Here is a 121,896-nt window from a genome sequence, read left to right as displayed (position 1 = left end):
GGGATATCTGAAACTTGGATCAAATGGATTATGTGATGTGTTTCTTCGGTTGAGAATCAAGTTCTTATGAACGGCCGACCTAGAGGAAATATTTTTCCAGATAGAGGTTTACGTCAAGGAGATACTTTTTCTCCTTTCATCTTTATCTTATGTATGGAAGCGCTCGTTACCCTTCTAAATCACGTAGAGAATCATGAAAAGATAACAGGGATGCGCGTAGCACGTGCTAGAACCTGGTGTCTCACTTGTTATTTGCTGATGATGGCCTTTTCTTCTGTAAGGCAGAATCCCGTGAATTTGATGAAGTAATGAAAGTAGTTAAGGTATATGGGAAAGTATCGAGACAATGTATTAATTTCGAGAAGTCGTCGCTTCTTTTTGGAAAAAGAGTTCTTGTAAACATAAAGCATGAAATATAATCCAGTTTGGGTATTGATAATGAAGGAGGAATGGGCACTTACCTTGGAATTCCATAAGACACAAGTGGATCAAAGTGCAGATAATTTGCTTTCTTTAAGGACATAGTTGATTATAGAATCAAATGTATGGTCAGCTAGATGGCTAACGAAAGGTGGAAAAGAAATTCTTATTAAAGCTATAGAATTAGCTCTTCCAACGTATATCATGTCTAGTTTTATGCTACCCTTGGAGATTTGTGAAAAGTTAGCAAGTGCCGTTGCACGCTTCTGGTGGAGTTCGAATCCACCTAAATGGGGTATGCGTGGAAAAACCTTTGTAGTCCAAAAGATGAAGGCGGCATTGGATTCAGATTAATTCATGAATTTAATATATAGCTTTACTGGCAAACAAATTCTGGAGATTGATCAATTCCTAGATTCTCTTCTTTCAAGAGTTCTCCGTGGAAGGTATCATCGACTATGTTTACCTTTGCGGGTAACATAACCTGAATCTCCTTCTTATGTTTTGGTCGAGTTTGATGTCAGGAAGAACACTATTGTCTCTAGGGATAAAACAGAAGATGCATTTGGGTGATCAAATACGAGTTTGGGAAGATCCTTCGATCCCTACGATACCTGCTAGGCCAGCTCGACCAGCGGCATGTGGTTCATCCAAGAATGACAGCGTGGAATGTCCACATGTTAGAAAACTTGGTGGCTCAAGAAGATATACCACTTTTTCGGAATTCGGCCATAAGCCAATCCAATAGAGATGACAAATCTAGCTGGAATTATACCAAAAGTGGCATGTATACATTTAAATCAGGGTATTGGGTCGCACCATTTTAATAATTAACAGCTGTGTAAGTCTAACTAATGGTTAACTTCGAAATGATTAAAAAGGCCGAGTCAACAGAAGTTTAGGATTAATCTAGGGAAAATTTAACAGTTTAAGATTTATTTGGCTTACTTAAAAATTGGAGTTTTTTTACTTATTTTTGGACGTTAGGGTTTTTAAATGGCGTTTCTCACCGTTAAATTATGAGGATTTACAAACAAAGTCTTACAAGAAGCATGCAAAGAAAGGCTAACACAAATAAAAAAACATTTTAGTGAGGGAGATTTAGTGTGGATTCACTTGAGAAAAGAACGATTTCCAGATTCTATCTGAAATGGAATCCAAACTAATGCTAAGGATAGATGGCCCATTTCAAGTTATCATGAAGACTAATGACAATTATTATCAAATCGATCTTCATGGTAAGTATGATATTTCATCAAACTTCAATGTTTATGACATTCTTCCTTATGTACGAAATGATTTTATATTAAGATGAAAGAAGACAATAAGAAAGATTCACAGTTTTTTTTTACCTAGATAATTTTTTATGTAGTAGACTTTCTCAAGGAACGCCAATCTCTCAACTGAGAGGAACGCCTGGTAGGTGGTGCAAGAGGGAATGATATGATCATGGCTGGTCCTATCAATGATTGTGATGATCAGAGAAGGCTAACAAAGAAGATTAAGAAGGAAATGGATGAAGTGGAGCTCAAAATAGACTTTGAAGACTATATTACTCGGCTAACTCACCAAGTGAGGAATCTAGTTAAGCCAGAATAAAGATGGGATGAATGGGAATTAAAGACAAACATGTCTCCCAATTTTTCATCCAATGTGCTAAGGACCAAATTTACGAGTTGTCCAAATCATCCAATGTTATATTTGAATAATATTTATGCATTCCGATTGGACCAATGACGAGATCATCAGCCCATAGGATTGAAGAACCCATAAGTATTTTTTACATCAAAGGGCCCAAGTTGAAAAAAGAGTCAAAGGTGCACTCTAAGTTCTTAATGTTCTTTCTAGCTTTTAGTTTTCTCACTTAAAGTTTTGACCGCATGTTTTTTTTTTCATTTTTCAGATCTCAAGAAACATTTCAAGTATGCAAACACATGATTTTCGATTAATAATTTTGAATTCGATATTTTTCTCTTTGAGAGTAAATCTCACTTGTTTCTTGTGAACGAAACTGTTGTTTGCTGATTCATATCCAAACAAAAAATTCTATGTGGTTGTGGTATTTTATATCCAAGGAAAAAAGGTGGGATTGTCTACATCCTTTGTGCGACCTAGTGATAATATTTACCAAAAGTAATCCAATAGGTTCAGTTGATCCAAATGTATATCAACATCAAATTTATGGCATTAACCATTGGGAGAGAATCACATTACCAAACACCCGAACAACGAGGTATTGGGGTTATGTAGCATTGTCCATCGAGTTATTCTTGCCATTATAGCACACATATTTATAAACTGATTTTATAAATCATATTAAAACGATTTTTTACATCAAAACGTTATTCTGTTTCTCAAACTAGATGTGTTCTTGGTAACCAAATCAGATAGAACAACCGACAAAGTACAACTCCCTATAAAATACTCATGCAGTCTTAGTTAATAAATTTTCTGATCGAGGATGGTAACCAGTTGTGAAATCTTGAAATCTTCTTTTCAAATTTATAGCTCGTTCAAACCTATAGAAAAACTTAGCCAAACCGGTAGATTTTAAATCATCGAGATCAGATCTTTACAATATGTTCCAAAGTGCTGATATATTGAGTAATGAAGTATACTCTCCATTTCCATAAGAGTGCTTCTTGATCACGTTAAGTGATATTTGTTTAACTATTTATATATGACTTCCATAATATCGTACCTGAATTATGATTATTTTTATTTATATATATACATTTATATATACACATTTATGCAAATAAATTTGATGTTTACCAAAATTGAATTTTATTTTGATCAAATTGATGGTTCTATCTCTCTATTTTATTTTATATATTTTTCAGATTCCTGTCATCTTTGTTATTCCTTTTATTCGAACTTTGATTACGGCTTTGTCTATATTTTATTTTATTTTTATCTATTTTATTAAGGGTTTGTCAGTTCTTCACACAAGGATTTTAATTTGTAAAGTGTTTTAACTAGTACTTATTTTTAGTTTAATAGGGTTAATTATGTTAATTTTTTTCATTATTTTGTAATTTTTTTCTTATGTATGATGTCAGAATATTGAGAGTCAAATTCGTTAATTGACTAAACTACATATTGTCATAGTTTTAATTTTGTAATGGGATATTGTTTTATGTTTGTTTAGGCGATGTAATTACTTTATTTTTTTTGTTATGTTGTAGGTCATCTATTTTATGCCTACTCTTATGTGTTCTTTATTAGTTTGTTGTGTATTGTCTCACTCGTTCGGAATTTGCAACTATTTGCTTGAACTTTCATTGTTGCAATTGGATTATTTTAGTTTTAAAAAAAAAAAAAATGAATTCATTGGGTTATTAAAATGTCCCATAATTAATTGGAAACAGTAATGTTACATTTCTTGATTACATTATGAGAAGAACATATATGTCTTACAATGATTATATGTGTGGTTTTCATTGTTGCAAAAGGGAAAACATACATGTGTGTTTGTTTTCCTCTTTTTTTTTCGTTTTTATCTTTGTTTCTCAGTATGATAAAACGTGAAAATAACATCATAAATGGATTTTTTTCTTTTGTGTTCTTTTAATTTTTCTTTATTTATTCTTGTTAAATAAATATTTTTATTTGATTATGTTTTTTACTAAATTATTGTTTGTTGACTAAAATTTTGTCAAACTAAATTATATTATGTATTTTCACTAGATTGTTATTGTTTTATTTTTTATATCTAAAATTTTCTAAAAACTAAAACTTTTGTTTTTGTAAATTTTTTGTTTTGATTAAGTATCAATCACTGTTTGTGGATTTATCATTACTTTTTTTTTTTGAAGTTCGATTTTAGTGAAAAACCTAAAAACAAATTTCACTTGATCCACTCTTATGTCGTTTGCCTATGTTTTATTAAACGTGAAAATATTGTAAAATTAGGTTTTTCTTTGTCCTTGTGGTTTTTTTATATTTTTGTTTTCATATTCTGTATTTTTGCATTACATGATGTAATTTCACTAAATAATTTTTTTTTGACTAAATTTTCTCCAAGCCCAAGTTATATATGTATTTTCACTAAATGTTTTGTTTATTTTTCTGTTTTGTTTTTTTTAACTAATTCATGAAAATTTCAAGAAAAAAAACTAATTCATGACAAATGTATATTTGGTTATGCATTAATTTTTGCTTGTGTTTCTTCCTCATTTGTTTTTCTAGTATCTACTTAACTTGGTGGTCAAAAATGTAAAAAAAAAAATTCATGAGATCTGTTTTTGTTTTCATTGAATTTAATGAAACATAAACTATGGTTTTTTATATTAGTCAGCAACTCGTCACATACCGTAAATATGAACTATGGTTCTTATTTGCCAAAAAATGCTCTGTGGTTCTTGCTTCGTTAATTTCATGACATCACTGGATTAAACTATAAAATTTTGTTGACAAAGATGGTAACATCGACTCAGAAGCAACTTGAACAATATGGACCCAACTGTTTGAGACTTCGGTTGCTGACATGACCATTCCTCAAGTCTTTGAAATGATAGAATATCCATCATTGGCTGAATGGAAAAGGCTGCCACTCGATTTCATTTTCCTCGTGGACGGTCTTATAGTATGTGGTGACAAAATTTTAAAGTCAAACCTAAGTACGATGAAATGCTGAGGACTTCGCATACTTCCTCGATTTTCTTTGGGGCATGGAGTCACTTCATCAAGACTTTATCGAGGTTGACACCACCACAACCTACTGTTTATATCCATGAACCTCTCTCCAAGTTATGGTGACTTAGACAACAAACCACTGCATGTTATGGCTTCCCTGCAACTAATAGCTTTTGAAACAATCGTTATGCTTGTTGAAAGGATTCCCAGACAAAAAAGAGGTCCAAACTCTTGTAAGATCTTCACGGTTGTAAATCAACAATAACTCATGGGGGTCAACAAAGGAACCCAATCTGCTTTCAGGACAATCTTCTAACAGAGAGACTTGAGGTAGACGCAAAGTAAAAGACAAAAAATTTTGATTTTTTTAGCTCGAATAACATGAACTTCGCCCAAGGATTAAAAATGAGAAGAGTGATGTTCAACAAAATTGGTTTAAAAGCTCAATTGATTCACATATACAATCGTTGGTAGACGAATATAAATTTACAAATTTAAAAGGAGTGATTTCAGGCAAGTTATCATCATTAAAGTAAGGATTTTTCACCTTCGTACCAACAAATTTGAGTAACCAACGTCCAAATTCTAAACCCCCTCTGCCCGCCTTCTGGCCTCCGTAAGCAAAGTAGAAGAAAAAAACATTATACAACAGCCGTAAAAATTTAAGAAACAAGGAAGAAGGTGAAATATTTGAGTCTCAGCAGAACGAAACAAAAAAAATATATGGTTAATAATGATGATACAATGATGCATCATAAAGATGCACATATGCACTAATCTGACATATTTGATAAGAATATAACATTTTGGCAATGTCAAACAGTTTACAATAAAATAAGAAGTTTTTGTCTGCATAATGACTTATTATCGAATGTATTCCATGTTGATACATCAAGTAAAACTGTCATGTAAACAACAAAGTCATATGATACAGTTTATTTAAATGACTTGTACACGGTTCCTCAAGTAGATGTGCCCACCTATGTATCACAAATCTACTATGTGAATGAGATATCATCAAGATCAAGTGAAAGCAAAGACGATAAGGTTATACTACATCCCATAGATTTAGTATGGTGTTCCTTGGTTTAGTCATTTGTACATCATATAAAAATGGTGTACAACCTATATACATGGTGTGCGCCCTTAAAACTAGATGTACACCAATTAAAATTGTGAGAGATTGATATTTTTGAATTGTTACTCTTGTAGGATGGGGCTGATGAGTTCAAAATGGACAATGTTGAAGAATATAACCTTCTCAATGGCTTCAAGGTGACAGAGTTTCGGAATTTCATGCGATGACTTTGCAGCCGAGAAGGAGAACAATATGTCAGACGATGACGTTGTAATCAAGTATGGGATAATAACCCCATAGATTTAGACAAAAACAATTTGGTGCTTGCTATTTGCATACATTTTACTATTGCCACAAGAGGTTGTATTTCACATTACTATTTATTTCATACATTAAGTAATTAAGCATTATTTTCAACTACAACTTAAATAGGAGACACATAAGCATGCAACCTCTACAGGTAAGTGTACATCACCCACACGTAAGCATGCATCTCATACAACTAAGAATTCATCTCTTGTATTGTCTAAAACTATAATCATCCATCCCCTACACATAAGCATGCACCCACAGCTATTTTGAAATATTACGCGAGACCACCGGAGGTTGCTACTAATGAGGAAGTACATAGACAAAAAAAAAAGGCAAATTAAAAAGGAATTATGTACCGAAACGAGTTTCTACAACATGTGTAATGTATTTTTGGACCGCATGCAACATTTGCATTATGCAATAAGCCCCATCATTTCTAACTGATTTTGTTTTGGTTGCCATCTCCTACCATTTTATCAACTTGTTTAAAGTACTTCTAATATTAGTCTATGAAAATTCTCATGTAGTATTTTCGATATTTATTCTGCTTAATTATATATTTGTTGTCAACCATAAACAATACATTTACATGTAAAATAAGATTAATCATTCGAGGAAAATGGTGGGTGAAGAATTAATGAATATTGTTGGAACAATGAACTGAGAAATTAATGAATATAGTTAGAATAATGACTTAATGTGATAAATATATGTTGCATTAATGTGTCCTACTTTTATCCAAAACCTTACAAGCTCTAACAAATAAGACCTACAGTTTCCTACTTAGTCTTCCAAATTAATGAAGTAGTCAAAAAAATGTTGAAATTGTTGTGGAGGAAACTTTTTGCACTACAAAAAAAATCTACATTGATAGTATATTATTATAACACCTGATACCGAACTGCTATCTTAGATGACTTAAAAAAATTTGTATTATATAATAGAATTTTTAGATAAATGCTATGATAGAGTAAATGCTATAATATCATTAAGCGAAAACTAATTTTCCCAATGCTTGGATAAAATTAGACAAGCGCCAAATAGGTAAATATTTCCCTCTTGTAATAACATTTTTGGATACTTAAGTTAAGTTAGGAAAAAATAATAATTATTGCCGAGATTTGAAAAAAAAGTCTCACTCTCTCCAGAAACAGAAATCCTATTAGAAAAAAAAAGAGTCACAGGATACTCTGTTGCCATCTCTGGCTTGCTCATTTGTTTCTACCACTGGCTTCATGTCAATCCGAACTTTCAATCATAGCCTCCACCATCTCTCTAGCTGCGGATGAAGACCTAATGACCTAATATCGGAGGGGGTGGTTTGGTAGATAACAGTGTCATCGAGTCAACGAGGAGACGCCCAGTGTAATCTATGGCAGCTCGTTCTTATCTCCTTCTTCGATGTGATATTCTTCCATTGTTATCTCAAATTATGAAATTGGGGCTTGTTATCCTTATTTAATTCAATCGTCTTCTTTTATCCTCGATCGCTGTTGTGTTCTATTGTTTCCACTAACCCATGTAATCAGGTGATCTTTCTATTGGCTAGAACCTGGTTTACTCTGGATGATCAAGTCTGGCTATTTGTTATGTTTCTTTATATCTAGGAGATAATACAACTAGAGACATCATGCTTGTATAAACAGGCTGGTTTAAATCCATTGGCATGTATTTTTTTACAAGTTATGATTTTCTAACTACTAGTTATGAACGTATAGAAACTTTTGCGTCCTCAGTTGTGCTTCATTTGTGCTGATATATGCAAATTCTTGTTATTTTGATGATAGGCTACTTACCAACTTATTTCACCTGCTTCACACAGCATACTACAATGGTGACAATGGCTCGTATCTCTTCTAGAATTGTTACAATCCAGTCCTCTTTTTCTGCTTAGCCTTTTTGATTGTGAACTTGTTCTTGTTTGCTTTGTTGCAGATCCTTAAACTAGGAAGAAGAAGAAGAACTTTGTATGTGATGCCTTTCAACTAGCAAAAGAGTAAGCTTGTCTTGTTCTATCCGAGATTAAGCTTGTCTTGTTTTGATGTTGTTTATAGTTTCTGCGTAAACTTGTCTTGTTTACATGTTCTGTTTCTGTGTAAGCTTGTCTTGTTTACATGTTCTGTTTCTGCGTATACATTTGCGTTGATATGCGATTTTGTTGTTTATTAACTTTTTCTATCTGAATTTGTGTTTGAAGATTCATCTGTTCAAGCTGAAGAAAATAGAGGTGGAAAGGCTTTGTGTCAGATTATAAAGAGACTGATCCAGCATCCATGTCTAAAAGGGACTCTCTTAGAAAATTGAAACAGAAAAGATCCGTCTGCAATAATCTTCACCAAGAGAAGCTATACGATCAATCTCTAATGAAGATAGACGAGAAATTAAGATTCGAAGTTAGTTTTTTAAGACTTGGCAAGACTTATGTTGTTACTTGTTAGTATAAGACTTGTATGCTGTTAGTGTGAGACTTGAAAGGATTCTATGTAAAATTTATGTTTTATGAGCTTAATGCAATGTATATTTGAGTTAACAAAAGAATGATTTTATAAAGGTTATGTTTAAAAATCGAATTATCATTTATATTTATAAACTACATAGTTATATAAATTTTAGAGTTATATATAAATATAGGGTTTAAACCCCTAAACATAAATTTTAGAATTTCAATATTTTCATAATAGAACTTCAATATTAAATTTAAACACAAAACTTAATCACTTTGAAAATATAATTTCAAGTTTAAATTATAAACCTCAAACGCTAAATCTTAAATCTACACCCTAAATCTAATACCCTAAACCCTAAACTTAAACTCTACATACAAAATCATAAATCTAATCTTTTCAAACATTTAATATAAATTTCAAACTCAAACTCTAAGTATATTCTAAAACTCAAAACCATATACTTAATAAAATATGCTTAACCTAAACCCAAAACCATTAAAAATCAGCAGTCTTTACATCATTATTTATAAATTTAAATCTAATCATTTTGTTAATATTATATAATTAGATTATAAATTCAAATGAATAACTATTGTTATATAAATAAAAATAGTCAAAAATATAATTACAGTTACTAATAACTATTAAAATTCTAAAAACCAAAATCTACATATAACAATAAAATCAAAATATAACCATTAAACTTGTAATTATTCAACATGTCTTAGTTCTTATTCAGAATCCTGAAATTTAAATTTCAGATTTTCTACTTTTTTATAAATTATGCACTTTAATAATAAAACTAAACAACAAAATAATAAAAAAAAACAAAAGAAACATACTAAAGTGTTAATCCCTAAACTTCTTTCTCATTGGCCAGTAAAGAAGGGCAATGATTACCCTTTATTAGATCACAACCGTTCATTACACATCATCCAACGGACACAGTTAAAGAATAGTGAAGAGATGGAGTTCGGACTGTTCAGAATAGAAGCGAGAGAGAGAGAGAGAGAGAGAGAGAGAGAGAGAGAGAGAGAGAGAGAGAGAGAGAGAGAGAGAGAGAGAGAGAGAGAGAGAGAGAGAGAGAGAGAGAGAGAGAGAGAGAGAGAGAGAGAGAGAGAGAGAGAGAGAGAGAGAGCTATCTAGAACCTTAATCTTAGGATGTGGACAACTACGACAGTAGCATCTGCACCAGAATAGAGTCTATTGAGCTACGGTTGCTAGAAACATGTGAAAGCTGATCAAGTTAAGACTAGAGAACCTATCGATCAGCTCGCTAACGTTTGTCTAAGGTAGCATCGATCGACGCTAACTCTATAGCATCGATAGACTCGTGATTCGTGTCAACAAGCGAAATCATTATAATCATGATTTCCTGAACCCTAGATCTAGCTATTTTATCTTATTGTTTACAACCTCAATCAACCGAACAACTGCCTTTTTCACCCTGCTTTATTTTATTTACTGCTTTATAATTTACTGCCTAAATTAATCTTTGACTGCTTTAAATCTATTGTATGCCCTCATACCTTGTGGATTCGATCTCTAAGTATTACAACTAAATCACTTATTTGAAAGAGTAAAGTTGTTCTACTATAATTTGAACAAGCATCAATGAACAAGGAGAAGCGGAGAAGAAGGAGGGGAGCCGACCACCATCAAAAAGATGCAGCAGTGCAGGAGAAACAATGACTTGAGGGAAACCCTAGTGAGAGATGAGAGACAAAATTTGAGGAGCGAGAACAAAACAAAAAAAATCTTGGACTGCCGGAAAATAATTCAATTCTACTGAGGATCGTACTGATAATCTCTGGTTTCATAGACTAGTACATTATCCATTGGGCCATGAAACCTAGTAAATTGCCGAAGATTGTTAGTTATGGGGAACCTGATAAACTTGAAACTGCCTATACAATTTGGAGAGAAAGAAATGCAAGAAAATAAAGAGAACCTGCAATTTTACATCATGTTCTAACAAAGATGATTGGCAGTATATATTTTCGAGAAGCAAAGGAGTAGAAATACTCTGATACACTGAGTATGTGGTTGGCATTCCGATACTAAAAGAAGAAAATCACACAGTTTTTGTAGCTACATATATAAATTATAAAGTTTTTCTAAAACTGAAGCATTTTTTGGTAAGCATAGTCTTTTGGTTGATTAAATTTAAAATTCGTTAAAAAAATCAGTTCTATTAGTTTAGAGGTCCTATTTTCTATAAAAGGTTGTAGCATTCCGGGAGTAAATTGAGCTGCTGATACTTATCCTAGATTTGATTTTTTTCTAAATTGCTTTGCTGTGGACGGCGGTGGTCCGTGTGTCAGAGGTGGAGATGGTGGGGTATATCCGACCCGTGTTATGCGATAATGCGATACTGCAATAATGCGATAATGCGACAATGTTCACGTTTCTTACATTGACTTTTTCTCTATAATCCAGAGTATCTAAATTCAAAAACCCGAGAGTAAACTGGGGATTAGTTTATCAACATGTAAGCCCGGTTGTTTTGCGTAGAAGTTAAATATCCACGTAGATAAATATATTTATATGATAGATTTTGAATCTAGAATCTTAACATTTTTCTAAACCCATTCTACAGTACGATCACATCCGCAAGGTTTACATAGACTTCTTAGTAACTCTTTTGTTTATTTTGTCTTTTGTAAACTATTTTGTAACGTTTAGTTTAAGTTTACAAATCTTGTTATTTTATTATTTAGAAATCTAATATTTATACTTTTTCAATGTGCTTAGTTTATTATTTATATGCTTAGTTTTCATCATTTTTGTTATTACAAAAATTCTTCTTTATTTAAGGTGAGAATCAGTTTCTAAAGCTGATATCTATCAAGAAGTACAAACCATGTTTTTGTTTCTTTCGTATATTGCCTCCGAAACGAAAGATCTGCAAAATTTCGTCTTTCTTTTTAAAAAAATCAAAATCACTAATTTATAAATTCAACATTTGAAATTTGTTGGTGTTTAAAATACAGGAAAAAATCATTTTCATTATGACTTATATCAACTTGAATGAATGGCTTAGAAAATCGTCAACAGAAAAATATTGGTTAAGGTCCAGTCTGGATCATTATGTACACATTAATGATTGATCTATAAAATGTGTGGTCGATAATAAAGATGAAACAGAAAAAAAAAATTGGTACTTAATATGACGGCCAGGGGATCAAAATGAGTAGAATTTGGAGAAACAAGAAACTGATAAATTCAAAATTTTAGCAAAAAAAAATTGATAAATTTTATAGTAACAAAAACAAAAAATTGTGCACCTTAAAGAAAAATATACAGTCGATAATAAAGATAAAAAGGAAAAAAAAGAAGTTGCTATTTAATATGAGGGCCATGGGATCGAAATGTGTCGAATTTATAGTAATAAGAAATTGATGAACTCCAAATTATAGCAAAAGAAATATTGATAAATTTTATAGTTGAATAAAAACAAAAATTGTGCACTCAAAGCAAATCCATATCTACCCCAAAAAAATTGACTGTCTGATTATTGGAGCTTTCAACTATACTAAACAAATCTAGGCATTATACAATGTAAAATACAACGACACTTTTAAGATGAGAAAGAGAAAAATATATGGACAACAATCTCTTATGATTATTTTGATGAACTCAGTTTCCACCATAAATGGTAATGGAAATATGGATTTTATAAACTAAAAGTATAAAACTAATGAATCTTGATTGAAAGTGCATGCCACTTGTATCTTTGTGTAATAACACTGTTTTACCTTTTTAATATAATAAAGAGTATTTAAATTAGAAAATGCTTTTTAACAATTTTTTTTTCAAATTTCGATGATTCACATCACTTTTATAGTTTTAATAACTAGACACATCGTAATCACATTAATATCACGATCAGGTCACTTCACTAAAAATAATAATTTCAATACATTTTTTTCTGTATCCATAGGAACTCTACTAGAATTAGATTTAAATCAGATTACGGATCAATTTATATATACGTTTTTGTTAGCAAATACCAAACAAATTCAATAGCAGAGTTACACTAATATATATTTTATCCAAATTTTAAAAATTGAAATATACAATTTAAAAATGTAAGAAAGTTTTTATGTAAATGCTAAATTATATCTAAATCAAAATGAAGAATTGATGTTTTTTTTTGTTTTTTTTTTGGCAACAAACGGTTATTTTATCACTAAAATTTGAGGTGGCATGTGTAACCAAACCGGAATAGAACAACCAATAAAATAAAGAGATCGATGAAAAGAACGGGCATTCCTAGCTAGCGAATCAGCAATTTCATTTTGCATCATTGGGAAGTAGCTGATCCTGAAGTCCAAAAAACACATCTGAAGAATTTGAATGACCTCCAGCTCAGTTGAGAATTTTGGTCAAGCTTGTGGGTTCATTATCATTGCAATCAGGTCCTTGCAATCTGTCCCAAACCTCTGACAGGTCGAACGCTGTAGCATGCTTTCCATTGCCTATTTTAGCGCTTCTAGTTCCGAGTGCAATGTTGTCTCACACCTCTTTAAGTTCTATGTCCCCATAAGTTAAATCTTCCCCATGCTATCTTTTCAAACCCATCCAATTCCATTAAATTGATCTGTGGAGGTCCATGAACCATCCACCATACAAATATTACGCAAGCTTAAGGCTTGTGTTTCTTCAACAAGTTGTGCATGTGAAGGAACATGTATAGTATACTTCGCATTGTACGAAGCTTGGCATTCACTCTCTGCATACCTGACTAGTTCCAATGGATCTCTGTCTATACCTCTAAATAGTTTATCATTCCTATCCTTCCAAATATACTAGATTATCCAAGGATTAGTGTCTCTCTATCATCTTCTGGCTTCATAATACTACTCTTCCTCCAGAAAAGATAGTCCATATTTGCGTATATGCTCGATATAGGGAAAGTTTGAGAGCTTGACAGTGTTGATGATAATGCCCATGCTTGTAAGGCCGGTGGGCATTTAAAGATCGCATGAGTAACAGTTTCTTCTGGCTCTCCGCATCTTTGGCAGTAGCTATCACATTGCATATTACGGCATATCAGATTCCTTGTTACCGCTACATGTCCTAAGATTAATTGTCATATAAAATGACAAATCTTTTGTGGTGCATTCACTTTCCAACCAAAGGCTTGAAGTTTGGTTAAAGTGGGCTGTAGAACTTCTATTGCCTCGTCAGCTGTCATCAAATTTGTAGAAACCAATATCCAAAGTTGATTATATATTGACCATTTTTGGTGTAGCTCCAGCAAAATGTATCACGTCGATGAGTAAGGCTTATGGACAAACTCTGAATCATTGGTATGTCATCTTGATCTACATACTGTTCCAGTAGTCAAGCATCCCACTCCTTTGATTCAAAATTAATAAGGCTGCTGACGGTCATCTTTGGATGTACTACTAGGGCTCGAGGGTGAGCCGGCCTTGCTGGCGTTGAGGGAATCCAAGGATCATGCCACACATTAATTTCATATCATGAATGCACTTTGTTTCTGATACCCAAACGTAATAGCTTCCTCGAGGCTATAATACTCGTCTACACATAAGATGGAGTATCCACTGCGCCAATTCGCAAAGGCGAACTCAGGCGATAATACTTTCCCCGAAGAGCTCTCGCCACTAATAAATCTGGAAATTGAACAAGACGCCAAAGCTGCTTCGCTAAAAGAGCTAGGTTGAATTCGTGGATCATGCGGAAACCAATTCCTCTCTCTTCACGAGGGGCGCACATCTTTTCCCATTTAGCATAGTGAATTCCTCGTTTTGGTGGATTCCAGCTCCACCAGAATTATGCAATGACACTTGCAAGGTTCTCACATATCTCCAAAGAAAGCAAGAAGCTGGACATGACATAAGTCGGAAGAGCAAGCAAGATATATTTAATTAAAACTTCTTTTGCTCCCTTCGGTAGCCATCTACCAGTCCAACCATTAACTCTGTGTAGTAGTTTTCTTTTAAGAAAGCGAATAGCTTACACTTTGATCCACTAATATCCTCTGGGTTTCCTAAGTAGGATCATTTGCTGGAATCGTCTTACCAAAGAGTAATGAGGATTTATCGAAGTTGATACATTGACCTGATGCTTTCCCATATTTCCTGACTACTTTCATAACTTCTTCACGTTCACAGGGCTCCGCCTGACAGAAGAAAAGGCTATCATCAGCAAAGAGAAGGTGTGATACCGAGGGGCTAGTGCATGCGACTCGCATCCCCGTTATCTTCCCTTAGTTATGTGCATGATTAAGAAGGCTAACGAACGCTTCCGTGCATAGAATAAATATGAAAGGAGACAGATGATCTCCTTGACGTAAACCTTTTCCTGGGACAATAATTTCCCTTGGTTCTCCATTCATGAGAACTTTGTACTTGACCGAGGTGATGTATCTCATAATCCAGTCAATCCATATCTCTGAAAAACCCATATTCCGCATGACAGCCCCAATGAATGACCATTCCATCCTATCATATGCTTTACTCATATCTGTTTTATGGCCATTTCCTTAACTTGTCCACTCGGTTTGTTCCTCAGTGCATGGAACATCTCCTGAGCTATCATGATATTATCTGTGATTTGTCTTTCAGCAACAAAGGCTGATTGGGTTTTAGATATCCGTTGTGAAAGAATCTTCTTCAATCTTTGGCATAAGATCTTAGATATTATTTTATAGCTGACATTGTATAGACTGATAGGTCTAAACCTTGTCATCTCATTTGGCTTAGTCGTCTTAGTGATTAAGCAGATATTGGTATCATTGAATTGATGTTAAGTAATCTTTTTTGGATGAATGAATAAAAATTGTATTTTTTGTTTTGTTTTTGATAACCAGAAGTGTTTGGGCCTTCGGTCCAAATAATCTTTTAGGCTCGGGATTCGACTGATGCTAAAGCTATCAGGCCTTTCTCTAGGGGTGCGTCCAAGGTGCTTTTGCATTGAACCCCAAAATTTTTAGAAATTTTTGTTACAGTTTAGAGTATGTTTTTCAAATTTATAACTTTTTTTCAAATTGTTTTGTATTGTTCATGCACCAGAGCTCATAAAACATTGAAACGGGGTTAAATACCATATATGACGTAAAACATCTTTCCTGCAGTGGATTAAATCTAGGAATGGAACAACATCAACGCCTGTTACTAAACCAGCTGGATTACCACATCTGTGATATAAAAGTTACATTTAGGCTCAAATGTTACGAACCGCCCCGCCCCGCACCGCAGTTAACAGTAACAAAAATCTCTACATATACCATATATCTATACATTTTATAACTGTTAAAACCACACTGCAGTTAAACCGCTTGTCCCGTACCACTCAAACCGCAATTACCATTCGGAGCCTTAGTAAATGAAGAACGATGGGAGATATATTTCTTCACTCAACAGTTAATAATTATTTTTTATGTTTATCTATTTGACAGCATTATCTCCGGTGCCTTTTCCCTATTTTTTGGTTAAACCAATATAAAAAAGTAGAGTCGTTTGTCAAAAATAATCCAAAATTTAAATTTGAATGCAAATATATAGTTCAAATTTAATTAAATTCAAAATAACTTAAAATGATAATGAAACTATCCTTTTATGACTAAAAAGAGCATGTGAACATTTTATTATTATAATCCTGAATTTTTTCTCGATTGTTGATGACAAAAAAGTCTTTTCGAAACAATAAAATCTATTCATTCATTTTAACTTTGAATTAATTTTAAAAAATTAAGAGAAATATTTTGTTGGAAATTAAATTGAGATCATGTAAAAACAAACAATTGTAAATCATGTAATCTAAATTTAATAAAAACTGGAAATTTCATAATTTAAGCTTAATAATTAACTCAAATACTTAGTTTAATATATCTTCTACTGCATGAATAATTAACTTGATGGATTGACTTTACTTAGTTTAATATATCTTGTAATTAACTCAAAACAAACATCTGAAAGTAAAGTCAATCCATCGAGTTAATTATTCACCAAATACAAGATCTATTAAACTAAGTATATGAGTTAAATATTTAATTAACTCAAATACTTAGTTTAATATATCTTCTACTGCATGAATAATTAACTTGATGGATTGAATTTACTTAGTTTAATATATCTTGTAATTAACTCAAAGCAAACATCTGAAAGTAAAGTCAATCCATCGAGTTAATTATTCACCAAATTCAAGATCTATTAAACTAAGTATATGAGTTAATTATTTATGTAATAAATATTTATTTTATGTTCTCAATAAAATCTTAGAGTATTTTGTGTACTTATTTGAGACTGAGTTCAGGTCATTTTTGGAATTTTGAAATTTTAGGGGTTTTTAAGATATTCATTTGGGTTCGGGTTTGGTTCCGATAATAGCCCATAACCCAAAATATCATAAAAACAAGTCTCATTCGGTATTTATGTCGGATTTGGTTTGAATTCATTTTTATCGGCTCAGATTCGGTTTAGATTTCGAATTCACTTTACTCGCTCACCCCTAGATTAGATTATGGAACTTACAGATCAGTTTCGGAATTAGAAATAGTTATATATAATTCATTTATTTTTTAATTTGAATTTGTTTTTTTTTTGTAGATGGCTCATAGGAACAGAAGATGGAAACCCCACATTATAGTGATATGTTGGAATGGGACATGTAGACACATCTAGTTCGGGCCCTTCTTCAGATCTAGAAGTCGTCATGGACTATCAGTCTTAGAGAACTTCACCACCACCATCTGCTCCTGCTGCACCTCCAGTTGCTTCGATTGCAGCAGCGGCTGCTCCCCCTCAGGATCCTGATACGCCTACAGCCCTTGCAGCCGGAGTTCATCCAGATTTTTTTGGTGCCTCCAGTTGAAACTTATGCTCGATATACTATCGAGGATCTACTCACCCAGCCAGGAAAAGAAGGAATGGAGGGTTTGGACCCTGATCGACCACCAAACATTTTCTATATGTATTTTTTTTACTTTTATTGTATATATATATATATATATAAACATTTTCCTACATAATTTAACTATATCTATTATTTTCTAGGTTTGGAATCGATGATCGTTTCACACGGAGATTTTCGACATGATGAAGAGTTACTTCGTCGAGCCGCATCCGAACTAGAGTCTTACTTCCAAGCACATTAGGCTCATGTGGTTCAAATGTTTTGCGGCAATTTTTTATTTTTAAATAATTTTAATAGTCTTTTTCTTTTAAAGATCTAATATTGTTTTTAAATATTCTTTCCACTGTTACACATAAAAAAAAAAGGCGTGAACTCCATGCCAACTATCTAGCTATTCCCTGATACGGATCAAAATATTTCTCTGGTGCTTATCAAGACAATTCTCAGAACATGATAAGAGAAGCAAACTATACCTCAGTTTGGTCATCCAGATCTTTTTTGTTCTTTTTGATTCAGCTGAGTCATCTCAACTTCAACCTGTATAAGAGAGAAACAAACATTAAAATAAGAAGCTTACTTGTTTTCTGATACATAGCGTACCTACATATAACATATTGCCTCGTAAACAAAGAACTTGGGCATTTATGACATGTTTAAGTTATGATATATGTCATCATGTTGACCATACCTCTTTTGTGTATGAGTGTATCTTTTTTCCTGCCAAGTATATATATATATCGAAACAAACTGCAAATAGTTTTTCACGAGCTTCTGAATTCGCTCTGGATCTACAAACCCCTTCGTCATCCACTACATTAGACAGCCAGAAAAAAGGAGAGTAAGTTTAGGATGTAGGGTTTTTATTATAGATATATACAAAAGAAATACAAAAGCATAACCACCTTAAGATGCTAACTACTACAAGTTCCCCTAGGAATTATTAGCTGAGGATCAGTCTCTTCCGTAATGGTATAACTGCTTGGATTTGCTTCTCTTCCTATTACATATTTCTTAATGAGACTTTGGGCTCTTCGCTGACACAGTAAACTTCAAAACATAAATAATTAACACATTATTCAGTTGGTGGAGAGGTGAGTATAACAATGATCAGAGTACACAGAAAGGACAACAAAATAACTTATGCAATCTGCAACCAAGAATGATGAATAGAACTCCATACCGAACTGACCAATTAAATTGTTGTCACCACCTGCATCCATATTATCCTGATATTTTTTTTAAGAAAAACATAGAAACTGCAACTTTTCAATCTCTTAACTCAATTTCACCAAAGAGCGAATAATAACATTGTTGCAAACTGGTAAAGAAAATCTCAGAGACAATGAAAAGACGAAGATGGAGGAGAGGCAGAGGCTTTATGGATTAGGTGATTTAAGATTTATAGGTTGAATTAGGAAGAGGAACGGTGGAAGGTGAAACGAAATAATTAAGAAAGGAATTAAGAACAGATGTAAAGGATCGAGATTAATGCAGAGAAGAAATGGTGATCTGCAGGGAGTGGAAGCGCCGGAGTCGATCATCACCATCATTAACATCGAAGAAGGTCACGGTTGGAGATGTGGATTTTAGATGGGTCAGTGATGAAAATAATGAGGCCACGGAAATGCCATGTTTAAGATTTGGTCGACAGAAGCTTAAGTGACTTGTCAAATTGAAACTCTCTCATTGGTTGATTTAATTTTCTGAGGTGGCATAGCTTAGAGAGTTTGATATATCCTTTTAGTATTGTAAGATTCTGTTTGGAGTGACTTCTTTTGGAACAGAGGTCAAATATATTATTTTCTGAAATTATATATATTGGTATATAACAAAAAGATTTATAGTAATAAATTTTTACACACAAAATGAAAAAATAGTTGTACATGATCTATATATAATAAAACTGAAGAGATCATATTTAGGAATATCAATTTTTTTTTTAATTCTAAAGATTTTTCCCATAATTCACATCTTTTCCAAAGTATCTTAAGGCCATCACATATATATATGTGTGTGTATATATATATATATATATATATATATATATATATATTGTTTTCTAAAGTTAATAATTGTTCTTTCTTTGAATTTGAGTTCATACATTCATTTCTCTTTTTTTTTTGAGACATTGGATCCTTCCTCTCTGAACCAATCAGCTTGAACATAGGTAAACCTAACACAAAAAGCTGGATCTTAGACTCTTTGTACATTAAGCACAAAAAAATTTAAACATTTTCTTGTAATTGTTGTTTTTTTTTTTTTTTTTTTGTAACTGAAATAATTGTTGTTTTGTCAACAATTTATTTCAAAAGTCATATTGTATTGTATTTTATAATAAAATAATTACGTGCACGGCTCTCCATGTGTGGAGGAGATTCCTGAGTGGTATCTTTGATATTGACCATTGGTAAAAGATAACAAAAAAGTCTATATAAGTGTGGCGTCTCTCAACTCAATGGTATCACCAACCCACAAAGTTAAGTGATATGTCTGGTACTGAAGAAATGTCAAAAGCTCTCAAAGCCAGTACTCCTGGTTTTTGCGATATGCCATCTACCATCGTTCGAGCTAGCATCGTCCAGGCCTCCACCGTCTATAACGATACTCCCAAAACTATAGGTAACTCGCCTTTTCTTCTTTCTCTGAGAGTGTCCTGCAAGCCCACCACGGATCTATTAAAATTATATCAAATGGTTTACTCGAATATTTGCAGAAAAGGCAGGGGAGTTTATTGCGCAGGCAGCGAGTGACGGAGCGCAGCTGGTGGTGTTCCCCGAGGCCTATATCGGTGGCTATCCTCGTGGATATAGGTTTGGCATAGGGGTTGGCGTTCATAATGAAGCTGGTCGTGACTGTTTCCGCAGATATCATGCTTCTGCCATTGTAGTTCCTGGTAAAGTTCCAATCTTTGGATGATATCATTATTTTAATGTTTATTTCGTAAGTATACTTCATGTTTCTTGTATTCTGCGCTTAGGGATAGGTTCCCAAAATTAAATTTCCGAATATCGATTTTAATATTAGTATTCAAAATTCCGTAAATAAATATTGTATATGAAAAATTTAGATTGATTTATTTTGGGACAAATATCTGATTAAATTAATGGTGTGAGAAATGAGTAAACCAAATGTAACTTTCATTTGCAAAAGTGGTAACGGTTAAATTTGTTATAGTTCAAACTGAGAGCATGATTGGGACGTAAATAACTCCTTTTTGGACATGAATCTAAAGGCCCTGAAGTAGACCAGCTGGCGGAGATGGCTAGGAAAAACAAAGTGTACTTGATGATGGGAGCGATGGAGAAGGATGGGTATACACTCTATTGCACAGCCCTTTTCTTCAGTTCCGAAGGTCGCTTTTTGGGCAAACACCGTAAAGTCATGCCCACATCTCTGGAACGTTGCATATGGGGTTACGGAGATGGATCAACCATCCCTGTCTACGACACTCCCCTTGGCAAACTCGGTGCTGCTATTTGCTGGGAAAATAGGATGCCCCTCTGTGAGATAACAAGTTAAGTCCCACATCGGATATTAGACAAAGGAAAGTCTAATATATAAAGATATGTCCAACTCTAATAGTACGAGGCCTTTTGGGAAGGAAACCAAAAGTAAATCCATGCGGGCTAGCCTCCTAGGCCCAAAGTGGACAATATCGTACTAATAAGATAAGATAGAGTTGGACACGGGATTTCACAATCCCAACAATTGGTATCAGAGCCAGGTTGACGAGAAATCTGCAAGAAGACTAAAATACCCTTTAAGTAAGAACGGGTAGAAAAAGAAAGAGAAGGTATGTTGCAGAAACGTCAAAAGATCATAGAACCTGTGATGTGTTGTGGGAGAAACATTCTAAAAAGAAAGCCCTGCGATTACTGGTACAAGGTGTTACCAAAGATGATTCGCCGAAGAAAACATACGAGATGAATGTGGTTCTTAGCTTGAGGGAGAGAATGTGAGATAACAAGTTAAGTCCCACATCGGATATTAGACAAAGGAAAGTCTAATATATAAAGATATGTCCAACTCTAATAGTACGAGGCCTTTTGGGAAGGAAACCAAAAGTAAATCCATGCGGGCTAGCCTCCTAGGCCCAAAGTGGACAATATCGTACTAATAAGATAAGATAGAGTTGGACACGGGATTTCACAATCCCAACACCCTCTTAAGAACTTCCTTGTACGGGAAAGGTAAGACTCCTAATATCATTTGCCCTTTCTGACTTTTAATGTAAGACTCCTTAATAATTAATTTTTGGGCTGCTGCAGGAATTGAATTATATTGTGCACCTACTGCTGACGGTTCCACGGAATGGCAATCGTCGATGATGCACATTGCATTGGAGGGTGGATGCTTCGTGATGTCGGCTTGCCAGTTCTGCAAGCGTAAAGATTTCCCTGAGCATGCCGATTACTTGTTCACCGACTGGTACGACGATCAACACCAAGAGGCTATTGTCTCCCAGGGCGGTAGTGTCATTATTTCACCATTAGGAAAGATTCTCGCCGGACCAAACTTTGAATCAGAGTGTCTCGTCACTGCTGATCTTGGTATTTGATCTTCATCTTAAAATTATGAACCTTTTTTACCTAACCATTTCGATAAACCATCTTTCTTTTTTCTCATCTAGATCTTGGCGATATCGCACGTGCCAAGTTATACTTCGATGTGGTCGGACATTACTCACGGCCAGATATATTTAACTTGAGGGTAAATGAGAACCAAAACAAACCGGTTACATTCGTGTCCAAGTCGGTGAAAGCGGCGGACGACTCAGAGCCTCAAGACAACTAATCAGAGATATAAAGGTTGTTAATGCCAGCCATATGTTATTGTCAGTTCAAATAAATCTGTTTGAGAAACTATGTTAAGTTTGTTTATCCTTATAATAATTTAAAAGACCCGGCTGGACATGGTTTGATCTATCGTGTCTGATAAAACCAATCGGTTTATTTTAAGTTGAAATGTGCAAGTATCATTAAAACTATACTAAAAGCCAAATATAAAGTCCTCTGAGGAGGTCCACGTCGAACTGGAAATTCAAGCCAATCAGAGATTGACTTTCTGCCACGTCACTTATTTTCTCGGTCTGAACCAGGCCAAAATTTATGTATCTGACAGGGTCCCATTTTGAGATCCATCGTCAAACCCTTCATCTTCCTGCACCTCCCTTCTTTCATCTTCCCATTTGAGATCCATCGTCAAACCCTTCTTGCATCTCCCCTCTCTTCGTTTAATCTTGTTACTCCCCTTCCATCTTCCCCTCTTTTTATGATACTTGATCACTCGATTGTTTCAAACGTCTGCCATACCCGTCTCTGTATAAAGTTGATCATGGAGCCAGGAATTGAACATTGCACCTCCCATCCCTGCTTTCGTCATCCGCCATAGCTTATACCACACACGTTCAAAATGTCTTCATCTGCTGTTGTTGCTGCTCAATCAGCCGGTCCCCACGCCACATTCGACGATCTCGGCCTTGGTCGGTCAACTCAGTTCATTGTCGGCCGTGTCCTAAGCTTCGGGGATTCCAGCAACATCAAGAAGAATGGAGAGTTTATGGCTATCACTAGATGAAAAGGTATCTACATCCAATCTTTCACAAAAATGATTACCTCGGAATTTCTTGATGGAGAGTGAAAAATTATATAAAAAAAAACAAAACCCCTTAGGTCTGTATGTGAGATTCTAATGACTTTCTTCATGTATGGTTGCCCAGAATTCGGTCATTCATAGGTTTATCCATGCTGCTTGTGCCAATCAGTACCGTGTTTCTCAAAGAACTGGTGCGATTGTCAAAGTTGTTCGGTTTAATGTTGGGCGATGCACAAACATGTACAAGATTAAGGATCATCCTTTTGTAATCTGTCTCATCCCCACCACTACAACAATCCTAACCGCTGCCCCTTTCATTGACTTTCAGAAGTTCATGCTCAGAAAGTTCCACCACCTCCAAGCTTTAGCAAACACTAACTTTGAACTACCCGGTAATGGTTCATATTTTGCTTCTCAAGTCTACAAAAAGCAATCCCTACATTTATATAAACGTGTGAGAAATTTTAATTTTATTTATTTGTAGATGTTGTAGCCCAAATAAGGTCCTTCCAAGTCTCAGCCCTCAACAACGTCACCGCAACAACTCGAGTTGTGGTCCGTTTTCTCATTGACCAGTGAGTCCTCATCAACCATTTTGTTGCTATGATTTTCACTTATTCGTCATATTTTAAAATACAATTACACATACTCCTTTAATATATATTTATCCTAAATATGTTGCTCACAAATATAGTCATCTTAATACGTCCCTCCTCATTTGTAGCCTAAACTAACACATACTTGCTCTTCTTCACGTAACCTCCTCTACCTGAACTCCACTCCGGCCACCAAGTTCTACTTTGACACCACCATCCCCGCCATTGAAGCATTCACAGAGAGGTCTGTTAACTTTTGTATTAAAATCACCCTTCCCTCAACGTTTACCCTTATTATATGATTAATCTTTTAAAATTGTTTTTGTAACATAAATGTTCAACACATAGCTTGGGAGGTGCAGCAGGAGAGGTTTTCACATGTGATGACCTCTCCTGCTTCTGCAATCACTGAAAATGTCTTGGTTGACCCTCTGCCCCAGGTTCTGTCATCTTACTTTTACTTAGTTTATTAACACGTTAGTAGCAATACAACCTTATCCGTCCATTTGACTTAAAGAAACCCGAGGCTGAAAAGGCTCCAGAGGGAGATGTCCAATCAGGACAAGCAACATCATCTGCTTGCGACACTGGTTCCAGCAACACAAAGGAAGTTGATGAAGCAAATCTCCAAGCTTGGCTAAGATAGAGAAGAGTCACAAGCGCCCCCGTGAGTGATTGGTACAAGTCCACGAACTGTCAACCCCACTTAGCTTTCCTGCGTTTTCAATTACTAAATTGCTATGTTTTTCAGTTTATAAATTTTCGTTTTGTTTTCGTATTTACTTTTTAATTAAATTATGGTGAACGTTGACGAGTATTATCATATTTGATGCCCATTTATGTGCCCTTTATTTTCCCACGAATATAAACCCATACGTAACATAAAAAACATTGGTGGGATCAGTTACAAATGTTGCAAGATTTACACAAAACTATTCAAATGGTTTTGTAAATAATTTTTTTTCAACCGCACACCTTACTTGGGGTCACAATTATATGAGTGGGTACCCTTCTTGAAGTTCAATATATAAGCGGAAAGATTCTGAAGCTGTATAAAATTTCTTGCTCCTTATACATGGTCAAAGTAAATGCATAATCAGTTGTACATAAATGCATCTAATTTGGAGATATTGATATATTTAATGCTAAACACTTATTTACTAAAGAACGTATGCCACAAATCTCAAAACTTAGCCACACACACCCACACCCAACTGATTCCTTTTTTCTAAGGTTGGTATCGCTAGAAGCTCCACAAACTAGCACTGAAGAAAAAAACCAAACCAAACCAACATAACATAACATTTCTTAAAAAACTTTTATTACTCACACAGTAGTTCAAGTACTGTAAATCCCCACAACACTTGAACTACATATCCGCTACGGTGAAAAGGTCATGTGCACTCAATCACTCCAACTCATTCTCAATAATCATAAACATTTAAGGTTTGCTGTCATAAATTCACCCGAGCAAGCACCTCGAGAGTCATAATCAGTACAGGTCAAGTTTTATAAATCAAGCTTCACATTACATCCGGGAAACCACAACTATTTGATAGGACCGTATTATATAAACTACGGAGAACTGAATATTATAAAAAATAAAATTGATAAAATTATACCAAAGATTAAGAAAAGGATGATACAACCGCAGATGCGAGATATTATCTCTTTTCTTAACTCAAAATACGTCCCGTAGTGCGACGGTTCGATAACGTAATGAGTCCTAAGATACAACTGCAAAAAATCTTCTGATTTGCGTCACTCTATCAGAAGTTTGGCGAAACTAGTTTTGTGTCTCAGACTCGAAAAATAAAAGAAGAGAAGACACAAAATTAAAGAATCAAATATTCAAATGGGAGAAGTATTTTTACAACACTTGTTGTTTTTTCCAGTATCTGATGAGTTAACACAAGTGCTTTTCTTATAGCTTGCAAAGATGATGCACGTTATGTGATAATAATAGAGATCAACAAACGTAACAAATCAATAATGGAAAATTTATTTCCATAACTTATGACTTTGTACGTTTCTTCTTTTAAAACCATAAAGAGGTTTTGACCAAATAAAAACTCCATCAATATACTTTAATTGGGTTTATATTTAATATTTAATCAAATATCAAAATATTTTATGAATAAGATTTAAAACAAATTAATTGACATAAAGTCTAACTAATTTATTAAATCTCAATTCAAACCCAAATATTCAAAGTGAAGTATTTGTTAAAAATTATATTTAACCAAATATAAAGCTTATAAGTTTTTCATGTCATTCACTTTGGATCTCCATTTCTCATTCAAAACAACTTCGATTTTGACCAACAAATACACTATTTCATAGCGTTCACGGTGACGATTACATCGTGCCCAAATTCCGGTTCTTCCGACAGACGTCTCCGTCGAAAAACCCATCGGAAAAATGGTCCACACCACTATGTCAAAAACGAGTTCTAACACTATTCACTCAAGAAAACCTCAAAACCAAACAACATGAACCCAAACAAGTGGTAAAGCTGCCTCGAAATGATGCCGGCAAAACCTATGTCCACAACCCCCGCGCTTGCGCGGGGGCCAGCCCCTAGTATCTAGAATTTTGTGCAGCTTTAAAACCATGTAGACATATTTAAGAGAAAATTTAGGAGATATATACTATTTCTAAGAAATTTACTTTTTTTAGAAGGAATTATGGATTTTACCGTTATAAACTCCGGTTTTCAAATATTAAAAATAATTTTAAACTATTATATCAATTTATTTAAGTATATAAAATATATATGTGTGTATTATACATATACTACTGTTATATTATAGAAGTAAATAATAAGAAAAATTCAAATAAACAAAGTGAGTTTGGAGCTTGTATAAACAATGTGAGGTTGGAGATGGTAATTTATTTTTGTTAGTGTATCATTTTTAAGTTAAAAATGAGAATATAAATAGTATTCTCTCACATATCATACTTTGGGGTGGATTGCAAAGATCTAATAACAGTCAGGGGCGGACGTACATCTAAGAGAACGGGATCACGTGCTCCCGTCTGATTTTAATTTCTGCTTTAGTAATTTGTATAGTGTCTATGAGATTCTCCCAACTGAAAATAGATATAATGCATGTGCCCCATCTAAATACCCTCATGCATCCGCCACTGATAACAGTGATGGAAGACCCTTAGGAATAGCCGAACTTTTTGAGAGAGTTAAAAGATTTAAGAGTACTGAAGAACATATTTCAAAATAAGCTACATCCGACATGGACAAAATTCAACTTCAGACCATCGAGCTAGGACCGCTCGATCATTTGATATAAACCTTTGTTATGTTGATTATTTTATTATGGATTATCTCAAATCTGAGTAATAGAACAATCTTTTGTCGTTAAAAATAATATTTCCTCAAATTTGAGAAAATGTTATTTACAACTTTATTTCATTTTTAATTGTTTCAATTGATCCTTAAATTTTATATAATTTAATTTTAACTCTAAAATAATATTTGTATTTTATACTTAGAAACATTATTAATTGTTTTATTAGTACAATTATAAATTCATATAAATTATTGTACATTCTATTAAAAATCAAATTTATGTATATAATAAAAATTTAGTTAAAATGAAATTATGGTTGGATAAATGTTTTACAGTTTAAAATTAAAAAGAATTATCTATGTTATTAAAATATAATTCATTTTTTAACATTTACCCATTTTACCATGACATACTACTTGTGTCATCATGTTTAATATTTTTTTATGTCCCTCTTTCAGTCTTTTGTTATTTGGTTCAACAAAATTATGTTCTACCTATTATATTACTACTCGACGATTTGCTTCCTCTATTCTCTCTTGTTATTAACGAAAATAATCAAATATGTATCAATTTGTTTAGACATGTTCAATCTAGAGATATGCAAGTTGAGATAGAAAAAATTAATTTGTGACACATCCTCTTCATTGTATAAAGTAAATATTACAACCCATAGCCATGGATGAAACCTAGAAGGCATCTAACATAACATGAAACAAGGAAGGAACAAGATCACTAAGAACCCATGGAGCTAATAAAAAATCAGCAAAAATGCAAATCAAGTCGATAAGGAAAGCTAGTTTGAACGAGAAGGCGTTGAAGGTCCAAATTATTTGTCGTGGTATAAGAGCTCCAAGATAGTTCCGGAAAAAATCCACAAGAAACCATCACTTAACAACAGAATTCAACTAAAAGAAGCCACAAGAAAATGAATTTCTACCCGAGCAGCCAACGAAGAACACGCCTGACAATTAAACTACTTAAATACCAAGCGCGATTGAGCTAAAACTCCTCAGTCCCATACTAAGAAAACCAGAAAACCTGTCGGTAAAAAAAACAAAGAACAGCACAAATTCATAACACTGAAGCTTTACAATGAAAAATTCATCAAGAAACCCAAAGGCCGAGCAACAAGACCTTACTGAAGACAATTTAGATAAAATATCTGATGCCACCGAGAACAGATGACAGAACCTTATATCACAGCCGGGAGACCCAAACCGAAGACACTAAGTAGCCACCACCCATCCCTGCCTCAAGACCAACCAACTTCATAAATTACAAAAATCTTATTCACAACCCAAAGAAAAAACACAAGCCATAGTTTAAAAGACCTTTATCAAAGATGACCAAGGGATATAGAAAAGAAACTGAATTGGCAGAACCACCTGAAAGCATCACCAAATCTAATGGAAGAAGTAGAAACAAAATTTAAATCTGAAAAAGGAACCTTAAGAAGGCGACAGATAGTGAGGAGGAAACCCGAGAAATCCCAAACCGTCATAACTTCATATTTATAAAGTAACACAACAGAGAAGACCTATGGACACAGACTAAAACAATAACAAAAACTAGACATCCTAAGAGCAGCCAAAAAGGGGAGGCGTTCGAACCCATGCTTGAGCACCTAACTTCAGAGAAGAAACAGGACCGATCCCAGCGACAGTTAGAAGCACTGACCACCGGAGAAGCAGACGATGATGGAACAGGGCTTTCTCTTGCTAGGGTTCGGTCAGTTCAACCAAATTAATTTCTTTGAATGATCGACATTACAGTTTAAGTTGAAATAAAAACACAAGGAAGATTGATTTCAATTTGACATTAACAATAAGCTTAGTTTTCTTTTTATACATAACAAAAAAATTGAAAAAATTTCTTGTTCGTATAGATCATTTTTATTGCATAAAATGTTGGCTAATCACCTCCCCCACACTCTTGATGGAGTTAAGGGAAGTGGAAACTAATCTCTTGAATCAATGTAGAGGCTTTCAATGTTATAGGAACATAAAATTTGAATCAATTTGATCTGAAAACCTTTAGACAACCTTGTAACTTAATGGGGGGAAAAAAGCATGGGAAGAAAGGAGAGCTACCTTTTTCCATTTTTTGTCTTCTCCTATGTCTTGACCATACTGTAATTGCAAACATGGTCAATTTGACTAATGAGTGACACAGACCTCGACAGATCGTATATATGTGTATTTCCTATGATCGTATATATAATTATATATGTATGGTAGTTAATAATGAATATAAAAACTGAAATAAAATAACATATATAATTATATATAGGTTCGAAGGGTGACACTGAATCAACTCCTTTTTCGAAAAATGCTATTTGTCACCAATAATCTTTTTCAGCTTACGATTTGCGTTTTTTTGGGACAATGGGTTGAATATACCCAATTAAGGTCCAAATTTGTTAAATGCCCATGAATTTTCAAACGGTAAAAGTGAATAAATTTTTAACCAGTAATGGACGAAACTAACCTTGCGTTTATAGAAAGGGAGACAGTGGTCGTACGTGTCAGTCTGCGGATTCAAAGCAGTAGGATCAGACGAAGGTCCGTTGGGTAAAGGACGGATTTCGTACTTGTAATGATGTCGAAACTTAACTTCTAGTTATTGTGTTACATTATATGTTTGCTTGGTAATGTATATCATTAGCAGTTAACTAAGATTTATGGGGCCAATCGATGTTAACTATACGTAAATGAGCTTCTAACCAAATTTTAATTGTAAAGTCTCTTGAATAGCGGTTAAGTGTATTAATCAGTTTAGATCTGATTTCATAGATGGGTGTTAATGATTTAATATTATTAAGATAGGTTAAAATTTTGAGTTGTGTTTTGGTAAGACATATTGTTACTGCCTAACGATTTGAGTTAACGGTTAAGCAAATAAGCATTATGATGGGTGTATTGAGCTGATTTAGCGACAAAAATATGGTGTAATGATCACCTAACTTCCATGTTAATACATCTAATAATCGGTTATTTGTATTGATCATTTTGGGAAGACATCTTGTTACCGCTTCACGATTTGAGTTAGGCTAAACGATCTAGCACTATTTTAAAGCCTAATAATTTGAGTTAACGACTAAAATATAATGGCTCACTAGTAAACATGAATTATCCGTTAAAACGAAAAGTTGATAGTGTGCATAAAGAAACTAACAATCCTTAAAATCTTAAACAAAGTCCGTAGTAGTAACCACTACTTCAAGAGGTCTTCATGAAATTTAAGAACGAATTGCTTTGCGGCGTCTGGGAGAATGTGAGGAGTGATAGCCTTACATCCATCAACACCGAATGTTGCATGAGCTTAAATCAATAGGAAAGTCGATGAATAATAAAAAAGCTTAGCGGTTAAAATTATAAGTAGCCATATGTAAAAAGCTTAGCGGATAAATAATTTATTAACCTTAAACCAGGACATCGTATTCTATCACCTCTCTATTATATCAATCTTGTTAACCGCTAGACATATACATATCCATCAACGGACAGATTAGCGGCTACAAGTTGTATTTAACATAAACAAAGTGTATGCATACTCTATCACCTCTATGTTTTATCAATCTTGTTAACCGCTAAAAAGACAATTAGCCATAATTAAACAAAGTTAGCAGATCTATGTTGTTTTTACCTTGAACCAGTATATGCATGAATTATCACCTCTACATTCTACCAATCTTGTTAATCGCAACTACATGTTGTCTAAACGTACCCGAGAATTGCAGATTCTCTTCAACGGCCAGAATCTTCCCAAAAGTCGAATTGTGTAAGAACTCCATCCATCTCTTTAGGTTCAAGGGCCTCTGTTTTTTTTTGATTTTGTGATACGAGTTCACTTGCTCACCCAAAGCTCTTTGCCAACGGTGAACAGCATCTAGGGAAAATATGAATTTCCTCCATTGAACGCGATTATGGTAGAAGGAAACAACATAAATCAAAGATTTAGAGAATTTATCGAAAATGGAGAACGAGAGAATTTAGGGTTTAGAAATATTGGAATGAAACGATTGAAGAATATTGATAGAAATATCAAACTAGGGTGGGTGCAGAAATAAAAATAAATGCATATCTTCGATGCTCTGGACGGAAACACCTATACGCAGCTAGCTCTGTTTTGTTTTTTTTTTCTTGGAAAAGTTGCGAGACATTGAATTGTCCAATGTGTAGAAAGCTCCCCACTGTCATGCACCAGAGTCTATGGATCATAGGGGAAAGTAGCTCACAGGGGGTAAAACGGTCATAGAAAACTGGACTATATGCTTGAGGTTATATGGCAAATATGTGATCCATTTGGGTGCACTGATGCCAATTACTCTTATTTTAATTAGAGAAAATGATAAAGAGAAGAATAAATCAATTGGTGAAATTATTCTTTACTAAGCCAGATTAAGCATGGATTAAACTTAGTGTTTCTTTCTTCTCTCTAAGAAAACATACTAGGTTGAATTAAACTAAATCTAGATTATGGTCTTGGGTTGATTTCATAACTGAAATTATAAAAGTATAATTAACACCAATATCTTCATGGGATGAGTTTTATAGCTGCCATGCTGCTTCTTTAGTTCTTTATAGGACTGAAGAAGATGCGTACTGGTTATTAGTTGCAATAAACAAAGAGCTGTTTATGCTCCAAATGGAAGATTATATCATGCAAATCTTTTAATAGTTTTGTGAAAGAAAAACTTTATTTATGATCAGTTATTATGAACTATCAATAGAAAATGCTATTGTTTCTTACTTTTCTCCTATAGTAGTTTTGGAAATACTTGATGTCTTTGACCCAGAGTGTCAACAACTCATCTAGTTATTAGATTAACATTAAACTTTACATATTTTTCTCTAGAACTAGCTCTTTCTAATCCTTTTAAACTTAAAAACACCACACCATGTATCAATTTAACATCTCTTTATCTTATGTCTTTTTCATAGTTCTATTTTGTTATCATAAGTCATTTTCATAGGTTTTGACTTCTTTTATCACTTTCAAATTACAAAAGATTCGGAAAAGACTAAATTTTTTTAAAAAAAATATGGGACATGATCCATTTTGATTGGGTTTGGGTGGATAATCCCACAATAACATAGTTATGTTCGTAACTATAAATATTTAGTAAGGTTGTTAATAGATTTAGACACATTTTGGTTTACAAAGAAAACAAATCAGTTTTACAATAAGGTCATACTAAAAATATTAAGAAGCATATGGTCATTATTGTTTAGGGCATTTCTATCCCCACTCTATAACTTACTCCAAAAATGGAGTGAGAAATGGAGTAAGAACACAAAATTAAAAAATCACTCTATTTATGGAGTAATCTTTTAATTTTTGTTCATATTCCATTTCCAATTCTATTTTTGGAGTAAATAATGGAGTAAGTACGGAGATGGTCTTATGCCATGCATGAAGCATACATTTAGTGTTTTAAACCACTTCATTATTATTTTTGGTGTTTTTGAAAACTACATAAAGTAGATTTAAATAAAAATAACAGAAAATAAAAGAAACTCAAGACCCTGGATAACCAGGGTAGTACAAAGACATCAAATCGATAACATAAATTGAATCCACACAATGAACCGGGGACTGATTAATTTGCAAGAGCAAACTGTCACCCGCGAGACATCTGTAGAACCAAAATGAATTGTGACTGCAGCTTCTGCCTTAGAAGAGCTACCTCCTAAAACGAGGAGAACAGGATATAGAAGCAACAAGACCCCGCCACCGCAACCTCCCACTAAAGAAACACAAAAAAACGAGGAACATAGATCGAAAGACAAGAGTCATTAGAGCTGGAGTCAGAGAACAAATACAAACAGATTTTAATCAAGTTAATGAATACAACATACACCCAATAAGGAAGATACCTTACTATCAAAACTTAGAATGCTCCCAATATATTTGTTTTAGAGTCATTAGAGCCTATGCACACAAAATGGAAAATAATTAGGGGAATACCCCCAATATTCTTGCACCATTTTCATTCCGATAATACCCATGCTATCCTAGGCCCTAGCTCTCTCTCCTCTTATCTCATAGGTTATGCATCTCTAGCTTTCTTTCCACTTAGATTTTTGATTCTGCATCTCTAGCTCTTTCTCATCTCATATCTTGAATCACTTTTACATTTATAATGATTAGTTATCCTCCCATTTATAAAGTCTCTATCCTCTTGCCTTGTTTATTTCCTCTTAACTTCTTTGGTTTTTGTCTAGTTTCTGAAATATGAAGATATTTATAATTGAAAGAAATGGAAGAGGATCAGGTTTGTTTGAAATCTTTCTTGCACTGCTTTTCTCTTATTATTTTCTTGATCTGACGCTTGAAAATGATTTTACCAAGATGGATTCAAACTAGACTTTATTTTTCCATTGAATTAATTTTATGTGTTTGATTGTTCTCCTTAAAGCTTTAGTATATGATGATGTGTTTGATTGTTCTCCTTAAGGCTTTAATATTTGATGATATATCTTCTTGTGTGTTGGTCATTTTATTTTCTATTTGTATATGTCAAAATCATATGAACGTCTGAGTTGTGTTTGGCGGCATCGGTTAAAGCTGCGTTGGATCTAGATTCGAAGCAGTTGATGATGTCTCTGTCAGAGATTGTAAGGCTGTTAAAGAGCAAAGTCAAAGCTGAAGAAGAGGCGAGCGAATTTGTGATGTTTATTTTAATATGGATAACAATTATGTTGGCAGAAATTTTACTTGTTACCAGATATTATTCATGTTTTAGTGGATCTTCAGTTTTATATCGCCATTTGAGATAAATGTTTTGTTAGATGTTATTATCAAATTGTTGCTAACTGATAATATGTGATAGGATGCTACAAAATATGTGTTTTGTAGATATATGGTTGGTTAGTTGTTAAATGGTTTGTTAGGAGCAGTAGCGGCTCTGGGTACAAGCGGTGGAAGCACCTGCTTCCGGCCCTATTTAGAATAGATAATTTTTCGGCCTTTATTTTGTAAATTCTTCATTAGAGCAGTTAGTTTAGAGCTTTAAATTCTTAACCTGAGTTGAACAGTTCGACTACAGCCAGCCACTATTTATTTTTCATCTAGAAACAAGCTCAAATTTTCTCTTTTTTGCTTCCAGCCCATAATTTTTCCGGGTCGGGCCTGGTTAGGAGTTATATTATGTTTGATACATAATTTATTAACTGATATAGTTTTTGTTACCCGATATATGTTTTCATAGTAGATACATTGTTTCTAATTCGTGTATGTTATTGATTCGTTTAACACAATGCACATAATTATGATTTATTAAGAAAACATATAGTATGGTTTGTTAGCTGATACATGGTTTGTTAGTTTGTACCTTTTGTTCGATACATTGTCTGTTAGATAATATATCATTTGTTACCTAATTAATGTTTTCACAGGTTGAAACATTAATCAATACAAAATATATTTATATTGTATCTTCTAAAATTATCGTTACTCAATTTATATAGCACTTAAAACTGAAATAATCAAATATATTTTATACAAATAACAATACAAAAAACATTTTTGTCATTACATTTTAGTTGAGAAATTATATGAAATTAAATTCTTTCATTGGAAACTACTGGATGATAGAAATCAAGTGGACGCAAAATAACAAAAATAAAGTAGACACAAGGTTGCCTAAGTGCTGGGATACTTATGCACACCAACAAAATCAAATGTCATATCTTTCTTGGATACACCTGTGTGTTTCAGCTGTAAACATGGCAATATTAAGAGTGTTTTCGTCGGATCAGTGTCAAAAGATTATAGCAAAGCATACTTTTTTTAATATTGGTTCCAAAAGTAAATGTAACCAAATAACTCTTTGTTTTATTTTTTATTATTTTTAAGAACTTTTGAGCGATTAACTAAAGACAGCTCTTTGAAATTGTTGAGCGCCTTGCATTATTATATTTTGATGGTGCAAATCTGTTGGCAGGAAAAGAAAAAGACAATACTAAGAAGCGATAACAGCTAGATCAAGAAATGAATACAACAAAACAAAAAAAAGTCAAAGAGGGGCCAAGACATTCTCATTTTTTGCGCTTCTCTTTGTGAATTCTTCAAGATTCAACTTGTAACAAATGCGAGAGTGAATGGCCAGAAAGAAAGAGATGAGTATAAAGTGAACGATCAGGCGATTTTTATTTTCCGGGAAGGAGGCCGGCGGAATATGCTTATCAAGTCATCCAGTCCCTGTCATCATTTTCAAACCGACTCTCGGTTAAACACTACCTCTATATATATGTATAAGAGATCAATCGGTTTCTATAATTACCCGAGTTGTGATGACGAGGAAACTGAAAAGCATTATCAAGTATGATCCTAACACCAGAAGCAAGAGCAAGTCGAACGTTACACTCGCCACCTACAATAATGCACACAACCGAACAAACAATTAGCTCGAGAAAATGAGTTAAAATAATGTATGATGATGAGAGTCCTACCTGGTATATGTTAAGGCTAGCCTTTGTTGAGTCGTAAAATGTGAAAATTCCATCTAAAGATTCTTGTTGGATACTCACTTCGGCAGTATAATCCTCTAGTTCCTGTCAAGAGGTATCTCACCTACTTAACACCACATTGTCATAAACAATTGCAGGGCGGGCCGCATGTGGACACAAAAATAGATAATGAATACCTTCTTCAGAGCCATGATTAGTGGTTCATTCTTTGAAAGAAATGGTGCCACCCGAGGAGTTTGTGACAAACTGTCCAACCACGATTTCACATAAAAGCGATTTACAGCCAAACTACTATTATCAGCAAAAATCTGTATGTCTTTTCCTTGGTGGCCATAGATATGCCTCTGCGGCAACCAAGAAAACATTTGAGTCAGCTATCACCAAATGTAACGAGTTTTAAGAATTTGAACGGGGTTTTTCTCTAATGAAATCAAGGACGGTATACAAAGTAATCACTTGAATTGAGTGTGCTTGTCTTACCGCAAGGCTTTCAGCCACCAACTTGACACCCTTAATGATCGAATCCTCATTCACATGTTGCCTTCAGAAACAGTATGGACGTGTTAGTCTTAAGGATAATGACAATTCTTGCAAAGTTGAAACCGGAAAGAATACGTTGAAATAGTTCATCAAGACTCAACAAAACAGATGATTAAAGCCTACCTCGTATCAGACAAACTTCCAGCACTTTCCAGTAACTCGGGTGGAGTCAGAAGTTCGGATACAGTGGCTGCTGTTACTCGTAGTCTTGAAAATTGTTCATGCTCCCAAGCAACCTAAACAATCAGCAACACACCTCTGTCAGAAAGTAGTGAAAATACAATTGCCGAAGAGAGAGAGATGGAGATTCTGACTATCCAAATTTTGGGAACAGTTCTAACTGCCAGTTGGACATCTATGATTACCGGAATCAAGATGAATAAGAGCACATGAACTAAGAAATACTTTTAAGTTTTAACAGTCAGCTCCGTTGCAAATCAAGTTGCATCATTCAAAATTTAAGTATCGACTCACTCGTGAATTAGAGATATTAATCTTCTTGTGCTTCAGGGATACTTGAAAACCCAAGTCTTCTGCCACATTTGAGAAGCCCTGCAGAGATGCATTCGTTAACCAATGAACCATAATAGCTACTCACTGAACGATGCATACACTATCGTTTTTACCTCAAAGATTTGTTTTATATAGGCGTTCTCCGGAGGCTTTGACACGTGAACCAGTAATTCATTGTCCCAAGAGCCAACACTGTTCAAGCAAATGGCATAATCAATGCTCTCACGCATCCTCTGATCAAGGCTTTTCAGCCACTGCAAAAGATATGATACTTAATGACGAATACCAACACGTTTGCAAATGTAACAAACACACAAACAAAAAATGCACAAAGGATATGGTTTTAGTAGAAATCAGGAAGTAAGGTCTCGTACCTTCTGAGTTCCTTCGTAGTTGTAGGGTCCACCAGATGTCAGCGCAAAAAGTAAATTGTATCTTCCTCTTGTCTTGGGATTTGAGTAAAGAGTGGAAAACAGTCTAGCTACTTCAAGAAGCGCCACTACCCCACTCCCATTGCTATCACTTCCAACTGATAGTGCCTACAAATACAAGTTAGTCAGGTACATATTACAAGAGTATTAAAGATATCTTCTACACATTACATACAGGAGCTGCTCCGAAGGTATCATAGGATGCTACAACAGCAATTGTTGGAAGCTGGTTGGAATCTCCATCTGCTCTTGATCCTGGAAGCCATCCCTACACACAAACCAAATCCTCTCAGGCCTTATGTATGTCAACCATCCAAAAGTAACCAGTAAAAGAGAGAGAGAGAGTCAGCGAGACCACATATCTACATCAGTAACTAACAAGGAGGAAAATAAAAATAGGATAGAATAATAATGTTAAAACTAGATTCAATAACACTAAACATTAGGAAAGTGTACACCAAATCCCTAGTTGCTGAAATAATGGATGAGCTTAACTGGTCCTATACGTACTTAAAAATTACTTCCTTGCAGGGAAATTGGACTGTAGGATGCACAAATTCAAGCTACCACAAACCAGACCATCAGACTTTAACAATTGTGGTGTCTACAAGACTATCATGCTAAGTAACCATACTCATCTTAAAATGCGGCCAGACAAGGTTCCCAGCACTGAATTAGCTAATAATTTTAAGATTCGACAGAGAAGGTTATGCTACTTATTATCATAGATATCAAAGCTAGTGACGACATTTATCAGAATAAAACAAAATTCCATGAGTTACCTGAATGTTTGTGATGGTGGGAGATGCAATTTTCCTAGGCTCTGATACGGAGATAACTAGTTTATATCTGAAAAAATATTAACGGAAAGAAATGGTTAACGTACACACTAAAGTAACAGTTCATCAATAAAGCATTCCTTGGAAATGAACAATATTGTAGAAAGAATGAGCATATATTCAAATATATAGGTAAATAATTCAATAAAACTTCAAGTAGCTTCCCCAATCTTAAAGTCGCATATCATCATTATTATTTCTACTAAGCAGCTTATAACAAAATCGTGCGGCAGAAGACATATCACTATGATTGAGGAAATAGTAGACTAACCCGCCTGTGGTTGCAGTAGCTTGCTGACCAAGTGCATCATTTTTCTTGACATCAGCCAACATAGCATCAGTCTCTTCATTCTCAAAGGCGAAGTAGACAGGAAACTGTAAGAATAAATCATGATTACCAATAGAAAGAAGAGAGCTTTTTAAACTTATACAAATGAAAGAGAACACTCACAGGGATGTTGCTGTGGAGAAGCAACTTCTCAAGTTGTGCTAATAATACCCTGAGGCCATCTTGGGTTTCTCCACCGCCAATGTAACCAGGCCTAAACGTCTGCGGAAGCAAAATCAACAATCCTCCAAGAGACTGCTTCTGTGAGATGTAATCTGAAGAAATAGCAATCCAAGAATCAGGTGACTAACTAACTAACTAGCTCATCCTTAAAACCAAAAATCGAAGAAGGTACCTTGGACGAATGCGATATCGAGCTCCCGGAGTGGGAGGATAAGTACAGAGCGGGATAGATCGGCGCCGTGTTGGAAGCTGAGGGAAGCGGCGTGGTGGTTGAGAGAGGAGAAACGAGATCCGAAAGGAACGCCGGAGATGTCGTATTGGATGAGACGGTACACATCTACTACGGTGGCGGCGTCGCAAAGCTCGACGCAGGCGACGAGTACGAGCATTAGCGCAACGACGGGATACATGGAGTCCAAGAGCATGGAGCGATGATGTCTCTGCTTTGAATTCTTCTCCTCCGCCATACTTGGGATCTAGGGTTTTGTGATTAGTGCAAGAGATCTGTTTTCATCTCTGAGTTTTGGAGTCACTACTTGATGTCCTCATTGACTTCTCAATTCTTTTTTTCTTTTTTCTTTTTTGTTATTTTTCACATTTTACAAAACTATTTACCAAAACTAGGGCTGGGCAAATAAACCGAATCCGAAAACCCGAACCGAATCCGATCCGATAAAAATGAATCCGAACTGATCCGAACCCGACGTAAATACCGAATGGGTCTTGTTTTGTGGTATTTCGGGTTATGGGTATTATCCGAACCTAATCTGAATCTAAATGGATATCCGATAGAACCTGAAACATTCAAAACCTCGAAAAGATCTTGTACCAAACATGATCTCAATTCCTAATATGTATCCAAAATACACTAAGAAATATTGAACATCTAAAATACTTATCTATTACATGAAGGTTGGTGGTTCTATTACATGAATGTTGATGGTTAAAGATGACTGTTGAATCTTGAAGTATTTAGATTTTGATTTTTTTCCGTTAAACAATGTTTCTCATTTCATGAGAACTTGGTTTTCGTTTTATGCTTTTATTTATTTGGTTTTCTTTTTATCAATAAATATGTTTACTTTTCGTTTGATTTTGAATGATCACGGTTGATGTTCCTTATTTTTGAATCGATTTTACTTAAGTTTTGGTTACAAAATAGGTACAAATCAGGTATTTTAAAACTGAAGAACCGATTTTACTCATGTTTTGGTTATAAAATAAGTAAAAATCAGGTACTTTTAAACCAAAAAACTGATTGGGACCCGAACTCGAAAGTATATTGGGTTGTACCGGTTCTTTGAAGATTTACTAACTCCGACCAGAACCCGATAGAACCCGAACTGGTTCCGAACCGAACTTTCATATAATCCGAATGGGGCTGATTTTGATAAACCCGAAAAACCGAAACCCGGTTGGATAAAACCGAAAACCGATTGGGACCCCGAATGCCCAGGCCTAACCAAAACTGAATCTATTTTGTTTAATTTTCAGAAATTCGAGTATGCCCTTACTGACTAGCTAGGGTCTGAATGTTTACAAACTCCACTGTAATACATCTAAATTAATAGTAACAAAAATCTTTATATATACATATGTATCTTGTATGTTTTTGTTACTACTAAAATTATGTTGATATTCACTATGTTGTCATTTATATTCTTAATTTCTATACTTTTGCCAAGATGATATCTATAGTAACAAAAATCTTTATATATACATATATATTTTGTATGTTTTTGTTACTACTAAAATTATGTTGATATTCAGTATGTTGTCATTTATATTCTTAATTTCTATACTTTTGCCAAGATGATATCTATAGTAACAAAAATCTTTATATATACATATGTATCTTGTATGTTTTTGTTACTATTAAGATTATGTTGATATTCAGTATGTTGTTATTTATATTCTTAATTTCTATACTTTTGCCAAGATGATATCTATATCTGGCATATTTACATCAATTTTTTTTACACTTATAAAACACATCATATTTACACAAAAAACACTATAATATGCTAAATCCATCGTTTATATCTACTGGTTCTTAAATTGTTCTCCTCAACAATGGTATCAATCCGCCTTGTCGACACACCAAAGTTCAGAAACTTAAAGCTAATATCCCAATTCTTGACAAAATATTCGCCACTAGTGAAGATAAAGAATAACTTGTTTTTATTGTTTTAGAAACTTTTACAAACTAAAGTTCTCTTCTCTCTTAGATTTTATGGACCACATCTCCATTAGATTTATATTTATATTAAAAAACAATTTGTTTTAAATGTGGAATAAAGAAACACAAACCTAATCTAAATAGTAAATTTCATTTTCTATTCTAGATTTCTTGTATGTGTATTTAAATTATTAAACACTTATTAATAAGTTAACTTGTTCCACAAATCTTGAAATTATCCAACATCCACCCCATATTTCCGATTTAAATTAGGGAGATCAATTTTCTGAACTCCAATTAAGCTCCTCGTTTGCTTGAACTTAATCCTTGCTATTGGTTTTGTAAGGATGTCAGCCTTGTGCTCAACTCTCGGTACATGCTTCACTTCGATCTGCTCGTTCTCCACACACTCACAAATAAAGTGATACTTTGAAAATATGTGCTTACTCCTTCCATGGAAAACTGGATTCTTTGGTTAGAGCAATAACTGATTTGTTGTCGATCCTAAGTATAATCTTCTCGCCTTTTTAATAAAGTATCTCACACAACAACTCCTTGTTCCATATAGCTTGCTTCGCTGCTTTTGTTGTTGCCATGAACTCGGCTTCACATGATGACAATGCAACTGTGGGCTGCTTTTGCGATGTCCAAGTGATCAATGACTTGCCAAAACAGAATGCATGTCTTGATGTGCTTTTTCCATCATCGACATTGATATTGTGACTACTATCACTCTATTCAATGATTCTTCTTGTTCCTCCCTTCTTGAAGAACATATTGTAGTTTGTAGTCCATGTTACAAACCTTAGTATATGCTTGATAACTTGTCAATGAGACTTTCTCGGATTTTTCATATATCGACTTAGAACACCAACTGTGTAAGATAAATCTGATCTTGTATGAAGTAGGTACCTTAGTCATCCTGGTTCTTATGTATGTCTTTGCATCTATCTTTGGTTCGTCTTCAGCTTTTGACATCATTAAACTCGACTCCGTTGGAACTTGAGTTGACTCTGCCTTCACCCACTTTGAGAAGAAATCAGTGAGGACTAAGATGAAACTGTAACATCCCGGATCCTGAATAGGATCATTGGGATGGCCATGGTTCGAGGAAACGTACTAGCCAGTCTTAGGACATCAAGGCAAGCGTTCCATGGCCGGATAAGAAGGTTAAGGACGTAAGGAAACTTAGACTTAACCTTACACAAGTCGAGAGTCAGCTAGGACGAGCAAGACGGTAGCTGGACGGATGGAACATGTAGCTCGACCAGCTCAACGGAGTTAGGTTAAGCTCACTCCAGCTCGGCCACTACTAAGTCAGCTCCACTAGCTGAACTACTAGCTCAGTAGAATCGACCCCTCTTATTCTTGGTTATGATTATGCTTATCCAGTTGTGGTTTTAGGAACTAAGGATGGTTCTGGTCAAGCCAAGGAGCCGTGAAGGCTCAGTCAGTGAGAGGCTGTGTAATGTGTGGTCAGATGATGCTAGGGATGAACTAGTGATTGTCTATGAAATGATTAAGAAGTTGTGTGTTGGATCTCATGTTTCTAAGTAATACATTTTTATACACATTTATATTCCGCTGTGCTATCTATTCAATTGTTTTAGAACCTCAGATTCGAACATGACTTAGTAAATAAAAGACGTAAAATGAATCAAACAAGCAAAGAAATTGATTAAGTAGCAAACGGGTCCAGTTTCGTTGAGAGGCCGGATTCGGGCGTTACAAAAAACGCTTTTGCTTTGAATTGTGAAGGGGTCCGACGATGTCCATAGCCTAGAGCATGAAAGCATATGGTGATGTGATGGAAGAAAGAACTTCTGCTGGTTGTCGGATGGTTGGAGCATGCCTTTGGCATTTTTTGCATTTTCATGCGAATTTCTCAAAATGTCCGATCAGCATTGGCCAGTAGTATTCATGGCGTTTGATTTTCACTGCAAGTGACCTTCCACCGGAATGGTTTCCGCAGGATCCAGAATGGACTTATTCCATGACTTTTCTCGCCTTTTCTCCTTCTAAACATGTCATGAGCGGTCCGGAAAAATTCCATTTGCAAATTTCCCCGTTGACCGTTACGTAACGCGCGGCTTGGGTTCGGATTTTGCGGGCTGCATATTTTTCGGGGGGTAATTTTCCGTCGATGATGTAGGCTCGAATCGTTTTCAGCCATGGCATATCACAGCCATAATCGGATTGTTCCGCGATCTCTCTTCTGGCTGTACCGCGATCTCCTCTACATCGTTGTCTTGATAACCGATGAGGTTGATAATGACTGGTGATCCGATACTCAGGTGCTCGATGAATTCGACCGGAATCACTCTTTTAAGATTTGGGTATGAATTTGACGCCAGGGCCGCGAAAGCATCGGCTTGGACGTTTTCAGAGCGGGGGATTCGCGTGAGAGCGCAACAATCGAAATCTTGAGCTAGATTTCAGACCAGTTTGAGATATGCATCTATTCTTTCATCTATTGCTTCGTATTCTCCGCTATATTGACTTGTGACTAGTTGAGAATCACAATAGGCGTGGATGTTGCATATCTTCAATCCGTGAGCTAATCGTAGCCCTGCAATGAGCGCTTCGTACTCGGCCTCGTTGTTGAACGCGTGGAATTCTAGCCTAAACGATTGTTCTAAGATTTCACTGGTCGGTGACGTGAGGCGAATTCCGATGTCCGATCCTTGCTTAGATGATGATCCGTCGACGTGAAGGACCCATGTTCAATTTGGTTCCTTGTTAGTCATGGTTCCCGTCGGTAGCTCTACCAAAAGTCTGCGAGTACTTGGGATTTTGCACTCTTTCTTGGTCAGTATTATATATCGTACTCATTTAACTCGACTGCCCATTTGGCTAGTCTTCCTAACTGGCTTGGACTATTCAAAATCGTCCGCAGAGGGAAGGTCGTGAGGATGACGATCATATGAGATTGAAAATACGGTCGGAGCTTTCGTGCCGATGTTACAACTGCGTATGCTAATTTTTTTATTAGCGGATACCGTGACTCAGCGTTTAGCAAAGCTTTGCTTACATAGAAAATAGGTTTTTGTTCACCGCGCTCCTCTCTGATCAAGACGCCGCTTACAGCCACTGCCGATACTGCGATATATAAGAACAAGGGTTCTTCTTCGACAGGTTTTGCGAGAACCGGAAGAGTGGCCAAGTAGTGTTTCAGCTGCTGAAAAGCGTTTTCGCACTCTTCTGACCACTCGAATTTTGTGTTCCCCCGTAGGATATCGTAGAAAGATAAGCATTTGTTCGTTGATCGCGAGATGAATCGGTTAAGTGCCGCGACTCTCCCGGTTAATCTCTGTACTTCCCGCTTGTTTTTGGGTGAAGCTATGTCGATCAGTGCACCGATGTGTTTTGGGTTGATCTTCCGCATAGAGGGATTTAACGAGCATGTCGATGTAGACATCCATAGTTTTACCGATTTTTTCGGAGAACATCCGGTTCACGAGTCGTTGATAAGTTGCGCCAGCGTTTTTTAGGCCAAAAGGCATCACTTTGTAGCAAAAAGTTCTGCGATCCGTAATAAATGCAGTCTTTTCGCGATCGTCAAGGTTCATCATAATTTGATTGTAACCCGAGAAGACATCTAGAAAGTATAAGAGTTCGTTTCCCGCTGTTACTTCGACTAATCGATCGATGTGCGGTAAGGGGAAACTATCCTTTGGACAAGCTTTGTTAATGTCAATAAAATCAACGCAGACTCGCCACTTCCTGTTTTTCTTCTTGACCACTACCGGATTGACGAGCCAGTCCGGGTACCTTACTTCTGTAATCGACCCGACTTTAAGCAGTCTTTTGACTTCGTCGTTGACCGCATTAGCGCTTTCAGGTCCCAACTTTCGTCTTTTTTGTTTGACTGGTTTGAAGGTTGGATCGATATTCAGCTCGTGGCAAGTTATGTTGATGTCAATCCCCGACATGTCTTCCGCAGCCCAAGCGAATGCGTGGATATTCTTTTTTTAGACAAGTTATGAGCTTAGTCTTTAAAGGTTCATGGAGGTTAGCTCCAATTTTGACGCATCGTTTGGGGAATGCTTCGTCAAGACATACCGATACCACGGGTTCGCAGGTTGTCTTGCCCTTTTCTTCTAGAATCTCGGCTTTCAGCAATTGCCAGAAGAGTTCCGCCGAATCTTGTTCTTGGGCTTTTTTGTCGGGGGCCAACTTTTTCCTAGGAGTGGTCTTGGAATCCGATTGTTTTTCGTTTTAGTTTTGCGGCGAAGCAGACTCGTGATACCCTCGGGTTTCCCTAGATTGCCTCGATCCCGCGAGGGGTTGAAAATTTGAGGCAAAGATGGTACATTGATGGAATTGTCTGCATAAGATTTAACCATGGTGTGCCCATAATTACGTTGTACAACGCATGTCGGTTGACAAGTAGGAACTCTGCGATTTTTTCTATGGTTCCAGCTTTGTCTGTGAGGTTAATCGACCCGAGAGCCATAGTGGTCTCCCCTGAGAATCCTACTAGCGGGCTAGGGTTTTCCATGATTTTGAACGGGTCAATCTTCATTCTTTTTAAAATAATATTAGCTGAGCTTCCATTATCGATTAGGCCTCTTGCGACGTCGATGTTGTGAATCGTCAACTCGATGACGAGGAGATCGTTGCGAGGTTTGGTCTGGTTGATCGTTGCTCTCCCCTTAAAAGAGATGACGTCCGTATCGGTCGAGTCCTGTGTGTTCTTTCCATCGTCAATCGTCATATCTGATTGGGCATTTTGCGGTTGAGAGTTAGATTGATTTGTAACCCCTCCTCCTTCTAGCACCAAACTATGGGAACTGAAATTCACACTGTTGATTTCCATTTAAATAAGGAAAGTTAGGAAAATCCTAATTTCCCAGAGGTCCCGGATATCTGCTAAACCACACGCTAAGCAATCAGAACACGAAAGTAAAGACGAAAAGAAATAAGAAATCGAAAAGAAAGCAAAATAGATCTTATTCTGAATGCGTGTTTGAGCGTTACAACAAGGTAAGAGGCTGGGCTACGAGAGCTGTCGGCGAGATTCCTAGTTCTAAAACTCTAAGACTGCAAAACCTAATTGAGTCGCAGGTCGAATACCAAAAACTGAAAGTTGCCTAAAATTGCTCTAAGTGCTAAGTTTGCTCTAAAAAAGTTCTCCTTTTATGCCTCTCGCCTAGGACTCCTTATATACTCCCTCAAAGGTCGGTTTGAGCTTCCCTCTTCTACCCCTAAGCCGTCATAACTCGAAAATGGAGATATTATATTTTCTCGATCTTCGTGATTATCTGCGGAAACTTTGCGGGTCGGTCGCTATGTAGTGACCGACCGAGTGGCTTGGTCGGTCGCTTTGTAGCGACCGACTCGTTTGCGGGTCAGTTGCTACGTAGCTGCCGACCGGATGGCTTGGTCGCTAACGAGCCGGTCGCTACGTGGCGACCTTTGTTCGGATCCTTTTCCGATATTCCATGAACGTGTTTTTGGGCTATGAGTGTTTAGTTTTGGTGAATGAACCAAGATTAGTACAATATTTCACCGCAAAACTCTTCGTAAAAGTAATATTTATGAAGAATACTTTTCGTAAAAACATTTGTGTTGTTTTTTTATGGATATTTGGATGTTAACTTCGTCGTGTCTGTTTTTGACCGCAATAGTAAACAGCATGAAGCCTTTTGTCTTTCCTTTGCCCTAAAACTGCTCCTACAGTGAAATCTCTCGCATCACACATTATTTACACGCATTCTGGTGAGATATCAAATTTAACTTCTTTACAAAGGAGAGCTGTAAGAGGTCTAGCGATTTTGTTGAAATCTTGTATGAACCTCCTATAAAATCCGGCGTGCCCAAGAAAACTTCTCAGGTCTAGCGATTTTTTCATATACCAATTTTGATTTATATTGGGATAATAAGAGGGATGTTAAACCCACCACCAACACATACTTGTGCTAGCTGGTCAAAACCTTTTAGGAAAACTGATACTGAATGTGTCCAAGTTATTATCCAGTTTTTTTTTTTTTTTTTGCTGATCAGCATCGGGCAGCAACTAGTAATTAAACAGAGAAGTGTTTATTGTTTCGTCGGAAGATGAGAGTGCAAAATGCTTTGTTCATTCAAGCTGATGCAATGCAACAGTAAAAGTTAGCAGAAAAATATAGGGTTACAACCGCAAAATACTGTCTAAAAAAGTTAATTAAAATAACCTCTTTTAAGTACCACCACAAAAAAGACTTCTTGTATAAATAAGAGAGGCGCAAAAAGACAAAAAAAAACCACATGCTCTGTCTCTCTCCTCCCTCTTTCTATCTTCCTTTGAATAAATAACTTCTCAAGCACACAGGAACTTGAAGAATAAAAATGAAGTTTCCAGCCAAAAGTATGTACAAAGGAACAAGATTGTCTTTCCTTTTTCTTTTCTTTTTTAAGTCCGCTGCTAATCTAAAGCTTTTGAAGACACAAAACGGAGGAGACATGAGAGACTAGTCAATTCAGTTTGCCTTGGATTTGACGGTGAACCTGAACCAGAAAATCCATGTACGAGGGCCCACCCGCTGTCCTGTCCTCAACCATATACGATAAGAACAACATTCCTGAGGAGATAAAACAGAGTTCAAAACTGATCAGTCTTCGGAAAAGTAACCTCGTCATCAAGTAAGCTATGCTAAGAGTAACTTCGAAAGCTAACTCACCTGTTGGATCTCCCCTCTTGCACAATTTAAGGCTGCAAATAGACAAGAGATTTTAAAAGGTTAGAACGGAAATCACTAAATAAAGAAAATATCGAGACATTTGTTTGATACCGTACCGTAGGTAAGAACTTCTTTGCCTCCTAATTTCATTCACCACATCGTTGAACTTCTTTGAGAGCTGATTATCATACTTCTCCAGCACATACTGTGAAGGAAAACATGTTAGGTAACCTCAGAAAAGAGGTTTCTCTTTCACTAATAAAATAAAGATGAATTGTTGAGCATACCTGACTTGGAATGTCAGCAGCTGAAGGAACATTAAAGAGCTTCATCAGGATATCTGAGTTTACTGACTCCCCAACATAAATCAAACCATCGTCACCGTTCTCGAGAAAATAGACTCCATCGTCACGAAGGTCTTCACTTGTCAATGGGATAGGAGAAGGAACTACGGTTTCTTCATTATCCTGATAGATTAAAGATAGAAAAATCATCGGAAAAGAATATAACAAACACCTGAGCATCAAAAAAAAAATATATATATATATATATATATATATAGCTCCATACCTTTGTATCAAGGTCATGAACAGCAATCATCCTTGGATAAATTAGCGGAATTGCCAAAGGAGTAGATAATGATGACACATGGTTTATCCAAAATGATCGATCATCAATTCTCCCATCCGACCGTAATCCAACACCTTTGGTCAAGGCTGAAAGAAAGATATAATGACATCACAACTTCTGCTCTACTATGTTGCATTCAGCAAACCAAACTAAAATGGTGAAATTAAGTGACAAGGACGTACCGAGAGTATATAGGGGCAACAGCTTGAGTGCTTCAGGAAGAATAAGTTGTCCAGCTGATGTAACGGTAGCACAGAATTTACGATAAGAGCTGAGTGCGGTGATGCAACTACTAATTGCTTGCTCCTTCACCAATGAAAGTGCCTTGGTAGGGATCTCATTAGCCGCTACATAAAAAAAGGAAACACCAGTAGACTATATATCACACCAAAATATATTCAGAAGCATGAAAAACAAAAATATATATATATATACATGTAAAAACATAGATTCAGAAGCATGGACACCTACCTTGTTTCAGCATACAAGCAAATTGGGAATCAAGGTCAGCTGAGCGGAACAAGTTGCTTAGCATGCTTGTACAAGGGAGTGATAAGTTAATAACCCTAATTCTTCTTTCTCCAGTTATGGTCGTATACAGAAGAGCACACTGAATAATATCATAAAGAAAACGTAAACATGATATAAAACTGGTGAACCAACATTTTGGCATGAAAATTATTTTGAATGGCCAAAGTAAAACCTGAAAACCACATTCAGCTCCATCTTGTAGCTTGTCATCATGCTTTAATGTCACCATTACAGCTTTGTCACAGTCAATCTGCATGGGGCTCAAGGTTCGTTAGAAATGAAACAAAAATAAACGAATCTTGCACTGAATAACAACGCTATCGGAGACAACTAATAAAAAAAATTCAAAGGAGGGTGCACCCACCGCAGGTAAATCAATGTCAGTTGGTATGCGTTTACAGAAGCTCCCCGAGTATTCTTGCACTTGAATACCCTACATTACTCGGCAGGAGTTGTTGTATTCATCAATATAACCTAACGTTGAATTTTGCAAAGTAATACATGGAGAGACCTATCTACCCAAAAAAAAATAAAAAGTGTTACCTGACTACATCGAACTCGCATAACAGCCTCAAAACCCTGAGGCCTAGTGATATTCCATCTCAGATCGTTGTAGAGCTTGGGTGGATCTGAAAGAGCTGAGAAAGGGTAATAGCAATAAACCTGGAAACCAAGTACAATGGAAAGTTAAATGCTATCATGACAGAATAACAATTTTAAGGTGAAATATCATCAATTATGCAAAATGGATACAACAAAAAAGAGGATAAATAGATAATTTCAATCTACCTGTCCTCCAGTAGTTCTTGGAATGTCGGAAATTGAAGCCATGTCAACATAGGCCTGACTTGTGATAAATAAGTCTACACAGACCTGAGGCATGTATGGATGCGTTAGAGAGCAAAATATATTGCAACAACTAAGAGAGTGCTACAAAATATAAAATACTACTGGTCAATTCCGATCTATTGGTACCTGGTATTCAGCAAATTCAATAGCCATCGTCCTTAAGGTTTTGTCTGCGGGTTGTAGTAGTTTATGGGCCTCCTGATATCATATATTAAAGAAGAATTATTTTCGATAGTGAAAGCAACGTCAGGACCATATGCCATTAATATTTTTAGACAAAAGGAGCGGGGAAAACCCTAAGAAATGCATTAAAAGTTTAAAACTAAACATTTACTTCAGAACGCACTATATGAAACAAAAAATGAATGTTTACCTTTTCATCCGCAGAGGCATTAGCCCTCCCATCGGCTTCTCTAGAAGAAAGTGCTCCGATGCCAACAGAGGGCAAAACTGTGGAGGAGATGATAATCATATCAGTTATGTTACACAGGTATGAAACGGTACTTAAGGAAACATACATCATGGTGATACAAAGTTTGATTACAAGTGACTGGAATCAAAAGCACTGGTCCAAAAGCATACCTGATTGAAACACCATCAGCTTTCCTCCAGTGCTCTTCATCGCTAAGAATGCAGCCTAGGAGGTGAAAAAGGTTGTATATACATGAGGCAATGGCAAAAGAAGAGTGATACACCTAATATGCACTTTGCTTTATTATTTTCCGATTGTCCAATTCACTCACAAACCCCAATTTGATTTCCTTTATTATTTTCCCACAACTATTAACTCAGATTTTGTTTACGCTTACAAATCAGTCAGCTCGTAAAACTATGCCTATCACCGAACTGCATCCAACTTCCACCTGAGCATTTACATTTGGAAATAACATACCTTAATTGCTGCACCAAAAGCAGATTCAGGACTCTTACTTTCCTGAAACATTGTTGGGATACTTTCCAGCAAAATCTCTAGGTGTTGACGACACTGAATTCCAACAGAATAAAGTAACAGACAGAAATAAGGAAGAAGTAAGGATAACCAATGTCGGTATAGAAGGAAGCAAGTAGCCAAGAGCTTACCTCAGATAATTGAACAATGACATCTGTTTCTAAAGGTGTATAAACATCTTGAACATCAGGAACAATGAGCATTAACGGCTGCACAGAAGAAGAGCAATCAAAATCACAACGGAATCAACAATAGAAAAAAACTCTAACAAGAAAAAGAGAGAGTATACATTCTTACAATTATAGCAGCAGAAGAAGAAATAAAATGAACTTGTTCCAAATTTAAAACAATATAGGTTGTTCGTAATCATGCCTATTGCACACAAGAGTGGCTTTCAAGTGAAGAAATCTAAACAGACTAATTTTATTCAGCCAAGTGATACAGATTATTTGCATCACGATAACACCTTTAATCTATGATACTAAAGGCAGATAAACACAACCTAGATTCCCTTCAAATAACATAGCAAAAGAAACAAAAATGACTAATGTAAACATTCACCTGTTGCAGTGCACGCTTCAAATTATAAAAGTGTATTGTTGAGTCAAATGTGGCAATTCCAACAAATGTCCTAGGCCCTTCCTGCAAAATGAATACATGATTTTGTTAAAAACAAGCAATGTTTTCAAAACATATCTACCAAAAAGCATTACTCTAGTGACCATCCTAGCCCAATTTCAAGAATATGCCACATCAGCAACCAAACAAAAGAAGAGAAAAAACCATCCCACACCAACAAGTCAGGCATTATGAGACATAGTTTGGGTATGGAAGAGAATTGATGTTTTCCAATCAGTCCTAAGATTCTTGGGTGTTATTCTCTATGATCCTCCTATCAGGACTTTGTTTCATTGTGAAAAAAAAAGTGGTTTTACAGACTTATTTTAGGAAGAGTTCATTAAATAGAGTGTGATAAAAGTGAAAGCTAATACAATACTAAATAAAGGATCCCTAAAACATTCTCCAACAGGGACACTCTCTATTGAACAAGTCAGGTGTACAATGTCTTGTACATTTAAATAATTGGACAGAGCGAGAAAACTTACAGGAAGGTCTGAGAGGACTTGCTGGATCGCACTGCAAGCAGCTGCAGTTGCACCTGTTTGAATCGCATTCATTGATACATCAATGAGGAAGAAATACACTGCTGGCATTGGATCTCGTACCTGTAAAATAGATATTGATTGTTATCTCCATCTGGTTGCAATGAATCAAGTAGCTTTCTTCGCATCAACAAACAGATCTAATTATCATATTAGTATGAAGGTAGCACGAAATTTTAGCCCAAAATAATCAGAAAAAAAAGTTGACATACTAACCATATATTCTTTTGTAGCAACAAAGTCAACAGTTCCCCTACACAGTTCAGGCCTTTCATCAGCATCCCTACGTTTACCATCTGGACCCAGATTACATTGATAGTCACGGGGAGTCTCATCAGTGTATCCTGTGCAAAAATATTTGATTAGAAAATGGATCACAAAAACATTCCAAATTATTGAAGTTCTAATTGGATATGATGGTTGGCAAAAAAAAAAAAAAATTGTTATGGTGATAACAATTCATAGGGAGCGGCTTCTCTTAAGACCATAGTCGCAACTTCCTTGGCTAGATTTTCGAGGTGAAATGAAAATTCACATAATATTACTTTTAACTCAGTAAGGTAAGACAGTATAATTCTACTGTAGAATTTTTTTAGTTTTCTCGTAACTTGGAACTCACTATTGAAGTTGATGTAGGATTAACTTATTATCGATGGCCTTTATTTATGGGAAGAGTAATATTTACCGCACAGGTTACAAATGAACTTCCTTCCTTGGTCAACGAACTTCATGAAAGGATTGATGTATCCCTTACAACGTGAGCATCTAACAGGGCCACTCTCACCAAAGTCCACAACCTACTCAATAACATCATGATTTGAATTTTCCGTAAGAAACCCATAAAGTTATATACGCAACTGGAAACTACAGGGAATGATCAATGAGACAAGAGAAGGCAATAAATATAAACAGTGCAATCCATGAACGTCAAAATGCTAATGCCTTGAATGATCCGAAAAGTCGAGTATGGGAATAGTTTAATCTTACTTGGATAGGCTCTTCAGAGGGATGAGAAAGCGCCAGCGGTTGGATAATTAACGCCAGTTGCATACCAGATGTAGAAAGAAGATCAACAGTACATGGGATCTATTGTGGAAACATATCAATATTAAAACACAAAGAGTTACATTTAGCTTAAGACATTCCGTTTCATACTTACCTGATGGATTGTGCACCTCATGTAACGTGGGCTGCAGTTTCCAGTGTCTCTAGCAATATAATCAACAGTAGTAGGCTTCAAAAACAAACAAGAGAGATTCAGGGGGAACAGATAACATTTATTCAGTCTCACAGTAATTAACAAATGAATATTATAAGACATACAGGTGGAGGATTAGCCTGATTCTCCTGGCGAGTTTCATACATGATTGGACCTGAGATTGAACCTGGCCTTGGGATCTGATTAAGATCAACCTTCGAGGGGCCAGACACAGTGGTCATCGACTGATTTGGCACTGGACCCATGCCATACATAGAACCAGGGGTGCCAGGAGCAGAAGGATGCTACGAATTTTCAAATTTCAAAAGCAATTATAATAAATCTCACAGAGGAAACTCTAGCCTACGGAAAAAAAAAAGGCAAGAATCTAATGATACAAGATCAATTGAACCCTGCCACTACCAGCGCTACGCTTTTAAATTTCAGTATGAGAGCATGTTTTACTTTCATCCTAATAAGGGCATTGCATGTTTCATCAAATCATACATCACAGAGCTTCAGAGATTGTACCTGCTGTGCTGGCAATCCATAAGGAAAGCCTCCTGGCATGGCATAAGGGGCACCAGGAAAAGTTGTTGGGGGAGGAATTGAATGAGCAGGAGGCGAAGTTAATGGTGAACCTCCAGGGAGAGAATGTGCATTGGGAGGCTGTCCATATGGAGGTGGTGGACCCATCATAGAACCACCTGGAAACTGAGATCCTCTGGGAAACCCCCCTGGACCCATCATGGGAGGCCCATTTGGGATAGGACCCGGACCACCAGGAGTCATCATCGGAGGAGGCCCATTAGTCACGGGACCACCAGGCATGGACATGCCAGGTCCCATAGGTGGAGGTGAACCAAAACCAACCGGGCGTGGTCCAGAAGGAGGAGGTGCAGCTACACCTCCAGGTGGACCTGGGAAAGCACCAGGGGGTCTAGAGCCGAAAGGTGGCTGACTAGAAGGTGGACCACTAGGTCTCCCAAAGGGAATGCCGCCAGGTTGGGACAACTGAGGTGGTCCACCTGGTCTAGTCAATGCAGGAGGAGGAGGTCCAGGCCTCGGCATAGGAGAAGGCCTAGGTGGTGGTTGTTGTTGTTGGACACCGTAGGAAGGAGCTGACTGAGGATAAGGTTGTGGTGGTGGCTGACCAAAAGGAGGAGATGGTCTAGGACCAGAACCAGGCATGGGAGGAGGCGGGCGGAGAATGTTCAAGTTGTGCATGTTGGCAGCTAGAGAATTTGGAGGAGCGGTGTTTTGAGGATTGTTTGGTCTTTGTGCTCCTGGAGGCACTGGAGCAGCCATGCTTCAATCACAAACCTACACCACAACAACAAACAACAAATCAAATATCTCCCCTACGTTCGAACCATGATCATCATCTCAAATTACTTGATCCGGACTCCTAAGCGATCAGTGAATACCAGAATAACCAAAAATCAAAGAAGGAAAATTGCCTGTAAATCAGAGAATTTTCGGATCTGTAAGACAAGGAGAGCGCAAAAAAAAAGAGATCAGATCTGAGGAATTATGGATATAAACGAATAGGGCCCTATAGAGATCAACAAGAATAAATTACAATTACGATTCGATTATCGCAGAACACAAAAATGCAACAAATATTACGAACCTGAAAGTAGAAGAAGATTTGGAGGAGTATGTATGTCTGTCTGAGAGAGTGGATGGAGAAGAAGGGCATTGATTAAATATAGCGTTTAATCAAAACAGGTTAAGATCCGGTTTGGACAGAACCGTTCGCGTTCACCTAACGTTCCTTATATTTCTGGTTCGGTTTAAGTTGGGTTCCATACGATATCATTCTTCTTTTCTCTACGACGAAAAGGGAAAGTATCTTTTTACCTGGGAGGTATGACATCGCCTATCCAATTAAAATTTGCCATATCATTTCTTTTATATTTTAATTAATTTTATGACATTATAAATATCTCAATTAAAGAGAAGATTTTTTTCTCTTTTTAGCCCCATAATAAAAATCTCATTATGTAATAAATAATCAATTTACCATACATGAATTTGAGTAACTTCAATAATCTTATACAATTTTAAATAAAAAAGTTGAAATTTTGAAATGAATTGAGAAAAAGAGAAAAAGAGTAAAAGTAAAATGGTTTGAGGATATGAAGATGTAAATTTTAGATGCATACAAAAAAAATCATTTGTGCGTAATAGTAACAATTAGCACATTTGTGTTTTCTAAATTGTTGCAATGACACTTAATTCTTTTGTATGTATCTAAATGAGGATATATTTTGTGTGAGTAAGAAAAATGGTTTGTGTGTGTAAAAAAGAAAAAGAGAAATGATTTATGTGTGTAAGAAATGAGGATATGAAGATATAGATTTTAGATGCATACAAAAAAAATTATTTGTACGTAATAGTAGCAATTAGCACATTTGTGTTTTGTAAGTTGTTGCAATGACACTTAATTCTTTCTCTTGAGATCCTAAAATCATCAAGTGACGTGGAAACATGGTTACTCTTACCTCATGTACCTATTAGTTGTGTGTTCAGCACTGGTCTCATTTTATTTTGCCTTGTATCCATTATACCTTGTCCAAGTATGTTTTTGAGACATCTATCTTTTCCTTGCATAATAGTATTATGTTGTATTCGACCAAAAAAACATTATTATGTTGTATAGGTAAATTTCATTGTTGTATGAATCTGTCATCGCTGTTTAGAGCGGCTGGAACCCTATGTTTGTGTTGTTGTTTCAAAAAATATCTTACGGACATTTGTCATAGTGAGCTTCCACATTACTGGCTGAGAGACATCTTCTCATTAAGTGAGTGTATCTGGTCATCGATGCAAAAAAAGTAAACAGTAGAAAACTTGTACATTAAATGGTCTTGTGGGACATCTACTAAAATTATATTCATTCCATGAGAATTGATAAATGATTTTTCAATGTATATATTTGAGTGAATGACTGTTTTGTTTGCATTTCTGGTGGTATTGAATTGTGGTCATCTTTATTGTAAATTCCATATATTATGGTTGGGCAAAATATCAATAAAATTTTATTAGATTTGTCATTTGTTTCTATTTGAATCGAAAATTCGCATAAATGTAATTCTATGAAGAAAATCAAATCATAATATTCAATATCAGTTGAAAAAATCAAATCACAACTAATAATAGTTTAAAGAATTATATATATATAAATATATAATTATTATATTTTATGTAAGTTTTATAATATTTTTATTTATAATATTTTTACTATTTTAATTATTAGAGCTTTAAAAATTAAGTAAGTTTTTATAATAAAATATAATTATTCATATTAAGTGGGGGTTATTGGTTGGTGTATTTTGATGGATTTGAAAATCCAAACTAAATCTAGTGCTATTGGTTTTATGATTTTAAAATATATATTGAAATCATGTGTTATTCGTTTAATGATTCATAAATTCTAATTCAAATCAAGTGTTATTCGTTTAATGATTCATAAATTCTAATTCAAATCAAATGTTATTCAATCATACGGATTTACTAATAGATTTGATTTCATAATGTATTTGAATGGATTTGCATGGATTTCTTTGTGAAAAATACAAAGACCCAAATCCGAAGGAAAACCTCCGGATTTGTAAATACTAATCCGAAAAAATTGAAAATTTATATATTCTACTTGGATTTATAAATACTATATTGATTTCTAAATCAATAAAAATATATAAACCAATAACACCTCCTAAGTTTGGATTATCTATTTATTTAGTTTAAAAATTATTTTATTTGAACAACTCGAATCAAATTTTTGGTTAAATACATATAATTTTTTGGATATCCTAACACCGAATATCGAACTGCTAGAGATCAAATTAGATGAGGAATTTGATGGTCAGGATAAAACGAACCGGATCACGATTATCTCGAAAATACAAATACGAATATTTGTTTCGTTCCCACCACTAACATATACAATAGTGAATTTATAGGTCTTTGATGCGTTGCTATTATGTTTCATTAGTTGAGTGATTTAAATTATTCAGTTTTTTTTTCAACTTTTGGCATTTATTTTAATATTTCAATATGTGTACTCCAAATTTTGTTGTAGAAGTGTTGTTTCGAGTTTAGATAGTTAACCCATTCTTTGGGCGTCTTCATTGCAATTTTGTATATTGTATTTCCTAGGTTTCACTATTTATCATTTTGGTGACCGGGTCATTATCCTAATTTAGATTTGAGTGGATCTTTATATTATTTGAATGATCATAGTTGTCACTTTATTACAATTGGTTATTTTGCAATTTTTCGTTTTGACTGTATTGTGATTTCTAAATGTAATTCAATAATAACAAAAACGCTCTCTTCTCTCTCTAAGAACTTGCAGACAACAAGGCGGCCGAAAACCCTAGCTCCGACGTCGATTCGCGGCGTCGGAGGCTCACCTTCTCTACCCTAACTCTCTTTTCCCCTTTGCTTCCACCTCCACGCTCAACCTATGCCGATATGTGTGAATCTCTGTGCTGCCGTACTCCTTCATGACTACTTTCAGTCAACCAAGGTGGTTCCGGCTTCTTATGGAGAGACGACGAGGCACAAGGAAGAACGACGGAGGTGGGAGTCGGCTTTTAGGACTGACGGTAGCGGCAGATCCAGTTTTTCCCCTTTTTCGATCTACGTTGCTACTGTCACGGTGACGGCGCGTGACGCGGCGAGACAACTCCTAGAGACCGGATCTACCTTTCCCTGAGGCGGTGAGACGGTTGGAGGAGGAACGTAACAGACGGCGAACAGAGGTATGTCTCTTCGGTCCTCGGAGAGACGACGTGCTGCAAGGGCTTCGACGATGGTAGAGTCAACCGGAGGAGAGGCTTTTGCGATTCAAGCGCGGTGGAGACTAGCTTCCCAGCGCCGGAAACGGACTAGTGGTCGTTCCGGTGGCTGGTCTTCACACCTTTTGCAAGCTGTGATTTGTAGTGCTGAGTTTTCGATTGCTGTCACCAAGGTCCGCTTTTATTCCGGACGGTCATGTTCGGTTTCAGGCTCAGAGCCGGGGTAGTGATAGCTGGAAGGGATGATGCTTGTCCGGTACGCACCGGTGGTGTTGTATCTGTTGGAACATGTACGGAATTCAAATCATTAGGGGTCCAATGGTTTGGATTAGAATGAATGTCGGTCTAGTGTCTTGATCTTCTTGTAATTCATTACGCTGGCTGGGTGGTCTAATTTAGGGTGTAAGAGCCGGTTTATCTCGAGTCGTGGGATAAACTCGGCTCGGAGTGGTGAAAGTTACAGCGACGCACTGATTAGGTAGCGTAGGATCCAACTTAGTGATTCTAGGTGTTACTAGATCGCGTCGTTTGTACGTCGGGTTGAAAACTCGTGTGGTTGTAATCCCGTGTTCACAATTTGGAAAATGAAAGTTGATGTTGAGTAAAAAAAAAAAAATGTAATTCAATAATCAATATTTTATATAGTTTAATACATAATAGTGATCGTATAATGATTTGATGTCTGGACATATTTATTTGAAATATATCATAAATTAACATCAGCCTCATGATCCTCCTTAAAAATTCAAATATCTTTAAATGTTTTTCTATATGCTACACATATCTATTGAATATTCACAAATTTTTACGATTGGACCAAGTCTTTTGCTTTTATCATTGTTTGGACAACTCCACCTCTGGCCAACAGCTCAAGCATTATCTGAAAAAATTAGAATATATATATAGCATGGATCAAACAACAAATTTGTTTACAGAAATTAATTGAACTGACCTATTTTCCAATTTTTGGCTAATGGTTGTATCTTTGATTACAGCTAGCAGCTCATCAAACGTTTGAAGAGTAATTTTCATCTGAAAGTTCCCCATTTTTCAAGTAAGCAAAAAATCATTCATTAGACATTTTGTTGCCAACTTTACTTCAGCACCTTTACCTCTTGCACTTGGCTTCAAGAAGCTCTGGTAAAAAAAAGTTCGATGGTATAAACATATTATTCAGTGAGAAGGGGCTACACTACAAGAAAACAGCGGCATACCGAGAGAAAAAAATCATCGGAATAACACTATTCCGACGACATACCGACGAAAAAAATCCTCGGAAATTCATTTTTCCTCGGAAATCCCTCGGAAATTTCCGACGGAATTCCGAGGAAACTCCGAGGACCACCAGTTCGTCGGAAAGGTCCTCGGAATATACCGAGTGAGGACTTCCTCGGGATATTTCGATGGACTTTCGGATGGTCCAATCCTCGGAAGTTCTGACGAAATGTTCCTCGGAATTTTCATCGGGAATTTCCGAGGAACGGAGCCATCGGAAAATTCCGAGGAAATGTTGTCAGAAATTTCCGAGGGCCCATTTTCTCGGAATTTAAAAAAAAATTAATTTTTTTAAAAAATTAATTTTTTTAAAAAAATAAAATTTTTGAAATTTAAATTCGAAAATATAAAATTAAAATTAAAATTGAAAACATATTAGATAATATTCAAAGTTGTACAAATAAAAATAAAACATTCCGAGTTTTTGAAAAAAAAAACTACGGGTCTTGCACGTTCGGGAACACTTCGTTCGGGTACATCATCTTTATCATCTCCATCATTTGCTCATTCAGCCTCTTATGTGCCTCATAGCCCGCCTGTTGAGCCGCCATCTGGGTCTCCAGCACAGATATGCGATCATCCTTGTCCTTCAACTGAGCCGTAAGTACTTCTGGATCAACAAAGGGTGGTGGTGCAGAAAAAGAAGCAGCCGACCGGGAGCGACGACCCAAGCCGACCAAACGTCCCTTCTTCTTTGGAACCGATTGAAATAGAAAATAGCCAAATTTAAATAATATAAAAAGATGATAAAATAAAAATCAAGAAATAAATAAATTGAACTTAAAAAAAAAAAAGAAATTACCGATTCAATGATTCGTTGATTCGAACCCGAGACAAGTTGGTCGAAGCCGTCGAATCGTCATCCTCGGTTTGAAGCTGAGACACTTCGTCTTGCACCTGAGTTTGGACCAGGGTGACCACGTCCCTCACAAGACCATCATCAATCTGGCCGGTCTTCTTGTTGGTATACGCCCTCTTCATTAGGGCGAAATCATCAACCGGTTCGCCATCATTTTCTTCCGCCTTGAAAAAACATAAATTAAACAAACATTAGAAATTTGAAAAAATGCACAAAAAATCAAATTTCAAAACTTAAATAATTGAAGAAAAAACGGCTGAACTTACCATGCGATATCCCAGAGTAGCAATAGATTGAGCACCCAAGTTATGCTTGAAGACGCCATTCCCGTTACGGTCGCTCCTGCGGTTGGTGAAGTTGGTGGAAGAAGTTTCTTTTGTCTCTTCCTTATCCCAATGCGCACACAACTCCTTCCAGATCGTGTCGTTCATTGACTTTGGAACCTTTTAATAAAAAAAAAGAAAATAGTTAAATAAAGTAAAAATAGTTTAATAAATTAAAAAATTGTTTAATAAATTAAAAATAACCTTGTTTATTTCCCACTTCTTCTTCCACTCGTGGATCTGCTTCCCATAGTTGTCCATAACTTTATGGACGAAGTGGTGATAGATAAAGAGCGTATCATCGGAATTCCAGTTGAATTCTTGCTGAAAAAAAAACACAATTAGTAGAAAATTTATATTAAAGATTAAAAATATAAGTAAAAAATTAGAATACTTACCGCAAACTGACGAAACCACAGATGCTACTTGTCGGTAGGAAAGTCTGTGAAAGTCGGATGTCCCTTGTCGAGGGCCGAGTACATCATACGGTTGATCCATGCGCTGATCCCGTTCCCGGATCGGTTGAACCTAATAAAAAGAACAAATTATTAATAATGAATCAAATTTTAATGAAAATAAATAAAAGTTTAATTACCATGTTTGATCCCGTCCATGTGGATACGGAGTGAAATAGGGAAGATGGTCACGACCGGGCTGTCGAACCAACTCCGCAACACTCATCACTCCCGGAGGACCCGGAGGACCCAGAGGATAAGGAGCGGGTGCAGCAGCGGGACAGGGAGGAGCAGGAGCGGGTAATGGAGAGGGAGATGTATGGTAGGAGCTGTGGGGCGAAGCGGAATCCTGAATATGGCTGGACGAACACCGAGACTGGCTCCCCGTACCACCACGACCACGACGCTGTCGAGGCCGGGTCTGATCATCATTAGACCTGTAAATTAAAAAAAAACATATTTAAGAATTAGTTCTAATAATTCTAATAACTAAAAAACAGTTTAAATAAAAAATAGTTTAAAAAATAGTTTAAAAAATAGTTTTTAATCACAAAAATATAAATAGTTTAATAATTACAAAAAATAGTTTTAATAAATAAAAAAATAGTTTAATAATTAGAAAAAATAGTTTAATAATTACAAAAAATAGTTTTAATAATATTAAAAATGTTTAATAAATATAGAAAATAGTTTAATAATTACAAAAAATAGTTTTAATAAATAAAAAATAGTTTAATAATTACAAAAAATAGTTTTAATAATATTAAAAATGTTTAATAAATATAGAAATTTATATTATATATATATATATTTTTTTTTTAAAATAAAATCCCAAATAATAGGTTTTAATCACAAAAAAAGTTTTATAGATATTAAAAATGTTTAATAATTATATAAATGATTTTATAATGCAAAAAATAAATTTTATATACAAAAAATGTTTTCATATTATATATACATAATTATCAATTATATTTTTATAACCACAAAATTAATAAAAACTAAAAAAAAATTCCAAATCAAGTGAATACCATAATCAAACTCGATTTTACACAATCCTACCATTCACCCTAACAAAAATCTATAAATATCATTCTAAAATCCTCAAATCTACTTTAAAACTTAACAAATCTAACCTAAGAGAGTGGGATAGGGTTCATACATGAAATTGAGGAGGATTAGGGCGGATTCGCTGGAAATCGTCGAGAGAGAAGGGAGGAAACGCCGGAATTCACGAGAGAGAAGAGAGAGTTCGGCGGAGAGGAAGAGAGAGTTCGGCAGAGAAATGGGAAAGAAGATCTGGTTGGACCTAATAAAATGAGGCGTCCGACGGAAACTGTCCGTCGGAATTTCCTCGGAATTATTAAATATTTCCGTCGGAATTTCCTCGGAAATCATTAATTCAATTTTCGCGAAATATTTGGCGGCTTGGTTTACCCGGTTAAATGAAAATATTCCGAAGAATCATGTTTCCTCGGAATACCCTCGGTAATTACCGAGAAAATTCCGAGGAAACAGGGTTTGGGGTTTCAAAACATCAATTTTTTTGCCGTATATCATTTCTTATACAATTGTAATGCATACCATTGATGATTCTTTGTATAGATGATCATAAACCATGAAATAACAAAATTTCAAAAATAATTGTAAGTATTCCCTTTACCGTTTATTAAAGTGTATAAGTGTTTCTCTTATGTTATGTGGTTTTCGTTCATGCAATCATAAAAGTGTTTGGTATTGAGTAAAACACCAAAGTTTGACTTCATAATCTGGTTAAGACACTTAATGAAGGTTATATACGTGTTATTCAATCCGCAAAACGTTGTTTTCGGTTAAAAACCCCTAGTTCCTCAGAATTTCCTCGGAATATTCCGAGGAAAGTCCGAGGAAATAATGGAATTTTCGAGGAACCCCCTATCTTCCTCCGAATTCTGTCGGAATATTCCGAGGAAATTCCGAGGAAAAAGATTCTATAATCAAATCCCTAAATCGACAAGGTCTATTCCGAGAAAATTCCAAGGAAAACCTATCTTCCCTCGGAATTTCCTCGGTATTTCTATTAAAAAAAAAAGTCGATGCTAGTCTGTTTCCGAGTCATCATCACCAGATGAATCTGAATCTGGATCTTGGTGAAACTCTCCAATCACTGGTTCATCCTCTACGTGAACGGCGGCTTCCTCTCCGAAGTCGGTTAAATCGATTACAAGGCCAACTCCAGCTAAATCTTCTGCTGCACTTAAGTTGCCGGATGTGCTTGGTTGTAGTGGGTCTTCCAGCTCAAAACTTCCCTGAACTCGGCCTCTCGGGTTGAGTCTTGTAACAGTAACACATGGATCATCTATGTTCCTTACCCGGGGGTACTTGATATAACAAACCTGTAACATTTAAAAAATTATTAGTAAAATTAAAAATTAATACACATAATGATGACCTTAGGTTCCACACCTGAGCTTTATAATTTCTGGTTAAGAAAGATTGCTAGTCCATCAAACTAATAGATTCTTGGGCAAGGGATAACCCTAGGATACTCTTGAGGATCTACGAGGTTTGACCAGAATCTCAGAATAAAATTCTGGACAACTTACATGTAAGTCGTCGGACGGACGACTGAATCGTAAATCGTCTATACATAATTAAATATTGAATTTTTATTTTTCAATTGCAAAACTAACCTATGACGACTTAATTGTAAGTCGTCGAGTTTAAATAAAATATTGATATTTAAAATTTTTACTAGACGACTGAAATGTAAGTCGTCGAGGAAAGTCAAACTTCTGAAATAATCTAGTCAAATGCAAAACTAACCTATGACGACTGAAATGTAAGTCGTGTAGGTTCTTTGGAGATTTTTTTGTAATCAAACAAAAGTAGACGACTTATATTTCAGTCGTCTCAGAAAACAGATTTCAAAGTCAATTACAAAAATAACATATGCATTGACCAGATGACTTCCAGGTAAGTCGTCTACAGCCAGACGACTTACCTGACTTACCAGGTAAGTCGTCTGAATGAACAGATCTGAAAAAAAAAACTCGATTTCATACCTTAAATTGGTGAGATAACTTCCTTAGCACACATAAGGCTTCTCCAAGCACATAGAATCTCAAACAAAAGTGACCCACCCAGAATCGTTAGCTTCTATGACTATGAACAATAAAATATCTAGAATCAAAATTTTGGGGTTTTTTTAGCTGAATGTGGAGAGAAAGTGAGAGAGATGTTGTGTTTAGTTCATAAGAATGGAGAAATAAAAAGGGTAAATCGATTTTGGGAGCATTAAGAGCTTCAAATTGGTTGTTCATGGTGGTTGGGGTATTGATGACAATGACAATCTTGTAATTACTTGAAGATGATGAGGGTGAGAGAGTAAAAATGTCATTTTGGAAAGAAAAGAAAATTGATGGCATTTTTGTGAATTATATGAACTTGTGGGGTGAATAGGGAAAAACTAATTTCCAAAAAAAAAAGATTAGTTTTGTGTTTGACTTTGAATTCTAGGTCAATTTTGCAAAAAGCCCTTAAAATTACTCCAAATTTGGTGTTTTGATGTCATTTTTGTTTTGTCATCTCTAACCAAAACACCAAATATTACACCAAAATAATATTATATATTATTTAATATTTTCAATTTTAATAATGTTTATATATTTATTATTTTTTAATTGACAAGTAATTATTTTATCACACTTAGATATTATGCTTCTTAAATTTGTATAATTTTATGTTTATAAATTATTGAGAAATTATTTGCATTTATTTTGCTTCATAATAGATCTAAGCGTTTTGGTAAGTTTTTATGTCTGATTGTTCTTCATTTGGTAACTTCTTGTTATATAAAGTTCTTATTTTTTTCCCAAACTAAATGTCACATCCCGGGCCCGAGCCCAATTTTTAGTGACAAGGCCCGTGATGATTTGGCCCATGTAGAGAAAACCCTAGGGTTTTCCCCTTCCTCTTCTATAAAAAGGAGGCAGCCCCTTAGGTTTTCTCCAGAGACTCAAAACCTAGCGAAGCCCTGCCCAGTTGGAGAGAGAGAGCAGCCGCCGGCCACCAAACCACCACCGGAGCCACCGCGAGTCACCGGAGCACCGCCGGCGACCGTGTAATCTCACCGGAGAGGAGATCTCGCCGTGTTTCGATCCCTTCTCGTCGTTTTCTTGAGTCTTCTACTCTTTTTCTTCTAGACCCAGCAACTAGTGAAGGTAAGGAAACCCTAAACACTCTCTTTTAGATCTCTCCTATCTCCTTCTTCTTCTTGATCTCTGATCTAGGGTTTGGGTGGAAACCAACCCTTGTTCTTGTAGATCTGGTTAGTAAGGACCCGTAGAACTCAGATCTACATCAACTTTCATCTCATCTCGCAGATCTAGGCTAAGGTGAGGGCTTGTTGCAATCTCTATCTCCTTCTATCATTATCTCATCATGGTAGAAGTGTCTAGGTTGATCATTCCTCCTTACTTGTTACCTTCTATAGATCTACTAATATAAATAAGTATACAAATGATATATATAAATATCTTGATGCTTGATGTTTGAAAAATATAGATCTATTGCTAAGGTTGTTAAAATATGGTTGAATGATGTTTGAGGATTGAATGTGATGATTGTATTGATTGGGGTTATTCTATAAGAGGATGATATCTATATAATGGGAAGATATAAATGAGTTAGAGAATGCTTAAGGCATATGTGTGCCGGTGTAACGTGGTGGAATGACATATATGTATGTCTCGGGCGTTACATCGTTTCTTGTTGGGTCATGTGGCAATCGTTTGAGTTGGCATGATTCATCGCCGGAGCGGGCATGCGGCGTGCCTGTAAATGAAGTAACGTAGAAGCGTGATGTCGTGGAGACAACGTGGATCGTATGAACATGGTGGCGGATCAAGCGAGAACCGGTGTCGGTAACTTGATTGCGTGAAGGCGTGAGACAGCGTGATGTCGTGGAGACAACGCAACATGAAAGTTCTCGCGCGACAACATGAGGAACGCGGGTACCGATTTAGGTGGCGTGGTCTCATTGTTGGCACCGCCGGGGTTTATCCTCGTTTCTTGTTGATTGTTTTCAATTACTGAATGTTAAAGTTAGATGTTTATGCTATGTTGTGTGATGATTGTTGGTGATTGATTTCGGGGCTCCTAGAGCTTCCCTCACTGAGTATTTGTCGAAATACTCAGCCCTCCTTTCTTTTTCAGGTGAGTTCGAGGAAGTGCAGGAGTGATCGTCTCGGTGTGGTGTCGGTTTACGGGTGTTTGGTTTTCTTTAAGTTGTTTTATTTTAAGACTTGGTGATTTGGTTTTAAGCGTTTCCTATTCGTTTTAGTACGTTTTTGTAAAACATTTGAATTCGATCCTTGGGAATGAGATTTGCATTGGCCTATTTAAGTATTTTTATTGGTAAAGGCAATGTGAATTCATGCCGTCTCGGTTAAGCGAGATATGGGTGTGACAAGTGGTATCAGAGCTGAGGTTAGAACCCCCGGTCCTAACCTGGGAGGCTGTAGAGAGGAAACGTTTTTTTTTGTCCGGTTCCTATCGGAATAAAGTTTAAGATCTTTAAAAACTTTCGGATTTTTAAAGATGGTTTGGATTTTAAAGAAGGATAAATGGGGATTTTAAAAGTTAGAGTCAAGAGCACCATCGAGACCACTCCTTTACTTTGAACTCATTCATTCGTCATTCATAAACAGGAAAAAGTTCTAAGTGTTAGTTTTGCGTGAACAGGATGGCACCAAGAGGAAGAAGAACCGCTAGGGGAAGAGGCACTGCAACACGTGTGGTTCGGGAAGCTAGCCCGACCAATTCTGTGGAAAGTGTGAATGGAACTAACACTGAGACTAATGGTGGAAGCTCAACAAAGGGGAGTCAGCAGAGTGACCAACCAGCAGGGTATGCCGAAATGATGGCAGAGTTGCAAAGATACCGTGAGCGTTTTGGAGATCAAATGCGTGAAGAATCCGCTGAGGGAACACCACACCAGGCTGATGCTCGCGAGTATGTACCGGGTGTTGGAGTGTGTCACCGTCATCCGCCTCCGCCCCCACCGTTTGTGCCAGCTCATGTTCGTGGACCCACCTACTGGGAAGTGATGAAGTACATGAGGGACATGCAAATGGATCATTTCAGTGGGAAGGCCAGTGCCACCTCTGCAGATAACTGGAGGAGGAAGCTGGAGAAGAACTTGGATGCAGCCAGGTGTCCAGCCGAGTTCCGTAGGGAATTGGCTGTTCATTACCTGAAAGACGAAGCCATGATATGGTGGGAAGGTGTCGTGGAATTAGCGCGAGGAAGCTATGAGTTGACTTGGGAGGACTTTAAGGATGAGTTCACCCGAGAGTATGTTCCCCCTGAGGCTACAGACAAGATGGAGAACGACTTTGAGAATCTGCGCCAAGGAAACAAGACAGTGAAAGAGTATAAGGAAGAGTTCAATCGTTTGAGAAGGTTCGCCCGCAGACGCATGGATGAGCAAGACCTAATTCGGAAATTCATGAATGGACTAAGGATTGATTTGAAGAACAGGTGTTCCCTTAGAAAGTATGACCGTTTTGCGGAACTTGTTGAGACCGCAGCTTTACAGGAGATTGGCTTGGAAGAAGAAAGCAAGCTTACAAGGAGCACTCAGTCAAAGGCGACCAAGCGAACTTGGGAAGTCGCTAATACACCCCAAGCCGCAAAAAGTGAAGGAGGCGCAACTTGCCATAGGTGTAATAAGAAAGGACACCACGTAAAGGATTGTAGATTCCCACCGAATGTTCGATGTTACCGTTGTAACAGAGAAGGACACACTTCGAATGCATGTCGTATGCCAGCGCAGGGAGCACCGCAGCAGGGAGCTGGGCGCAATGAGCAGTTACCGCCACCACCAAAAAGACAAGATGTGGCTGGACGAGCCTTCGTAGTCGGGGACCACGAAGGAGGAGAACCGATCGTTGGTATGTTTCCTATACCTACTTGTCTAGATGTTTACTTATAATTCTTGTTTGGTCCAAGTATAGTAGACTTAGACATAGTTCAAATTGTGTAGGATCGGTTTTAGTTGGGGGAATAAATGCCCATGCCTTATTTGATACTGGCGCAACACATAGTTTTGTGTCTCCCACTTTGACAAAGTGTTGGACCTTTGAAGGCATGTTCGTTTCGAACGCCAAAGGAATAGAAACCGCAGGGACCGAGTTAATGAGGTCTACTGGAACGTATGAGGATGTCCCCATCGTCATAGAAGGCATTGAGCTTAAAGGAAATTTGGTGGAGATGGAGTTAAACCACTACGAGGTGATCTTAGGCATGGATTGGTTGACATATCACAAGGCCGTGATGGATTGCCCAAAGACACGCGTCTACATCCCTAGGACTGAAGGGAGAATAGTTTTCCAAGGGATAAAGAGAAGTACGGGAATCCCCATCATATCCATGATGCAAGCAGAAGAGTTATTGGAGAAAGGAAGTGAAGCTTATCTCGCCACTATCAACATCAAGGGATCAGATAAGGAAGCCGACTTAGACACCATTCCGGTTGTAGCCGAGTATACCGATGTTTTTGAACCGTTGACAGGACCGCCACCAACGCGAGGTGATGCGTTTACTATAGAATTAGAACCTGGTACGGCACCAGTGTCAAAGGCACCGTATCGCTTGGCACCAGCAGAAATGGCTGAGTTGAAGAAGCAGCTGGAGGATCTAATGGATAAGGGATTCATTAGACCAAGTAGCTCACCATGGGGAGCGCCTGTCCTGTTTGTCAAGAAGAAGGACGGAAGTTTTAGACTTTGCATCGATTATCGTGGATTGAACAAAGTGACGATAAAGAATAAGTACCCTCTGCCAAGAATCGACGAGTTGTTGGACCAACTACAAGGAGCGTCATGGTTCTCAAAGATAGATTTGGCATCTGGGTATCACCAAATCTCGATAGCGGAAGAAGACGTAAGGAAGACGGCCTTCCGGACACGTTATGGGCACTATGAGTTCGTAGTAATGCCATTTGGACTTACTAACGCACCGGCAGCGTTTATGAAGATGATGAACAATGTATTTCGGGAATACTTGGACAAGTGTGTGATTGTATTCATCGACGATATTTTGGTATACTCTAAGAGCAAAGGAGAGCATGATTGGCATCTAAGAGTAGTATTGAACAAGTTGCGAGAGCAGCAGTTGTACGCAAAGTCAAGCAAGTGTAGCTTTTGGCAGCGAGAGATTGGGTTTTTGGGGCATATTGTATCCGAAGCCGGAGTGGCTGTGGATCCAGAGAAAATTGTCGCCATTACAAAGTGGCCTACACCTGGAAGTGCTACTGAGGTCCGTAGTTTCCTTGGACTGGCAGGATACTATAGGAAGTATGTGAAGGGATTTGCAAGTACTGCTAAACCCATGACAATGTTAACGGGAAAGGATGTGAAGTTTGTGTGGTCAGACGCTTGTACTAAGAGTTTTGAAAGGCTGAAGGAACAGCTAACCCAAACCCCAGTATTGGTATTACCAAGGCCAGGTGTACCATACACGGTTTATACGGATGCGTCTGGAACGGGACTAGGATGTGTGCTTATGCAAGAGAAGCAAGTGGTCGCTTATGCATCAAGACAACTGAGACCGCATGAGGTCAATTATCCGACTCATGATTTGGAGTTAGGTGCAGTTGTGTTTGCCCTTAAGATTTGGAGGTCTTATCTCTATGGAGAGAAGGTGCAAGTGTTCACGGATCACAAAAGTTTGAAGTACATATTTACCCAAGGAGACCTGAACCTGAGACAACGCAGATGGATAGAGTTATTAGCGGACTACAATCTAGATATCGTCTACCACCCAGGAAAAGCAAACCAAGTGGCCGACGCCCTCAGCAGACGTAAGGTCGACGTCTCGGAGGCAAAAGAGGTGCAAGAGTTGGTTGCTACTTTGGCTAGTTTACGGTTATGTGCTACTACTGTAGAGGATAGGACAGCTGCATTGGATGCCTTAGATCAAGCAGATTTGTTAGAAAGGATCAGTAAAGCTCAACAAGGAGATGAGTCATTGCAGAGAATGATTTCAAAGGAGGTTGTTGGATATCGCACCACCACAAATGGAACTTATCTATTCAAAAATAGGGTGTGTGTGCCGAATAGTAAGGATCTGAAGGACGAGATCTTGAGACAGGCGCACAACTCTCAGTTTTCTATCCATCCAGGAAGCACCAAGATGTATCAGGACTTGAAACGCTATTACCATTGGGAAGGTATGAAGCGGGATGTTGCTACTTGGACTTCTCATTGTCAGACTTGCCAGATGGTTAAAGCAGAAAGACAATTACCAAGCGGGCTTTTACAAGAGTTACCATTACCCGAATGGAAGTGGGATATGGTGACAATGGATTTTGTTACTGGGCTACCAATAACAACTGGGAATAAGGACGCGATTTGGGTGATTGTGGATAGACTCACCAAATCTGCACATTTTCTAGCTATCAAGAAAACTGATGGAGCAGATCGCTTAGCGCAAAAGTATCTGGAAACTGTGGTACGATTGCATGGAGTGCCAGTAAGTATCGTATCAGACCGTGACCCAAAGTTTACTTCGGCATTCTGGCAGGCATTTCAGAAGGCACTAGGTACAAAGGTACACCTTAGCACGGCTTATCATCCACAGACCGATGGACAGTCTGAGCGGACGATACAGACGCTTGAGGACATGCTAAGAGCCTGTGTACTTGATTGGGCAGGAAAATGGGGCCAATTTCTACCATTGACAGAGTTTGCTTACAACAATAGTTACCATTCGAGCATTGGGATGTCTCCATATGAGGCTCTATATGGGAGACCATGTCGAACTCCATTATGTTGGACAGAAGTGGGGGAGAGACGAGATTTAGAGCCGGACATGGTTAAGGAAACCATAGAACAGGTGGAATTGCTCAAGTCTAGACTGAAAGAGGCTCACGATCGGCACAAGAGTTATGCTGACCAGAGGAGAAAAGCGTTGGAGTTTGAAGTAGGAGATGAAGTATACTTGAAAATGAGAACCTACCGAGGAACAGCCGAGTACCGCAAGTTGAAAAAGTTGAAGCCAAGATTTTTAGGACCGTATCGCATCATTGAGAGGATTGGAGCAGTAGCATATCGACTTGAGTTACCGCAGGAGTTATCGGATATCCACAATGTGTTTCATGTGTCAGTTCTAAGGAAAGTTGTTCGAGAACCAGAGTTGATTCTACAGCAGCCACCAGAAGATGTTAGTCGCAATTTAACAGCTCAAAGCAAACCAGTTAAAGTCTCAGAGATTAAAGACATGGATGTCCAAGGGAAAGTGACCACGATGATCCGTGTGAGCTGGGAAAGAGATGGAATATGTGAGGAGACTTGGGAGCCAGAGTCACATATGAGATCGTTTTATCCAGAGTTGTTTCCAAGTGATGAGGTACCAGAGGAGGTTGACGTGAATTCGGGGGCGAATTCTTGTTTAGTGGGGGAGAGTTGTCACATCCCGGGCCCGAGCCCAATTTTTAGTGACAAGGCCCGTGATGATTTGGCCCATGTAGAGAAAACCCTAGGGTTTTCCCCTTCCTCTTCTATAAAAAGGAGGCAGCCCCTTAGGTTTTCTCCAGAGACTCAAAACCTAGCGAAGCCCTGCCCAGTTGGAGAGAGAGAGCAGCCGCCGGCCACCAAACCACCACCGGAGCCACCGCGAGTCACCGGAGCACCGCCGGCGACCGTGTAATCTCACCGGAGAGGAGATCTCGCCGTGTTTCGATCCCTTCTCGTCGTTTTCTTGAGTCTTCTACTCTTTTTCTTCTAGATCCAGCAACTAGTGAAGGTAAGGAAACCCTAAACACTCTCTTTTAGATCTCTCCTATCTCCTTCTTCTTCTTGATCTCTGATCTAGGGTTTGGGTGGAAACCAACCCTTGTTCTTGTAGATCTGGTTAGTAAGGACCCGTAGAACTCAGATCTACATCAACTTTCATCTCATCTCGCAGATCTAGGCTAAGGTGAGGGCTTGTTGCAATCTCTATCTCCTTCTATCATTATCTCATCATGGTAGAAGTGTCTAGGTTGATCATTCCTCCTTACTTGTTACCTTCTATAGATCTACTAATATAAATAAGTATACAAATGATATATATAAATATCTTGATGCTTGATGTTTGAAAAATATAGATCTATTGCTAAGGTTGTTAAAATATGGTTGAATGATGTTTGAGGATTGAATGTGATGATTGTATTGATTGGGGTTATTCTATAAGAGGATGATATCTATATAATGGGAAGATATAAATGAGTTAGAGAATGCTTAAGGCATATGTGTGCCGGTGTAACGTGGTGGAATGACATATATGTATGTCTCGGGCGTTACATCGTTTCTTGTTGGGTCATGTGGCAATCGTTTGAGTTGGCATGATTCATCGCCGGAGCGGGCATGCGGCGTGCCTGTAAATGAAGTAACGTAGAAGCGTGATGTCGTGGAGACAACGTGGATCGTATGAACATGGTGGCGGATCAAGCGAGAACCGGTGTCGGTAACTTGATTGCGTGAAGGCGTGAGACAGCGTGATGTCGTGGAGACAACGCAACATGAAAGTTCTCGCGCGACAACATGAGGAACGCGGGTACCGATTTAGGTGGCGTGGTCTCATTGTTGGCACCGCCGGGGTTTATCCTCATTTCTTGTTGATTGTTTTCAATTACTGAATGTTAAAGTTAGATGTTTATGCTATGTTGTGTGATGATTGTTGGTGATTGATTTCGGGGCTCCTAGAGCTTCCCTCACTGAGTATTTGTCGAAATACTCAGCCCTCCTTTCTTTTTCAGGTGAGTTCGAGGAAGTGCAGGAGTGATCGTCTCGGTGTGGTGTCGGTTTACGGGTGTTTGGTTTTCTTTAAGTTGTTTTATTTTAAGACTTGGTGATTTGGTTTTAAGCGTTTCCTATTCGTTTTAGTACAATTTTGTAAAACATTTGAATTCGATCCTTGGGAATGAGATTTGCATTGGCCTATTTAAGTATTTTTATTGGTAAAGGCAATGTGAATTCATGCCGTCTCGGTTAAGCGAGATATGGGTGTGACACTAAAACTCTTCAAACCTACTCTAATCTCTTTGACTTGAAAACACCAAACTTTATATGAATTTTTCAGTTTTGTCTCATGTCTTTCTTACTAATCTATCTTTTTGTAGGTTTTTAATCAGATGATACTCATTTTCCACTCATTTAAAGGTAGATCTATTAATTTTAGATATGTATTTTTGTGTGTTCTATAAATGAGATTTATCTAATCTTCCACTCATTTTTCTGTTTTTAAGCCATTTGAACATTTTTGAATATGCAGTTTTTTTAGATCTGGATTTGATATGCAGGTTTTTCAGATCTGTAAGACTTCTGGGACGACTTACATGTTAGTCGTCTAAAATATAATGCACTAGATGACTTCTAGGAAGTCTTCCAGACGACTTCCATTTCAAAAGTCTGGACTTCCTGAAAGTCGTCTGGACTTCCTAGAAGTCGTCTGAACTTCCTGGAAGTCTTCTGACAAAGTCTTGTTCCATATCAAGTGGAGTCCAAGCTTGTCTTTGTAGAAGAATGATCTATAATAGTTTTGTTTGTGGTTTGTTTTGTGAATTGCATGTCTACTCTTTTAGTTGTGATTTTTTTGTAAAATCAGTAATAATGTTTCCCAAGATGTAATACATGTGCTAACAATGTGTTTAAACATTTACAAATCAATGAACTAATAGACTTCAGTAGCTTTTTTCTTATATTTGGATCTCTCATATGCAATAATAAACTCCAATGGCATTTTTCTCATCTTAATAAACAAGAATGTTGGTAGCTTCATATTGATACAACATTTTAAGAAGCATTTTAACCCTTCTTCCAACTCATAACAATAATCATCATTAGTGTTTATAACAATAATACTTAAGAGATGGAAACAAACAATAGTAACTAGTCAAAGCATATCATATTTTTTATAAGTTTATGTTGAAAAACTTAGTCAGAAATAGTAAAACTAAGGGAGATAACATATTTTGAAAACATGAGTTTTACATATCTTGAAGTTACTTATCACTTTTAAAAATACAAGTTATTCAAAAACTAGCGTATAAGACTTAAAAACTAGCGTATAAGACTTAAAAACTAGCGGAGAAGACTTCCACGGATCAGTTAGAAACTTTAATTAACGTGAATGTTGATAACCTCATAAATATCACCAATTAAGTTATAAATTTCATTCAGTAGCCCAAATATTCATTAGTGAACATGAATTAACAAGAAAATGTTAAAAAGTCTTTATACTTTTAGAGAAAATGCAAGTTTATTAAACATTGACGCATACGACATCCTTGGAGATCATGTAGTAGACTTCCAGAGAAGTCGTCCATTTAGATCGACGTGGACGACTTTAATCTAAGTCTTCCAGACGACTAAAATATAAGTCGTCTGGTAAACGCAGAGGTTATTTTTGCAATTGACTTTGAAATATGTTATCTGGGACGACTGAAAAATAAGGGGGAAATTACATGTTTATCACTTTCATGGTACCACTTTTCATTTTTACCACCACTAAGAATAAATTTTCAAAAATACCTTCTTCATTAAGTGGCAAAAGTCTCTTATGCCCTTATTATTTATATATATAATAAATCATTATTTAAATAAAAAAATTTTTAAAAAAAATAAAATTTAAAAAAAAAATTTATGTTTTTGAATTATAATTTTTCAAATTCGAATTTTTTTATAATTTTTTTTTTGAAATTCTTTTTTCGATTTTTTTTTATTTTTTTTCAAATTTCTTTTTGAAAAACGAAAATTATGTTTGAAACTATTTTTAAAATTTTTTTATATATTTTAAGTATTTATTTATATATTTATTAGAATCCTAAATTTTACATTCCAAAAACCCTACTCCACCCCTCAACTCTAAACCCTAAGTCTAGATTAGTTAACCCTAAGGGTATAATTGTCTTTTACCCTTCATTAAAAGTGAGGGTAAAAGTGATTAGTGTAAACATGAAAAGTGGTACTATGAATATGTTATTTGTGGTAATTTCTCAAAAATAAGTCGTCTACTTTTGTTTGGTTAAAAAAAAACTTCAAAAAAGCTAGACGACTTACATTTCAGTCGTCATAGGTTAGTTTTGCATTTGACTAGATTATTTCACAATTTTGACTTTTCTCGACGACTTACATTTCAGTCGTCTGGTGAAAAATTGAAATATTAATAATTTATTAAAACTCGACGACTTACAATTATGTTGTCATAGGTTTATACCCAGACAACTTACAATTCAGTCGTTCAGTCGTCTGCCCGACGACTTACATGTAAGTCGTCAAGGATTTACGAAGTTTGACCAGAATCTCAGAATAAAATCCTGGATGACTTACATGTAAGTCGTCGGGTGGACGACTGAATAGTAAGTTGTCTGGGTATAATTAAATACTGAAGTTTTTTTTCAATTGCAAAATTAACCTATGACGACTTAATTGTAAGTTGTTTAGTTTTAATAAAATATTGATATTTCAATTTTCACCAGACGACTGAAATGTAAGTCGTCCAGGAAAGTCAAACTTCTGAAATAATCCAGTCAAATGCAAAACTAACCTATGACGACTGAAATGTAAGTCGTCTAGGTTCTTTGGAGATTTTTTTCTAACCAAACAAAATCAGACGATTTAACTTTTTCAGTCGTCTCAAAAAACAGGTAAGTCGTCTACAGCCAGACGACTTACCTGTAGAGAAAGTGAGAGAGATGTTGTGTTTAGTTCATAAGAATGGAGAAAGAAGAAGGGTAAATCGATTTTGGGAGCATTAAGAGCTTCAAATTGGTTGTTCATGGTGGTTAGGGTATTGATGACAATAGTAATCTTGTAATTACTTGAAGATGATGAGGGTGAGAGAGTAAAAATGTCATTTTCGAAAAGAAAAAAAAATTGATGGCATTTTCGTGAATTATATGAACTTGTGGGGTGAATAGGGCAAAACTAATTTCCAAAAAAAAAAAAGAGGTTAGTTTTGTGTTTGACTTTGAGTTGTAGGTCAATTTTGCAAAAAGCCCTAACAAAATTATACTTTTATGCATTTATTTTATATCAAAAATTACAAACAATTAATTATGAAAATCACATAAATTAATATATTTGTTTTATGGTTTGAATATTTATTTCAAATTAATATGCATCTTAATCTTGTCACCTTATATTATTAACTTCTATATTTTATAAAATACTAATTAATTTTTTATATTATTAAAATAAAATATAAAAGTTCTATGAATTTTTTTTATAATATAAAATAAACAATAATAGTATTTTAGTGATTTATTTTTGAAAAAAAAAATTAATCATGTTAAAATAATATAAAAATACAAATAATACAACATATTTCTGTTTAATTACAAATTTGAACTAATTAATAATAATTAAAATTTATTATTAAATGAAAATAATAAATATGTATATTAAATATTTGGTGTGATAAATAGTGTTACAACAAATTTGATGTAACACTATTCACTCAACACCAAATTTGGTGGAATGGTATAATTTTTAGTATCCCATTGGAGATGAAACTGCACCAAATTTGGTGTTTTGGTGTCTCATTGGAGTTGGCCTAAACAAAAAAATGAAACTAGATTGTTTAAAATAAAACAAACATATCAAGAGATACACTGTCAAAAAAACAAAAAAAAAATAGCCCGATTCAAATTATCTCAAAAACCTGACATTTATCTAACCTCAACGAAATTGAAACTCAGCATCATAACATCAAATAACTTCAAGAGAAAAATGATAAAATAAAGAAAATAAATCACGCAAATAATGATTCAAATACAATATATAATGAAGCATTTCAAAATAAAATCAAGTGTTTAAAATATTTAATAAAAATAAGTTCACTGCATGAATCACGGATCAACCCTAGTCTAGAATATTTATCAACTAAAAATAGAGGTCATAGAGTAGGTATAAGATGCAAGGTACTAGGTTTAAGACCAATTTAGTTGTTCCCACTCCCAAAAAGGTTGTGATAGCCCATCAACCATCTCTGAAATGGTTTGTGTAGTAGAAGCATTCACGGGCAACTGAACTTGGTCTCCTCCTCCTGAATTTGATGTTTCCTGTGAGGTTGTGAATGTATCATATGATGATGTCTCAACACTATTCTTAGGAAGCTTTCTCTCTCGGAGTTGTGATAGCCCATCAACCATCTCAGAGGTTCTTCGTGTAGCAGTAGCACGAGATGATGTCTCAATTCCAAATCGAGGAAGCTTTCTCTCTATGGCATAAACTTCCGTGGGGCGTCTGTCAAAGGCTCTCGAGCTTCCGGATTTTATGTAGATTCGACAGACACTGAATTCGTGCCTCAACTATATTAATAAAAACAAAAGTATGATGTTAAAACCTTTTTGATCTGGAAAACGACATTTTTTTAACATATATGTGAATCAACCTTTCTTTTGCAAAGTTTATGGCTCTTTCATACTAGCTATGCATTAGGGTAGAAATTAAATGAATATAATATTAATAATTATTAGAAAAGACTATACGCGTGAGTTTTGGTTTTTTTTTTATCGTGTATGTATGTTATTAGGTGGTTGTAATTTTTTTTAAAGCTGTTGTTAGTTGTTGTAATTAATTTCAAAAACTACAAAAACATGTAGTTTTACAAAAAATCGACCGCACACTTTTTCTAAGTGTAGCACTTTTGAGAACAGCATAACGAAGTTAAGAGTATGTTCTATATATAAATATATATCAAAAGTATGAAAACTCCTCTGTAAGAGGAGTGTTGAACATAACCAAAATTTAGTTCGTTTAATAATAATAACTAGATTTTGACCCGCATTTAAGAAGCGGGGATATTTTTTGTTCTAAATCCGCTAAAATTGAAATAATTTTTAACCATTTATTAGTTATATGCAGTGTTTAGAAACCTGACCTGGACCCACGGTTAAACCAGTTAACCCGACAACCCAAGATAAATCCGATTCGGGTTTTGTGAAGAAACCAAAATTTAAAAACCCGCTAAAACCCGTTAAAGCCCGGAAGCTGGTAACGGTTGAACCACTGGTTGAACGAAAACCAATGGACAATTTTTTTTAGTTTTTATTTTTGTTTTTAAAATCTATGTTGTATAATTTTTAATTAAGAAATTCGGTTTTTCGGTTTTGATATCGTCAATTTATTAATGATGTTTTACTTTTGGTAAAATGTCAGATTTGAAATTTAATTTTATTATTCACTTTAGAAAAAATATTTATGAATTTTTAAACCCTGATATGTTTTATAAAAATATTTAAGAAATACTTAACTTTAGTTTCTCTATATATATTTTTCATAGCTAATATATTAATATATAATAAATTAACTATGATAATATATTGTTAGGCAAAATTTAAGTAGGACCATAAAATTATTAGCTCTTACAAAAGGGTCAACCTTCATATATAGATTTATTTAAACTCATTTTCTTTTAATAAAGTAGATTCTTTAAGTTTCATTAGATTTGGTAATCGAAGATGATGGGATAAAAATATGGTCGATTTTGTTTAATATATTATTCTCGTATATTTTAAGAGGTTGCTAGTTTGTGGGAAAATTCTTTTGGCTTTTTCTATTTTTTATATCTTTCACATAAACTGTTACATAAATTACTAAACGAAATCCAACAATATGTGCTAATATAAAATAACAATAAAATAAAAATTTAGAATACGTTTTGGAGGTTGGAACAAATGTTTAAAATATAATTACAAAGGCACATATACGTTTTGGTTATTTTTGTACTACGACCCGAGAGAGAACTTGATTATTAGGTTAATAATTAGTATACAACTATCTAATAGCCCGAACTGTTTTATATATGGGTATAGTTAGACTAAAAAATTTTAAGACAAATTTAACCTTAATGAATAGGTGCAGTAATCTTGTTTAAATAGATTTTTCAAGAGTGATTCCCTTTTAATAGTGTAGATAATAATAATAATAATAATAATAATAATAATAATAATAATAATAATAATAATAATAATAATCGGTACTTGAAAAAGGATTCACAAATCAAAAGAAAATTTTAAGTGGTTTAAAACAAATAGTATTTGAGAAAATGTCACTTTAAAAAAATGTGCACTTTAAATGTAGTTAGGCACCTTAGGGATGGTAGATACACTGGCTGTTTCGTCAATTCCTTTATATTCATTCATTTTCCATTTTGTCTTTCTCCCCGTAGGTGCTTTCCCGATGTAGAAAACCATCGTCTTCTTAACTCCGATTACACGATTATCAGGCGAGAAAACAGGCCCTGGTGAACCAGTTGCTTTCCAATATCCTAAACCAGTGGTCCTGCTCGGTCTTCCTCCTCTAGCTTCCCGCTCTTGTCTTGGCACGAAGAAAAGCCATTGTTCTGCGTCTCCTCGACACCTCTCTCCCGCAAGATCTGCAAATAAATACCCATCCACATAAACACACACTTTTGCGGCGTAAGGCCTCAATTTATGTGATTTTCCGTTTGCGGTTATATGCCAATTTCTTTTCACATTTTTTAAAAACCTATTTTTTTCCTGAACATAAACGCAAATGCCAAATTTAATGGGAAGGTCCTCTGATACTAAATTAAAGTTGTTTTCTATAATAATTGTAACCCCGAGTTCTTCTATTTTGTTCTTTTAAATTTACGTGTGGTGTGTATTTTTTCTAAATAAACTCAATTTCTTAGTATCTTATTAAACAATCTTTACAAAAGCAACAAAAAATTATGAAAGAACATTTATTTTTTTTGCGTTTGGGTTTACACTTCAAAAATACTTAATATAGAAAATAAAAAAAATGATGCATTTTTTTTAAATGATGCATTTTAGAAATTTGATTTTCGTGTAAACGATTTTTACATTACATGTTTAGTCAGGTAAAACGAACATAAGCGCAAACAAGAAATCGAAACCTAGGTCTCATGCATACAATCCCTATATGATCGCATTATTTTACTTAACGAACGCAAAACGTATAATTTTTTAGTGAGACGTATCCGTATAATCTTCTTCATATATAAGTTAAATTATTGACCAGAAATCAACGACAACATAATCGTCGAGAATGGTGATTGCATACGTACTTGGAAGCTGAGTAGGCTCAACGCTAAACACATCGAGAATGGGTATGAGACTGTGAATGGTAGCATTTCCTCCGTTAAGCTGGAATCTTAAGTAGAACGAAATCAGCTCAACTTCCGTCGGATAGAAACGAAACCCTACGGGAATCTCGTGCTCCATTTTTTGTTTTGTTTTGTTTTCTGTGTTTCAGAACATTTGCTTTCTAAACCATAGGCTCATGATGAGTTTAAATAAGTGCAAGATATTTTGAAGTAGAAATTGGTTTTTCTGAGTGAAATAGGAATTTTTTTTTACGCGTTTGGACTTTAGTTTTTATTGTTTATTACTATTTGTCTTTTCATATTTTGTTTGGGAATTGAGAGGGCCCATATTTTGGTGCTGTTTCAGACATTTCTACGTAAGAGGTGAGTGCTTTTCACAAGCCAACATACCTTATCATTGAATTAGTCAAGGCACCTTCTCATTAGTTTCCCATTCAATATCTAATGATAAAATTTTAATTTCTTCATATGATTCTTCAATCTTTATTATTCTTATTTTGTATTAGTTAATTTCATTCATATAAAAAATATAAATGCTTAAGATAATAGTGTTAAAAATATCATTTCAAAATTATTAAATCAATCATTTTTTTCTAAATTTAGAGTTTTGTCTTTAGGGTTTATTTTTACAAAAAGGAGTTCTAGGGTTCAGACACTTTTGAACTAGGGTTTAGGATTTTGAACTTGGGGCTTAGAGTTTTTAGAATTTAAATAGTATAGGGTTTATGATTTAGTATTTTTACTTAGATTATTTTCTGATTTTAAAGAAAAATATATAAACTACCTTGAAATTTTTAGTTCAATAAAACATACTGTTCTAAGAACACAGACGAGCATTTGGTCTACATTTCTTTCAATAAAGCATACTGTTCTAACGTATTATAGATCTGGTTCGTGGATTGGCTTAAACTGTAGTTATACTTCTCCTACTCCCTTTCACAGATCTAAGACTAAAGTGAAGACTGTAGTGATCTCTTCCTCCTACTTTCATTCTTGTGCCATAGAGAAGTATTCAAGTGAATCATTCATGCTTTCATGTTATCATAACTACACCCATATTTGTTTGTTGTTAAACCTATATCGTATATATAATATGTATATACATATCGATTTACTTGCAAAATTTGTTGTTTTGTGAACACCTAGATATATCTATAGGTTGCTAAAATAATATGGTTGTGTGACGTTTGAGGCTAATTGTTTGCTAGTGTTTGTATTGTTTGATGGGAATGCACATACGTAGATAAGAGATAAGTAGCAGTTATGAAGCATGTGTGCCAATACAAATAAGGAGACATGTTCTTTATGCTCAACTATGCTTTGTTGGGCCATGATGGGCAGTGGTGATCACCAGAGGGGGAAAATCGGGAGCCTAAACGCGACTTGAGAACAAACATTAATTGGAGTGGCCAATTATAACCACATGTGGGTATGGATCGCGTTGACTCACCTTGGGTGAGCGCAGTTCATTTTGGGAAGCATTGGCCTGGGATTTTCCCACGGTCTTTGTTATTTTCATTGTTATACTGGATTAGTTATACACTTGTACTATGACGTGTGTTTATTGTCGGTGGATGTTGTTCAGGCTCCTAAAGTTTGCCTCACCAAGTATTTGTTGAAATACACTATTTTTTATTTTTCAGGTGAATTCCAGGAAGTTTTAGACTTATTGTCTCGGTGTGGTTCATGGTATAAGGGTTTTTGTGAGCTTCTCAGTTCTTTATTAGGTATTTTTTTATGCGGTTTGTATTAAGTTGATATATTTTTGTAAGACATTTATTTTTTTTGCTGAAATAAAAAATTGATTATCAACAAAGAAAAAAAAGTTACCGGCAAATTTTAAACTGGAGCTTAATTGACTACGTGGTGCGTCCCATCCAGCACTGCATCATATCACTGTATTATGTATTCTTTTTTTTTCGGAGTTTGATTCTAAGCTTATGTATTGATATGTGGTGTTTTTAATACCAATACATGTGCATTTTGAGCTCATTTTCAGTCCTAATTCGTATTTAATTTACATCATTCTAGGTTGGGAACAGGTGAAAGAGTAAAGGAGAGAGTTTCAGGAAGTCAGATGCTGTTTTGAAGGATTCAGCGTGGAACAGTCATTTAGAACAACCCAAGGGTTGCTCCCGAAGAGATCAAGCATTAGACTGCTCCCGATCATTAAGAAAACTTCCTATTCTGGGAGTTTGCCCTAGTTTCGACTTTCTCGTTCTCTTATTCTCCTATCACCAGCGCCCCCCTATAAAAGGGGGAGGCTATCGTTTTCTTAAAGACACACGAGTTTTACAAGAAACCTAGATTGCTCTTTTGGATTTTACGCAACTTGTAAGGGAGAAGGCTCCATCTCTCATTCTCACGAGAAGATTACCCTGAACCCTTTGTCTTTTTACTTATTTTATATGCAGTATTATTCAGAAATCTTGCCTGTGTCATCCTGCTTTATGATTGAGTAGTAGGCTAAGCTTGCTTAGGGTTGTAGGGTGTTAGCCGCATGAACTGAACACAAATAAGTGATCTCAACTATCTTCATTTATATTGATCTTACTGCCTGCATTGAACTGATCACTTAATGTTGGATCTATGATTTAATCCTCTAGCTAACCGTTAGGAGATAAGTCGACCTATATTGAATGAGCTTAGTATCCCTAATCAGCGAGAGTAGATATTAGGGTATTAAGTGAACTAATCAGATCTCGCATCTAAAGCTTGTTTCGCGTCTTGTTCCAAGCGAGAGCTTAGGATTCAAGACCGACACGCATAGGGAATAAGATCACGATAGTGAGTTGTTCCAGTTGAGTGATCTGAGTTCTAGACCGCATTTCATCGCACTTGAATAGTTGTTCAGTTCTGCAATTAACATCCGATCATTGACCCTAAGCTAGCTTCATTTAAATTGAATTCAAATTACCTAGGCATTCTTGTTACTTTTTGTCACAATTAATTCTCAAAACCCACTTGTTTCTCAGCTTGACATTGAACTCATAAGAGTAAAGAGTAAACTGGTCCTCTGGATTGAATCTCAAATATTACAATTACCACTGTTAACTTGACAGTAGCAAGGATTCATTTTTAGTGTATCATGTATTCTTTGTATTTCAATAAAATCACTAAATAAAAAATATTATTCAGAAATCTTGTTTTAAAGTTTATTTACTAAATATCATGTTAGACTTATGTGTTTTATTCACCTAAAAATTGATTTTTAAAGTTCCTTTATCTGTAAATTGATAATTTTCATATTAATAATACACACCTTTGTTTTTCGCATCAGGGCTGTGTGTTATGTGGTGAAAGAGATGAGACACGAGATCATTTGTTTTTCGCATGTCCATACTCTTATACAGTATGGGATCGTCTCGCTGGCAGATTGGTTGGAAGGAGGATAAACCCGGACTGGCATGATATGCTAAGGTATATTCAAGCAGGCACGTCCAATGAGATGGATATGATTCTCATTCGTCTAGTGTTCCAGGCTGTCGTGTACCATATTTGGCGAGAACGGAATACACGAAGGCACCAACAAGGTCTTCAGGGAACTGAGCAAATGATCAAAACAATTAACAGAGGAATCAAGAATCAGATTAGCTCTCTTGGTTACAAGGCGGATCACAAATTCAATGGACTTCTTAGGAGATGGTTTGAAGTCTTTGATTAGAAATTTACAAATTTATCTAGTATAAAGTTTTATTCTTTTATAGATTTAAGTTTCAATTTACAGTTAGCCTATTCTTTGTAAATGGCATTTTCTGATTGATCAATAAATTGAAAATTTCATCAAAAAAAATATACACCTTTATTCGCAAATGCATTTTTCTAATTTCTTTATCATATCGTTGGGGAAAAATGATTTGTTACCGCAGGATCTACATATATATATTAGCTATGAACTTATTAACCTCAGACATATGATTAGTACATTTCTTTTCTGTGTGTATTTAAATAGCTCCACACAACACTCTTTCCTAGAACCCCCAAAAAGGAACTCGAGAGATAGATATGGTCTTATCATGTCTCTCTCTTAGACTGTTACCTCGTAGACTTGTTGGATACAAAGTCAAGATACATTAAGAAAACATGTACAGTTAACATGCATAATATCCACACATGTATTAAATATAAATAATATTTGAAAAACTTTAAGAGATTATTGAGATAATAAAAATAGGCATGACCATTTTACTCGAGAACTGAAGAACCAAACCGAAATATCTTAAACTAGAACCGATATGAACTCTCAAATATCCAAAAACTTCCTATATTTCTATATCCAAATTATCTTAACCAAACCAAAACTGAATAGAGAACCGAACATGTACCTAAATATATATAACTCTTCATTATATGTACATATAAATAACCAGATATATATAATTAAAGTTTAAAAATCTACTAAATATATCCAAAATTATTTGAAAAAACTGAACTGTTCAAAATTATGCAAACTATCCAAAATTATCCAAAGATATCCGAATAATTTTATCCAAAATATTTTAAATAATCAAACTTATTCGAGATTTTTGTCGAATCATTCGAATTACACAATATTTTACCTGAAATAGTTGATAATTTATAACAATTACCGGAAATAACTAAACCACAACCAAAGGGCCCCACATTTATTTTTCGGGTATTTGCATGTTCCTAACATTACTATCCAAACAGATGCAAACCCAAAATTATCTGAACCGATTCGAACACGAAATTGCGGTTCTTACATGGATGCTAATATTTCCAAACCGAACTAACTGATATCCAAATTAGCCGACCCGAACTGATACCCTTAATGTTCATAGGTAAAAAACCTGTACAGTAAACATACATGACATCCAAATTAGGATACTCATCCACTAATCAACATTCAAAAGTAGTTTTATTTTCAAAATAAAATCTTGATGTTATTTTTGTTTAAATATATCAAATCTGATAAAAATGAGGAAGTGTCTATATATATATATATATATATATATATATATATATCTTGGGATTATGGATTTAGATTTTCATGTAACATGTTATACTTCTGAATTAGAACGAAATAAATTTAACTGCATGTAAAATTTTTGCAATTTAACAGTTGAAGACATTTAGTTGCATGACAGAATTTTAAATGGGAGGTTTTCTGAAAAAGACTATCAAATAAATGAAGGTCTCAACTAAGTTCACTAACACGTAATCGATTAAAACGACAATGGGTCAACGCTTACAATTGTTCAACTAGGTCATCAAAACGTGATAAGCTTAAAAATTGGTTCCATATCTTCAAATGCTTTTTTTATAACATAAGTGTAACATCCCGAATTGTGATAAATGGAAAGATTTAAAAATGATTTATTTGACTAATTATGTCACCAAAGTTGATTTACCTTTTCTGCCATACATCCGTTTAAAACTCCAGAGTTAAGCGTGCTTGGGCTGGAGTAGTGAAATAATAGGTGACCTATCGGAAAGTGATTCGTGATACCGTGCGAATGAAGCCAAAGCACATAGAAAGTCCGGGTGGTGATTGCAGGGTTAGTAAACAATGATTTCGAGCTTTGGCAAATTTACGCACCAACCGTTGGAATGGGAGGGGGTCCACGGGCCGAGATAGCGGGCGTGGGTGGCCCATTAGCCGTGGGCGGTCGGGACGTTACAAGTGGTATCAGAGCTGGTAAGCCATCTCGGTTCCGATCCAAGAGGCGTCTTGAGACCTGTCGTAGGGCACAACGAGGACGTTGCGTTCTTCGAGAAGGGACGAATTGTAACATCCCGAGTAGTGATATATGGAAAGGCTTAAGATGATTGATTTGGCTACTTATGTCACTAAAGTTGACTTACCTTTTTCGTCATACATTTGTTTAGAACTCCATAGTTAAGCGTGCTTGAGCTGGAGTAGTGAAAGGATGGGTGACCTATCGGAAAGTGATTCGTGATACCGTGCGAGTGAGGCCAAAGCACGGGGAAAGGTCGGGTGGCGATTGCAGGGTTAGTAAACAATGATTCCAAGCTTTGGAAAATTTACGCACCGACCGTTAGAATGGATTGGGCCCACAGGCCGAGAGAGCGGGCGTGAATGGTCCATTAACCGTGGGCGGTCGGGACCTTACAATAAGTTTTGGGCAAAAAACATAATTCTTTTAGTATGTACAAAAGCAGAATGTTAAATCCCTTCTTTGCAGCTGCGAGACTCAAATCTGGTACCTCTACTTTTAAGTTAAAAACCTTTACCGGTAAAATAAGGGTAAAATTAACTAAATTTGAATCTATCTTCGGATATCCAGATATATATATATATATATATATATAAGACTTATTTGGCAAATAACCAAAAAAAAATATTAGATTTGTAGAAGATAGAGAGAGAAAGTAAAAGAAAGTAGGAGAGAGCGGGTGATTTTGGATAGTTAGTGAGTTTGTGTGTGTGTTTTTGGTTACTTGGGCTAGTTTTCCATATATATATGAAAGAGATAAGTGATGATAAAAAAAAATAAAGATAGTGTGTTGACAAATCCCAATAATTAAAATGCGTTAGTTCAATTTTTTTATAACAAACGGTTATTTTATTACTGAAAACTTAAGATGGTCTGGATAACCATACCGAAATAGTTCAAACTTTAAAATGCAATGAATGGTAGAAAAATTGGTCCAAGAGGTCATGTAGCTGATTAATTGTAAATGATATATATACTGAATATGACAAAACTTTTTGATAGAGATATAATTTTTTTTTTCTTTTTTTTCTTTATAGTTATTGGTTGCCACTATTCACTTATAGCTTTCTTTTTTCCATTTCGTCTCATGTTGTTTAACAGCTTTCCCACCTCTTTTTTGCTTCAGCATCTGTGGATTTTTGTTGGATACAAGCAGAATCCCGTATATCTAACCAGTTGTTGGGTGTGTGCTCGAGGTTGTGAATGGTCGTTCACCCTCATCAAGCGCTGATCTGGAAATATGTAATAACCCGCAACAGAAATAAGGACGCTGACGAAACCAGAAAATGGCCGCACAGAAAATGGTTGACGGATGGACATAACAGTTTTGATGAACATAACAGTTTTGATGAACATAATAAGTTCTAATGGGTCAATAAATAAAGATAACGAATTTCAATGAGCTTCGCATGAGGAAACAATGCATTAAGTCGAATGTCTGGAGGAGTGTTACAAGAGTTAAGAAATTCATGAAGCACCGAGAAGCTAAAAATAGAAATGAAAGAATTGGAAAATCGAAAATCGGAGTTCAAAGGACAATAGACTTAGAAAAGTAGTTGTGGTTGGAGTAAAAGTTGAATTGGTCAGAGAATCCGTTACATTGGTCAAGAAATTACTTCTTCGATACTTTAGAAAAGATTATGGAATGCTATAATAGAAAGACTGCAAGTGATGTCGAAAAATAAACGAATAGCATGGGATAAAAAGCCAAGTGGTGATAATGCTTGAGAGGTGCTTAAATTTGAATTTGAGTTTTGAAAGAAGTAATGGTACGAGAAAATTCTTCGAGAAATTTAATGGGTTGTAAATGCTCGTAGTTCGACTTAGATCATCCTAGAAATCTCAGAAAAAAATAAATTCTAATTTTGTCTGGGAATTCAAAGTGACCAAGAATAACAAGTTCCGAAAATCCTGATAAGACAACAGCAAGTTCGGAATTAAAGGTGGCTCGTTCGGGTCTGTCTATGATGTGTTGGGTGTGTCCGAAAGCTGCTTGATGATGCAGCTGCCTGCTTGCCTCGTCCAAGAAAGTGGACATGTGTATCTCTTTGACTGGGCCACCTCCAAGCTGGTCATGTTGCACCAGGATTGGTTGGTTTGGTGGCTGGCTATATATCTGGTCCTTATTGGACATATTTGAGGTTTGACACTAAACTGCCTCTCATTGGCAATTTTGGGCAGTCAGGCCACCTTCTGCTTGCTACACACGACCCTAACCTTACCTGGCCTCATTCCCACCACCTATAAATAGATTTTCACCAATTAGTTCATTCACATCGAAAACCTGACCATAGGGATCCCGAGCGAATGTTCAAGTCTTAAGGTAAACCTTATAGTCTTTAGTTTTTTTAATAGAAAAATTAGTTTATAATTCATAGTTTTTATTTAGGTTTAGATCCTGATTCTAACTAATGAAACATCAGGAATCCATTCATTCTAGGATTATTTCGCTAGAAGCTCTGAGTCACACCCACTGGAGATAGAGGTGATAAGAATCTGATTGGACATCGTGTTAAGTACATACCACTAAATCGCCCATGTGAGTCTCGGTTAAGGGTTGTGATTGTTGAGTGTGAGGTAAGCGCCTGCAAAACAAGAGTATTGATTGATGCATGGCTAGGTTGCATGCTTAGTAATATGATGATTATGATGGATGTACTTGTGAGAAATATTGGGTTATATTATTCGGGTTCAGCTCGGGATGGGGGGATATAACATGTTAGGGTATTTGTGTGTAGGATCTTTGTGAGTACTACGGAATAATAGAAGAACTAATAAACAAGCATGGTGAATCCACGGACGTCCGAGTATCATGTTGTACATGTTGATCCCTTCGGCATATACCGGGAAAATGATTTCCCTGGCGGTCCGCTTGACCTCTCCGCTGAATCCTATGAGCGGAGTGACCTTGCGCTTTAGAGCGCCTTCTTCCAGTCCCAGGTCTCGGTAGGCAGCTTGGATGATGATGTTGCTAGAGCTCCCATTATCCACCAGTATCCTTCTTACTAGGCAGTTTGCCACAGTGAGTGATATGACCAAGGCGTCGTGGTGGGGAGCTAGGATCCTCTCCTGCTCCTTTGCGATGAAATTGATCTCATCCGTACCAAGGAGCAGGCGCTTTGTTTTCCCGGTCTCTTGACCGTCCTTGGCATTTTACGTGCTCTTCTTTGCGGCTGCATGACTTATGCCACTTACTTCAGAACCGTTAGAGATGACACAGATCACTCTATCCTGTCTTGGAGGTGAAGCATGCATAGCTTCAGTGGGATGGTTGTTTGTTTCCTTATTGAGGAGATTCTTGGCTTTATCGGAAAGGACCTCCTGGAGGTGTCCTTTCTTCAGCAGCTCGTTGACCTCAATCCTTAGTGCGATGCAATCTTCCGTCTTGTGACCATGGTCATTATGGAAGTCGCACCACCGGTTTGGGTTCCAGAAGGAATCAGGTGCTCTCATCTTCTGAGGCCACTTGACCTGTGGGCCCATCTGCCTCAGAACGTTGATCAGCTCTGGTTTTGATATAGCCAGGTCAGAGATGTCGGGTCATGTGGATACGTTCATCCCCTCGACTCTTTCTAGGGGCCAGTTTTGGAACATTTTTTGTCTGTTTGGAGACCTTTTGGTCTTGCTTTTGCTGAGCCTTAGCTGGACTTGCGACGTTTTCTTCCCACTTGAATGGTGCTCAGGGTCGGGATAATAGACCCCTCTTGAAGGCCAAAATTGCTGTAGAGGCATTGCATTCTGGGATGGCTACCTTTTCCCTATTGAAGCGAGCTATGTAGACGCGCAGCGGTTCTGATCGGTGTTGGAGAACGTCATAAAGGTCATCGGCGGTTTTCTCCAGCCTCCTACTGCTTGGGAATTGTTCCACGAACTTGTCGGTGAGGGTCGTGAAGGAGCGTATAGATCCGTTAGTAGAGTTGATATACCACTACAAGGCAGGCCCTGTCAGGGTCGAACCGAAGGCTTTGCACATGGCTGCTTCTCTCAGCCTTTTCTGGATTACTACAGTGAGGATCCGTTGCTTATATTGGGAGACATGATTATCGGGTCGCTGGTACCGTCGAGCATCCTCATACTGGGGAAGGAGAATTTGCGCAGCATCTCCATCAGTGTGATCTCCTCCGCGAAGGGGGTGTCGGCATAGGAGTTAAGATCGGATGGGAGGAGCTACATCCGGGAGCCTTTCGACCATTGATTGAATGGCATCGAACTTCTTGGAGAATACTTGCTCAAGATAAGAGGTCACCGTGGATTTTGACGCTTTTGCGGCTTCTATTGTCTCCTCTTCGTCCTTCATCTCAGAGTCGCTGTCCTCTCTTGTGCGGGTTCGAGTTCTCCTTGCTGTGCTGTCTTCAGTCTCCCTCTCCCTGTCTTGCGGTTGAGATAGTCGGGCTTCGTCACTTTCATCGGTGGGAGTGTTAAGAGGTTGCATGGGCAGAACCCAAGTTCAAAATTGACATTGTTTGTTGCCCGTCGTATGTAGGTCTTGATTCTCATCTTGAAGGATGAGATTTTCAGCTTCGATCTGGCTGAGATTCTCGGCGCTTTGCTCCTGTTGCTTGGAATGCTCGCCTACCGTCTCCTTTAGGTTTTGAACTTCTGAAAGGAGTTCAGGATTCTCAGTAGTTGTTTCCCGAGCTCTGAATAACTCGGTTACTTGGTTTTGAAGAGCATCGAGCTTGTAACTCGATCTCCCTCGGAGTAGCTTGAACGTGCTCATCGTTCTCTTCTATTCCCATCGTCATATAGCTAAGATTACTTCCCTCCTTCTAGCGCCAAACTGTTAGGGTATTTTTGTGTAGGATCTTTGTGAGTACTACATAACAATAGAAGAACTAATAAACATGCAAGAATCGAGACTAAAAGATGTTTTATTGATGATTTGAGCAAGAACTACAACGGTTGGCATATAAACCCTAGTTCTAGCCACCTACCTCTAATCTATTAGTCTATGTATGTCGATCCCTTGTTCTAGGGTATGGGTTCCCCTTATATAGTCGAAGAGAGGTCGGTTAGGTAGGTTAAACTCTTCCATATTCGGAATTTGGAACCGGATTCCCTCCTTGCAGGAACCTGGAGGCCAGTATCTTGCCCGAGCCCTAGAGAATATTCATACCGGTGTATTTTTCTCCAACGTAACATGTGAGTGATATATTGATGTCGTGATGTATATACTTGTGTGATTGCATTATATTGTTCAGGCCTCGAATCAAAGGTTATAACATATTGGGCATGTTATAACGGGGAAATCTGTTAGGCCACAGACTCCCGGTTAGGAGTGGTCTATTAGGGTAGAGTTATTGATTCCACCTGAGTGTCGCCTTGTTCGGGGCGTACCAAAGTTAGTTCCAGACATGATGCGAAGAAATGTGTGATGGGGCTAGTTATCCTTGACTTTGTGGCTGCATGATGATGCATCAGTGATATGCCTCTCCCGTCAGATTTTTTAGACTTTGTGTGTAGGGTCTTTATCGGTGGATATGAATCTTCAGTCAGATTTTTGAGACATTATGGGAGATAATGTATCATGTTGGGTTAACCAATGGCAAGAGGCAGCCTCAAATATCAATGATAATCTAACCACTCGTGAAAAGTAGATGGTTGAGTTACTTATTGTTTATTTTTTCATTACATATTGCTTGAAATATTTTGATCATTGCTGCATGATGACTGATGCATATTAGGGGAAATTGTTAGAGAATCCTGACCATTGCTCATTAGAATTTTTTTTTTTTTTTTGCAGGAAACCATAGGGGTATCTCGGGTTGAGAAGGAGCAGTGCTCCTCGCGTAGTGTTTATGCCTTTTGCAAATAAATATGTATTGTAATATGTAATTAATATTGAAATTGGTGCACCTTGTATATTTTTGATGTAGTTTGAACCTAAGTATTATATGATATTAGTTCTAGTCTGGATGAACCAACTAACGGTTTCAAACTCGGAGTGTCAAGCCTTAACTTAAAACCGTTAGGAAGCCAATTATGAGAGATTTTACCTTGAGATTGCAGATCTGATTTTGGAACCTCAGGTCGATGTTTAGGCATGTGGTAGTTGCATCTTTGATCTGTTTAAATTTATTTAGTTCATCGTTCATGTTTTTGTTTGATTGTTGTACCATATATTAATCAACTTTAACTTAAACCAGATTGGGGGTGTTAAAATATAGACCTGGTTCTCGACTTTGGCTAGATTGGGGCCTTGGTCTTTCTCGACCAGCTCACCATATGGCCAGTTGGGTTGATCTTGTCCAACTCACCGTATGGCGACTATGATTGCACCTTATCAACGTCATGCACTCTCGTCTCGTCTTCGTAGTTTTCCCCTTTTAGCCTTGGCTATACTGTCTCTTGTTTCGTTTTGATTGAAGTTACCGTTGAAACTTTACAATAAAAACCGCAAAGACTTGTTTCTCGAATCAATCATATAAAACGATAACAGTTAACTTAACACCATAGTTGTCTCGATTATACGATTGGTTTCCGCTATTTCGTAAAACCAACATCGTACAGAAGGCGATTTCTTCAAAAGAAATAGTAAAAGCGTTTTAGTCGAAAAACGGTCCAAAGGGGTCTAAAACGCGGCAAAAGCCCACTTACGATTTCATTATGAGAATCAGCCCAATATCACCGTGACAGTTTATGGAATATTCACGAAAGATGATAAATATCAAGTTTCAAGAGATAATCGTGAAGATCAAGAAAAATGGAATATTTTTTCGAGAAGATAACCTCGACCTAGGAGCAGAAAAGGGAAGCCAAAACCGACCTATAAGGAGTATATAAGGGATTCCAATGCGAGAGGCGCATGGAACGATTCTTTAAGACTCTAGAACTGCCTTGCACTTAGAAAACTTAGGCTTTATTCTCGACAAATTTGGTTTCTATGACTTACACTCATACTAGACGAACTCGCTCAGGCAGTTCGATCTCTTGTTCAAATATTTCTAATTGAACTACGTTCGACTTCATCCTTGAAAAGAGTACGTAGGCAACCTTTCATAAGGTCCAGTCCCAAATCTTACAAAACCTTTTCGTCTTTTTCGTCTATTGCTAAGCGAGTTGCGGCCACATAGGTTTTTCTCGACACATGTGGTAATGCTATCAAACTTAGTCTCGTTTAATTTCTCGTGTTGTACGTTTTCCTTTGTAATCATGTTTCCAGACAACTTTTGTCTCTGGAACGCTTATACACAAATTCGAAATAAAGATCTATTATCCGTTTTGTTATCTTTCCATTTTTCCGCTTTTATTTGGTCAGTTATCGTTGGCTCTCGTTGAGAATTCGGACTTCAAGAAAAGTAAGGTTTTCTTTGCTTTCCTCCATTCACTAAAATCTACAGTGTGAATTTCGGTTTCCACATGAACAACTCCTCCAGATTTTCATTCTCTAAAGGATAATTGTATCTTCTATATCATTATCTTTATAGTGAATATTCACATACTTATAAAAAGAAAAAAATATATGTACTCAATATGACCTCTTATAAAAATACATAACTCAAACAATTTGTGACAATCTAATTGTGGGATGAAGACAAATCTATCTATTTTTTTAGCGTTGTTGAAGACTAAACAACTTTAAGCTTTCTTGCATGTGCACTAAATAACTTTTCTTTTTAAATCGTTTGAGCATTTTCCATGAAAAAATATGCTACTCTTAAAATCATTATTGTACAAAGGAGAAATAGTGAAAAGTTGACTGTAAGTGTCCCACGTAAGACAACTGGAGACATTTTCTTAGAAACTGACTTGGCTTTTTTATCCCCGGAGACCCATAAGGCAAAAAGTCTTCCTTTTTTATCCAACATTCTAATAACGAAAATTTAAGAAACCAAATTCGCCGCCAAATGAAAAATAAAAACAATAAATTTAATATTTCAGTGACGAGGACAAACCATGATCCAGAAATAAAAACAAGCGTATGCTCAAATACATTTGTAATTTTTTTTCTATCAGGATTTTGAATTTTTATATAGATTATTTCGTAAATCATCAAGTAGATCTTAGTTTTGGTAGAAAAACGAGTGACCATAATCAGGAGTATCCCTGGACTAAGCAAAGTAAACCATAGACCATGAGCTCCGTTTCTTTATATTTTTTTGCCAACTTTTTATTTTGTCAACAGCTCCGTTTCTAAAAAAACCCAATTCTAAATTTTTTATTATAAATTCTATAGTTAGTCTTTCTATTTTGTTTAGGTAAAACACATAAAAATAACAATGTCAACTGAATTAAATCAGGCCCACTTTAAAAATCTACACTATTATTTACGAAGTAAATTTTTGAAATCGAACTCTCACGTTAAAAGTTAGAGCGATTAATATCGTTTATACCCTTAATGAATAAAATCTCTAACTAAATTAAAAAAATAAAAACAAAATTTTAATTTATTTGATTAGATAATTGATTAAAATTAATAATAGTAACAATTGTCTAAAATCTGAAAATATAATTTTAAAAAGAGATAATTTATGTATATATTGTATTGTTATCTAAAAAAGTCTTTTAGTAAAAATTTAAAAACATAAATTATATAACTAAATATTAATCAAATAAAATTCTTAATTATATAATTAAAAATAGAATATTGAATTATCCAAAATCTAAAAATATAATTAAAAAAAGATAATATATATATATATATATATTATATTGTTATCTGAAAAAGTATTTTAGTAAAACATAAATTACATAATTAAATATTAATTAAATAAAAATTTCAGTTATATAATTAAAAATATAAAACTAAATTTTGAGAATCGAGTTCTCACGTTAAAAGTTAGAGCGGTTTATATCATTTATACCCTTAATGAATAAAATGTCTAACTAAATTAAAAAATAAAAAAAGAAATTTTAATTTATTTGATTAGATAATTGATTAAAATTAATAATAGTAAGAATTTTCCAAAATCTGAAAATATAATTTTAAAAAGAGATAATTTATGTATATATTGTATTGTTATCTGAAAAAGTCTTTTAGTAAAAAGTTAAAAGCATAAATTATATAACTAAATGTTATTCAAATAAAATTCTTAATTATATAATTAAAAATAGAATATTGAATTATCCAAAATTTAAAAATTATAATTAAAAAAGATAATTTCTATATATATTATATTTTATCTGAAAAAGTATTTTAGTAAAACATTAAAAACATAAATTATATAATTAAATATTAATCAATTAAAGATTTCAGTTATATAATTAAAAATATAATATTGAATTATTTTAAGATTTATTTTAGTAATGAATATAGTGTAAAAAGCTTTTCAAAAACTTATGAAAATGTTTAAGCCCGCATCGCGGGCAAATCACCTAGTTTTATAATAAAAACAAAATTTAAATAAAAATATTCGTATTATTAAATTAAAAGTTAAACAAAGTAGTCATTTAATAAAAATTAAAATTAAAATAGATTAACAAAAATGAATTAAAATTAAGTATCTAATCTATTAATTTATGATCATATTTTTATCTACCATTGACAAGTCATAGCAGAAACACTTAGAAAATATTAGTTAATATGTTATATTTTATCATTTACATTAATAATAAACCAACTATAAATTTGAATTTTATTTTATAATTATAACAAAATCTGTTGAGAGTGATTAGATAATAAGTAAAATTAAAAAAATTCATCATCCCCTTCTTGATTCTATAAAACTCAATAAAAACTCATTAGATTAAAGCTCAAAATAAAACATAATATCAGAAGAAACCTCCCCCAGACTTAAACAACAATGTCCAGTGTTATACAGTTTGAGATTGGATAGAAAATAAATCATATAGCTCTTTGTGGACAGCATCCAACCTCAGATTCAAGTATGCACTCATCTTCTGCTGAATTTCTAGGACTCGTTCCATCATAGATTCCATCTTTTTAATATGGCGTTGATTCTTATCTTTCTCTACAGCCTGTTCTACCAATGAGACTTCATGTACTGAACCAATGTCGGCTTCAACCATCTTGTCACCATCTATTACAGCCGATTTCATCTTGTGCAAATCAAGATTTTTGGTGTTGTTGGTAGACACCAAGTTCTCAATCAGTTTCTTAGCTTTCTCAGGGGTCTTTATCTCGGAGTTTTCTTCGCTTGCGCAGTATCCAACATTATATTATATCGCACATCAATGCCCATGCAGAAGATTTGCAATAGCTGAACCTCCATGAAACCATGATGTGGACAGTCCCTCTGGTATCTCCTAAACTTGTCCCAAGAGCTTCTGAAAGCTTACTTAGGTCCTTGAGAGAATGTCCAAATTCTATTCATCATCTCTTCAGCCTTCGCGTGATCTAAAAATTCAAGCAGAAACACACTCTGACCTCATTCCATGTAGTAAGAGATCCTGGTGATAGGAGTTTTAGCCAATTAACCGCATTTCCAGAGAGAGAGTATATGAACAGCTTGCAGAGGATGTAGTGTTTGACTCCTTCATGCTCATGGATGCCAGACACAAAATCCTTAAGTTTCTCAATATGGTCCAAGGGGTTTTCATGAGGAAGACCTTGAAAACGGTGCTGACTCACTTCATCGGCGGGTTTTATATCAGCTCCTTGGATTGCTGGAGGTTGAATCGCAGATCTGTTAGCGTAGAACTGACTAGGCATGATCCATTCTACAGCTGTTATCTGTCGAAGAACTCTATCATCCTCAGCAGCAGCAGATGCCTCAGGGATTACAGCCACATGCGTATCAATTTTGTGATGTGCGGCATTACACAGATGACCATGTTGTATGTTCGTGGATTGGTATCAATCGATACTCGAGTTGAAGTGTCGATCGTTGCTCGGTCACAAGTTTCGATCGACGAAGTAGAGGTGGTGTCGAACGTCTTTACCAAGTCTTGAAGCCCAAGTCTTTACCATTTAACAAGATTACCCCTGACGTGTTTTATCCTAATTATATAAGCTTTGTCGCCATGTTAGAGGCAAAGTGTGCTTTTCTAGTTTTATTATTTTCACATAATGGTTTTTAGGATTTTGATAGATTGGAGAGAAGATTCAAAGTTATAATTTGTGATTGGAACTCCATTAATTTTTTTTTTTTTTTTGATCAAACCAAACTTGCATTTATCTTAAAAGAGTTTAAACTCCATTAGAGGAGGATACAACAAGGCTACAAAGAGCCAACCAAAATGATAAACTGATAAAATAGAAGATAGAATTGATACAAATCACTAAAAGAAACCATAATAATCGCATGACAACGATTTCATAAGCTTCTTGAATAACTGTACCAAGTGTAATCCAAAAGATCACAGACACTGCATCAACAGCAGAGGAGAGCATTAGCTGGGAGGAAAATCCTTTCAGTACCAGCAACTCTTGAGCTTCCAATTCACTCCATACGAGAGGAAATATTGGGAAGAAACACAGCTCCAAACAGGAGACAACCGGGAGAACAATACCCGTCAAGATCATATTCAATAGGTAACATATGTCACTAGGTTTTTCTTCCAGCTGCCACAAAGAAGAGAAACACAAGATAACAGCACCAAAGACCAGACTGAATACAATGAAGGACCTACATACTGCAGGAAGAAATCGCTCCAAGGCGACAAAGATAGAACCGACGGAAACTCTGTCCATCGGAACATTAACAACTAAAACCATTGACCCCAAGTTCAAAGTCCCCCATACAACTCGCGTTCCAACCAATTCAACAGAATAAAGGCAAGCGGAGAGAGGGAAGCTATGATGAACCTGGAAGACTGTAACAGGAGGGTGGGGTGGAAGGTCGGGACAAGATCTGAGAATAGACCCTTCCACGACCTGACAAGGAGACGACCTGCACACAACAGGAAATAAGCGTCCACAAGGAGAGTCACTGGACGGCACAAGAGGGACGACGTCGGGAGGGTCTGGAGGTTCCGGTGGAACGACGGGAGAGAGAGCTTCAAGCGGAGGATACTCGTACGGCGGCGGATCTGGAGGAGGTCTGGAAAACGACGAAGGAGGAGCGTTCACCATAAGGGCCATGGAGGAGAAGCAGAGCTGCTTCAAAGGGAGTCTGAAGGAGCGACAGAGCTGGAACGGAGGAGATCCATCCGAAACGGCGCACCTTGGGATGCGGGTCTGAGAGAAAATTTAGGGCGAACTCTAGATTGAATTTCGTTTGGAACTCCATTAATATCTATTTACTATTCTAATGAAGTCTTCATACTTAATTTCAATTATGAATTGCTTAGCCATATCTGAGTAGTTCCATTGTTAGATTATAGGGTTTAAATAGGTTAGGAGGGATTAGCCCCAACTATAGATTGCTGAGTTGTGATAATCATCATTAGGATTGTTCATTCATGCTTGTGTCTAGATTAGCTACCTAGAACTTGCCCTAGGATTGATTGATAAAGGCGAGAGCTTCATTCTCATCCTGAAAACATTATAATTGAACTATGTTTCTTGCTATGAGCATGGCGAGAGCCGATCTAGTGAGCTTAGTAAGCTATTATTAAACCCGTGCATAAAACTTGACTAGAGCGCGTCGATCGATATCATACTTGAATAATCGATCGACGGAGCAAAATGTGTATAGACCGATATCCCTATAGGATTATCGATCGACACTTTCTATTGATCAAAATAACGAGAGTTGAGATCATTAAATCTAGTTAATAGACAAGTCCAAACATTGCGAACGCTGATGGACTCGTTGACTAAGTAGTTGATCTTTACATTATCATGCATGCAACTCATTAGGCATCTGTAGGATTATAATCCCAATTTTCCTGAATAAGAACCCTAAGTCTAACTATTTCATTTTTAAGCACCAAAACCTCAACCAATCATATTGAACAAACACTTGTTCAATATTAAACTGCAATTTACATTTAAATCTCTAAAACCATCTTGCTTAACAAATTATATTAGATTTCTTAGGTTCCCTAGCTCCCTCTGAATTTGATCCCTAAGTACTACAACCCGACCTCTTATTTGAGAGAGTATAAATCACTCCTTAGGATAATTTGAGTGGTATCATCAATCAAGATTATAGAGATATAGAGTACTAAGTATATATATGGATATTCTAGAACACAATCAATTAGAATAGTCGATCAACTTTCGTATATTTAGACTATCTATCGCCGGATTTAGGACCTCAACTATCGCTTGTTGGTCCTGAGAAAGTGTCGACCGAGTCCAGCAATGAGGTGTCGATCGATACACCTTTCATCACGTCGATCGATGCAACTAGTGAGTTGTTAATCGATGTTCCTTCCAAGGAGCATTACGAATGGGTTTGAACGTGTTCACTAGGTTAACTAAATCAGCTTCCACTTGTTTCTAGCAATCCTAGCACAACCTAAACTATTTCAGACAATGAACCAATCTTCTGAATGCGCCCTAATGTCTATAGGCAAGGTCCTAGTTAGCTATTTTAGAACACATACAATAAGAAAAGTCTAGTTGATTAATATCCTAACACTTAGCAATTCTATATTTTGGGATGATTCCTCATGATTATCTGAACCCTAAATCTAACAAGATGAACTACTCAGACATGACTAAGCAATTCATGACAATAGAATAAGTAAATTGGATAAATAGAATAGAATAAAGAAACTGTAGTTCCAACAAAAAATCTGAAGGAGTTCTTGGATCTTCTCTCCAAACCTAAGACTCTAAGTATTTTGCTATATGAAAAGTAGAAAGTATGAAAGCGTGCATTGCCTAAAACAATGGCAGAGGATATAAATATTAGGTTAAAACTCGTCAGGGGTAATCTGGTAATTCTAATGGGACTTGGGCTTTAAGTTGGCTGCAACCCAATCTGGTTTAGTGTATGTCGATCGATTGTTGCCTTCGCCCATCGATCGATGGCCAACTTCGGGTCTTTATCATTTTATCTCCAAAATGCACCAAAATCACTACTTTCTTCCAAATCACTCCAAAACCTGAAAACATATTAGAAAGACTCCAAAACAACTCTAATGTATTGGAAAACACCTATATATCATGGTTAAAAATGGGTAAAATCCATAGTATATCACACCTCCAGACTTACTCTTTTGCTTGTCCTCAAGTAAAACAACAAGCAGTCTCTTTGGAAGCGGTGTGAAAACTGCAGGGACTCACATAATTTAAGAACTTACTATCATCGCTTCAACTATATTGCAACCACATCAAATCAATCTTAACTTAGAAGTACTGTTTATGCAATATCCTAGTATAGCAACCAATTTCTTTCATCCAACAACTTAACTAATCATGTTTGACTAACCCCTCTACTAACCTCATTTAATACATAAAAACAAAAGATGTAAGCTTTACCTTGGAAGTATCGATCACTGAACACATGGAATCAACTTAAACAAGTATCTGGAGTTGCAGGTAACCTTTTCTGATTTCCCTCTCTCTTCTCTCTTCTCTGAATCCGTTTTTTTTGGGCAAAGTTGTACGCGAATAGTGGGGTCATCGATGTTGTATCTATCCCTCGCTTCCAAATAATGTATGATCATTCCTTTAAATTAGAATCATGGGGTCATAGGTAATGTATCTACCCCCACTTCATCTCAGAAAATCATCTCAATCTTTTATAAATAAGGATCCCATAGAGAGGTGGAAGGAAAATCAGTGACACTAAGTCTAATACCTTACAGACTTGCAGGAGGACTCCAATCCAATGTATTCCAAGCCCCAAGACAAGCAAGTTAAACTCAATTAAGTTGGAGGTAGCTTTGGTTCTTCCAAACATTCTCAGCAAGTGTGAATAACTGGTAGGCTGATCCACTTTAGCATCTATAGTACAATCTGCAGTCAATAAATATAAGAATGGTGCTAAAGAGTGGTTAGATGAGTAAGGAAAATTGTAGAAGTTCATTGTCCCTTTCTTGACTCATTAAAACTTTATAAAAACATTTTTAAAACTCATATATAAATAATATTAGTAAACCTCCCCCCAAACTTAAATTACACTGTCACCAGCGAATATCTAGCCGGAGTTTGGTGAGAATATAAATCATAAGTACTAAATGTAACAAGGAGAACGGTATACCTGATCGCTGATGTCGATGTCGATCGACACAGGAATGCGTCTATCGATCGGTGCTGGTGTCGTGATGTCGATCTTGGCTCATCGGTCGATGACAAGTAACCTCTCCTTGGTTCTCTTTTTTGGTTTTTCTGGGTTTCTATTTTTTTAGACCTGCAATAAGGTAAAAACAAAATTAAATAACATAGAATAAATAAAGCTATATGAAATACCTAATAGTGAATTGTCTCCCACTCAGGGCTTTGTTATAGTCATTTAGCTTACTTTGGAGATTGTTTTTGGCTAGTAATGATCAAAGTGAGCACTTGGTCGTATGCAAGTGTCCACTTCATCTTTGCTCATCTGGAACCAAGTGCCAATGAAGCTTCTTATGGACTCATCTCCTCTGGACCATTGATTCTTCAATCTTTCTCTAGCAACCTCACTTGCATGCATCCTATGCTAAAGATTCCTAATGTTGCGCTGTTGCATTCCAATTCTGGCATATGTTGTTTCTGAGATGTCCTTCAGCTCATGGTAGACATCTTCTTTCAGCAAGTATTGAAAGAAAGTGATCTCATCAAGCTTATCATGTAGTGACTTCTCGGTAACTAGCATGCTTCATCTTGTTGTGTAGTCGTCGTCGATCGATGGTCGAGTCCTTCTGTCGATCGATGGTGCCGGTTCTGCTTGAAAATCAAGTTGTCTCTGAATCATAACCATCTCCTGTTGCAGAGCATCCGGGCGTGTGGTCAGGAAGTCTACACCATCACGTAGTGGGTAATAAACACCATCTAGCCGATAGGTGAATGATTGTAGCCTATCTTTGAATGGTGCTAGTCCTTCGTCGATCGATGTTTGGATGCTAGCGTCGATCGATGGTCAAGTGTGAGCATCGATCGATTTCGATCTGCCTTTGCCGACTTCATGTTGTTTTTGAAGCATGGCTAGGTTTTGCTTCATCGCATACATGCATGTGGTCAACCAATTGATACTGTTGTCGAACACGTAGTAGATGTCATCGAGCCTCTTTGAATGAAAATCATCTGGAGTTCTGATAACTCCGTAGATTTCATTTAATAGCTCATCAATCTCTGCTTTGTTGTAGTTGTTCTGCTCTGGCGCGGCCAAACCGTCGATCGATGACAAGGGTCTTCTGTCGATCTATGGTAAAATAGCAGATTCTTTCTTCAGTTGACAAAAGAGGTCGGATCCGTGCATGGGACATTGAGGATACTATCATCCATTCCTCGTGCTCGTCCTGCTGAATCTTTGAAAAAAAAACCAAATTCATCAGGATTTAGATCATAATCATTATTATTATTCAAATGTTCTTTGAATAGATGTTTGTAATGGATAAAGATCGATGGGTTGTTGCTGCTGTTGATCGTTGGCGGGTGAAGGCTGAGACAGATTCCTGATCAATAGGTTAGGGCAAAGGGTGTTGCCTTTGCTCCTCTATGGTTTTGGGTTTTGACGTCGATCGATGGCGTAGGCTTGCTGTCGATCGATGTTGACGTTACATCTGCAGACGATGTATGGAGAAGTCCTCTATCACCCATGGCAAGACCATGGCACTCAATGTTCTTCTCTTTGTGGTAGTCCTCGTCATACTCATCATATCTCGTCTCAGGTAGTTCAGTGTTCACTGCAAAACTCTCATGAAAGCTCTCCTCTGCCCAACTACCAAAAGAATAATTTTTTTGTCTGCTGATCGTGTCACTGTAGTGGTAATCAATCGCTGTCTGAGGCTGTGTAGCAACGTCAAAGCGTGGATAGCAGTGTGATGGCAAAGTGAAAGTCTCATTCGCGGGATTGATGTCTATCGATTCTCTGGACATGTTATCGATCGGTAGATGAATGTCAATGTCGATTGATGGTGGAGTCCCGCTATCAATCGATCCTGAATACTCGGTTTCGTATTCATCATCATACTTGCAGTGGCATGCTGCAACGAATCATGTGGTAACCCCAGTGTCGGACGTTTGTGGTCTCATAACTCTGGATCATAGTGAACATCAGGATTTATCAGTGTCAGACACAACTGATTTGTCTGCATGTTGCAAACTGCTCCTACAGTGGCCATGAAAGCTCTCCCAAGCAGTTGAGAATGATTTTTGTTTTGCTTGTTTTCCAGGACATGGAAGTCAACTGGAACTAGTGTGTTTCCAATCTGCACCTCAAGGTCTCTGATGATTCCTCCTGAGTTCTTCGTAAAATGATCGACAAAAGTGAATGAATCATGTGAACATTCTATCTTCAGACCCAGATGGTCTATCATTACCTTGGGTAGTATGCTGACTGATGAACTTGTGTCACACATTGCACATGGAAATTCAATACCCTTAACCAAGAAAGGTACTGCAAATTTCCCATGATCACTCTTCTTCTTCAGTGTAATCATCTACTTCATCTTCTCTCTGATCTGGTCGAAGATCCTATGTATGTTCTGCTCAGTTTCCTTGGTTTCCCTGAAGAACATTCACAGCTTGTGGGTAAAGTAAGCCTCCTCGAATGGCTTGTCCAAGAGTATCCGGAGAACTCTTTTGGTAAAGCTGTCCATCTCCTTCTCTTTAACTCTTCGCTTGAGATACTTAGGAACCTTTTCCTTTCTTTTCCTCAAAGTTCTCCTCTCAGAAATCTTATCAACTTGCATTGGCTCTACTGCATCATCTGAAAGCTGTTCGAAGTCATCTGACATATATGTGATTAGTTTATCAGTGCTTCATTAAAAGCACTTAGAAACCTACATCAACTTATAAGGTTTTCAATATATATAAAACTAATCACATATCCAATTGAATTTTTAAAATTTTCTAAGATTCTAAAATCTAATCCTAAAAATATAAACAATACTACAACATCTATTATCAAACCCTAAACCAAGGACAAGCATGACTTGCAATCTATATTCAGTCATCTATGTTGAAAACAATTCAATTCTAGCAAATCATAATTTTAATTTTTAAAATTTACATGTCTTCATAAAAATATTTTTATAAATCTTATAAATTGTTTTTTAAATTAAATATATAAAAACTTCACTAAGATGAGAAGTTTCTCCATTGTTATAAGGGGGCCCTTGTTATAATTGTAAAAGTAATTATATGTTTTTTTGTTATAAGGAAATGGTTTTACTACTACTTTCTTTTTAATTACTTTGCATTTGATTGAATTTAAAATATATTTTTACACTTAAAATTAAATTTAGATCAATTTTTGACAAATCTCTGAATTGATGTAACAGGTGCAATTGGCACACGTTATCTTGGGATTGTTCGAAGTGCAAGGGTGTGTGTTGCTGTTCTACAAGACAAGTGGAGTGTAAGGGGGGAAGAGGAGTCGTCATTTCCAAGAGCTTCACACCAAAATTCAAGCAAAACATGTCTCTGATCAGCGGTTGGGAGATGAAAAATTCTTTTGGAGGCATGATACTGAAGTTTATAAGGATTACTTCTTTGCTACAAGAACATGGGAACAAATACGTTGTAAGAAAGCAGAAGTGAACCAGAGTTGTTGTGTGTAGTTCAACCAAGGCATTCCTAGATTTACTTTTATTATTTGGTTTGCAATTGAGAATAGGCTCTTTACTAGCGATCGAATGAGGCAATGGAGGATTACGCAAGGATGCGTCATGTGTGATGAAAAGGATGAGACTCGTGATCACATGTTTTTCGCGTGTCCCTATTCATACACTATCTAGGACAGAGTTGCAGATAAACTCATAGAAAGGAGAATCAACCCAGATTGGTCAGATATACTAAGTTTTGTTCGTGAAGGAGCATCTACTCAAATAGATCAGATTCTCATAGACCTACTTTTCAAGTGGTGATTTATCATGTCTGACATGAAAGAAATCTAAGAAGGCATCAGCAAGGGCAGAAGTAAACATGACAGATGATCAGTATAGTTAATAATGTAGTCATGAATAGGATCTCTTTTTGGGTTACAAGGCAAATTACAGACTTGAAAGACTTCTAAGAAGATGGTTTGAGGTCTTTGAGTAAGTATAGAATTGTTCCTAAAAATATCTCCTTTCTTCCTATAAATTGATATACATAACCTTATTTTTTTCTAAAATGGCATTATTTATCAATTCTCCTTGATGATGATCAATAAATTCAAAATTTCATTAAAAAAAAAAAGAGAACTTTTTAAAAAAATTGATTGTTCACATGGTCCAGGTATGCAGGTGCAGATATGCTTTGAGCCGGCTTGCCAGGCTTCTATTTTATACACGTTGAGAAAAGATAAAAGTTAGCTATTTTGCTTCTAATAACACATTATTCGAGGACAGGCTTATTTTAACAGAATAAAAGAAAACAAGCTTCCCACATCCGAAAAGTGAAAACGACAAGTAAATACGAAAAAATCAATTTCAAAAATGGCGAATCCACTCAGAAGATCAGCAAGAAACAAAATAAAAAAGAGAGAAAGTTATGAATGTTTGTGTGTAGAGTTAGATGTAGAAGTGGAATCGGCACTGGGAATGCTATCATCCTCTTCCTCGCATTGTTTCAATAATTCTTGGAACGATGGATCATAAGCCACGACTCTTCTCAAACACTTTGCTGCTTCCTCTCTCCTTCCTTCGTTGAAAATAGCACTGCGTACACACAAAGCTATCAAACAGAGAGTTCTGTCTCGAAGAAAAGCTTTTCTTTTATTTTCTTTTTTTTTACCTTGAGTAGAGCACCAATGCGTCTAAGTAATGAGCTTTGCTCTTGGGATCATCAGGCTCTTCCATGTTCGCTACTCTTTCAAGGTGTGTAATTCCCTCTGATGTCTTCCCCTGAAGCCATGAATGTTATTTTGAGTTTCTTCACATCAACGTATACATCCAATGATAGATGAAAAGCAAGCGGCCAGTGAATGATGTACCTGGCGTATATTGGAGACACCTGCCCATTGTGATGCAACAATCAAAAGATCGACTTCTTCAACTTCTGTTGGACAGGCATCAATCAGCTGGGAACAAACAGAAGTACCTCATATTAATACATTTTCTTATAAAATGTATGTAAGAATGAGATCAAAGAGCATCAACTCACACCTTTGAAGCAGCCCGCTCTAAGTATTTTGCAGCTTCAGCAAACTGTTCTTTCTGATATAAAGCCTGACCAAGAATAACCATAGCTTGAAGATATTCAGGATCTTTTTCTAATGCCAATCTGAAAAAAAGAAACACACAAGAAGAGTCACATCGAAAACCACAACTAGGCCTCACAAGAAATCATAGCTGGGCATACTTACCTTAATAGAGGAATTGATTTTTCCTTTTGCCCTCCAGATAAGTATTTGGCAGAAAGCTGTTGTAAAAACATGTTAACAATAGAAACAAAGATGTGGAAGGCTTAACTATTATTAGAATATCCCACTCCACGACATTGACTTACAGCAACCAGCTCCTTAGGGGTTAAATCATGCCCCGAGATCATGCGTCCTTTCGAAGATGGATCAGTGAGTTTTGCTTCTTCTATATTTGTTAGTATAGGGTTTCCGGCCTCTTTCTGCACAGTGTCATCTCCTTGTAGACCCAACTTAGCACTTACAACAGGATGTTTGATGATTGATTGCTGCACACCCAATACACTAAATGAGAGATCCAAAGTGGTAACTAAATACTATAAATGGGAAAGTAGAGGTGTTGCCAACAGAGACTGGAACCATTATAAACAAAGAAAGAAAATCAGATAGTATTGCTCATAAGAGATGGATTTAAAGGCTGAGGAGTTCCTCCTAGGTTAATTTTTGTGTACCCTAAACCAGCTTAAGACAAGTTCCCCTAGACAGAGTTTACTAAACTTTGTACTGATTACTTATACTATGTCAGTAGATTAGGGCCACCAAACCCTTAGATCCTTAAGTAAAATGCCACGTCATTCCTCCCTATCTTTTCATTCGGTTTTTAGTTTACATGAATTCAAAACTAAGAACATCCTCAGTAATACTTGTTCTGCTCCATTTTCACGAAATTATTAATCTAATTCGAGACAGAAAGTATTGAGCCCCTCGCTTTTTTTTTCAATCTATTTTTGGTCCAAAGAAATACTGTCCCGATTGATAAAAACACAATTTCTCGATAGATACCATCAACAAGTCAAACTGATTTAGTAGATCTTAGAATGGAATCATTAGAACAAACCTGAGCTATGCTGAATGATAAATTGGTAGACCAGTAAAGCAGACTTCCCTGAGAAGTAATTGTGAAACAAAATAAGAAGAAATACAAATTTTGAACCGTTAGAAAGAATGGAGTGAAAAGGGTTCCAGAGAGTTGTAAGAACTTGAGCAGTAGCTATTAAACAAAACTGACCCAGACGCTACGTTAAAAATGGAAATTACACATGACAAGTATAGTTCGAACAACTAATTTTTAAGAGTTTTACAAAAGTGATAAGAGTCTAAGTGAATGGGAGTTTTGAATTTTAAGAGAACTCAGTTGGAGATATTAAGGTGAAACCGTATCAAAATACAGTAACGAACCGAAAACAGGAATAAAGAGCAAATGTCAGAAAGATTAATATACCTGGGGCATTTGGAATGCAAGGAAATAAAGAGCAAATGTCAAAAAGTTCAAAAATATCTTGTAAGTCTGCAGAAGAAAACAGAAACACCAATCAAATGTCAAACGAAACACTTGATCTTCCTTTATCGGGAGCAATTGGGTATTTAACTTGGTGCCAGGATGGTTACTTGTCAGACCAAAAAGTCCAACAAAATGTATATGTTCATATACAGCATTCCTATTATTAAATTGCAGTACAGAGGACGACGAGGACTCACTTTTGCTAATTGCGCAAATTTATCAACTTTGTGAACTGAAGAAGCTGAAAAAGTGATCTGCAAGAAAATGTATATATATATTTCAAACAAGCTAGGATCCAGATGATTGAATAAAAGAAGAAACAAGAGTAAATAATACCTGAGTGTTGGTGTAATGCAAACCAGCAATCAAAAAGGGGAAAAGTGGACCATAAAGACCGTTTGGAATTTCAGTCAAATTCTGGAACCATAAAGCCCCACCCTGCAACAAAGGACTCAACGGCATATTAAACCGCTCACCAAATGACAAAGTCCTAGAGTAAACAATACCTACCGTATCAAAGCCAGGATGATGATCAAGTGACATTCTTCTAATGCTAGTTATCCACAAGAAAAAACATGAGATCTGCAGGAACAACAAGGAGGAGAGGAGTAAGCCGCTGCCTATAATTTATCTCCCCACTCAAAGAAGTACATTTACAGTCCTTCCAGAAGCAGTACTGTTTACATCCACAAGGAGGGATTAAGGCATCATCATCACCTGGATGGAGAAATAAGCAGGAATCCAAAAGAAGGAAGGGCAGCCGAGAGCTTTCCTTTCAGACCGAAAGAGCATCAACTGTTGTACAACACTCCTTCCTGAACCCTTTGGAGGCCAAAAAGGCGGTACTAGAAAACAAGTATCAAACTGTTAGCAAACAAGATATGAAGTGAACACACACCACCAATGCTCTAATAAAATGCTCACACTTGGGTAAGAAGTGTGAAATGGTTTTTGTTTGCTTCCGCTGCAAAATGAGGATAGGAAGCAAAGCCGTTCTGAAAGCCACCGTAGACGTAGCAATCACGACCCACCTGGCAATTCCATCTGAGTCAAATCAACTAGAAACGATCTTTCAAGAAAAGCTATGTCTTACTTACCAGGGCAACCCAGTGAGGTCGTGGTATGAATCAAGCAGCGAGATCACATGTCGGGTCAATATATCATGGCTAGCCGCAGTAGCTCCGATCATTTCCTGCCCCAAGTCTAATCCACTGCCCAGGTCCGTGGGACTGGAAAACAGCCGCGATTGGAAAAGACCAAGCGCCATCGACGGTGCCGAGGAGACATGGTGAGGAGGAGAGAGAGAAGAGGAACAAGAGTGGCGTGAACGGCTGAGGTGAGAGAGTAAAACCCTACGATATGCCATTCCCAGTGACTGGATGTGAATATGTGATGTGATTTGGTATCACAAACTTTGGTTCCTATTTCGGGTTGTGAAATTGTTTCTTTTCCTCAAATCAGTTATGTACAACTAACCAGACTGAATCAATTGCTGTAGTAGTCTTACTTTGGAAAAAAAAAATTCTCACATGCTCCTCTCTTTTTTCTTTTTTTTAATTTAATATTTATTTAAATCATGAAAATTATTAAAAGATCTACACGCGAAATCTAGTTATTTATAAAATTATCCGGCGGATAATCCAAACCCAAACTATACCCACCCGTTAAATTTGGATCCAAATATATAAATCTAGACACAACTAAGTCTTTTTAAGTTTTACTCATTCTTTTTATTTCTTCAATGAAACAAATCAAACTTATTTTCTTTCATCTTTTTATCACATAAGAAAGAATAATCATCAAATAAAAGACGAATCGAATTTTTCTCCAGAAAAAAAATAATGAAATAACAAACCACAAATTATCTATCGAAAGAGAAGAAAAACGAACCAAGAATGGTATAACTTAGTAAAACTTTGTGAATTTTATGATGATGATTTAATTTGATAGTTACATTTTTCTATGAAGTGCTGCTTTCAAAAAAACGAAAATGACACCATCCGACTTCTGATGGTAGAGACATAGAACAAAGTGAGAAGGATGGTGGTTTAGGTAGTGGAGAGATGAAAATAGAGTGTAGATAAAAGTGTAGGAGATCAAAGCGGTAGAAGTGATAGTGGAAAAATATCGTGAGAATCAGCGAAGCGAGAAAGAAGCAATGAAGAAAAAATCAACCATTGGCAACCAATACAAGTGACAAAGAAAAAAAAAATCAATCATTCTCAACCAATACAAATTTTTGTAACTTGGTAACTTGGTAAGAACTTTGTTATTTATATTTGTGTAACTCGGTAAAACTTTGCGAAAGTTTTCCATTTTTGTTTGTCACTTTGTAGATCTTGAGATTACTTTGTTTTGTCGGTAAAAATTTGTCATAGTTTCATATTTCTGTTTGTGTAAATTTGTTAAAACTTGAAAAACTTTACATTCCATTAATGTGATACAAGTTTTGATTAGTTATACATCCAAATTCTGTAACTACTAGAAATAAGACATCATAGAACTATCATTATTTTCCTTCCACTATAGGGTTTCTCAGTCTTCATAGTAGCCTTAAGAAGTAGAACTTCTTCTTCTAACACACTAACTTTGTTGTTTGTGTTTATGATTAATTGTACAACCAAACCAATACCTACATTGTCTCTATCTCGAATAACAACATCTTCCACTGACTCAGTCACCTTAAGATGTCGTTATGCTTCTTCAATTTCTTCTTAGATTTTACTAACAATGAAATATAACTCAAATTCAGCTTCTTTGTACATGGATTTATGGTCATCTTTCTGCATATCCTATCCGCTAGCATACAAGCTACATGCGTTTGGAATCCATTCATAACTATCTCCAGCTTTATTATAGTATCTTTCATGATCAAAATGTATGTTTGTGAAAGAACTCGTCGTCTCCTGTAAAAATCAAAATGATTAACAATCAAGTTAAAATAAGCTGCACGGTTTAGCCATAAAATTTTACCAAATTATACATTTTTACCAATATAATTATACCAAGGTATACAATTTATCCAGTAAAATTTTCACCTTGTTATACAGTTTTGCTAGTAAAATTTTACTTAGTTATATAGGTTGTACGATTATAGTAATACATAACTATACATAGTTATACTATTTCGTTCATACCAAGTTTTACTAGGTTTTCTAATTTTTTAAATCAAAATACTAATCTATTATGATTTCTTATGATTATACCAGTGTTTTTAATTATCCAAATAGATCGAGACCGATGTTCAATTAGTTAATTATTAACACGAATTTGAAGTTAAAGTTTCTAATTCTTCACGAATGAATTAATGGAGTAGATGAATGCCAAATTGAATGGAGCTTGAACAAATCTGGATTGAGATCTACAGTGGAGAGAGAAAGGAAGAAGATAGAGTAGGAGAGAGAATGATTTTGATTGGTTTAGCCAAAAATGACACTTTCGACATTAACCATCAATATGAAGAATATCTGTATAAATAAGAGTATGACATAATAAGTAAGAGTATGACATAATGAATTTTGCCTCATTAAGAGCATATGAGCGTTTTACCCAACCAGAGTGGGTAATCAGAATCGGTGGTACTTTTTTTTTCTTTTGATAGAACTCGGTGGTGCTCATTTTATTGGATATAATGAGAAAATTTACAAAATGTTTAAGGGGAAAATTGTTTTTTCATGCAAAAATATGGTAACTATGTACCATTGAACTAATTTCAATTTTATACCATTTCTTTTAATGCTTTTTAGTATTTTTGAAAATAAATTAAATAAATAGTTTTACAAACTTAAAAAAAATTGAAAAATAGTAACTAGTGATGAAATACATATATGAACTTAGTCGTATTTTTTTTAGTTCTAAAATGTTTAAATCATAATTTCAGATTTTGTTCTATATAAAGTAGAATTAGCATTCTACAAAGCAGAAAATGAAATTCATTTTTTTATTAAATCTACTATGTTTAGAATACGTGATCTACATCAGAAGTACTCCGAGATGACTCTGTTGTTGGTTGTCTCATCAGAAGGAGTACATGAAAAGACAGAGAGCAAATGGGTTAGTGATTTGTTCTTGGTCAAACAACGGGTTCTAACTAACAAATAGAAGAAAGCTGTAGAACTTGGAATCTTCCGCTGGGTTACTGGAGTCTCTCCAAAGATGTTCAGATGCTCGTTGACTGAAAGAGGAAAAAAGGTGAAGCGAATTCATCAGTTCTATTTTGTCAGAGAGGTTTGAGCTAGTGGAGAGATGTCTACTTACAGTACTCAAGATTGGTTTGTCTTCGAGGTGGAGATTCAGGAGTTTCAGATGGATTTAGAGTCATCTGTCTTTCGAGTTCAACTTGTGGAAGAGGTGGAGGTGTTTATGGTAGTTTGAAATTTTCTGGAAGAGTGAGAGTTGGGGATCTCGTGTACTCAGGGTTGAAGAACAAAGGGCCAGGGCTTCCAATTGATTCTTGAGGAATCTGAAAGGGAATATCGTTTGATTCGCAATGGTCGTTTGAACCGGTACGTCTGTTCTGAGGAGATTCCGACATGGTTTTGGCTTCTCAGGGATGAACACTGTTTGGCGGAAAGGGTTACGTTTGAATGACCTAATCGACAAGGTGGAGATTTGTGAAGCGGTGTCGTATTATGTCATTGGGCTTTAGCTATCGGAAAAGATTCAGGTTTATGGGCTTTAATCTGATGGAGAAGGCGAAGTGAAACATGGTGTTTTACATAGTTGAGAAGGTTGTTACAAGTGGGACCCGACGAGTTTGTTACAGAGTCGTCTTCTTCGTTTCGGACACAGAGACGAGAAGAAGCAATACAGAGAGAAGAGAGAAAGGAGAGATTACGCGTAGCTGGAAGGAGAAAACGAGATCAAGATCAGAGAGATCTGGTAGTGATCAAAACTCTTTAGGTCGTTGTGCTTTCTACGGTTCATTCTGCAATCTGCCGTCGTCATCGGAGGAACTGGAGGTTGAAAAACTGTCATCTCCGTCGTAGTCACTAATGTAATCTTCTCCGGTCAATTCCTTGTGTATGTGCTTGTAATAGCTGCAGGAAGAACAAAAGGTATCAAGGTTGTGATATCGAACACTTGTAATCTCAACGATTATAGTGAATTCCTAGCTGAGATAGCTCCGGTGAGTATAGCGGGTTCTCCACATCAGAGAAGTGCGGTGAACACCGGGTAAACATCTAGCGTGTGTTGTTCGTTTTGATTGCGTTCTAGATTTCAAGATCGAGATCGATTCGTAGATCATTAGTTAAGCCGTAAAGAACTTGGATCAATATCTTAACAGTAAAAAAAAGTAAATTTCAATTTTTTGTCCGAAATCCAGACAATGTAAATAGTCTTTTTTCAGTACAAATTGAATCCGAGTGACCGAATGCACACTAAACAAATCTTTTACTACTAGACCAACAGCTTATTGGTTTGGTTAAGTCGAATTTATTAAACAAATATGACTTTGAAAGCCTTATCCAATAACTAAAAACATGAGATAAATGACTAACTATGAAACAACATATTATCATTAAACTTAACATATTATTTTTTAAGCAAGAAGCAAATCCATCTGAGATCTATTCTCTTGACCAATAATATCGAGAAAGACCGGATCAACAGTAACAAAACTATCCACGTGCACCCTAAAACTATGGTCCCACCACAAAACCTTAGCCGCTCCTTCGATATCAAGCTTAGCCTCAAGCTTCATCTCCCTCTTCGCCACGTCAGCAAAGAACTTCCGCGCGTGATGCGCAAGCTCCATCCCGTCGAGACGCGCCGGTAACCTAAGAAGCTGACACGATCTCGCCGGCTGCGAACCAGCTTTGACCTCCGCCGTGCCAAGGACCGTGCCGTCGTATAGAATCGACATCGTTGTGGAGGAGTAATGGATGGCTGCGATGTTAGGGTTTGTGACGTGTACGGTGAGCATTAATTCAGCGTCGAGGACTGGGAGGTTGAGTTTGAGTGAGGTTAGGTCTATGGAGATAAGGTGGAAAGTTGGATCCTTTGGCTTGGCGCTGAGGAGAGAAGTTGCTGCTGCGGCAGATGCTGCTCCGATTAAGGCTGAGCTCCAGCTCCATTTTACCTTTTGGCCCATGGAACCCATCGACAATTACAGTGTATTCCCTTCTGTTTTGAGAAGGAAATCTTCAATAATTTCAATTGCCGATCAGTGTGAAGGATTTATCCAAAATTCCAGACACAGGAGAGCCCTGAAGACATAAATTTTGAAAATACTGAAGTAACCTTTGATTTTTGCCCTGTTGTTGTGTATTGCATGGGTGTTTTTGTCACTAGAAAATATAAATAAAATAAAATTAAGTTTATATGTGTTCAAAAAGAAGAAAAAAAAAGTTAAGTATATATTAGATATCATCTTTAAAATGAGTTAAAATTTATCAAAGTATATATATGTATATACACTTAAAATAAAACTATCAACACTCTTTCTCAGGTGATGCAGTTAGGCGTAGATCTTCATAAGGCATATAGTATTGTCGGTTGTCAAATCATTTATGTAATCTTTCTCATATCGTAATTGTAACATATCGTAATTGTAAGATCTTAATAAATCAGCGTCAAAAAAATAATAAAACTATCAACACAATCTAATCTATTAAAATTGAAGTACAAATTTAGACTAACCCTCAAACTTACACAATATTTACAATCTAATGCCACTGAAAATTAAATAAATCTATATTTAAGTAATGTTTAATAATTTATCTTTTCCAAGTATTAAATAATTTCTTAAAATAGTTACAACCACTAAAGAATACGCCAACAAATAATGTGCATATAATATGACTTTCCCACAAAATCATCTCACTTAAATATCAACACCAACAGCAAATTTATATTTTACCCAAAAAAAACAGCAAAGTTATATACACTTTATGAGTAATTCAACTCACAGAGAAAGATTAACTAACAGCCATTGTTCATAGCAATAGAACAATTTCATTCAAACTTAATTACCCAAACTTAATTACCCAGAACAACATCAAAGTGGTTTTTTACTTTAATCAGCGCCAAAGAAGATTAATCAAAGTTCGTTTTTACGTCCAAAGATAGGGACATACTGACAATTAATTATTAATCATTATTATAACTATAAAATCAATTCTTTTTGTCTATAAAATCTTTACCCCCTCCCCAAAATCTTTACTTTGAAGTCCGAAATCAATTAGATATATTTGCAACTAGTTGTTGTGCCCGCACATGCGGACATAATCTTTTTACTAATAGTTATTAATATATATATTATGATTTAAACATGAGGATAACTTATTTTTAATCATTTTAGTTTTTTCGATTTTTATTTTGGTGTACGTCTCCCTAACACAAAAAGCTATAAAAGTACGAGAATATAAGAGCATAATTACATATCAAATATTCTACATAATAAAGTAAATTAAGAATGTGAATTTTTGGTCTCTCTTAATCTACTTTGTATTTTTGAATCAGAAACATGTATTAAATTACCAAAAAAACACTAAAACACACAAAATACAAGCAAGAACAAAATAAATAAAAAGTAAATAAAAATTAAAGTTCAATGATAATTTAGAAGAATTTTTTTTAAACGAATTGAGAAAATGACAATATTTCATTGGTTTACTTGATCAATATATATACATTGATTTATCTTAATATTTCATAAGTTTACTTTTAATAAAAGAAAAATAGATAATGATAGTTTTATTGTTAAAGTTAAATTATGGTTAATTATATAATGATAAATATAATTATTAATTAAATATATATATATATATATATAGTCGTTTCATAACATGATTACATATGCAACCCTCTAAACTTAATATCAAAGCATATTTTTCTTATAGATTAAACAATAATTAAACATACACGGGGAATAACTACAGAAGTAATTCAGAATACTTAATTCATAATTCCAAACTCCATGAAACAAAACCGACTTGCTCCTAGTCTTTCAAACTCAAAGAAAGAAAGGAAAATATAGAATTCCAACTAAAAAAAATATCAAAAGTACATAAATATATATGTCAAAAACTATAATCGAGACAATTTAGAATGAATGAGAAAAATGAAACTATAAAATTTTAAAACATCTTACATCATATGAAAATAAGAATTGGTCCTAACTTGTGTAAAATAATTATAATTGTAATTCCAGTTTGAAAATTTGAAATAGTTTTATATTATTTAAATTAATAAATTAATGATTTATGCTAAAAACTAATAAGAATCTCGTGAAATTTAAAATAATTATAATCATATTCCAATTAGAAATTTCGAAATATTTATATTATTCAAATTAATGAATTAATTAGAAAGTTTGAAATATTTATATTATCTAAATTAAGAAACTGATTATTGAATCTAAAAACTAATAAGAATATGACAAATAAGCAAAATTAGCTAAAATCATGGAGAATATGACAAATTAGCAATATCACTTCATAAATAATAGTATAGATAACTCAAGAATCTACTAAATTTGTTCCTAAACTCGATTTCCTCTTCAATTGCGAAACAAACAAGAGTATAATATATATATATAAAGACAAGAGTATAATATATAAACGATGCACACAATATTAAAACTTTCAACTATGAAGTCTTATATTTCCTATTTTTTTTGTTTCACCATAACCATTAAACATGATATTCTCGATATTAAAGGTGGTTAAGATATTTCCTTTATGCTAGGGTTTCGTATCTCCACTATATATTATTTCACATTTAGGACCGACTGGTTCAAACGCAGTGGTTGCGGTTGCGGGTGCGAGAATTTGCGGATGCGGGTGGTTGCGGCTTCAAGTGTTATTAAACATTTTGTATGACTCGCATAACGTTTGAAAATTTTTGCGTTTGCGAAATATTTGTGACTGGTTGATTATAAGATATTACAGCGGTTTAATAATAAATTACCAATATTAACATATTATGACATTATAAAATATAAAAACATACTATTGTAATAAAAATTATCAATATAATATGATTAATAATAATATTATGTTTATTTATTTAATTTTTTAATTAGTTGAAAGTTATAATTTTAATTACATTTTTTGAAGATTTATATTAAACTTTTGAAAGAATATTTTGTTTCGTTATATATATATATATATATATATGTGTGTATATCTTTAAATATGTATGTATATTAATTTTTTAAAATTCTAATGAATGGTTAGTTAGTTTAAAGTTTTTATAAAATAAATTATGATATTATGATATAAAGTTTTTTGTTTATAATATTTCCATTTTAAATTTTTAGTTTTAAAAAATTGAAAAAAATTTGAAAAAAATTAAAAAAAAAATTGAAAAAAAATTAGAATTATTTATCCACCCGCAACCGCAAACTTTGATTTTAAGAGGTTCAGAGCGGTTTGAAACGATTTGTAGTGGTTTGTATGATTGTTTCGAAACGCTGTCAACCGCTACCAACCGCAAAAGCTGCGTTGGTGGGTGGTAGCGGGGAAACCAGTCAAGCCCTTACTCTCATATGAGATACATTCTTTTCCATCACACATCCCACAAACATGTCTAATAAGATTTTTGGTTCGGTTCTTCGGTTTCAGATAAATGTGTCCAGACCTATACACTATCCTACATATAAATTCATATAAGTTTTTATTAGTTTCGAAAATAAGCATGCGCTTTCCAAGCACGGATCAAAATCTAGTTTAAAGTATTACCAAAAGACAAACATCAATTCAAGATGCAAATAAAAAAAATCAAATCAAATATATGTTTTACTGAAAGAATGATTTTTATAAAAGTAATTTCACATTTTAAAATCACAGATCATAAGCTCGTATATATTACTGAAAGATGCAATTCAATGAACGATTCAAATCTCGGTTGCTTCAAACAAATCCTTCTTTTTTTTTGCCTTACAATCATAACATGCAACAATTGTGACATCACATATGTTCGCTTATTTGAAGTTCGGCCGTGGCCCTCAGTCGGTGGTGGCACGTCTTCTTCGTTATGGGATGCTCACAACGTTAAGAAAACTGGTGAATTCATGAGGATTAATATGCTCATTCTTGAATAAAAGGTTCTCTTCTTAATATTCTTTTGTATATATCTTACAATTTTATTCTGTTGATTCTCATATTCTTAGCCACACTTCATGTCAATACCTCTTCATAGCCTAAGGTCCACCAAGGTCCCATTACTGAGCATCAGCTGAACACTTTCAAACATCTGTAGAATCAAAATTCATCAAAAACACAAGGTACAAAGTAATTCTAAGAACATGTAACTTTTGTGAAGGAATCATTTACACAATCTTTTACAGACTTGTTATATCCGAATTACGCGACTCGGCGGAGATTGATTCCTAATCTATCAACATTTCTTGATTCAACACTTGTTGATCAAGTCTCTCAGTTCACTCAGGTATGAAACACCAAAACATTTGTGTTTCTCTCTTAAATTTACAACGTCAAAAGCTCTAGTCCCAAACATAGGTAAAAACCAAGATATATATTAAATATTTTTTTCCTATTTTCTAATATATTATTTTCAGTATTTTATCATCAGAAAATCTTCCAATTCGTGATCTAATAATATTCATGAATGTTTATTTTGTCAACCAAACAACATAAGGAAATATTTCACATCACCACGTCCTACGTTTCCTTTTTATTCTCCAAAGCGTGTGTCACATATCATTCTTCATGTGTAACACATACACACAAACCAAAGCTCCAACACTGCCACAACGTATCAAGCTCTAATTTCTTGAGCTTACATTCTGTTCTTTAAGACTGGATGACTGCTTCTCGGCTTTGAGGATCGCATTATGACAAACAGAATCGCATCTCTGCTGAACAACAACGGACACGGAACTGGAAACCGAAGGACATATTAAATTCCTTTGTGATTACGTCGTTGTCATCGGCTACATAAGCATCCATACCGACCTCAACATCAGCATTTGTATTGACGTCCTCATCAGCGATTACGCCAAGAGAATCCATATTTTCTTGATTCTCTTCATTTCGGCGCAAATTCTCCGAGTATTGGATTAACTCGAGGTATCCAAAGTAGTTTTGCCCTTATTGCAGTCTGATATATCTCAATTAACGCGACAATGTGACTCGGCGAAACAGATCCCTACGAGTCCAATTTGGTAACAACAATCTCCATCTCCTTTGAAGAACATTTGTAGATTCGAAGATATTCTTTTGAAGAACAGAAGAAGATGTGAAGTAGATCAGAAAAAGTATAAATAACTACAGTGGTTGATAATAATGAAGATATAAATAAAGTCAGAGACGATAAAAAGGTATTGGAAGAGGTTACCTTTTGACTAAACAAGAAGCGAAGAAATGAAGTTCCAATGCTCTTATTTATAGGAGAAACAATGCATAAAGTAAAAGGGCAGTACCATTAGGTCTAAAAAATCCCCTGTTCGGAATTACGCTAGGTGCTAGTTGGGCGGTAACTCCGGGCTTAGCAAGTTACAAGAAAATCGAGGATTAAGCAGGACGTACACTCCTAGTTTTTAGACATATTAGGCGAATTTATTTGCCTTCATAAGCAAGCGTTTATTTGTACAAAATACTGTAGTTAATAATTAACGATCTTGCTCAAATAAGGCTACTACATGCACATATATTCATTATGTCTATAATTACAAGCCGTAATCTGTGTGGATATATCTACATATTGATTACATAAATCTTTTTTATTAATTATATGTTTGACGTCTACATATACTAACGTTTACATTACCAAAGCTAGGTAATAATGATGACATCAATAAATCAGATTTTCGATTTGAAACCATTCAAATCCATGAGTCCATATAACTTGCTTCAAGTCATCCCCTATATATTGTCCGAAAAAATTTAAAAGATTGTAATTTTAAATTTGTATTAATTAAAAAAAAATTATTTAGGTGTCACTTAATTAAAATGTCAATTAATTTTATGTGGCAGCATGACAAGAAGTTTAAAATAATGTGTAACTCCAAAATCAATTCGCTAGAGAAACTAATACTAACCTAAACATAAAAGTATATGATAAAAAGTATAAATAAACCAAGCTCGAGATCATATTCGCTGGTCATATCAATAGTTACGTATAAATGAGAGTTTCATTATTAAAATACTTTTAATCATTGTTTAGGAAAATAATCTACCAAGAGCGTGGATCTTCTACTCTAAATATCGACAGTTACGTATAAATGATAGTTCCTTTATTATATATAGATTTCAATACTATTAACTTAATACTTTATGCATAAATATCCAATATAATTGCCTTGAGGTAAAAGAAAAGGGAAAATATGAAAAAAAAATATTTAAGATGCAAAAACTTTGTCAAGGCAAGAACTAAAAATATTTTTTTGGGGAGTTAAGTAAAATTATAGTAAACGCAAATCATATTAGTTAATAGTAATTATAGACGATGTTAACATATAAGCTAATCATATTTAAACAATAAGTAACCATCATCTTTCCAACTAGCAATTAGCCAAAAAACCTGTTTGGTTTAGTACTTTGGAAAAAGAGATCTATTTTTACAAATTATTTTTAGATTTAATTATAAAATACAAAACAAATTGACTATATTACGTACGATTCAGTACAAGAAACATGTTTGCAACCTATCTACGATTTAGTAATTTGAATTAAGGATGTTCAATTCGGTAAAAACTGGACCAACTAAAACCGAACAAAATCGAAATAGAAAAATTAGTTTATTTGGTAACACCACATAAACCGAATATATGTTATTTCTAGAAACTGTGGTATATAAATATGGTTCAGTATATAAACCGATCAAACCATACAAACTGAATAAACTGATTAATTAAAATATAGTAGTATAGTTTTATGAAAATTACATAATATAGTTATATACATGTAGTTTATTTTATTTATATGATCTTGATATTTGAGACGTTAATATGAATAATTGGTTATTCTTAAGTAAAGGCTTTCTTTGACATATATTTGTCTTAAATTTAGTATATTGTTATTTTTTTGTTTTCATCTTATAAATCTATAATAACTAATTTATTTAACAATTATTTTTAATCCCATCCTCCTATACATTAAAAGAGAAGTCACTTTAGTTATTTTTGCTCACATGGCATTAATATAGAGCTTCTCATAAATATTGTTATAATTCTATTTGTCGATTTTTTTGAATTTTATTTTTCATTTATTTTAATCAATCGCTTATGTAGACAAGCCCAAAACTATTGTCGATTCGTTAAGCCCATATATAGCTAGGGGATAATAAATATCGATTTAGTTTAGCCTTGGGCAAGATTTAGAACTAAGACAAATATTAAAAACTTTCCTTATTATTCAAACAGTAAACTTCCGCATGTTGATATCATATTAATTACATTTGCTTAGAAAATATTTTAATGTTTCTAATTAGTAGGGTGGGCGTTCGGGTACCCGTTCGGGTTTGGGTCGGGTATTTTGGATTTTCGAGTATTTCGGTATAGAGGTGTAGAACCTGTTCGGGTATTTCTGTACTTTGGGTCAGGTTCGGGTATTTTTAGTTTGGATTCGGTTATTTCAGATCGGGTTCGGATATTTAGATTTTGAAAAAAAAAAAAAATTATTTCTCAAGTTTCTTATATTTAAAAATATAACTTTCAGTTAACTATTTTTTTTATTTTTAATAGATTGAATGATTAACAGATTTGGACATAAAAATTTAAAACTAAAAAGGCATTATTTTAGTTATTTTTTTAAAAAAATTGGATATAACTTTTTGTTAATTTTTTAAATAAAAAACTTGACATGCATTTTTGGATCGGATTCAGGTGCCACTTCGGATATCGGGTAAAGTGCCCACCCCTACTAATTAGATTGTTTGTTTTTAATAATTTACCTTTCTAATATGGATTACTTGCACAAGTTGAAATCATTAAATATGCAAATAACTTATTGACAAAATTTGTTTTAATAACTTACCTTTCTAATATGGATTACTTGGGCAAGTTGAAATCATTAAATATGCAAATCACTTATTCACAATATGGATTACTTGCACAAGTTGAAATCATTAAATATTATCGATTTAGTTTACCCTTGGGCAATATTTAGAATTAAGACAAATATTAAAAACTTTCCTTATTATTCAAACGGTAAACTTGCGCATGTTGATATCATATTTATTACATTGCTTACAAAATATTTTTGAATGTTTCTAATTAGGTTGTTTGTTTTTAATAACTTACCTTTCTAATATGGATTACTTGCACAAGTTAAAATCATATCATATGCAAATCATTTTATGACAATACACATTTAATATCTTTGTTTAAACGATTTTATTATTTATTGTGCAAAATATTGTGCGTCATTAATATGAGAAATAAATCGACTGTATATATATAGGAGACACCCAAGGTATTAAAATACAAACATTCTCTTTTCATTCTTTAAAATATTATTCACAAATCTCTCCTCTCATACTATTAAGGTATTACGACGATGCTGCTTGTGTGCTAAGAAAAATGTGTTTAGACGCAAAGGCTCCTCATCTTTCATCGACTCTGCCACCCACTTTGCCTTGGAAGTTCAATAAACATGTACAGCCTAATAAAGGACTAACCCGCCAAGGCAATGGAAACTCAGAAGAGCTATGTTGTGTCATTGCTGTTATTCGACAGTATGTTTTCTTAGCATAAATCACCTTTATCTCCTCTATACTTCTATCTGTTAAAATTTTGTTATTACATGACAGTGGCGATCGAACTCTAAAACAGAAGGTGAAACTAAATGTTACAGAGGAGAAACTGTTAAACCTGATGCTGAAGTACAATGGTGGAAAGCCAAGAGCTGAGGTGCGAGAGGCTCCAGTTTTTCTGTCATCCATCTTTTATCAGAGCCTTGATTCATTTTATATTTTTTTTTCTTTTTGTAGACAAAACTAAAAAGTGCAGTCCAGTTGCAAGACCTATTAGATGCAACAAGAATGTTAGTTCCCCGTACAAGATAGAACCATGAACTCAACTCTTTGTGTCTTGTCTCCAAAAAGCATGTCTGATCTATCATTTCCATGTGTTGAATA

The 121,896-nt window shown here is 35.6% G+C and overlaps 7 protein-coding genes and 6 long non-coding RNA genes across 17 annotated transcripts in view; 5 read left to right on the top strand and 8 right to left on the bottom strand.

Moving 5' to 3' along the window:
* Positions 1-4,919: 4,919 nt before the first annotated feature.
* On the top strand, positions 4,920-9,501 carry LOC103848071. Its single transcript, XR_004448508.1, has 2 exons — positions 4,920-8,282; positions 8,384-9,501. It is a non-coding gene; the product is annotated as an uncharacterized LOC103848071 (long non-coding RNA).
* Positions 9,502-11,466: 1,965 nt separating this feature from the next.
* On the bottom strand, positions 11,467-19,947 carry LOC103848072. Its single transcript, XR_004448843.1, has 2 exons — positions 18,470-19,947; positions 11,467-18,318 (listed from the first exon to the last, which is right to left on the bottom strand). It is a non-coding gene; the product is annotated as an uncharacterized LOC103848072 (long non-coding RNA).
* A 192-nt stretch (positions 19,948-20,139) lies between these two features.
* On the top strand, positions 20,140-22,746 carry LOC103848073 (nitrilase 2). The gene is made up of 6 exons (XM_033274147.1): positions 20,140-20,400; positions 20,495-20,674; positions 21,014-21,277; positions 21,942-21,971; positions 22,050-22,331; positions 22,412-22,746. Exons 1-6 carry the CDS (start codon positions 20,268-20,270, stop codon positions 22,573-22,575), a joined length of 1,053 nt encoding a protein of 350 aa, XP_033130038.1. The 5' UTR covers positions 20,140-20,267; the 3' UTR covers positions 22,576-22,746.
* A 241-nt stretch (positions 22,747-22,987) lies between these two features.
* On the top strand, positions 22,988-24,818 carry LOC103848074. Of its 2 annotated transcripts, none has more exons than XM_009125059.2 (5): positions 22,988-23,362; positions 23,501-23,768; positions 23,861-23,951; positions 24,149-24,412; positions 24,490-24,818. In XM_009125059.2, the coding sequence occupies exons 1-4, from the start codon at positions 23,330-23,332 to the stop codon at positions 24,276-24,278; spliced, it is 522 nt and encodes a 173-aa protein (XP_009123307.1). In that variant the 5' UTR covers positions 22,988-23,329; the 3' UTR covers positions 24,279-24,412; positions 24,490-24,818. The 2 variants fall into 2 exon arrangements, with proteins under 2 accessions (XP_009123307.1, XP_033130039.1); XM_033274148.1 differs by having other exon boundaries at positions 24,101-24,412.
* A 10,333-nt stretch (positions 24,819-35,151) lies between these two features.
* On the bottom strand, positions 35,152-39,206 carry LOC103848076 (nicalin-1). Its single transcript, XM_009125061.3, has 14 exons — positions 38,761-39,206; positions 38,529-38,680; positions 38,349-38,452; positions 38,021-38,087; positions 37,414-37,506; positions 37,182-37,346; positions 36,921-37,061; positions 36,769-36,846; positions 36,418-36,530; positions 36,235-36,295; positions 35,931-36,098; positions 35,737-35,838; positions 35,568-35,657; positions 35,152-35,485 (listed from the first exon to the last, which is right to left on the bottom strand). Exons 1-14 carry the CDS (start codon positions 39,053-39,055, stop codon positions 35,423-35,425), a joined length of 1,692 nt encoding a protein of 563 aa, XP_009123309.1. The 5' UTR covers positions 39,056-39,206; the 3' UTR covers positions 35,152-35,422.
* Positions 39,207-46,834: 7,628 nt separating this feature from the next.
* On the bottom strand, positions 46,835-54,562 carry LOC103848077 (protein transport protein Sec24-like CEF). Of its 4 annotated transcripts, none has more exons than XM_009125063.3 (26): positions 54,383-54,505; positions 54,210-54,233; positions 53,281-54,072; positions 52,875-53,054; positions 52,711-52,785; positions 52,539-52,637; positions 52,237-52,348; positions 51,768-51,895; positions 51,495-51,614; positions 50,950-51,030; positions 50,520-50,597; positions 50,332-50,424; positions 50,022-50,076; positions 49,813-49,889; positions 49,566-49,637; positions 49,380-49,463; positions 49,134-49,253; positions 48,955-49,023; positions 48,763-48,840; positions 48,531-48,669; positions 48,242-48,406; positions 48,000-48,145; positions 47,717-47,896; positions 47,546-47,634; positions 47,430-47,461; positions 46,835-47,330 (listed from the first exon to the last, which is right to left on the bottom strand). In XM_009125063.3, exons 3-26 carry the CDS (start codon positions 54,055-54,057, stop codon positions 47,224-47,226), a joined length of 3,156 nt encoding a protein of 1,051 aa, XP_009123311.1. In that variant the 5' UTR covers positions 54,058-54,072; positions 54,210-54,233; positions 54,383-54,505; the 3' UTR covers positions 46,835-47,223. The 4 variants fall into 4 exon arrangements, with proteins under 4 accessions (XP_009123311.1, XP_033130036.1, XP_009123310.1 ...); XM_033274145.1 differs by having other exon boundaries at positions 54,177-54,233; positions 54,383-54,478; XM_009125062.3 differs by lacking the exon at positions 54,210-54,233 and having other exon boundaries at positions 54,383-54,562.
* A 1,568-nt stretch (positions 54,563-56,130) lies between these two features.
* LOC103848078 lies at positions 56,131-61,210 on the top strand. The gene is made up of 3 exons (XR_004448842.1): positions 56,131-57,653; positions 57,731-60,984; positions 61,181-61,210. It is a non-coding gene; the product is annotated as an uncharacterized LOC103848078 (long non-coding RNA).
* Positions 61,211-64,015: 2,805 nt separating this feature from the next.
* LOC117126219 lies at positions 64,016-72,960 on the bottom strand. Its single transcript, XR_004448729.1, has 2 exons — positions 72,506-72,960; positions 64,016-64,327 (listed from the first exon to the last, which is right to left on the bottom strand). It is a non-coding gene; the product is annotated as an uncharacterized LOC117126219 (long non-coding RNA).
* Positions 72,961-76,225: 3,265 nt separating this feature from the next.
* On the bottom strand, positions 76,226-83,558 carry LOC103873643 (putative NAC domain-containing protein 61). Its single transcript, XM_009152047.3, has 4 exons — positions 83,389-83,558; positions 79,550-82,850; positions 78,588-78,874; positions 76,226-76,805 (listed from the first exon to the last, which is right to left on the bottom strand). Exons 2-4 carry the CDS (start codon positions 79,704-79,706, stop codon positions 76,425-76,427), a joined length of 825 nt encoding a protein of 274 aa, XP_009150295.1. The 5' UTR covers positions 79,707-82,850; positions 83,389-83,558; the 3' UTR covers positions 76,226-76,424.
* A 3,990-nt stretch (positions 83,559-87,548) lies between these two features.
* Positions 87,549-93,212, top strand: LOC117126036. The gene is made up of 2 exons (XR_004448572.1): positions 87,549-88,074; positions 90,139-93,212. It is a non-coding gene; the product is annotated as an uncharacterized LOC117126036 (long non-coding RNA).
* Positions 93,213-104,506: 11,294 nt separating this feature from the next.
* Positions 104,507-111,567, bottom strand: LOC103873644 (ALBINO3-like protein 3, mitochondrial). Its single transcript, XM_009152048.3, has 14 exons — positions 107,949-111,567; positions 107,776-107,882; positions 107,569-107,696; positions 107,362-107,433; positions 107,188-107,289; positions 107,049-107,105; positions 106,792-106,857; positions 106,408-106,455; positions 105,659-105,838; positions 105,516-105,571; positions 105,316-105,433; positions 105,144-105,230; positions 104,945-105,054; positions 104,507-104,868 (listed from the first exon to the last, which is right to left on the bottom strand). The coding sequence occupies exons 1-14, from the start codon at positions 108,215-108,217 to the stop codon at positions 104,700-104,702; spliced, it is 1,569 nt and encodes a 522-aa protein (XP_009150296.1). The 5' UTR covers positions 108,218-111,567; the 3' UTR covers positions 104,507-104,699.
* A 666-nt stretch (positions 111,568-112,233) lies between these two features.
* On the bottom strand, positions 112,234-113,305 carry LOC103873645. Its single transcript, XM_009152049.3, has one exon. It carries the CDS (start codon positions 112,952-112,954, stop codon positions 112,394-112,396), a length of 561 nt encoding a protein of 186 aa, XP_009150297.1. The 5' UTR covers positions 112,955-113,305; the 3' UTR covers positions 112,234-112,393.
* Positions 113,306-116,567: 3,262 nt separating this feature from the next.
* Positions 116,568-121,896, bottom strand: part of LOC103873646 — a 17,548-nt gene continuing 12,219 nt past the window's right edge. Inside the window, exon 4 of the long non-coding RNA XR_004448154.1 lies at positions 116,568-117,051. This is a non-coding gene — a long non-coding RNA (uncharacterized LOC103873646). The remainder of the gene's footprint in view (positions 117,052-121,896) is intronic.

The sequence above is a fragment of the Brassica rapa genome, chromosome A06, assembly GCF_000309985.2.
Source record: "Brassica rapa cultivar Chiifu-401-42 chromosome A06, CAAS_Brap_v3.01, whole genome shotgun sequence".
Classification (NCBI taxonomy): domain Eukaryota; kingdom Viridiplantae; phylum Streptophyta; class Magnoliopsida; order Brassicales; family Brassicaceae; genus Brassica; species Brassica rapa.
This window is presented reverse-complemented; position numbering and strand designations above follow the sequence as displayed.

Coding starts and splice junctions, on each gene's coding strand:
- LOC103848073 (XM_033274147.1), top strand. CDS start 20,268: ATGTCTGGTACTGAAGAAATGTCAAAAGCTCTCAAAGCCAGTACTCCT. Junction 20,401..20,494: donor CGATACTCCCAAAACTATAG/GTAACTCGCCTT, acceptor GAATATTTGCAG/AAAAGGCAGGGGAGTTTATT. Junction 21,278..21,941: donor TTGCTGGGAAAATAGGATGC/CCCTCTGTGAGA, acceptor ACAATCCCAACA/CCCTCTTAAGAACTTCCTTG.
- LOC103848074 (XM_009125059.2), top strand. CDS start 23,330: ATGGAGAGTTTATGGCTATCACTAGATGAAAAG. Junction 23,363..23,500: donor GGCTATCACTAGATGAAAAG/GTATCTACATCC, acceptor ATGGTTGCCCAG/AATTCGGTCATTCATAGGTT. Junction 23,952..24,148: donor GTCCGTTTTCTCATTGACCA/GTGAGTCCTCAT, acceptor CTCCTCTACCTG/AACTCCACTCCGGCCACCAA.
- LOC103848076 (XM_009125061.3), bottom strand. CDS start 39,055: ATGGCGGAGGAGAAGAATTCAAAGCAGAGACATCATCGCTCCATGCTC. Junction 37,347..37,413: donor ATACCTTCGGAGCAGCTCCT/GTATGTAATGTG, acceptor TTGTATTTGTAG/GCACTATCAGTTGGAAGTGA. Junction 36,099..36,234: donor TGGTGGCTGAAAGCCTTGCG/GTAAGACAAGCA, acceptor TGGTTGCCGCAG/AGGCATATCTATGGCCACCA.
- LOC103848077 (XM_009125062.3), bottom strand. CDS start 54,057: ATGGCTGCTCCAGTGCCTCCAGGAGCACAAAGACCAAACAATCCTCAA. Junction 50,425..50,519: donor TCATTGTTCAATTATCTGAG/GTAAGCTCTTGG, acceptor GTTGGAATTCAG/TGTCGTCAACACCTAGAGAT. Junction 48,670..48,762: donor GAGCTGAATGTGGTTTTCAG/GTTTTACTTTGG, acceptor GATATTATTCAG/TGTGCTCTTCTGTATACGAC.
- LOC103873643 (XM_009152047.3), bottom strand. CDS start 79,706: ATGGAGCACGAGATTCCCGTAGGGTTTCGTTTCTATCCGACGGAAGTT. Junction 78,875..79,549: donor TGAGCCTACTCAGCTTCCAA/GTACGTATGCAA, acceptor ATTTATTTGCAG/ATCTTGCGGGAGAGAGGTGT. Junction 76,806..78,587: donor GTGTATCTACCATCCCTAAG/GTGCCTAACTAC, acceptor TTATTAATATAG/TTGAGGCACGAATTCAGTGT.
- LOC103873644 (XM_009152048.3), bottom strand. CDS start 108,217: ATGGCATATCGTAGGGTTTTACTCTCTCACCTCAGCCGTTCACGCCAC. Junction 107,883..107,948: donor GACCTCACTGGGTTGCCCTG/GTAAGTAAGACA, acceptor TGGAATTGCCAG/GTGGGTCGTGATTGCTACGT. Junction 107,434..107,568: donor CTGCTTATTTCTCCATCCAG/GTGATGATGATG, acceptor TTGTTCCTGCAG/ATCTCATGTTTTTTCTTGTG.
- LOC103873645 (XM_009152049.3), bottom strand. CDS start 112,954: ATGGGTTCCATGGGCCAAAAGGTAAAATGGAGCTGGAGCTCAGCCTTA.